General features: G+C 34.1%; 1 protein-coding gene across 1 annotated transcript; it reads right to left on the bottom strand.

Moving 5' to 3' along the window:
* Positions 1-24,678: 24,678 nt before the first annotated feature.
* FAM227B (family with sequence similarity 227 member B) lies at positions 24,679-98,508 on the bottom strand (the record flags this gene model as incomplete). Its single annotated transcript, XM_081292869.1, has 7 exons — positions 98,432-98,508; positions 96,159-96,212; positions 74,079-74,291; positions 68,453-68,557; positions 66,759-66,857; positions 57,050-57,176; positions 24,679-24,824 (listed from the first exon to the last, which is right to left on the bottom strand). The coding sequence occupies exons 1-7, from the start codon at positions 98,477-98,479 to the stop codon at positions 24,679-24,681; spliced, it is 792 nt and encodes a 263-aa protein (XP_081148995.1). The 5' UTR covers positions 98,480-98,508.
* Between the last annotated feature and the right edge of the window lie 8,067 nt (positions 98,509-106,575).

The following is a 106,575-nucleotide window of genomic DNA, read 5'->3' as shown; positions in this document are numbered from 1 at the left end:
CAATACCTACATCCTAATAATTGAAATGTCAGATAAATAATAATATTCAGCTTGAAGATGACAAACACTTTTCTTGATGAATCCAGCCTTGTATTAGTTATTTATTGCTGTATAACAATTAAAACTTCATTTAGCCATTTTGTGGTCCAGGAACTTGGGTATAGGTCAGCTAAATATCTCTGATTGTAATCCCTTATAAAATTGCAATCAAGTTTTTAACCAGGACTGCAGTCATCTATCTTAACACTCAATTCAAAGAGGGATCCAGCTCAGATCCTTACTGATGACTGGCTAGACATAATTTCTTCACTGTATGGGTCTCCAATAGCACTGCCTATAATAGTATTCTGAAGAGCAAGGAACCAGAGAGTGAGAGTGCCCCAAATAGAAGTTACAGTTAAAAAAAAAATTTCAAATACAATGTTACTTTGTTTACACCTATGGGACGGTATTACCCAAGGGCATAAGGGTACAAACATAAGAGGATCACTGAAGGCCATCATACAGACTGCCTAAAACAAGTTATAAACTAGATGCTTTTAAGACCACCATCGTAATCCGCTTGAATCAAATGTATGAAATATGATATTTCAAGAGCTTTGTAATGTTTTGAACAACTAATAATAATAATAAAAAGACCACCATCATAAATTTGGGTTATGATTTTCAGTGGTGAGCCATTTAGCAGAAAAACAGATGACACAGGCATATTCTCTTTGGAGACAGTTTTGATCCATTCCTGAGGAATACTGAGGGATACTGTATATAGTCCTTTATTATATGGAAAATTTTAAGAAAAGGTTTGAACCACAGTTAGGACTTCTGCCCAAGTTACAGCTCCTTAGAAATCTTAAGATAGCTGGAAAACTAATAATATCACTTTTACCTCCACATGAAAGAAATAACCTGCCTTCAGATTCAGTCTGATAATAATCCCACCCTTCACTGCTTTCCTTGGGAGAGTAAGATTATAGATGTTGAATTTTGTTTCAGCCAGATAGAGTTTTATCCTAGATGGCAGAGGAATTCAGTCACAAGTTGTCTAAGACCATCTGAGCATAGGGAGTCCTAAGACGACATGAAAATCATTGATTTCAATGCTAGGTACATATCAGAAATACCTGGTGTTTTGTTTGCTTGCTTGCTTTTTGTTGTTGTTGTTGTTTTTAAAATAATGAAGAGAAAATCCATTTTCAGGCAAATCACATTAGTATATCTAGGATGGGGCACAGGTAATATTATTTTTATAAGTCTTAGGGGTCCTGATGTGCCTCTGCAATTGAGGTCTAATTAGAACAATAGGGGGCAGGGGTGTAAAAAACTTACTTAGGAATTATACCTGGTTTTCTATCTTTGTCTTTTCTTTCTTAAACAGTTTGAAGAACTATTATTTAAAAATTTCTCTTGGTTTTCCTAGATCCCTTCATGTTTTACTATCATTACTGGAGTTAAAATAAAATACAAACACCAGAAGGAGAACTACATTTATTTTTGCATTAAAATAAATAATCAATAAAAAAAAAAAAATTTGGCTTTTCAAAAAAAAAAAAAAAAATAATTACAGAATACAAAGTGCACAAAAGTTTCCTCCCCACTGTAATCCATTTTCAAAGACAGCAGCTAGAGTGATTCTATTAAAATATATTTCAGATCATATAAAATTTTTCTGTTCAAAACCGCAATCATTTTCCACGTTACAGAACAGAATATCAAATCCTTTTAGAAGTCTATGGAGTAGCATACAAAGAAAGGAATTAAAAACGTTTATGTTGAATAAGGCATGGGAAAGGCCACAGGAAAAAATAATAAACATATAGAATTCAGATTGCTTGGCAGATATTATAGAATTTTCAGTTCATTTTAGATAAATTGAAAATGGACATTATAGACCATATTTAATGGGTATGAAAATTATTAGAATCATACTCAGAAAAAAGGCCATAGTCCTGCATCAAAATTTGACAAATGAATACACTTTTTTATATTTGCAGTAAGCATAAAATATTTAAGGCATACATCTATATCTGTATATCTCTACCTATTTTTATTATATATAAAATTATTCCATACTCAAATTTTTTTCTATTAATCAATCAATTAATGGATTTGACTAGGCTAAATAAGAGGGCTTCTATTTTACTATTTTTTATATAACTCCTTTGATATTGTTGTTATTTTGGTTGTTTCCAAATTTTCACTAATATACATATGCATATTTTTGTCTAAACTTCTTTATACTTCTAATTTTTTTCTTAGGATATTTACAAGAAATAGAATTGAAAAATTGATTTTCAGAAAGTTTTTTTTCCAAAATATATTCCAATCAACACTGCTAGAAAATATTATCTTACATAAAATAAGAAAGGCACAGAATGACAAACTCTGCATGATCTCACTCAATAGAAGCTAAAAATGTTGATCACATAGAACTAGAGGGTAGCACAGAGGTCACTGGAGACTAGGAAGAGGAGATATAGAAAGGGTAGAGAACAAGTTGGAAGGGATATAGTTGGAGAGGAAAATAGTTCTAATGTCCTATTACACAGTAGGGTAACTATAGTCTATAATAACTAATTATTCATTTCCAAATAATTATAAGTGATGAGTTTGAATGTTCCAACACATATAAATGATAATATTTGAGGAGATGGAAATGCTTAATTATCCTTATTTGATAATTACATATTTTATATATACATCAAATTATAATAATGGACTTCAAAATAAGTACAAATATTTTATATCAATTTAAAAATAAAATCAATAAGAGAATAAAAGCTAACTAAAGTATGAGAATGAAAATTTGAATATTCATTCATTCATTGATATGCATATGCTGAGCCATCCTTCCATCCCTGGAATAATCCCACTTTCATCATGATGTATAATGTTTTTGGTATGCTGTTGGATTTGGCTTGCTAATATCTTGTTGAGGATTTTTGCTGTATTTATCATGGATATTGATCTGTAGTTTTTTTTTGTCTTTGTATGGTTTTATGAACAGTGTAATGCTGACATCATAGAAAGTGATTGGTAGAGTTCCCCGCTTTTCATTTTTTTTTTTTGGAATAATTGAGAATAATTAGCATTAGCTTTTCAAAAAATAGTTTGGAGAATTCAGCAGTGAAGCCATCAGCTCCTGGGCTTTTCTTTGTTGGTATACTTTTAATGGTTGGTTTAATCCAGTAGCTTGTTACTTTTATGTTCAGATTTTCTATGTCTTCATGGTACAATTTTGGTAGGTTATATGTGTCCAAAAATTCATTTATTTCTTCTATGTTTTCCAAAGTGTTGGCATATAGTTGTTCATAATAGTCTTAATATTCCTTTATATTTCTGTGGTATCAGTTGTAACCTCTCCCTTTGAATCTCTGATTATATTTATTTGGTATTCTTTGTTTTCTTCTTAGCTATTCTGGCTAAAGGTTTGTTGATTTTGTTTACCCTCTCAAAAACCCAACTCTTGAGTATTTCTTTTTAGTCTCTATTTATTTCCTCTCTGATCTTTATAATTTCTTTCCTTCTACTAATTTTGGATTTGGTTTTTCCTTGCTTTTCTAGTTCCTTGAGTTGCATGTTTAGTTTGTTTATTTGAAATCTCTCTCTCTCTCTCTCTCTCTTTGCTTTAGGTGCTTATTACTATAAACTTTCCTCTTAATATTGCTTTGCTGTAATCCACAGGCTATGGTAGGTTTTATATTCACTTTCATTTGTTTTAAGAAACTTCAGTTTATTTTTTGATTCCTTCATTGATCCATTGATAGTTCAACAGCATGTTAGTTTTCATGTATTTGTATAACTTCTAAAGTTCCTCTTGTTGACTTATCATTATTCCATTGTAATCAGAGAAGATACATGCTATGATTTTAATTTTTTGAAGTTATTGAGACTTGTTTTGTGGGCTAGTATATTATCTATCCTGGAAAATGTTCCATGTGCTAATGAGAATAATGTAATTTCTGCAGCTGTTGGATAAAATGGTTTGCAAATGTCTATTAGGTTGACTTTAACATTTCTCTTTTGATTATTTTTGTCTGGATGATCTGTTCATTGATGGAAGTGGGGTGCTGAAGTCCTCAGCTATTATTGTATGGAAGTCTGTCTCTTTATTTTTTAGATTTAATAATATTTGCTTTATATAATTGGATACCCCAGTATTAAGTGCATATATATTTTAGTTCTTATTTACTCTTGTTGAATTGATCCCTTTATCATTGCCTTGTTTATCTCTTTTTATAGTGTTGGTTTCAAGTCCATTTTATCTTATATAAATGTAGCTACTCCAGCTCCCTTTTGGTTTTCACTTGTGCGGAATATCTTTTGTCCAGCCTCTCACTTTTAATTATGTATGTATTATTGATGAACTGAGTTTCTCATAGGCAGCATATATTTGGCTCTTGTTTTTTTTAACCCATTTAGCCACTCTATATTCTTGACTAGGAAATTTAATTTGTTTATGCATTCAAGGTTATCATTGATAAGTCAGAATTTAACCCTTCCATTTTATTTTCTAATTGCTCTATATATTTTAGTCCATTTCAGATAGGAACAAGATGGCCACGAATAGAGTGCATCACACCCCGTGTACCACGTCACTGCGCAGGTGAATAACGAGTTAGAACGACAAAAAGCTATCTTGTTAGGAATTTACAGCAAAATTGGGGTGCACCGAAACCTAGAGGAAGGATTTCCATCACTGAGGACCGGTTATTGAGTTTCAAACGCGAGTCAACTGTACGACTGGAGATCCAGGCTGAATGATCCGCCGACCGCCACACGGCCCGCCACGCAGCCCACCCTGCGGCTACAGACGGTGGGGTGCCGCCGAGAAGCGACCAGCAAGCAGAGAGAAACGGTGCTATGGATTCTGTGGAGTCCTGCTGGCTGGGCTCTCACTGAGCTCCGGGCTGAGGTCGGGGTTTGAGACGGGGAAGGAAGCGGTCCAGTTCTATCCCCCACAACGGAAAGTCCACCAAGGAAGCCAGCGGCCACCATCTTGGAGAGCTGACGTCACCACCACCAGTTTCCGACAGATTGCAACAATAAAACAGGTGTGTGTTACTCAGCCCATCTCCCATACAGCAGGGAATTTGCATAAAATCTCTCCCAGGCTTTCTGGGGGAGGGATTATCAGAACAAGCCTGCATAGAGATGCGGGGAAAGGTAGAGACACCTGACCTCCAACTCCCCCTCCCATCAGCGGTGAAAATGAAACCTGTCTTGCCAGCTCTGGGTGAGGGGCAAGTGGAAAAAATCAAAACAATAGGGTGCCAGTTCCCAATAGCCACCCTCCACACCCAGCAATCTGCAGGCCCAGAGTACAGTTTGAACTGCCGAGAGGCATCACACAGGGGAAGGCCTGGCTAGCAGGAGAAGCCAGGGGACGAGAGGCCAGGCCCTTGAGACTGGGCGGCTGGAGACCGCCCGCCCGCCAGCGACCGCTTGGCTAGACCCCGAGGTGCAGCCCAGCAGGTAAGGCGCAGAGACTCTAGGAAGAGGTCTATAGCCAGGCCTTCATGAAGTAGCCAACCGGGAGCTGAAACCAACCTGAGAAAGACCAGTCCCACCCCTCCCTTTGGACACCTCAGCAAGGAGCCTGGGGCCCGCCATAGCAGAGAGGTGACGTCACCGGAGTTCGGCCGATGGAATTCCTTCCCAGTGGAATCCACTTTAGCAGGAGAGAGCAGAAACACAGCAATCACACAGAGCTGGAAAGTAATGTGAACAACATGAAAAAACAAGGGAAAAAAGGATTACAAACAATGCAGGACAACTTAAATCTACAGGAGGACCTAGAAGCATCAGAAACAGAGATAGGGAAAGAACTCAAGGCATACCTAACTCAGATGGAACGGAATATTAGAGAAGACATGAGACAGCAAGCCCAAGCAATGAAAGTATATTTTGAAAATGAATTAAACAAACAAATTCAAATGGCAAAGAACAAGCTTTACCAGGAGATAGAGATTTAAAAAAAAATCAAACAGTAATCCTAGAAATGCAGGAAACTATAAACCAAATTAAAAACTCAAACGAGAATATTACAAATAGACTAGATCAAGTAGAAGTCAGAACATCAGATAATAAAGACAAAGTTTACCAACTTGAAAAGAATATAGTCAACACAGAAAGGATGCTTAAATCTCACGAGCAATCTATTCAAATGATATGGGATGTCATAAAAAAACCAAACTTGAGAGTCATCGGGATAGAAGAAGGTATAGACGTTCAAACCAAAGGAATGGACAACCTATTAAATGAAATAATTCTAGAAAACTTCCCAGAGATGAAAGATGGAATGGATTGCCAAATCCTGGAAGCCTACAGGACCCCAAACATTCAAAACCATAATAGACTAACTCCAAGACATATAATTATGAAGATAGCCAATGTACAGAACAAGGAGAGAATATTAAAAGCTACGAGAGAAGGGAGACAGATTACATTCAGGGGTTAACTAATTAGGTTAATGACTGATTTTTCATCACAGACTTTGAAAGCGAGAAGATCCTGGAACAATGTATTTCAAATGCTAAAAAATAATGGATTCCAACCAAGAATACTGTATCCAGCAAAATTAAGCTTCACATTTGACAATAAAATTAAAATATTTCACAATAAACAAAAGCTAAAAGAATTCGCAGCCAGAAAACCAGCACTGCAAAGCATTTTTAGCAAAATACTACAAGAAGAGGAATTGAAAAATAGCGCCCAAAACTAACAGTGGGAGGTATCTCAGTAAAGGGGGAGGAAAATAACCAAAGAGGAAAAACTAGCCAAACTCAAATAAATAAATAAATAAACATGACTGGAAGTACAAACCATATTTCAATTGTAACCTTAAATGTTAATGGGCTAAATTCACCAATCAAGAGACATAGGCTAGTAACCTAGATTAAAAAAACAAATCCAACAATATGCTGCCTTCAGGAGACTCATATGATAGGAAAAGACATACACAGGCTGAAGGTGAAAGGTTGGGAAAAATCATACCACTCACATGGTCCTTGGAAGCAAGCAGGAGTGGCCATACTCATATCAAATAAAATCAACTTCAAACCTAAGTTAATCAAAAAGGATAAAGAAGGACACTATATACTGTTAAAAGGAACCATCCACCAACAAGACATAACAATTATCAATTTGTATGCACCAAACAATGGAGCTGCAACGTTCATAAAACAAACTCTCCTCAAGTTCAAGAGTCAAATAGACCACAACACAATAATTACGGGTGACTTCAACACACCACTCTCGCCATTAGATAGATCCTCTAGACAAAAGCTGAATAAAGAAACTATAGAACTCAATAACACAATCAATAACCTAGACTTAACTGACATACATAGAATATATCAACCATCATCAAGTGGATATATGTTCTTCTCAGCAGCACATGGATCCTACTCAAAGATAGATCATATATTATGCCATAGGGCAACTCTTAGTAAATATAAAGGTGTGGAGATAATACCATGCACCATATCTGATCATAATGGAATGAAACTGGAAATCAATGATAAAAGAAGGAAGGAATAATCCTGCATCACCTGGAAAATGAACAATATGTTACTGAATGATCAATGGGTTACAGAAGACATAAAGGAGGAAATAAAAAAAATTATTAGAGATAAATGGCAATACAGACACAACATACTGGAATCTATGGGACACAATGAAAGCAGTTTTAAGAGGAAAATTCATTTCCTGGAGTTTTTTCCTCAAAAAAAGAAAAAAACCAACAAATAAAAGAACTCACACTACATCTTAAAACTGTAGAAAAGGAAGAGCAAAACAACAGCAAATGTAGTAGAAGACAAGAAATAATTAAAATCAGAGCAGAAATCAACAAAATTTAAACAAAAAAAACATTGAAAAAATTGATAAAACTAAAAGTTGGTTCTTTGAAAAAAAAATAAGATTGACAGGCCCTTAGCCATGCTAACGAAGAGAAGAAGAGAGAGAACTCAAATTACCAACATACAGGATAAAAAAGGCAATATCACAACAGACACTACAGAAATACAGAAGATAATTAGAAAGTATTTTGAAACCCTATATTCCAATAAAATAGAAGATAGTGAAGATATCGATAAATTTCTTAAGTCATACGATCTGCCCAGATTGAGTCAGGAAGACACACACAATTTAAACAGACCAATAACAAAGGAAGAAATAGAAGAAGCCATCAAAAGACTATCAACCAAGAAAAGCCCTGGACTGGATGGGTATACAGCGGAGTTTTACAAAACCTTCAAAGAAGAATTAATACCAATACTTTTCAAGCTATTTCAAGAAATAGAAAAAGAAGGAGCTCTTCCCATTCATTCTATGAGGCCAACATCACCCTGGTCCCGAAACCAGACAAAGACACTTCAAAGAAAGAAAACTACAGACCAATATCTCTAATGAACTTGGATGCAAAAATTCTCAATAAAATCCTGGCGAATCGAATACAAAAGCATAACAAAAAAATTGTGCACCATGATCAAGTAGGATTCATCCCTGGGATGCAAGGATGGTTCAATATACGGAAATCAATAAATGCTATTCACCATATCAATAGACTTAAAGATAAGAACCATATGATCATATCGATAGATGCAGAAAAAGCATTCGACAAAGTACAGCATCCCTTTATGTTCAAAACACTAGAAAAAAACTAGGGATAACAGGAACTTACCTCAACATTGTAAAAGCTATATATGCTAAACCTCAGGCTAGCATCATCCTAAATGGAGAAAAACTGAAGGCATTCCCTCTAAAATCTGAAACAAGACAGGGATGCCCTCTCTCACCACTTCTATTCAACTTAGTTCTTGAAATACTAGCCAGAGCAATTAGAAAGACAAAAGAAATTAAAGGCATAAAAATAGGAAAAGAAGAACTTAAGTTATCACTATTTGCAGATGATATGATAATATATCTAACAGACCCAAAAGGGTCTACAAAGAAACTGCTAGAGTCAATAAATGAATTCAGCAAAGTGGCAGGATATAAAATCAACACACATAAATCAAAGGCATTCCTGTATATCACAACAAAACTTTTGAAATGTAAATGAGGAAAACCACTCCATTCACAATATCCTCAAAGAAAATAAGATACTTGGGAATCAACCTAACAAAAGAGGTGAAAGATTTATACAATGAAAACTACAGAACCCTAAAGAGAGAGAGAGAAGAAGATCTAGAAGATGGAAAAATGTACCCTGTTCATGGATAGGCAGAACTAACATCATCAAAATGGCGATATTACCCAAAGTTCTCTACAAGTTTAATGCGATGCCAATCAAAATCCCAATGGCATTTCTTGTAGAAACAGATAAAGCTATCATGAAATTCATATGGAAAAACAAAAGACTCAGAATAGCAAAAGCAATTCTAAGCAGGAAGTGTGAATCTGGAGTTATAGTGATACCAGATTTCAAATTGTACTACAGAGCAATAGTAAAAAAACAGCATAGTACTGGTACCAAAACAGGCAGGTGGACCAATGGTACAGAATAGAGGACACAGAGACCAATCCACAAAATTACAACTTTCTTATATTTGATAAAGGGGCTAAAAGCATGCAATGGAGGAAGGATAGCATCTTAAACAAATGGTGCTGGGAAAACTGGAAATCCATATGCAACAGAATGAAGCTGAACCCCTTTCTCTCACCGTGCACAAAAGTTAACTCAAAATGGATCAAAGAGCTTGATATCAAATCAGAGACTCTGCAACTGATAGAAGAAAAAGTTGGCTCCGATCTACATATTGTGGGTTTGGGCTCCAAATTCCTTAATAGGACGCCCATAGCCCAAGAGTTAATAACAAGAATAAACAAATGGGACTTACTTAAACTAAAAAGTTTTTTCTCAGCAAGAGAAACAATAAGAGAGGTAAATAGAGAGCCTACCTCCTGGAAACAAATTTTTACCCCTCACCCTTCAGATAGAGCCCTAATATCCAGAATATACAAAGAGCTCAAAAAATTAAACAATAAGATAACAAATAACCCAATCAACAAATGGGCCAAGGACCTGAACAGACACTTCTCAGAGGAGGGCATACAATCAATCAACAAGTACAAGAAAAAAAGCTCACCATCTCTAGTAGTCAGAGAAATGGAAATCAAAACCAACCTAAGATATCATCTCACTCCAGTAAGATTGGCAGCCATTATGAAGTCAAACAACAACAAGTGCTGGCGAGGATGTGGGGAAAAGGGTACACTTGTACATTGCTGGTGGGACTGCAAATTGGTGAGGCCAATTTGGAAAGCAGTTTGGAGATTCCTGGGAAAGCTGGGAATGGATCCACCATTTGACCCAGCTATCGCCCTCCTCGGACTATTCCCTGAGGATCTTAAAAGAGTGTACTATAGGGATACTGCCACATCAATGATCATAGCAGCACAATTCACAATAGCTAGACTGTGGAACCAACCTAGATGGCCTTCAATAGATGAATGGATAAAAAAAAATGTGGCATTTATACACAATGGAGTATTATGCAGCACTAAAAAATGACAAAATCATGGAATTTGCAGGGAAATGGATGGCATTAGAGAAGATTATGCTAAGCGAAGCTAGCCAATCCTTAAAAAACAAATGCCTAATGTCTTCTTTGATATAAATAGAGCAACTAAGATCAGAAGAGGGAGGAAGAGCATGAGGAAAAGGTAAACATTAAACAGAGACGAGTGGGGGGAGAGAAAGGGAGAGAAAAGGGAAATCGTATGGAAATGGTAGGAGACTCTCAATGTTACACAAAATTACATATAAGAGGTTGTGAGGGGAAAGGGGGGAAACAAGGGAGAGAATTGAGCAACAGCAGATGAGGTAGAGAGGGAAGATGGGAGGGGAGGGGAGGGGGGATAGGAAAGGTAGCAGTATACAACAGTCACTAATATGCCATTATGTAAAAATGTGAATGTGTAACTGATGTGATTCTGCAATTTGTATTTGGGGTAAAAATGGGAGTTCATAACCCACTTGAGTCAAATGTATGAAAGATGATATGTCATGAGCTTTGTAATGTTTTGAACAACCAATAAAATAAATTTTAGTCCATTTGATTAGCTTCTTATTTTTGTTGTTTGGTGGTTTTTCTTAAGTGATAAAGTTTGATTCCTTTCTCTTTTTCATTTGTGTATCTGCTTATCATTAAATTTTATTCTTTCATGTGTTTTTATGACGGTAGTTATCATCTTGTCAATTTTAGATGCAGGACTCCTGTCGGCCTTGCTTTTTTGTAGGAGCAGAACAGTAATGATAAAATCCGTCAGGTTTTGCCTCTCTAGAAAAGTATTTCTTCATTTCTGAAGGACAGCTTTGCTGGGTACAATGTTCTTTGTAGTTTTTTTTTGTTTTATTTTTTTCTGTTCAGAAATTTGACACTGTTATCTCATTCTCCCTGGCCTGTGAGGTTTCTGATGAGAAAACTGCCGACACTCTAGTGGTGATAACCTTAAATGTGACTTGGTGCTTTTTTATTGATCTTTTTAGAATTCTTTCTTTGTCTTGGACTTTTTGACTGCTTGATGATAATATGCTTCAGAGAAGACTTGTTGAGAGCCACAGCGGAGTCAGAATGATGCATGGCAATTTGCCAGAAGGGAGTGGTTGAGAGGTGATGCCAGAGAGCCATTGAGATGATGATGGTTATGTTAAGCTGTGTATTCAGTTGTATATAGACCCCTGCTGTCTGCTCCTAGCACCCCGTTAGTTTGGAGTTCTCGCAGGGAATCCTGGGGAGTTCGCGTTGGTTGGTGAAGTTCCGGTGGAGGCAGTTCTGGTGGGTGTGGTTCCTGAGAGGGCCGAGTGGGTGGTGTCCAGGGGAGTTCAGAAATAAAGTTTGTTCCTGCTTGAGTGGCTCGTGATTTGTGCCCAGCAAGACTGCGGCAGAAGACCTCTTCTGGTCAAACCTATTTGGGATCCTTTGGGCTTTCTGGACCTGAATGTCCACAGCTTTTCCAAGAATAGGGAAATTTTTAGCTACTATTTCAATGAATATATTTTCTATGTCTTTCTCCTTATCTTTACCTTCTAGAACTTCCATAATTAAAATATTTGTTTGTTTAAATGATGTTCCATGTTTCAGAGACTTTCTTCATTCTTTTTTTCTATTTTATTTTTCTTTTGTCTGGCTAGGATATTTCAAAAGACAAGTCATCACACTCAGAGATACTTTTTTTGTGCTTGATTTCAACTGTGTTGGGGCTCTCTACTGTATATTTTAAGTTATTGAGTTCATTAGTTCCAAAATCTCGGGTTCTTTTGTATGATTTCTGTCTTTGCTAAAGTTCTCATTCATAAGTTTTTTCCTAATTGAATTGAATTATGTGTCTGTATTCTTTTATATCTCATTGTATTTCCTTAATTATTCTTTTGAATTCTTTATCAGTCTTTTCATTAGTTTCTTTACTTTGAGTCTGTTGCTGGAGAGTCACTGTGTTTCTTTAGAGTCATCATATTATCTTGTTTTCTCATACTTCTTATGTCCCTTTGTTGATATTTGTGCATCTGGAAGATTGGTTATTGCTAGCAATTTCAAAGGGTGGCTTTTTTTTTTTTGGTGCCAGGGATTGAATTCAAGGGTGCTTAACCACTGAGCCACATCCCCACCCATTTTTAATTTTTTTAAAAAAATTTGAGACAGTTTCTCACTAGGTTTCTTACAGCTCACTAAGTTGCTGAGGAAGGTTTCAAACCCGTGATCTTCTTGCCTCAGCCTCTGGAACCTCTGGGTATGAGTCACCATGCCCAGCAAAGGGTGGCTTTTGTAATAAAATACTTTTTCCCAAGGATGTCTTAGGGTGTCACATTGGCTTTTGTTCCATCACTGTGGTATAGTCTCCATAGAGCTCTGTCATCATCAGCTTTGGGTGGCGTGTGTGTATCCAGGTTCAGAGATTACATCGGTCTCCAAGGGTCATTTAGGGATGGGGACACTCTAGTAGCTCAGGCATATATGGTGTGCAAGGCAGTGAAGGTAAGGTACCTACTGTGTGGCCATTTTAGCAAAGGGAATGATGGCCCTGTTCGGGAACCTCTGATATTGTGGAGGCCTCCTGAAATGGCAGCAGCAGCACTAGGAGAGTACAGCTTGGGGAACATGTTGCTAGGACCTGTAGGGGCAAGTTCTACTGGTAGCAGAGGCTTCCAGAAATGAAAGTGGTTTTGGCCATGGCATACATGTTTCTAGGCTCTGCTTGGGTGGATGCTTCTGGTGGCAAGAACATTTGGAAGCTGCACTGTGAGTGGGTGGTGGGTGTGCCCCAAGTCCCAGAGAGGAAGCACACTGATTCTCTGGTGGCACTCCCTGCTGTACTAAATGACCTTTAGTGAAGAGATCTGTGTGGTTTTGGGTGCTGGGGTCACAATTGTGCATCTGGATTTATTCAGCATTGTAATGTTTCAACCTTTGTGCAAGTATGGGGAAATATCTGTGGAGCCCAGAGGCTTCTGTTTCTTAAAGTAGCATGGGTTTTGATCTTTGAAGCTAAATTAGTAATTAAAAGATTTTTGGTGAGCACAAACTCAAAGAAAAGAGAGGTAAAAATGATTTTATATATATAAGCATATATTATCTAAATTATTATGAAAACTTTTTTTGATCATAATGATCAAATTTGGATAGTCCTATAAAACACTGCCAATTTCTATTGTTTCTTTTTTTAAGTTTACCTCTATTTTATGCCTTATGTTTTACACAACACCTCTGTTCACAAGTCTTTCTTCACACAGTATAAAATTTAACTAATAATAATACAATACAACTTAATTAGACTGCTATCACACTGGAAGTTTGGGGATTTCCTCACTTGTATGCTGCATACACTTCCTGGTTTTATTTCAATGATATGTGATGAAAATCACAATGTGGAGATTTTACAGGCTTAAATCTCAAAGTACTACCTTATATCCTAGTTTAAGGATTCTTTTTTTATTGTCCCTGAGCAATGCTAGCAATTAAAAGGTAGCAAAAAGAGAGGTACAAATTAAAATTCAAGTAGTTCTTTATTACATGGAGTCCTAACCCATTTGGCTATTACTTAAAGTATTTCCGCAACATGTTTCTTGCTAAATATCAAATGATACTTGGATATAAATAACTACTATGCTTTATTTCTGCATAGCACCAAGTAGAGCTATGTGTACTAGTTAAAGTTATATACTAATTGAACATAAGGATTTTTCTTATAGCTTTAGTTTAAACTATAGTTTATAAGAATCATGAGGCTCATTCATGTTTTAACCCCGAAGTCCAGATAAAGAGGAAAACTTGGGTTTAAAATTGGAGAGAAGCCGGGTGTGGTGGTGCATGCCTGTAATCCCAGCAGCTCAGTAGGCTGAGGCAGGAGAATAGAGAGTTCAAAGCCAGCCTGAGCACTAAGCAACTCAGTGAGACCCTGGGGATATGACTCCAGTGGTCAAGTGCCTCCAAGTTCAATCCCTGGTACCCCCACCCAAAAATACTGGGGAGAAGCATAAAAACATTTTTAAAAAATAATATTTGAGTTTAAAAGCTTAAATGGTATTGCACCACAATAAAAGAAATAAACATTCAAACTTTAGGATTATAAATAATCTGACAAATACATTGTTTAAGGGGAGCTGGCTTGTAAATCTAGTCATTTCAGATACTGAAATTCTGTAATTGCTTACATTACAGTCCTAAAAATGGAGATATTATGCCAGTTTGTTTGGAAGGCAAAGGTTAACTATTCACTGTCTGTTTATTTCATTAAGAACTAAAACAGAAAATTATTTTCATTAAAATTCTGGAAATAAGTCCACATGACAATAAGCATCTCAAGGGTCAAGAAAAAAAATGTTTAAAATGTATTTTGGATTAGGTAAAGAAATTTTGAAATAGCATGGAGCACAGATTACTCTATTCCTTGAAAGTCATACTTAAGCATGCATCTATATGTGTACTCATGTTTTACCCTGATTCACTTTTGACATGTCTTTCTCCAGCACAAATATTAAGTTTTAATATACACAACTCCTCCACCCACCACCATACACTATGAAGGGGAAAAGGGCTCTACAATTATGAATCCTATATCACCATATCTATTGCTAACCCCACCTCAACAGTCAGCAGCTACTTTGGAAGATTATTTAGCACCTGTGGCTAGAAGTCATGGAATAACAGAAAACAGAAATAATCTATTCTAATTAATTAATTTTTCAATTAGAAACGTAAGACTCAGGGAGCTATATGACTTGATCAAATACACTTAAATCTTCAATGTACAAGCTAAATATAGTAAAGCCAAAGAAACATTAGAGACTATAGGAAGGTCTCCAAGTAAAAAATCATATTTATGGCACCAACAAATAAGTTATCTATCATTCTTTTCAGGGATTCTTTTTTTTTCTTTTTTTTAAATTGGTTGTTCAAAACATTACATAGTTCTTGATATATCATATTTCACACTTTGATTCAAGTGGGTTATGAACTCCCATTTTTACCCCGTATACAGATTGCAGAGTCACATCAGTTACACTTCCACTGATTTACATATTGACATACTCATGTCTGTTGTATTCTGCTGCCTTTCCTATCCTCTACTATCCCCCCTCCCCTCCCCTCTCCTCCCCTCTTCTCTCTCTACCCCCTCTACTGTAATTCATTTCTCCCCCTTGTATTATTTTTCCCTTTCCCCTCACTTCCTCTTGTATGTAATTTTGTATAACCCTAAGGGTCTCCTTCCATTTCCAAGCAATTTCCCTTCTCTCTCCCTGTCCCTCCCACCTCTCATCCCTGTTTAATGTTATCATCTTCTTATGCTCTTCTTCCCTACTCTGTTATAGGAGATAACTAAGTCCAGCTTGAAGATATGTAACACACATGCTATTAAAATATAAGCAGGATGTGCCATGGGCCAATAGGATAGTAGCCTTCAGTTTTTTGCCTTAGAGTCCTGTGTATTCTTGAGAAGAACTGGAACTTTTGTTTTTGGTAGGTTTTTCACTGTACTAATATTTGCTATATTAAAAATTAAAAAGCACAAAATGTTAAAATTGTTTAATTCACTAAGCATAGCAATAAATTCATTTCATGTTAATATAAAAACATCTTCTATGAAAAAATTATACTTTCAAGAAAAATTTTGGGAATAGTAAGATTGTTTCACATTCTTTAAAACCTGGCTTGAAAGAATACAGCTAGATTCTCATATTATTATGGCTTGAATATGAGAGTCTCCCAAAAAACTCATGTGTGAGATAACAGAAGAAAGTTTAGAGTTGAAATGATTGGGTTATGACAGCCTTAACTTAATTAGTGAATTAATCCACTGATATAGATTAACTGGGAGGTAACTGTAGGCAGATAGGCTATGGCTGGAGGAAGTAGATCACTGATATACCTTTGGTGTTTATATTTTGTTTCTGGTGAGCCAAGCTCTCTCTGATTCCTGATTGCATGGAGCTGCTTTCCTCCTCCACACCCTTCTGCCATGATGTCCTGCTTCACTTTGGGTCCAGAGCAATGGAGTTCTCTATGGACTGAAACTTCTGAAAACACAAAATTCCCTCCTCTAAAATTGTCTTTGTCAGGTCTTTTGATCACAGTAGCAAAAAAGCTGACTAAAACTCGTATCTATGTCACAATTGATTCTGTTGTGATTTTTATGAAATAGATATTTATGTATTAAAGTATATAACAGAAATATAGCTTTATATAGATAAGTTAGAAGAAGGAATTTTTTATTTTAAAAATAAAAAATATAATTGACACATTTGTACATATTTATGTGGTATGATATTTTGATTTATGTATGTATACATTGGGTAGTGATCAACTCAGAGTAATTAGCATATGTGTCACTTTAAAATTTTATCATTTCTTTATGGTGACTATATTCAAATTTCTCTCTTCAAATTATTGTAAGGGCCAGATATAGGAGCGCAAACCTGTAATCCTACGGGTTTAGGTGGCTGAGGCAGGAGGATTTTAAGTTCAAATCTAGCCTCAGCAATTTAATTAGGCTAAGCAATTTAGCTATACCCTGTCTCAAAATTAAGCAACAAACAAACAAAAACAAAAACACAACATAAAAAGGACTGGAGATGTGGTTCAGTGATTAAGCACACCTGGGTTCAATTCCTGATACCAAAAAATGAAAAAAAAAAAAAACAGGTGCAGTGGCCCACACTTGTAATCCCAGTGGTCCGGGAGGCTGAGGCAGGAGGGTCATGAGATCAAAGCCAGCTTCAATAACAGTGAGGTACTGTACAACTCAGTGAGACCTTTTTTTCTAAATAAAATACAAAATAGGGCTGAGTACCCCTAAATTCAATCCCTGGTTCCCCCCAAAAAAGAAAAAGAGAAAAGAAACAAGTCCCCCCCCCCAAAATTATTTTGAGATACAGTAATGCATTATTGTTAATTATATTCACTTGGCTGTGTCATAGAACACCAGAATTATTTAGAAATAGAAATATTTTAAGACCTTTTCTTTATTACTGGTTCTTTGATTCTACACCCAAACTTAAGAAGGTGTAGCTTCTTTTTTTAAAAAAAATATTTTAAAAATTGTTGATGGACCTTTATTTTATTATTTGTTATTTGTTAATTTATTTATATGTGGTACTGAGAATCAAACCCAGTGCCTTACATTGCTAGGCAAGTGCTCTACCACTGAGCCACAACCCCAGCCCAAGAAGATGTAGCTTTTTAATTGTGAGTTGCAGTGTGGACTCTGAAACCTTATTACCATGCCATGTGAACTCTGTTACAAGGCTGTTGGTCTAGCACTTTAAAAGAAATCCATGTGTGATTTTTTTTAAACATCATGTATTGGTCTTTTAGAAAATACTGGCTTAATGTTATACATTTCTTTATATAACATCAAAAATTCACATTCATTAATATCAGCCTACACTCATAAAAAATCTTTTACTATTGGAAATTATTAAGACCCCATGGTGGTGGACACAACTTCTCAAAATTTTTGCATTATAGCTAGTTAAAATTATATTACTGGCCATAGCAAAAGCATGGTATTAAGTAAGGATTATTCACTATTCTTTTAACTGAATGCTTGTGGCAGAGACAATCAGCTGTCCTCCAAAATTATTCTCACCTTTCCATAGTATAATCCCTATGTAACAGTTTACCAGCCAGGGTTTCTATTTCTAGACATCCTTACATCTATGTATAACCATAACTTGTTGGCACTAATGGCATGGATTGAAAGTGATGTGGGCCACTTCTGAACCAAGACTTTTAACCTACTCCTTTTTACTTTCTGACACAGATAAATTACAATAACTACTGAATTCAATAGTATGGTGAATCCAGAAGACAAAATTAACCTAGAATCCTAAATCATTGTGTGAGAAGGGGTATTCACCTACACTAACTAATATAAAAACTCAGAAAGCAGAATTAAAAGCAGATAGAACTCTGAAGAAATCCTTAAAGTTCATATCATGAAACACACAGATTTTAACATACTTCTTCCTTAAACAGATTTCCTAGAAGTCACAACCTAATCAGAAGTTTGCAGAAAACAACAGCAAAAAATTTTAATCTTTAATCCTTTATGTTTTTAAGTTGGTACAGTTTTGCTTTTAGTTCCCCTATAAAAAATGGTTATGTAGCAGATATGTGCTTTGCCAATGAAAGTGCTATTCTTTTTAGAGGTTTAGAACTTTGAGATCATAATTTAGCTGTCATAATTTAGCCTCTGCACCACATTGACACCAAACCATTACTTACTATTTCTAAAGGAATCTGCAAATATAATTAGGAAACAAGTACCTTTCTCCCCTATGTCCCCTCTTCTGCCCCTTTTCTGGTCTTTCTACCAACATATGTTCTTTCTTTTCACCTATTAAAATTTAATCCAGGAAGGGATCTAAAACCTCATTCACATTTTTCACAAATGAGAGATTAAGTCTATATAGTAAATCAAAAGTTATCTCTTATGATGATGATTTTAAATCTTAATATAATATAAATGACTAAGAGGCAGTATGTGAAGTCATTGATTCAAACTCCAAAGGCCAAAATTTCCTGGGTTGAAATTCACATTCTAGCATTTATCAGTTATGTGACCTTGAGCAGGTTGTTTAACCTCCTTATGTTTAAGTTTTCTCATTTACAAGGATGATAATAAAAGCCACCTGCCAAATAAGATTATTAATAAGTCTCTACTAAATTAATACACATTATCAAGTACATACCTCAAGTGAAAGATTTTTCCAGGTTGAACATAAACTATTATATTTTAATTTTGAGCAATATAAAAAGAAGCACCCATTAAATCTCTAATCCCTTTCGCCTCTCTGCTCATTTCCCATTCCCACAGATTTAGATGATCTCATCCAGAAACACAAAAATCTTGTCATGGTTTAGGGTCAAATGTATAAAGTATTTTTCTGTATATTTAGGGGTAAATAAAATGTACAATACATTTACAGGATTTCTCACTAATATGAAATTCAGGTAGTTTGAAGCATATTGAATTTATTGTTTTTAAATGAAAATGATCACTTAACAAGAAATATAGTATCAAATCTGTGAAACAGAGGAAAAAAGAGTGAAAAAAAGACCTAGTAAGTTGTGACAATATTAAGCAATATAATGCAGGTTAAATTGGATTCCCAGAGGAGAAGAGAAATAGAACAGAATAATAGGAGATTTTTTTCACGACTGATGAAAACCATCAAATCACAGATTTAAGAAAACCAATAAACTCCAAGTAAGACCAAGATAAAGAAAAAAAATCTTAATAGTAATGACAGGGATAAAAAGATGTAATAGGGGATCAGCAAATTATAGCTTCCAGGTCAATCCAGTCTTTATTTTTCATGTAGTTTGCAAGCTAAGAATAGTTTTCATATTTTTTGAGAGTTGAAAACAATATTCTGTGACAGAAACCAATCTGACTTTTTACATGTAAAGTTTGCTGACCCCAAGCATAGTGGAAACAATGATACAAATAATGTCTTGACTTCTCATTAGAAATAATACAGAAGATAATGGACCAGTAATTTACTGGAAATTAAACAAAGAAAATAAAATAAAAAGAAAATCTAGAGTTCTACATCCAGTGAAAATAAACTTCAAAAACAAGGGAAAATGTAGATATTTTTAGATAAATGGACTTGAGAATATTCATTTCTAGCAGACCTGAACTATAAGAACTGTCAAAAGGCAATCTATCCAGGTTTAAGAAAAATGACACTAGATGGAAACTCAGATTTATGGTTAGGAATAGAAAGCCAGGAATGATAAATATGTGAATAAATGTAGATTATTAAAAAAATTTCTCTTCTTTGTTCTTTAAGAACATAATATTGTCACTTCCACATCTAGCTATGACAGAGTAACAGGACTGAATTTTCTGTTTTATCTTAACTGAAAAAATTGGACAAAATATGATACAGTGGTTACCATGTGTTAGACAACAGACAGTACAGGACAGCGACTCTAAAGAAAAGAGAAACAAGTAAGGGAACCTTCAGTTGTTATAGTTGTTTAATATTATTATTTGACAAAGGTGTGTTGTTAGACTAAAAACTTGAAAACATTGATGTGAGAAATTAAAGAAATTGTAGATAAATGTAGATATATTCTAAGCTCACGGGATGGAAAATAAATTTGATATCAAGTGTCCCCAAATTGATCTGTAGATTCAATGTATCTAAAATGACTTTTCAATGTATAGTACAAGGGGTGGAAATTCAGATAGAACCCAGTGATCTCACCGAGTTAAGAAAATAAAGTTTAACATTCAGAAAGGTCAGGGAAAGTTAAGGTCACAGGTTAACATTCTATAGAGGAGAAAGATATTCTGGATACCAGAAGAAGATTATCCTTAAACATTTGTCTAAAGCTGATAGACAGCCACATGACGGAGTGGCAAAACAATACTTTGGGTTCACAGAAATCTGTTGCTCTAGAAGCCAGAGTGGCAAACCTATACATAGAATATGAAGTACTTATGGATATCCTTAGTAGGGGAAGCAAATTAGGTATAGATGAATAACTTCTAGCTCGTCTAATAAAGCTCAAAAGAAAGTCTCAAATGGATTACAAATATTTTTAGGTTTCTGAGTTACTACTTCTCAGAAAAAAAATCAAACATATTTAAAGGAATAAAATATTCACCCCAAATTACAAAGTTTGCTCAAGAAGGAACCAATAGTCTGAGTACTTTATATCTATTGTAAAAATTGATGTTGTAGTAATAAACCTTCCCACAAAGAAAATTCCAGGCCCAGAAGCTTCACTGGTAAATTCTACAAAATATGTAAAGAGGAAATAGCACCAATTTTACACTAACTCTTTTTGAAATGAGAAGTTTGGGGACATTACACAAATTACTAAATGAAACAGAATATTACAGGAAAAGAAAATAAAATTTTAGCAAATTGAATATAAATAATACATTAAACTATTAAAATACATCATGTTAATATATCATGACAAATGGGATTGCAAGGTTAGGCTAAACATTAAAAAATCAACATAATTCATTATGTTAAAAGACTACAAAATAAAAATGTATGTTCATCATAATATATGATAAAAACGGATTGATCAAAATCCTAATCTATTCATGATTTTTTAAAAATATAGCAAACTAGGAATAGAACTACCACAATCTTATGAAGGTCATCTAGAGAAACCTATATAGCCTTAAAACAAACTTAAAGATAAATGATGTAACATTTTCCCTGTAAGATCAAGAATTACATAGAGATACCATTTTTAAGTCAGCATTTTTTTTGGAAGTTCTAGACATTGGCAAGAAAAATAGACATAAAGCATATATACCATATATATGTATAATTATTATGTGTCAATTTTTAAAAATTTAAAAAGATGCTTAGTGTTATACGGCTACTAAAGAACAGAGACAGGAAAGAAAACAGAGATAAGAAACGAGGAGGTAAAATGATCTTTATACTCAGAGAGCATACTTGCCCATATCTTGCAGGAAATGCTAAGAAACATGAAATGACTATTAGAACTAATAATCAAGTTTAGTAAAATTATAGGATATAAGATTAATATAAAAATGATAATTTCTATATGCTAGCAGTTAAAATCTGAAATTAAAAATTTAAAAATATAATGTTTAATATCATTGACAAAGGTGTGTTGTTAGAGTAAAAACTAGAAAAACTGCTGAGAGAAATTAAAGAAATTCTAAATAAATGTAGATATATTCTATGTTCATAGGATAGAAAATAAATTTGTTAAGATATCAAGTCTCCCCAAATTGATCTATAGATTCAATGTATTTGCAATCAAAATTCCATAGTATATATTTTAGAAACTGACAAAAAGATGAAAAAATTTTTATGAAAATTAAATGAATAATAATATCCAGAATGATTTTGTAAAAACAAAGTAAAGTTGGGGTACACTGCTTGACTTCAAGATAAATTATAGAGCTACAGTTATCAAGATAGTTTGGTATTGGCATCATTAGCACAGAATAGAGTATGGATTTAGATATATATATATGGTCAATTGCTGTTTTAACTAATGTCCCAACACAATTAAAAGGGGAAAGGGTAATATTTTCAACCAATGGTGCTAAAACAATATGTAAATAAATTATCTTTGATGCTTACTTCATATAAACAAAAATTACTAAAAATGAACTGGAGATCTAAAGTTAACAGCTGCATGCATAAATTATAAAACCATAGACTATAATATTTTTCAAAGAAAATATGGAAGATAATCTGAGCTGAAACTGGTTTCAGAACAAAATTCTTAAATAGAGTTCAAAGTATATCAGAAAAAAAATGATAAATTTGATTTTGCCAAATAACGAACCTTGACATTCAAAAATTCCTGTTATAAAATGAAGAAAGCTGCAGGTTTGGAGAGATTTTTATCTAGAATATAAAAATAACTCTTATAACTCAATAATAAGATAAACAATGCAAATAAAAATGGCCAAAAAATTGAACAGACACTTCTTCATAAAAGAGAACATGCAATGATAAATAAGGACATGAAAAGAATATTTTCTTCTTTTCAGAGTGGGGTGATTGAGCCTAGGACCATGCTTAGGTTAGGTAAGTGCTCTACCACTGAGCGACAGCCCCAGCCTTGAAAAGCTCATTATCACTAGTTGTTAGAGAAACTGAAATAAAACCTAACTAAATAGTATAAAAATAAAAATGTACATCATTAAAAACAAGACTCAATCATAGATTGTTTACAGATCTGTTAGTGAGGAAGTAGTGTAAGTATAACTTGTATGCTGGTAGGAATGTAAAGCTTTGGATAAGTGTTTTACAATTTCCTAAAATATGATACATCTGCCTAGCATACTATGGAAGCATTCCACTACCGGATTTCTGACAAAGAGAAGTAAAATTCCATGTCCTTACAAGGTTTGTATATGTATGTTCACTGCAGCTTTATTTTGTAATAGTTAAATACTAGAAATAATGCAAAGGTCTATCAATAGATGAATTAATAAACTATTCTATCCTTACTCTGGACTCTTATCAGCATTGTGAAGAAATAAGCTATTAAGACATGAAACATCACAAATGAACCTTAGAACAATATGCAGATTTAAAAATGTCATCCCAATATAGCAAACATTCTATGATTCTGTTATATTATATATATAGTATAATATATATATATATATATATATATATATATATATATATATATATATATATTTGCCATTATAAAATTATAGTGGTAAAAATAACATATTAGATTGCCTAGAGACTAGGTGGGAGGAAGGAATTTTTTAAAAGCATGAGGAACTTTGGGAGTGATAGATACGTTTCCTATCCAAGAGTTGTGATGGGTTTTCAGTTTCTTTATATATATGTCAAAACTCTTAAAGTTCCATACTTTGAATATATGAAGTATATTATACATCAACAGGTCTCAAAAAGTGAAAAAATTAATTATTTGAAACAAAACTCATAACACTAATAGAAGGCTGTTATTTGTTTACATCTACTATAGACAGGACAACAATAGTGCAAAAGACAAGGAAAGTGCACATGTAGACCATACTGCTCCAAGTTTCTACATTTTAAGTGAAGCAATATAATATTAACTTCAGGTAGCATTTTGATAATTTAAGGATGCATTTTGTAATTATTAAACCATCTTAAAAAATACAAAGTGGTAAAGGTAAATAGCCAATAGAAGAATTAAAATGGAATACTAAAAATATTCAATAAACCAAAAGAAGCAAGAAAAGGGGAATTGAAAAACAAAGAATGGATTAGATAAAATTGAAAACAAATAGGAACATAATAGAAATAAAACCAACTCTATCAATAATTATATTAAAGATAAATTAAGTATCATTTGTATTAAAAATTAAGATAGCATCAGACTAAATAAAAAACAAGTCTTAATCATAGTATTTTTTTACAAGAAATACACAAATCTATTAGAAAGACATTATCTTCCAATTAGTAATATAGCTAAAAGTGAGTATATATATAATGTACATAAAGACACAAAGTTCCTAAAAAAAAATATAAAAATATCATAGCAGGTAAATGGAAAAAAGACTGAGATACGTTACTATTATAAAAACAATCTATGCATCAAATATTTAAAGATCTTCATAAAAATAACTTATTAGAAAAACTAGACTGATACATAATCTAATATGCTTGATTTTGGCTACCTTTTCCATTCTGCAGTTACCAAAATTTTACTTACTAGATATTATGTGTTCTTGACTACTTGCAATTCTTTCCTTTATTGATTTTTCAGTTGCTCTCTTGCTACCATGTATGGTTGTTGTGGAGAGGTCTTTTAGTTTCCAGTGAACCCAAAAGCCTTTTCGTGGTTTTAGTCCTGTTAATATGGAGTGTATATTTAGCCAAAGAAATTAGGATTTTGAAAAATACCTCTTAATTTGTCAAAGAATTTTGACTTACATATTTCATCTTCACAACAAAAATTTCTGCTTTTGTTCCTTTTAAGCTGTGTAGAATTATGTAAGCCATTTAACTACTCTAAACATCTGAATTTAAAATTGAAAATAATAAAATCCCTTTGGGCACTTCAGGATTAATTGAACTGTAATAAAGTGTGCAGTAAATAGAAACACACTCTACAAACACACTCTACAAACATGATGTAATATTATTATTATCACTATTACTATTACCATACATATATACTTATATATACCATGCTCGTAAATACAGCCAATATTTTCCTCAGTAGTGGTTTTTCATTTAGAATTATTTACCAGATTCATTATCAAATTAGAATTTTCTAAGAGTTTTCAGCTACAGTTATCACATTTTTAGTATTATTAGCAGCATTTTGCTACTAGATAAAATATACAAAAGGCTTCAGTTTGATTCACTTGAGTGCTTTGTGATAGATTTCCTGTGTTTAAAATTTTGGGTATTAATAGAAACTTTGATGCATAATAAAGTCAACAGATGCCATTGAAAGGATGGTTTATTATATGTAACTCCCAGGAGGAGAGGGGAAGCACGGGGACCAGTTAGGAAACAGAGGAAGAGAAGGAAACTATGGGCAAGAATCATTTTCCTTAGGAAGGAATGGGCAAGGTCATGTAACCAGGCTTATGATAGTTATGATAGCTAGTTTGAATTTTCAACAGGCTCTAGGTATAGGGACTGGTGCTATCTAATTGTCTGGTACCTGGTCTTAGGATGATTAGGGCAGATAGTGCTTGGGATATGAGAGCCAATAAGAGGTGGTTGTAGGGTGGCCTTTGGATTGATTGGTTTGTATCTGAGAAATATTTTCATAGGAAATTGTTTACTATTTGTTTTAGTCAGCTTTTTGCCACTGTGACTAAAGGACCCAACCAGAACAATTGTAGGGGAGGAAAAGTTTATATGAGGGCTCATGGTTTTAGAGGTCTCAATCCATAGAAGACTGGCTCCATTCATGGCAGAAGAGTGTAGCAGAGGAAACCAGCTCACAGGATGATCAGGAAGCAGAGAGAGAGACTCTACTCTCCAGTTACAAAATATATACCTCATAGCCACGCCCCAATGAACCACTTCCTCCAGCCAGAATAAAATAGACATTATTATTGCTGTATATATATATGTGACTGCATGACCAATGTGATTCTGCAACCCTTACACTCAGAAAAATGAGAAATTATACCCCATCTGATTAAAATGTAAAATAAATAAATAGCCAAAAAAACCCACCAAAATATATACCTCATAGCCACGCCCCAATTAACCACTTCCTCCAGCCACACCCTACCTACCTCTAGTCCCCACTCAGTTAATCCCATCAGGGATTAATTCATTAAGGCTAAAACCCAATCATTTCTCCTCAAAACCTTCTTGCATTGTCTCATGTAAGCTTTTTGGGGATACATCACATCTAAACTATGACACTATTTCTAGAAACTGGTTAACCCCAGAAGGGCAAAACCCAAGGGTCAGAAAGTTCCATAATATGAAAAATGCCAATATACAGAAAATAAAAGACATGGTTAATGTAATGTTGAACAACACTTTCCTTTCTAGGCTAAAACCTTCTGGGAACTGATATAAAAAGGGAGATAACATATTGATTCAAATATTTTTGAAGGCTTTCTATGTGCTTGACATGAGATATAAAATTCTATTCAATTTAGTCCCCATTTTTCTATCAAGCAGATGTGAAATTATTTAGCTCATTGCCTGGTCCACAATAAGTTCTTAATATCAATTAACTTCTCTCACTCTTTTCCAAATTAACCACTGGTTGAATTATGACAACATCTTGCATTATTTACAAATAAAATTGTTTTTTAATTTTTTTATTGGTTGTTCACAACATTACAAAGCTCTTGACATATCATATTTCATACATTAGATTGAAGTGGGTTATGAACCCCCAATTTTACCCCAAATGCAGATTGCAGAATCATGTCGGTTACACATCCACAATTTTACATAATGCCCTATTAGTAATTGTTGTATTCTGCTACCTTTCCTATCCCCTACTATCCCCCCTCCCCTCCCCTCCCATCTTCTCTCTCTACCCCATCTACTGTAATTCATTTCTCTCCTTGTTTATTTTCTCATTCCCCTCACAACCTCTTATATGTAATTTTGTATAGCAATGAGGGTCTCCCTTCATTTCCATGCAATTTCCCTTTTTTCTCCCTTTCCCTCCCATCTCATGTCTCTGTTTAATGTTACTCTTTTCTTCCTACTCTTCCTCCATGCTCTGTTCATAGTTGCTCTCATTATATCAAAGAAGACATTTGGTATTTGTTTTTTAGGGATTGGGTAGCTTCACTAAGCATAATCTGCTCTAGTGCCATCCATTTCCCTGCAAATTCTATGATTTTGTCATTTCTTATTGCTGCATAGTACTCCATTGTGTATAGATGCCACATTTTTTTTATCCATTCATCTGTTGAAGGGCATCTGGGTTGGTTCCACAGTCTAGCTATTGTGAATTGTGCTGCTATGAACATCGATGTGGCAGTATCCCTGTAGCATGCTCTTTTAAGGTCTTCAGGGAATAGTCCGAGAAGGGCAATAGCAGGGTCAAATGGTGGTTCCATTGCCAGCTTTCCCAGGAATCTCCAAACTGCTTTCCAAATTGGCCGCACCAATTTGCAGTCCCACCAGAATTGTACAAGTGTACCCTTTTCTCCACATCATCCTCGCCAGCACTTGTTGTTGTTTGACTTCATAGTGGCTGCCAATCTTACTGGAGTGAGATGGTATCTTAGGGTGGTTTTGATTTGCATTTCTCTGACTGCTAGAGATGGTGAGCATTTTTTCATGTACTTGTTGATTGATTGTATGTCCTCCTCTGAGAAGTGTCTGTTCAGGTCCTTGGCCCATTTGTTGATTGGGTTATTTGTTATCTTATTGTTTAATTTTTTGAGCTCTTTGTATATTCTGGATATTAGGGCTCTATCTGAAGTGTGAGGAGTAAAAATTTGTTCCCAGGATGTAGGCTCCCTATTTACTTCTCTTATTGTTTCTCTTGCTGAGAAAAAAACTTTTAAGTTTAATTAAGTCCCATTTGTTGATTCTTGTTATTAACTCTTGTGCTATGGGTGTCCTATTAAGGAATTTGGAGCCCGACCCCACAATATGTAGATCGGAGCCAACTTTTTCTTCTATCAGACGCAGAGTCTCTGATTTGATATCAAGCTCCTTAATCCATTTTGAGTTAACTTTTGTGCATGGCGAGAGAAAGGGATTCAGTTTCATTTTGTTGCATATGGATTTCCAGTTTTCCCAACACCATTTGTTGAATATGCTATCCTTCCTCCACTGCATGCTTTTAGCCCCTTTATCAAATATAAGAAAGTTGTAATTTTGTGGATTAGTCTCTGTGTCCTCTATTCTATAGCATTGGTCCACCCGCCTGTTTTGGTACCAGTACCATGCTGTTTTTGTCACTATTGCTCTGTAATATAGTTTGAAATCTGGTATCGCTATACCGCCTGATTCACACTTCCTGCTTAGAATTGCTTTTGCTATTCTGGGTCTTTTATTTTTCCATATGAATTTCATGATTGCTTTATCTATTTCTACAAGAAATGCCGTTGGGATTTTGATTGGCATTGCATTAAACCTATAGAGAACTTTTGGTAATATCGCCATTTTGATGATGTTAGTTCTGCCTATCCATGAACAGGGTATATTTTTCCATCTTCTAACATCTTCTTCTACTTCTCTCTTTAGGGTTCTGTAGTTTTCATTGTATAAATCTTTCACCTCTTTTGTTAGGTTGATTCCCAAGTATTTTATTTTTTTTTTTGAGGATATTGTGAATGGAGTGTTTTTCCTCATTTCCGTTTCAGAAGTTTTGTCGCTGATATACAGAAATGCCTTTGATTTATGCGTGTTGATTTTATATCCTGCCACTTTGCTGAATTCATTTATTAGTTCTAGTAGTTTCTTTGTAGACCCTTTTGGGTCTTCTAGGTATAGAATCATGTCATCTGCAAATAGTGATAATTTAAGTTCTTCTTTTCCAATTTTTATGCTTTTAATTTCTTTCGTCCGTCTAATTACTCTGGCCAGTGTTTCAAGAACTATATTGAATAGAAGTGGTGATAGAGGGCATCCCTGTCTTGTTCCGGATTTTAGAGGGAATGCCTTCAACTTTTGTCCATTCAGAATGATGCTAGCCTGAGGCTTAGCATAGATAGCTTTTACAATGTCAAGGTAAGTTCCTGTTATCCCTAGTTTTTCTAATGTTTTGAACATAAAGGGATGCTGTACTTTGTCAAATGCTTTCTCTGCATCTATCGAGATGATCATATGGTTCTTATCTTTAAGTCTATTGATATGGTGAATAACATTTATTGATTTCCGTATGTTGAACCATCCTTGCATCCCAGGGATGAATCCTACTTGATCATGGTGCACAAGTTTTTTGATGTGTTTTTGTATTCGATTCGCCAGAATTTTATTGAGGATTTTTGCATCTAGGTTCATTAGAGATATTGGTCTGTAGTTTTCTTTCTTTGAGGTGTCTTTGTCTGGTTTCGGAATCAGGGTGATGTTGGCCTCATAGAATGAATTTGGAAGAGCTCACTCTTTTTCTATTTCCTGAAATAACTTGAAAAGTATTGGTATTAATTCTTCTTTAAAGGTTTTGTAAAACTCTGCTGTATACCCATCCGGTCCTGGGCTTTTCTTGGTTGGTAGTCTTTTGATGGCTTCTTCAATTTCATCCATTGATATTGGTCTGTTCAAATTTTGTGTATCCTCCTGACTCAGTCTGGGAAAATCATATGACTTAAGAAATTTATCGATGTCTTCACTATCTTCTATTTTATTGGAATATAGGTTTTCTAAATAATTTCTAATTGTCTTCTGTATTTCTGTAGCATCAGTTGTGATATTGCCTTTTTCATACCGTATGTTAGTAATTTGAGTTCTCTCTCTTCTTCTCTTCGTTAGCATGGCTAAAGGTCTGTCAATCTTATTTATTTTTTCAAAGAACCACCTTTTAGTTTTGTTAATTTTTTCAATAGTTTCTTTTGTTTCAATTTCATTGATTTCCTCTCTGATTTTAATTATTTCTTGCCTTCTGCTACATTTGCTGTTGTTTTGCTCTTCCTTTTCTAGGGCTTTGAGATGAAGTGTGAGCTCATTTATTTGTTGGTTTTTTCTTTTTTTGAGGAATGACCACCAGGCGATGAATTTTCCTCTTAAAACTGCTTTCATTGTGTCCCATAGATTCCGATATGTTGTGTCTGTATTTTCATTTATCTCTAAGAATTTTTTGATTTCCTCCTTTATGTCTTCTGTAACCCATTGATCATTCAGTAACATATTGTTCATTTTCCATGTGATGTAGGATTTTTCCTTTCTTCTTTTATCATTGATTTCCAGTTTCATTCCATTATGATCAGATAAAATGCATGGTATTATCTCCACCCCTTTATATTTACTGAGGGTTGCCCTATGACATAATATATGGTCTATTTTTGAGAAGGATCCATGTGCTGCTGAGAAAAAAGTATATTCATTTGATGATGGTTGATATATTCTATATATGTCAGTTAAGTCTAGGTTATTAATTGTGATATTGAGTTCTATAGTTTCTTTATTCAACTTTTGTTTGGAGGATCTGTCCAATGGTGAGAGAGGTGTGTTGAAGTCACCCATAATTATTGTGTTGTAGTCTATTTGATTCTTGAACTTGAGGAGAATTTGTTTTATGAATTTTGCAGCACCATTATTTGGTGCATAAATATTGATAATTGTTATGTCTTGTTGGTGAATGGTTCCTTTTAACAGTATATAATGTCCTTCTTTATCCCTTTTGATTAACTTAGTTTTGAAGTTGATTTTATTCGATATGAGGATGGCCACCCCTGCTTGCTTACGAGGACCGTGTGCGTGGTATATTTTTTCCCATCCTTTCACCTTCAGCCTGTGTATGTCTTTTCCAATCAGATGTGTCTCCTGGAGGCAGGATATTGTTGGGTTTGTTTTTTTAATCCATGATACCAGCCTATGTCGCTTTATTGGAGAGTTTAAGCCATTAACATTCAGAGTTACTATTGATATATGGTTTGTACTTCCATCCATGTTTGATTGTTTATCCTTTTTTTAAAAAATTTAGTTTGTTTCTCCATGATTGTCTTTCCCCTCCCCCTCTGTCTTTACTGAGGCACTTCCCACTGATGGTTTTGGTTATTGTTTTTCATTTCTTCCTCGTGTAGTGTTTTGCTCAAAATGCTTTGCAATGCTGGTTTTCTGGCTGCAAATTCTTTTAACTTTTGTTTATCATGAAAGATTTTTATTTCGTTGTCATACCTGAAGCTTAATTTTGCTGGATACAGAATTCTTGGTTGGCATCCATTGTCTTTCAGTGTTTGAAATACATTGTTCCATGACCTTCTTGCTTTCAGTGTCTGTGATGAAAAATCCGTTGTTAACCTTATTGGTTTACCCCTGAATGTAATCTGTCTCCTTTCTCTTGTAGCTTTTAATATTTTCTCTTTGTTCTGTATATTGGATATCTTCATAACAATGTGTCTTGGCGTTGGTCTACTGTGATTTTGTGTGCTTGGTGTCCTGTATGCATCTTCAATTTGTATATCTGTTTCCTTTTATATTTGTGGAAAGTTTTCTGTAATTATTTCATCCAGCAGGTTACTCATTCCCTTGGTTTGAATCTCTGTACCTCCTTCTATCCCGATGACTTGTAAGTTTGGTTTTTTTATGTTATCCCATAACTCTTGGATGTTTTTCTCATGATTTTTTACCAGCCTTTCTGAGTTGGCTAGACTCTTTTCAAGATGGTATATTTTGTCTTCATTATCTGACGTTCTGGCTTCTACTTGCTCCACTCTGTTAGTGATACTCTCAATTGAGTTTTTAATTTGGTTTATCGTTTCCTTCATTTCTAGAATTATTGTTTGATTATTTTTTATAATCTCTATCTCCTGATAGAGATGCTTAACTTCTTCTTTTATCTGTTTATGAAATTCATTCTCAATGTGTTCTTTCGCTGCTTGAATTTGCTGTCTTGTATCCTCTTTAAGGTTCCATTCCATCTGTCTAAGGTGTTCCTTGAGTTCTTTATATGACCATTTTTCTGATGACTCTAGGTCCTCCTGAATATTTAGGCTGTCCTGCATTGTTTGTACTCCTTTTCTTCCTTGATTTTTGAAGCTGCTCATGTTACTTCTTGTTCTGTTTGACTGCTGAGTTACTGTTTACTCCTTTAAATTTATTTGATGCTTGGGAGGAAAGGTATTAGAAGGGAAGGGAAGAAGTCACTAAAGATAATGAGAGTAAGCAGGTAGAATTCAAGGAAGGGGGGATAAGAAAAATGAAAAGACAAAAGAAGAAAAAATAGGAAATAAAAAAAGAAAAAAAATTAAAAAAATAATTAAAAAATTAAAATTAAAATTAGAAGAAAAAAAATTTTAAAAAATTGTAAAAAAATTAAAAAAACAACAAGAAAGAAAAATGAAAATGAAAGAAAAACCCAAATCAAAAAAAAAAAAAAGAGAAAAGAAAAAAAGAAAAAAAGAAAAAAAAACTAATAAATGCAGTCTTAGAGTTTGATTAACTTCTCTTCCAGTAGGTGGCGCTGTGCCCACCAGGTCAAGTTTCTCCTGTCAATACGCGGGAACCAATCACTGTGCAGCAGCTCCTCCCAGACTGGGCGAGTCTCCAATCCTGAGTGTCTAGGGCCTCCTCTTGTGTCTAGTCACTTCCCACTTTTCCTGTAGCCAGGCCCCTCTCACGGGTGCCGCTCATCACAATACTGGCTACACGCCGGGTCTGCTGCTCCCAGGAGCCCTGTTTTCATGAACGACTGGGCACACTCTTCCAGTTTGCCATTCCCTCAGACCCTAAGTTTGTATAGCTTGGGGCTGAGAATCCTCAGCGAATTTTACTTGCCCTCCGGTAGCCACTCCCCCGGTAGCTGGTGCAAGAGACCTTAGCTGTCAGCCCTGGTGGGAGTGGTAGTTCCGCGCTGTTGGTCCCGCGCCACCTCTGATTCCCTCGGGCTTGGTGTCACACTCACGGGAGAGCTGGGAGGGGCCCTTAAGGTTTCCCCGATTTGTGGAGAGGGAAGGCTAGGGGATTACACACCTGTAGCCGCAGGTTTCAATGAAGTTATCTCCTCCACCGCAGTCTGATGACATCAGTTCTCTGCCATAGTGGTGACTCTTGCAAATGGCGACAGTTTGTTTCCCTTTGCCGGGCGACCAATGCAACGGGTGGGTCCTTACTGTCTCTCCCAAGCCCCATTTCAAACCTGTGGCCACTACTTATGAAGGCTCGGTAGGCATTTACCTCCTTAGGATGAGAAGGGCTGACCAGTTGTTTCAGCCGGATGGATTAGTGCTGAGTCACAGCTGTTTGTCTGCGGGAAGCAGGCGAACGGGAGCTTGAATTCAGCCGATCTGGGCTCAGTGTGTGTTCTGAGAGGCCCAGACTGTTCGCCCCAGATCCACGTCAGCTCAGCATTGCCTAGTGATCTTTTGATTTCTCTATCATTTATTCATTCTTTTTCATGACCAAGTTCTTTTCCACGTCCAGAAATTATGTCTTACACTCCCATGTGGTCTTGATTCCCGGCAGATGCTGGAATCCTCCCTCTGCTGACCAGCTGTGGCTCCTCTGCCATCTTACCAGGTATTATTTACAAATAAAAATTTCAAATTAATTTCTAAACATGGACTGCTCCAAAGAATAACATTAACATAGGGCCATGAGACCCAGATGAAGTATGTTATTTTTTAAAATTATACTTTAGTAAGATCAATTTCATAGGAAATTATCATCATGCAGGGTTTAGAAACAAGTGAAGTATAAATAAAAGAGTGAAATCCCCAAATTATCTTTGCAATTAACTGATAGTTTACATATATTTAAAATTTTAGCTTTTATTTCCTTAACTTATAAAGACATATAGTTTAAAGAATCAAATATTACTAAACCCCAATAATTCCTCACACATCACCAACACCATATTCTGCTTCCTAAAATCAAACACTTTTATTTGGTTCATATCCATATTCTACCAAAAAAGAGTGATATTGGTATTTTAATTTTAGGCATTATCTATTGACTTCCAACTAGGAAAGAAGATTTTGCCATCTTTCACACTCTTATCCCATAATCACCATATACAAACTCACTTTATACACTTTACATCAAATGTCAAATATGTTACAATTTTAATATCAATTGTTATATTTTTTATTGTATGAATATTAGTATTCATACATTTTTATTATATGAATATCAGTATTCATTATATTAATGATATAAAAATCTTCTTCACAGCTGAGCCATGTAGTACACTGTGTTTACCTTTATTTTCTTGAGAAAATTTGTTTTCTCTAAAGTTAATAATTTTATGTTTAAATTATTTTTCTATGAACTTATCATCAACTTCTATTGTGTTCCATATGAACTTTTATTTTCACTAGGCCTGGTACTCAATTATCATACTGGAACCTCTCTTTGTTTTAGTCAGTTATTCATTCTGTGACTAAAAGACCTCACAAGCACAATTTTAGAGGAGGAATTTTATTTTATTTTAGAGCTCATGGTTTCAGAGGTCTCAGTCCATAGACAGTTGACTCTATTCCTTGGGGCTCAAGGTGATGCAGAACATCATGGTGGAAGAGTGTGGCAGAGGGACGTGGCTCACATGATGATCAGATCATATCTCCACTTGCCAGATACAAAATGGTACAAAGCCATGCCCCCAGTGACCCACCTCCTCCAGCTACACACTATGTACCTTCAGTAACCTTAGGGGATTAATTACTATCAGGAGATTAATTCACCTATTGGGGTAAGGCTCTCATACCCCAATCATTTTACCTCTAAACCTTCTTGCATTGTCTCACACATGAGATTTTGGGGGACACATCACATCCAAACCATAACACTCCTAAAGCCTTCTGTTGATTCCAATCTGAAATTTTTTTTTCATAAAGACTGTTACACAACTCCCGTATTGGGAACTCAAATCATCATTATTTTGTGCTCCATTGACCTCCATTTCTTGAATCCCATTTTTTCTTTCTTTGCTCATTCTCTATGATTGTGAATGTCTCTCCAAAAGCTTCATAAGAAAAGATGTATGCAAGGAAACTATTTAAGGACATATACATCTGAAAATGTCTTCAGGTCATCCTGAAGATTTGGTTAGGTGGATTCTAACTTATTAATAATATTCACTTAGAATTATTAAGACATTGTTCCATTGTCATCTAAGTTTTCAGAGGTGCTAATGAGAGGGTTTATATCATCTGTCTCCTAATTTTTCTGTTGTTTGGAAGTATTTGACTTTATTCTTTTTTTGTGCTCAGGGTTGTAAGAATTCCCTATTACACACTGTGATATCAGCTATTTTATTCATTCTCTTAATCTTTTTTAAACTGGAAATTCATGTGTTTTCCAGTATGAAAAAATTTTGGAAAATTTTTAAAATTATTTGTTATATATATATATATATATATATATATATATATATATATATATATATAAACAGTAGAGTGTATTTTGACATATATACACAGAGCATAATTTATTCTAATCTGGATCCCATTTTTGTGGTTGAACAAGATGTGGAATTTCACTGATGGTGTATTCAAAATGAACATAGGAAAGTTATATACAATTCATTCTACTGTCTTTCCTATTTCCATACCTCTTCCCTTCCCTTCATTCCCCTTTGTCTAACCCAATGAACTTCTCTTCTTCACTCCCTGGCTCCATTATTGTGTGTTAGCATCCATATATCAGAGAGAACATTTGGCCTTTGGTTTTTGGAGATTGGCTTATTTCACTTAGCATGATAGTCTTCAGATCTATCCATTTACCAGAAAATACCATAATTAAATACTTCTTTGATTAATTCTTTGACTGATTTTTTTGGAAATAATATAGAAAACTGAGATCTAAAAAATGTAAAAATTGAAGGATCCATTTCTCTCATCTGAGATTGATGTTTAGATCACCGATCTTCAGACCTTATTATTTTTTAAGAATATGCATTAAAGGCATATTTTTACAAATGTCTTTTTTCATCTCCCTCAGGTAAGCAAGACTTACATCTCATATCTACTTAAAGGAACGTATGTTTGTATCCTTAGATTTTGGGTTGGTTGCCCTGAAATCCTGATGGGTTTAAGAATAGTTTTGTATTTGCAGATTAGGGTGGTGATTTTTCTTTGTTTTTTTTTGGTTCTTGTTTTTTGGTGGAAGGGAAGAGTGTAGTCAGAAGGGCTCTTACATGTAAAAGAGGGAAGCAGAGCAGTCAGTGTCAGAGTGATGTGAGGTAAAAAAAGATTTAATCAGACTGCTAGCTTTGAGATGGATGAGAGCTATGAGGCAAAGAATGCAGACAGCTTTAAGAAGCCTCAAAGAAGCAGACCCTTCCCTAAAACTTCTAAAAGGAACACAATCTTATCAACATTTTGATTTTAGTTTGCTGAGACTCATTTTGGACTTCTTACTCCACAAGTGTAAGATAATAAATTTGGATTTTTTAAAATCCCTAAACAGTAATTTGCTATAGCAGCAATAGAAAACTAATACAATCTTTAATAGAACAGACAATATGATTGATATATGTACAGTCCATGTATGTATTACATGTCAAAATACATTCTGCTGTCATGTATGACTAAAAAAATCTTTTAAATCCTTCAAAAAAAAAAAAAAGAAACAAAACTAATACAATCTTTGATGCTCTTCTTTCCCTTATTATGTACAAATAACTTTGGTAATGAAAAGTTTGCTTGTGAAAAAAATTATCCAAAAAATAAAGTCAATTGATAATGCAAGTAATGTAACTCAGTATAATGTAAAAAGACTTAGAAAGTTATTAATTCATTCTGAAAAAGGAAGTGTGATATATTAAAGAGGAGAACATTGAATTCAGTATTTTAGAGCAATAACGTAAACATTTCCTCAATAAAAAAAATAAGAAAAACATGTTTTTAGATTTTTTTTCCAACAAGTGTTCCAACCAATCCAAAATAATTAGTCACAAATGAGGGATAAAAACAGTAAAAGTTAAAAAGATTATTTATGAAAACAGACTCAAAAAACATGTAATGATTGATAGATTTGCACTGTGAGAGAAAGCAATGTAAGAAAAAATATATATAAATACATTCATGAGTAAATAAATCATAGAGGCTATAATGTAGTTGCTACTTATCTTTGTATTGATGCATATGAATATTAAAAATGAATTAACAATGTACAGCTCAATGAAATTTTACAAATTTAATGCATGGAGCCTATGTAACAAAGCTCCTAAAATCCCTCCTTTCTAGTTGTTATAAATTCTCAAGGGTATCCATTATTTTTACACAAAAGTTTAGTTCTATCAAGTTTTAAACTTTATGTAAATAAAGTCATACAGGATTTACTATATTTTGTCTGACTTGCACAGACTGTGTTTGTGTAATTTACTCAGTGTTGCATATAGTTATAGTTTGTTAATTCTTATTGTTTATAATATTTCACTATATAAATATTTCACAATTCATTTAAACTTCATATTATTGATGGGAATTTGGATAGTTTCTATCATTATTATAGATAGGTATGCTATGATCATTTTTTACTTTTCTTTGGTGTATAGACATACGCACATTTCTGTGGGGCATGTACCTGGGAGTCATAAATGTGCTGGGTCAAACATATGCATAAATTTAGCTTTAGTAGATACTGGCAGTTGATCAAAATCATTCTATTGACTTATGCTCCCACAGGCATCATTGCCTTTTATCTTAAGAAAATGTTGTTTTGAAATTTTTTAAAATTTAACTAGTTCTTTGAGATAATTATAGATTAACACATAGCTGAAAGAAATACTACAGAGAGAGCTCTGTACTCTTTGTAGCTTCCTAGAATGGTAACACTTTGCATAACTATAGTGTAATATCACAACCAGGATATAGATATTGATAAACTAAAAATACAAAACAACTGAGCATGGTGGCATACACCTGTAATCCCAGAGACTTGGGATCCTGAGGCAGGAGAGCAGAGAATTCAAAGCCAAAGTCTACAATTTAGTGAGGCCCTAAGAAACTTAGCGGGACCCTGTTTCAAGATAAATAAATAAATAAAAACAAATAAATAAATATAATAAGGATCCCTTGAATTATCATCCTTAACCTCTTTCCTTCCTTTTCCTGTTATCCCCTACCTGGAAAACTTGATAGCTACTAATCTGTTCTTAATTTCTAATCTGTTCGTAGTTTCTGTCATTTCAAAATTGTTATATCAATAAAATCAAATGATATGTAACCTTTTAAGATTGACTTTATTCACTCAGCATAATTCTCTGTAGATTCACTCAAGTTGTTGCATTGGTCAAAAGTCCATTTTTTAAAAATTTCTGAGTAGTATGTATTCCATGGCATTGATGTACCTGTTTTTTTTTTTAATCACCTACCCTTAAGTCTATTTTAGTGTCCTTCAGTAGTGTTTTAATGTTTTGTTCATATAGATTTTGCATAAATAGTGTTAAGTTTATTGCCAAGAATTTAATCTTCTCAAGTATTTTACTTATAAGTGGGGTTTCCTTTACAATTATGCTAACTGGTTATTCTTTGTGTATATAAAGACTACTGATCTTTTCATGTAAACTTTAAATACTGCTATTTTGGGGGGATAGTAGGGGATAGGAAAGGTAGGTAGCAGAATACAACAATTACTAATAGGGCATTATGTAAAATTGTGGATGTGTAACCGAAGTGATTCTGCAATCTGCATTTGGGGTAAAATTGGGGGTTCATAACCCACTTCAATCTAATGTATGAAGTATGATATGTCAAGAGCTTTGTAAAGTTGTGAACAACCAATAAAAAATAAATAAATACTGCTATTTTACTGAATCCTTTTGTATCAGTTTGCTTTATCATTTATGCTTTCGAGCCTGAGGCAGGAGGGCAAAGAATTCAAAGCCAACTTAGTGAGTGCCGCAGTCCAGCTGCAGCAAAGTAACGGGGGGGGGGGGGGGGTGGGGGGTGGGGGTGACAAACAACTTGTGTACATTGATACAGCAGGAGTGGGAGCCATTTATTGTAGGACAGGAGGGGTATATATACATTCGACACAGCTTATCTTAATTAACATAAACTAGATACAGCAGTCAACCAATAAGGAATCTCCACATTTAATGGCTCACTGGCGTTACTTCACAAACCACTCCCTCTGGCAAAATGCCAGGCGCCATCCTGACTTGTTTACAGACCCTAACAAGTGAGGCCCTAAGAAACTTGATGGGCCCCTATCTCAAACAACAACAACAACAACAACAACAACAAAACCAGAATAGGTCTATCACAATGATCCCTTGAATTGCCATCCTTAATCTCTTCCCTTCCTTTTTTCTGTTATCCCCCACCTGGAACACTTGATAGCTACTAATCTGTTCTTAGTTTCTGTCATTTCAAAATTGTTATATCAATATATAGATAGGATTTTATATCTATATATCATTATATCCACAAATATATTTTAATACTTCTTGTGCAATTCGTCTTTTAATTGGTTTCTATTATATAATTAGGGAAGAAGGTACAGAACAGATTAAGATGAAGCAAAAGCAAGTAGCCAGGAATTTCATAAGGAAAGACTCTGAGACCCTCTGGTAAATACAGTTGGGAATGTTTACTTTTGGTCATTCCTATAAGTCTTCAAATTATACTTCTCATTCCTCAGCAGACTGCCAAGAGCAAAGCAAGAACACTAATGTACAAAACTAATGTTTCATAAATAACAGAAAAAGCTGTTTCAACTAAAGTAAACAAAGTGTTTCTTGTTTCAGGAAGTTTTATAAGACTACAACTGGAAAAGGTAATACAAAGAAATCAAAATTATCATGGCAAGAGGGTAAAAAGATTATAAGAAAAATATCAACTTTGGCATCCCAAAGGGTAAAGTTAAATCAATTTGTCTCTGCAGCAGTAGAGCTATAATTAAAGGGTAGAAAAAAAATCTAACCAGTGTTAATTATAAGTGGCTAAAATACCTAAAATTTTTTATTGTAAAAAAAAGTGTATCTAAATTGCATCAAATGAAGATTTATGTTAGACAAAAAAGACAAAATTTCTCTTTTGTCTCACATGACTTGCTTATTTATTGAAGAACTAGGGATTGAATCAGGGTCTCATGAATTCCTGGTAAAGGCTCAAGCACTGAACTAGTCTCAAACTCCTTTTTAAACTTTTATTTTGAGACAGGGTCTTGATAAGTTGCCAGTCTGCTCTAGAATTTGTGATCCTTTTGCTTCAACTTCTCCAATAGCTGGGATTGTAGCTGTGTGCCACCATGTCTGACTCTCACATGATTTTTAAGAGAATAAAAGGAATTTTTCATTTAGCAAAGATAAAACACATATTGAAACACTGGAAATATAAAGAAAATTGTATAGAAGCACACATATATAGCAGTCTATATAGAACTACACTATACATTAAAAAATTCTATTTTCTATGGAGAGCATATCTTTGTTTTCAAGTCGCTAGCTACCTTTTATAATATTCTATTATGTATTATTCTGTAAGAAGAATAACTCAATAAATCCCAAAATACAAATAAGATCCAAACCATGGTGTTTAAGATAATACAATAAGTAGACATTAATAACTGAAGTATAAATACAAAAGACTTTGCTATTAAAAACACTATTTTATATGACTCAGGTGAAAACAAATCAAAATTGCAGGTACTTGCAGGAAAAGTTCTATGTCCTTATGTATATGGTGATTTCATTTATATATATATTTGCACTTATACATGTACATATTATGAAATCATGTTAAATACTTGAGACTTATGTTCTGCATTTGATGTATATTAGACTTCAATAGAATAATTTTAAATAAGTAACAATAGAAAGTGAAAAACAATTTTTAAAGAGTAAGCAAATAAATATTACCCATATATTCTTTGTTATTTGAATATTCTCTGTAACAACTTGCAAATCCATATTCTCTTTCTTCAAAAGCCATAAAAATGACTGATTCATTGTGAAAATCTGTAAATTGCTTGGGACTCTGGGTGAGAGTATATAGTTAATGCTGCAGTTGTACGTCAGCTGTTCTCTATATAGGATCATGTCTCATACTTATGTTGTATGAAAGTGTGCATTATCACTATCATATTCCCTTCTTTTAGCCTGTAAATTTAGTCCTCCAAGTGTCCCAGTGTTTCTGCCAAGCATCTGAAGAGATAAGCAACCCTGTCCTAATTTAGATAATATCTTCAGTATGTTTTACCATATTACTTCATTACTCATTTTTTATTTCATCACTTCTCTATTTCCAATTTCATATTATATTGTTGAATGTTGCACACAAATGTATTTAGTTTATTATTGGTTAAACAGGTATTTAATTTATTAAGTGACTGATATTATGAAGAATTTCTTGGTGGGTTATTATATAGATACATGTGTTTTAATGATATTTGGGGAAGTTGGTCAGCATTTTTGTATGGTTTGGAAGCACACTGCTATTCTTCTTAGTTAAACTGGAATGTCAGCTCCCAATTTTTGAAAAAAACTTTTGATACATTTTCAGAAATAAATTAGCTTCAGATTATGAAGGATACCTGTAGTTAGAACTTTATAGTGAAATCTCAGGAAATATTCATAGGTAAATTCATAGCATTAGCAGCTTCTATTACTAAACAGGGAAATATGAAAATAATGTACAAAGTTTTCAGTTCTAAAAGTTTAAAAAGAACAGCAAATGAACATGAAAGAAGACTGAGATAGAATTTAATGACAGGCCAGGTATGGTGAGGCATGTCTGTAATCCCAGGGACTTAGGAGGTTGAGGCAGGAGGATTGCAAATTCAAGGCCAGCCTTAGCAACTTAGTAAGATCCTAAGCAACTAAGCAAGACTCTGTCTCAAAATAAAAAATAAAAAGTGCTGGGATGTAATTCAGTGGTAAAGTGCCCCTGGGTTCAATCCTCAGTACCAAAACATTGAAAAAATATATTATCTTTTAATATATTAGTTAAGTTAATGGAAATTAAAGATGAAGAAAGAATTACTCAAGGAGCCAGATAGTTCATTTTTTCAAGATATAGTCTTTTATTTCAGTGATTTTTTTATAAATATGCATAATTACTTTTTAATCTATCTATTCATATTTATAACAAGCTGAAATAAGATCATACCAATGTTTTCAACTCTAATTCAGTACTTACATGTTTAATTCTGGCCTTTGTCTCTTGCTTAGCTGTAACTTTGCTTTATAATTGTAAGAACCTGCCTCCACCATCATTTACTTGTTTGTTGAGCCCAAGTTTATGAATGAAGCAGTTTAAGATTGTTAATTCATGTTTCCTTAATTTTACTAGCTAAAGTACAGTTTTCATATATAATTTATTTTGTCTTCAGTTTTTCTAATCAAAACACCATTTTGCAGTTACATAGTAAGCTCCCTTTCCCCCCCTAATTCTTTTTGTAAAGTTATATTATAAATTTGTTATACATTTAAATTCCTTTCTTTTTAAAGTTGAGATGGACACAGTACCTTTATTTTATTTATTTTTTAATGTGGTGCTGAGGATTGAACCCCGTGCCTCACACATGCTCTACCACTGAGCCACAACCCCAGCATTAAATTATTTTCTTACATTCTGCATTCCATCTAGTATTACCCTGTCTTCTTCATTGATTCCTTAAAATTTTCATTTATTTTAACGTTCATTCTCTGTGATTTAAAATTACATGGGTTTGAACCAGTGTACAATGCTTTTACTTTTAAACTACACATATCATTATATTTAAAGTGAGTTTCTTATATACAGCATATACATGAATTGTTTTTATATTTCCAAACTCTATTCCCCATCACACTTATGATTGTTTCTTTATTTTTAGAAAACAATGTTAGAAGTTTGGGTTATAATTTTTGTCTGCTCTGTTCCCTTTTTTTTGTCATTTAATTTAAAATTTCACCAATATTTTTTCTTTTGAATTAAAAAATCTGTACTAGTTTTTTAGGATTGGCATAAAATACCATGGGCTGGGTGGACTTGAACAACAGAAAATTCCTCACACTTGTAGAAGTTGGCATCCAAGATCAAAGTGTTAGCAGGTTTGGTTTCTCTCAAGGCCTCTCCTTAGCTTGCAGATGGTTACCTTCTTAACGTGTCCTCATGTGACCCTTTGTATATATACATACATTCTGCCTTTCCCTCTTTATTGAGGTAAAATTAACAAATAAAAGTTATCCATATTCAAGGTGTACAATGTATTTGTATATATGTATACAGTGTGAAATTATTGTTACAATCAAATTAATTAACATTTATCATCTCCTAGTTACCTTTCTATTTTGGTGTGAGAATACTTAAGATATACTTCTCAGAAACTTTCAAGGATGTGACATGGTATCATCAACCATAGTCATCATGTACATTAGGTCTCCAGAACTTTTTTATCTTATAAATGCAAATTAACTCTTTAATTAAGCATTCCCCATACTCCTTATTCCTTGGTCTTTGGTAAGCACTCTTCTATTCTCTATTTCATTGAGTTTGACTCCAACTTTAGTGAGATCATGTAGTATTTGTATTTTTGTATCAAGCTAAATTTACTTGGCATAATAATATTTTTAGGTCCATCTATGTTGTTGTTGAAGATGGCAGAACTTCCTTTGTTTTGAAGGTTGAATAAAATAGTTCTGTGTGTGTGTGTGTGTGTGTGTGTGTGTGTGTGTGTATCTCAATATAGAAAAACATCAAAGCAAGTTAGCTGCAGGCTGAATCTCTTAAGAAGAATATTGAAGGAAAAAATCTTCATCAAACTGAATTTAGTGGCACAGTGAAAGAATCATTCACTATGATCAAGTAGCAAATTTGGTGTGTGTGTGTGTGTGTGTGTGTGTGTGTGTGTGTGCGTGACAATTTCTTTATCCATTATCCAATGACAGAAACTGTCATTTCTACATCTTGACTATTTTGGGAGGAAAGAGGGGTACTGGGGATTGAATTCAGGGGTGCTCGACTACTGAGCCACATCCCCTGTCCTATTTTGTATTTTTTATTTAGAGACAGGGTCTCACTGAGTTGCTTAGTGCCTTGCTTTTGCTGAAGCTGGCTTTGAACTTGAGATATTCCTACCTCAGCCTCCCAAGCTGCTGGAATTATAGGCATGAGTCACCCTGCCCAGTTTGACTATTTTTTTTGATCTTTTTAGATATTCATGACAGTAGAGTATATTTTGACATTATACATACACAGAATATAACTTATTCTAATTAAGATTCCTATTCTTGTGGTTGTATATGATGTGGAATTTCACTGGTCATGTATTCATATATAAACATAGGAAAGATATGTCCAATTCATTGTACTGTCTTTCCTATTTCTCTTCCCCTTCCATCCCTTCACTCCTCTTTGTATTATCAAATGAACTTTTCTTCTTCACCCCCCCGTCCCATTTTCCCTTCTATCACCCTTATTGTGTGTCAGCATCCACATGTCAGAGAAAACATTTGGCCTTTGGTTTTGGGGATTGGATTATTTCACTTAGCATTTTCTACAGTTCCATCCATTTACCAGCAAATGCCATAATTTCAGTCTTACTTATGGTTGAATAATTTCCATCGTGTATATATACCACATTTTCTTTATCCATTCATCTGTTGAAGGGCACCTAGGGTGGTTCCATAGCTTAGCTATTGTGAATTGAGCTACTATAAACATTGATGTGGCTGCATCACTATAGTATGATTTTAAGCCTTTGCGCATAAACTGAGGAATGGGATAAATGGGTCAAATGGCGTTCCATTCCAAGTTTTCTGGAATCTCCATACTACTTTTTGTAGTGGTCGCACGAATTTGCAGTCCCGCCAGCAATGTATGGATGTACCTATATCCCTACATCATCACCAATATTTATTGTTGCTTGTATTCTTTTTTTTAAAATTTTTATTGTTGGTTGTTCAAAACATTACATAGTTCTTGATATATCATATTTCACACTTCGATTCAAGTGGGTTATGAACTCCCATTTTTACCCCGTATACAGATTGCAGAATCACATCAGTTACACTTCCATTGATTTATATATTGCCATACTAGTGTCTGTTGTATTCTGCTGCCTTTCCTATCATCTACTATCCCCCCTCCCCTCCCCTCCCCTCCCCTCTTCTCTCTCTACCCCCTCTACTGTAATTCATTTCTCCCCCTTGTATTATTTTTCCCTTACCCCTCACTTCCTCTTGTATGTAATTTTGTATAACCCTGAGGGTCTCCTTCCATTTCCATGCAATTTCCCTTCTCTCTCCCTTTCCCTCCCACCTCTCATCCCTGTTTAATGTTAATCTTCTTCTCATGCTCTTCGTCCCTACTCTGTTCTTAGTTGCTTGTATTCTTTAATTGTTATTCTGACTGGAGTGAGATGGAATCTCAGTGTAGTTTTAATTTGCATTTCTGTAATTGCTAGAGATGTTCAACATTCTTTTCATATATTTATTGAAAATTCATATTTCTTCTTCTGTGAAGTGCCTGTTCAGTTTATTTGCCCATTTATTCATTGGATTTTTGGTTTTTGGTGTTAAGGTTTTTTTCTTTGTATATCCTGGAGATTAATGCTCCATCTGAGTTGCAGGTGGCAAAGATTTTTCTCCCATTCTTTAGGCACTCTGTCCAAGTTCTTGATTATTTCCTTTGCTCTTTTACTCTTGCACTTTAGGAATATATAATGCTGTGGTGAGCACAGGAGTGCAGATCTCTTTGAGGCAGTGATTTTATTGCCTTTGGATATATACTCAGAAGTATAACTGCTGGATCATATTCTATTGTCAATTTTTTGAGTAACCTCCAATAGTGTCTGGCATAACAAAATGCACAATGGTTACCTTTTCTCTATATCCCCAAAGACTATTATTATATTTTGACTTTTTGATAATAGTCTTTTTGCCATTGAGGTGCTATTTCAATGAGCATTTGATTTGCATTTCTCTTGATAATTATTGTATTGAGTACTTTTTCATATACATGATGACTATTTCTCTTTGGAAAAATTTCTAAGTCCTTTGGCAATGCTTTGATTGCTTTATTTTTGTTATTACATTGTTTCCTTCCTTCCATGTTTTCCTTTATTTTCTATTATAAACATTAGCTTATATTAATTATCCAAATTAATAAGATTCACTGTGATATTTGCATGCATGCATATATCATGTTTTACTTGTATCCTCCCTGTCTCTGTATCCTCTCCACCCGCAGTCCCCTTCTCTTCTCCTTTCTGATATTGTTTTTGCCTTGTTTTGTACTAGTTTCCACATATGAAAGAACACAGAAAATATTTGTCTCTTTGTGTCAGGCTTATTTTACTTAACATGCTGATCTTGTAGCATCATCCATTTCCTGGCAAATGAGATTATTTAATTCTATATTTAATGTATAATATTCTATTATAGATACTTGTCAGTGGATGACCAAATAAAGAAAATGTGGTACCACATTTGGTCATCCACTGACAAGTATCTAGACTGATTCCCTATTTGACTATTGTAAGTAGGGCTGCAATAAAGACAAGGTATGCAGGTATCTCTGTTCTTTCAGGTATACACCCAGGAATGGCATATAGTTGGATCCCATGTTAGTTTTTTAAAATTTTGAAAAAACTCTACTGTTTTTCCATAGTGGATGTAGTAATTTCTATTCTAATAATGTATAAGGTTACTTTTTCTCTTCACCAGCATTTGTTATCCTTTTGGTTATCTGATAACAGGCATTCTAACTAGAATAAGATGAAATTTCAAGATAGCTTTTATTTGCATATAGGTACACAGTGTAATTTTTGAATTTTTTATATATTCTGGATAACAATTTTTTTGCAGATGAATAACTAGCAAAGCTTTTCTCCCACTCTGTGGGTTGTCTGTTGATTACTTTGTCATGCAGAAGCTTTTTAACTATAATTCCATTTTTAATTCTTGCTTTTATTTTCTGAGATATTGGAGGTTCTATTCAGGAAATTGATGTGTGTACCTATGTCTTGAAGTAGTTTCAATGTTTCAGGTCTTTGATCCAGAAATTGATGTGTGTAACTATATCTTGAAGTAGTTTCAGTTCTTTGATCCATTTGTAGTCAATATTTGTTTAGGTGAAGAAATGGAGATCTGGTTTTGATCTTCTACAGGTGAATATTCAGTTTTCCCAGGACCCTATGTTCAGCAGGCTATCTTTTCTCCAACATATGCTTTTAGCACCTTTGTTTAGAATCAGATGCATGCATATGTGTGGGTTTATTTCTGGGTCCTCTATTATATTTCACTGGTCTACATGTCTGTTATTTTATAAAACCATGCTGTTTTTGTCACTGTGGCTCTGTGGTATATTTTGAATAAGGCATTGTGGTGCTTTCAGAATTGCTCTTTTGTTCAGAATTATTTGGGCTATTTGTGGTCTTTTGTGGTTCCAAATAAATTTTAGGGTTTATTTTTTCCCTGTTCTGTGAAAAATAACATTGGTATTTTGATGTTGATTGCATTATATCTATGGATATCTTTGGGAAGTATGGTCATTTTAACAATGCTAATTCTTCCAGTTCTGGGAGTTCTATTTTTTTTTTTTTTGCTAACTTTTGCATCATCTTTGATTTCTCTCCTGTTTTATCATTTTTATTATAGTGGTCTTTTACCTCCTTGGTTAGGATTATTTCTAGCTTTGTTTTTCCTTTTTAAGGTATAGTGAGTTGAATTGTTTTCCTAGTTTCTTTCTCAGCTATTTCATTATTGGTGTATGGAAAAAGCTAATAGTTTTTGCTTTTTATTTTGTATGCTGTTACTTTGCTAAATTTATCAGTTCTTTTTTTTTTGGAAGAAAAGTTTATTTTGGGGTTCATGATTTCAGAGGTTTCAGTCCATAGATGGCTGGCTCCATTCCTCAGGGCTTCAGATGAGGCAGGACATTATATCAGAGGTATGTGAAGGAGGAAAGCAGATCAGGATTCAGCCAACAAAAAGCAGAGAGCAAACCTCTGAACAAGGACAAAGAACATACCCCAAAGTCACACCCCTAATGACCCACCTCCTCTAGCCACATCCTGTCTTCCTATAGTTACCACCTAGTTAATCTCAGTTAATGTACTGATTAGGTTAAGGTTCTCATAACTCATCATTTCACCTCTAAATTTCTTGCATTGTCTCACACATGAACTTTTGAGGGATGCCTCATATCTAAACCATAACAGAATGTGTCTTAGTAGATCTAACAACACAGTGCAAACTAACAAGGCCAAGAATATTGAAACCTAGACAGGTAAGCCCAGAATTTCTAATAGCATTACTCAGGCTTAGCTATTGGAATCTTGAAAGAAGTTGCCTAGAGACTGAGGATCTGGGTGTTGCTCTTGACAGTCTCATGGGGTGGGGGTGGGGGGTTAATGGGCAGGGGGATTGGAGTCCAAGTGACAAGTTCTGGTAAAACAGTGGACTTTCAGTTGGAGGAAGAGTAAGCTGATTTTGTACTGACTTGAGCGGACTGAAGCAAGTTTCAAATCATCTCAGTCTACCATTGCGATAAGATGGCCTTGGATGCTGGTGCTCTTGACATCTTTCATGTAAATCCCTTCTGGAGAATGATTTTATATCCTAATCTTATAATTACTATAACAATTTTCTGTCTGCAATGTTATGTATCAAACAAAAATAACCCAGCATATAAAATAAAAATAACATGATAAAAATGGAGAGAAACAATGCATCTTATAAGCAAACCAGAAGGCACCCTGATAATGGAGTTATCAGACATGGATTTTTATAATAATCATGATACATAGTTATGTTCAAGAATAGAGAAAGAAAGGATGCACATTTTGGGGGAGATCTCAAACAATCTAAAATGTGAATATTCTAGAACTGAAAAATATAATGGTAATTAAGAACTCAATGGATGGATATACAATAAAGAGACCCTGCTGAAGAAAAAAACTAAGCTATAATATAGGTTCAGGATAAAACATTCAAAAGGAAGCTTGAGTATCAAAGAAGAAAATATGGAAAAGAGAAAAGGAATAGAGGAAAAAATCTAATCTGTGTAATCGAAAGCAAAGCGGACAGGAGATCGCAAACAGCATAACAGGGTAGGAGAGAGAAGATTGGGTAAAAGCAGCATTCCAAGAAATAAAGGCTGAGAGTTTCCTCATTCTGAAGAGAGATATTAAGGGGAAGGCTATGAACCTGAAGGACAATAAGTACAATAAAATTGCATGTAATGTTAAAATGCGCAAAACCAAAGACAATGAGAACATCTTAAGAGGAGCCAGAGGAGAAAGAGCAAGAAGAAAGAGAATAAAGAGGTGAATCATTGAGGGTGTGTGACTTTGGGATATTATATTTTGTCCTTGTTCAGAGGAGTGCTCTCTGCTTTTTGGTGGCTGAATACTGACCTGCTTTTCTCTCTTTTTTTTTAAATTTATTGTTGGTCGTTCAAAACATTACAAAGTTCTTAATATATCATATTTCACAATTTGATCCAAGTGGGTTATGAACTCCCATTTTTACCCCATATACCGATTGCTGTATCACATCAGTTACACTTCCATTGATTTACATATTGCCATTCTAGTGACTAATGTATTCTGCTGTTTATCCTATTCTCTACTATCCCCCTTCTCCTCCCCTCCCCTCCCCTCCCCTTTTCTCTCTCTACCCCCTCTACTATAAATCATTTCTTCACTTGTATTATTTTTCTCTTACCCCTCCTTTCCTCTTATATGTAATTGTGTATGACCCTGAGGCATAGCTTTTTGGTGGAGTATTTAGAGTCTTCTAAGTATCAAATCATATCATCTGAAAGCAGGGACAATTTGACTGCTTCCTTTCTTAATTTTATTTTGCTTGATTTCTCTATAATTAATACAATTATCCTGTGAAAAAGTCAAAGATGAAGAAAATTTTGAAAGCAAAAAAAAGTTTCCCCATATATAAGAAAATGTTCATAAGGCCATCAGCAAGTTTTCATTAGAAACTTTGTAGGACAGGGGTAGTGAGAGTGTTTGATATATTCAAAGTGGTGAAAGAAAAATTCTGTTATTAATACTTCATTTGAAAAGGTGGTTTTTTTTTAAAGACCTCCTTCTATAGTTTGGATCTTAAATGTCCTTTAAAGGCTCATATGTTATAGGCTTAATCTCCAGCCCATGGCACCACTGGAATATGGGGAAACATTTAAGAGGTAGGGCTAGTGGGAGGTCTTAGGTGTCCTAAGGGGAATGTGGGCTCCTGATGTCTTCTGTTGTCTTTCTTTGGCATACCAGTCATGAGGTGAATATCTTTACTCCATCATGTGCTCCCTGCCATGATATGTTGCATAGGCCCAAAACAAAGGGGCAAGTCAACCATGGACTGAAATATATAAATGTTTGAGCCCAAATAAACCTTTTCCTTTTTAAAGTTCATTTCTCATGCATTTTTTAAGTAATAGCGATTAACCTGTTTTTTCCCATCATCTCAGATGTTAAGCATCAATTAAAACTTATAGTATATAAAATATAATAATATACTTATTATAATGCACTAATTAGTATAATATAACAATATATATAATCTCTAAATTATTATTTCCAATTATTCTAATGTACCTGTGTCAATTTTATTGAAATATTTGCAAATTGAAAACAGGAGACTTAATAGGTTGACATATTCCATAATTATGGATTCAAACAATTTATATTGTTAAAATTTTCAAACTGCATAGATTAAATGCAACTCCTATCAAAATAACAATGCTGGAAGGAGAGCAGAAGGTGTCTAAAGGGAAGCTTAATTTTATCAGTGCACATTGTATGAATGTACTGAAATATCACATGATCCCCATTAATATGCCCAATTAACACACATTAGTAAAGAAGAAAAGAACTTTTTATGTTGTTGTATCACATAGGCTTTGGAATGTTGTGTTTTCACTTTTATTTGTTTTAAATTTTCTTTTTTTTAAATCCTTTTTGACTTTTCCCTCCATTCAACCACAAAACTAGGGTCTATGTTTCTGCAGTGTACCTCAACAGCTTGGGCCTAAACTAGCTGTGACTCAACATTGAGGGCCTTAAAAGCTCAGACTCTGGAATGGCTATCTATTCAACAATTAATTTTGTTCAAGTATTATATTTCTGATATTGCTTAGTTATCTATCTATATTCTCTTTTAGATCAATTAGCTTTCTTAAGATAATTATGTGAATTCTTTGTCAGGCAAATTTGTATATCTCCGTTTCTTTTGAGTAGGTTATTGGATAATATTTTCTTCCATTGATGGTGTAATGTGCTCTTGTATTATATATTTTTTTAAATTTCTTGTGTGTATGGCTATCTGCCTTAAGATCTGGGGTGAAGGGCATGGGCACAGGCAGATTACTGTTGCTTTGGAGTCTGCTTTGAAGATGCTCCTGCTATAGCAGTGACTCTGATGTCCATAAAATAGACATTTATGAAATGGCTGTAAAGTGAGAGTTTTGAGTTTAAGCATGTGCAGAGTAACTATGGCATAGCAGTGACTCTGATGTCCATAAAATAGACATTTATGAAATGGCTGTAAAGTGAGAGTTTTGAGTTTAAGCATGTGCAGAGTAACTATGGCTCTGGGGTCCAGGATGCATGGTAGTTCAATAAGGTGGTAGTTTTGATATGCAGGGTATGGGCATGCACACTGCTGCCATAGAGTCTGGGCCTGGAGTGCAAGTATGCACAGAGAGGCAGCAGTTCCAACATCTGGGGAATACATAGATTTGAGGGTGTGGTGGTCTTGGGCAGCATTATAATGGGTCTTTGTTGAAGTAAGAGCACAGCAACACCTCCCGCTCCAGGAGGTTCACAACAGCAATGGATGTTGGTTATTTCAATGGCAAATGTTACCGGTGTTCTTATGGAGCAGGCTACTAAGATCTGTATTGATAAACACCAAGCAGATAGCCAATGTGAAATCTTCAGGGAGTCTGTGCCTGCTGTGGGGGATGTTGAGGTCCATGGCAACAAGGACCTTTACTGCCATAATACTTTGCAGAGCAGACCTCTGGGAATACACTGGTACCTACCACATGCTGAATTCTGATAACCTATACCCTTCTTTGTTCTTAGCCATTTCTAGATATTTCACATATGCTGATCTCCTCAGTGATATTTCCTGGTGCTTATTCTATTTCTTCCTCCACTGTGTCCCTGCAGGCTTTTAAAATTGGTTCCTTTTAGTTATACATAACATTAGGATTCATTTTGACACAATTATACAAGCATGGAATATAATTTGCTCTAATTTGGTCCCCAGTATTTCCCCTTTCTCTCCCTCCTCTCGTTCCTTGTTCCCTTTCTTCTACTCTTTGTGCTAATCAATTTTTAAAATTTTTACTTTTTAGTTAATGTCTTGTGGATACACATTATGTTGAGATACACTATGATATATTCGCATATGAACATAGGAAATTAGGTCAGATTCATTCTGCTGTTCTTTCCTTATCTTGTCCCTTCTCCTGCCCTCTTAGTTCCTTTCAACTAGTCCATTCATCTTTTTTTTCCCTAGTTTTATGGAATTTACCCCCCTTTCCCTTTTGCCACCCCCCATTTTGGACTAGCTTCCACATATCAGTGAAAACACTTGACCATTTACCTTTGGCTTTGAGTTTGGCTTATTTCACTCAGCATAGTGGTCTCAAATTCCATACATTTACCAGCAAATGCCATAATTTCATTGTTTTTATGGCTGAATAATTCTCCATTGTGTACATATACCACATTTTCTATATCCATTCTTCTCTTGAAGGGCACCTAGGTTGATTCAGTAGTTTGGCTATTGTAAATCAAGGTGCTATAGATATTGATGTGGCTGTATCCATATAGTATGCTGATTTTAAATCCTTTGGGGTACATACCTAGGAGTGGGATAGCTGAGACATATGGTGGCTCCATTCCTATTTTTTTGTGGAATCTCCATACTACTTTCAGAATGTATGCACTAATTGGCAGTCCCACCAACAATGCATGAATGAAACTTTTCCCCCACATCCTTGCCAATACTCACTATGATTTGTATTCTTGAAAACTGCCATTCTGACTGGAGTGAGATAAAATTTCAATGTAGCTGTGATTTGCATTTCTGTAATTGCTAGAGATGTTGAACATTTTCCCATATATCTGTCAGCAATTTGCATTTCTTCTTTTTAGAAGTTTCTGTTTAGTTCTTTTGTCCATTTATTAATTGGATTATATATACATATGCATATATTTATTTTTCTCAATTTTTTGAGTTCTTTATATATTTTGGATATTAATGCCCTATATGAGGAGCAGGTGGTGAAGATCTTCCATTCTCTAAGCTATCTCTTCACTCTCATTTCCTTTATTGTGCAGCTTTTTAATTTGATGCCATCCCACTTATTGATTTTTTGTTTTATTTCTTGCAATTTAGAAATATTGTTAAGGAGTCAGTTCCTGTGCCAACATATTGTAATATTGGGCCTACATTTTCTTTTAGAAGTTGCACAGTTTTTGAAGTCTTTGATTCACTCTGAGTTTACTTTTATTCAGGGTGAGAGATAGAAGTCAAGTTTTCATTCTTCTACATATGGATTTCCAGTTTTCCCAGCACCATTTGTTGAAAAGACTTTCTTTGCTCCAGCAAATGTTTTTGGAACCTCTGTTTACTATCAGATAATTGTATTTATTTAGGTTTATTTCTGTGTTTTCTATTCTATTCCATTGCTTTGTATCTGTTTTGGTGCCAGTACCAAGTCGTTTTTGTTACTATAGCTCTGTAGTATATTTTGAAGTCTGGAATTGTGTTGCCTTCAGCATTACTCATTTTGCCTAGGATTGCTTTGGCTATTCTGGGTCTCTTATTTTTCCAAATGAATTTTAGAATTGCTTTTCCTAGTTCTGTGAGGAATGTCCTTGGTATTTTTATGGGAATTGCATTGAGCCTGTGTAATGTTTTTGGTAGTATGACCACTTTAATAATATTGATTCTGCCTATCCAAGAACATAAGAGGTCTTTCCATATACCAAAATATTTTTCAATTTCTTCAGTGTTCTATAGTTTTCACTGTAGAAGCCCTTGACATCATTTGTTAGATGAGTTTCCAAGTATTTTATTTTTTTGAAGTTATTGTGAATGGAATAGTTTTCATAGTTTCTATTTCAGCAGGCTCCCTATTGAAGTATAAGAAAATGATTGATTTATATATGTTGATCTTGTGTCCTGAAGTTTAACTAAATTTGTTTGTCAGTTGTAGAGGTCTTTTGGTAAAGTTTTTTTGATCTTATAAATATAGGATCATATCATCAGCAAAGAGAGATAATTTGAGCTCTTCTTTTCCTATTTGTATCCCTTTAATTTCCTTCTCTTGTCTGACTGCTCTGGCTAGAGTTTTGAAGATTATGTTGAATAGGAGTGGTAAGAGTGGGCATCCTTGTCTTGTTCCTATTCTTAGAGGAAATACTTTCAATTTTTTTCCATTCAATATGATGTTGACTTTGGGTTTGTCATATATAGCCTTTACAACATTAAGAAAATTTCCTTCTATCCTATCTATAGTTTCTATAGTGTTTTAAACATGAATTGGTGTTGCACTTTGTTAAATACTTTTCCTATACTCATTGAGATAATCATGTAATTCTTAAGTCTATTTATACAGTGAATTACATTTATTGATTTTCATATGTTGAATCAACTTTGGATTCCTGAAAGTAAACTCCTTTTATCATGGTGCACTATCTTTTTAATGTGTTTTTATATGCAGTTTAACAATATTTTATTAATAATTTTTGCATTAAGGTACATCAAGGATATTGGCCTGAAGTTTTTTCTTTGATGTGTCTTGGTATTGGAAGTGTGGTTTTGGTATTAGGGTGATATTGGTTTCATACAATGAATTTGGCAGTGATTTCTCCTTTCCTATTTAATTACCTAATTTGAAAAGGATTGGTATTGGTTCTTTAAAGGTCCTATAGAACTTGGCTGAGAATCTTTTCAGTCCTGGACTTTTCTTTGTTGGAATGCTTTTGATATCTGTTTCAATTTCATTTCTTGACATTGATATGTTTAGGTTTTCTATATCCTCATGGTTCAATTTGGGTAGGGCATGTCTATAGGAAAGTGTTATTATCTTCAAGATTTTCTAGCTTATTAAATTATAAATTTTCAAAATAGTTTCTGATGAGTCTCTGGATTTCAGTGGAGTATGTGATATTTCTTTTTTCACCTCTAATTTTATTTATTTTACTCTTCTCCCTCTTTATTTTGGTCAATTTGGCTAAGGATTATCAATCTTGTTTATCCTTTCAAAAGACCAAATATTTGTTTTATTGATCCATTATAATATTTTAAATTCTCTATTTCACTGATTTCAGCTCTTATTTCCTGTCTTCTAAAATGATGTTGGTTTGTTCTTCTTTTTCTAGGGCTTTGAGGTATAATGTTAGATTATTTATTTGGTATCTATTTTTAATGTATGAACTCAGTGCTATAAATTTTTCTCTTAGCATTGCCTTTATACTGTCCCAAAGATTTTGATATGTTGTATCAGTATTCTTATTTGTTTGTAAAATTTTTTTATTTCTCCTCTAATTTCTTCTGCAATCTATTAATCATTCAAAAGTGAATTTACTTATTATCCAGGTGTTAGAGTGTTTTTTGTTTTTTATATTGTCCTTCCTTCCTTCCATCTTTCCTTCCTTCCTCCCTTTGCTGCCTCCCTCCCTCCCTCCCTCCCTCCCTTCCTTCCTTCCTTCCTTCCTTCCTTCCTTCCTTCCTTCCTTCCTTTCCTTTCCTTTCCTTTCCTTTTTGGTGGTGCTGGGGATTGAAATCATAGCCTTGAGCATGCTGGGCAAGTGCTCTACTCACTGAGCATCCCCACTCTAGATCTTTATACTGGCATTGATTTCTAATTTCACACCACTATGATATGATAGGATGCAAGGAATCATCTCTATTTTTTAATTTGCTGAGATTTGCTTTGTGACCTAAAATATGATCTATTTTAGAAAATGTTCCATGCACTGCAGAGAAGGTGAATTCATTGTGAATGGATGAAATATTCTATTGATGTCTGTTAGATCCATTTGGTTAATGATATATATATATATATATATATATATATATATATATATATATATATATATATATATATATATATATTTTATCTGAAGAGCCTTTACTCCTATTATGTATAGGTGCTCTATCTAAAGAAAGAGAGGTGTGTTGAAGTCACCCAGTGTTATTGTATCTGTGGTCTATTTGATTCATAATATTAAAGATAGTTTATTTTATGTACATAGATGCACCATTGTATGGGGCATAAATAGTTATAGTCATTATATCTTATTGTTGGATGATTCCCTTGACCAGTGTGAAGTGACCTTCTTTGTTTCTTCTGATTAATTCTGGCTTAAAATCCACTTTCTCTGACATGAGAATGGGTACCCTGCTTCAGATTCTTAGTTGGACTCCTGATCCCTCCTTGGAACTATTCTTGTTCTTGGAAAACTAAATAGTTTTGTTGTTATTCTCATTGTTGGAGAATGATGACTGGTATCTCCTATTCTGTCATCTTGTTCACATCACTCTTCTCTCCCTCTTCTCATAAGGTCACACATCATTTTGGACTAGGACCCACATATATGATCTCACTTTAACAAATCTTTATATTTCCAAATATAGTCACATTACAAGGTGTAATGTGGGTTAAAACTACAGAATTTCAATGTATAAATTTGGAAGGAAGCATAATTCAGTCTATAACAAATCTGTAGAAAAATTTTCTATTCTTCAGAGCAGCTTAAAATAGTTGTCTTCTATATACACATTAAATTATTTTATTTCTGTGGCAATCCATTTTTTATAATGACTTCACTATTTATAAAGATATTTGGCTTCTAAAGTTAATAAGTAGTTAATTTTGATAAAATTTTCAGAAGAAAATAATTTTTAAAACTAGGCTTCAAAATGGGATGCTTCTAAGACAAAGAACTCTCAGGGTTTTTTTTGTTTTTTTTTTTTGAGAAAAGTAAATAAAACACTGCAATCCCCAAATTTTAGGAACCAAAATAATAACCAGTACTTAAATAATATTTTCATACCTGACATCCAAAGAAAAATGTTATTCCCTAGGTCTTCTTTAAATTCATCATTAAAGAGGTTACTAGATTCTGGAAATGCTTCCCGGAATGTTGCATATATAGCTTGTGCCAGACAATCAGGATATACCTACCAAAATGGAGTCATATTATGTTAATTTTATATAACATACAAACATGTTTTATATAACATATCTTAACTATCAGAGAAATTACTAGCTTGGGAGATATATATATTTTTTTCTTATGGCTTGTATTTAGCCATTTTATTACTTCTTTGTATCTCTAATTGGGGGGCATGAACCAAAAAAACGTTGAAAAATTACATTAATTTAAGTGTTAGTTAACATTTTACAAAATAATAAATAAAGAAGGAAATTAATAATTAAGACAGTTTGGTATTAGCCATAAACCTTAGTATTGCTATCCACACTTAGAAAATGATGTATATAGGTTATCATTATAAAAAGTATAAGTTTAAATAATTGGAGCTTATTTCAATGCATTCACATAATATAATCACTATTTTTTAAAATAATTTTTTGTCAATGGACTTTGTTTATTTATATGCAGTGCTGAGAATTGAACTCAGTGCCTCACACATGCTAGGCAAGCACTCTACCACTGAGCCACAATCCCAGCTCCAGTATTGTTTAAATATTAAAACCATGATCATATGTCATCAAATTTATAGAACTATTAGTATTCAATTAGCTTCCAAATCTCCAAACCATTAAATTTCTCTCAGGTTATGACTAAATCCAGAAAGTTAAAGTTTTTATATTAAAGAGATTTATATCACTATTTTAGTATTTTCATTTAGATAAATGTTTACAATCAACTTGTAAGCCCTTAATTCTGTAAAATTTTAGAAATGGAAGGGTCCTTAGAGGTCCCTGAGGCACACTGAATAATGGTGCAAAAGATACATATGTTCTAATCTCTAGAACTTGTAGAGGTTACTTTATAAGACAAAAGGATTTTATAGGTATAATTAAAGATCTTGAAAATTTATCTTGAATTCTCCTGTGGGCTCTTAAATGTAATCATAAAAGTCATTAGAAAAGTAAGGCTGAGCAAAATTTGATGAGATAAGAAAGAAGAAAGTAATGTGATAATAGTATAGGCAAAGACTAGAGTGATATAACCATAAACCAAAGATTATGGGCCACCACCAGAAGCTAGAAGAGGCAAAGAATGGATTCTTCCTGGAGGCTTCTAGAGAAAACAATCTTGCCAACATCTTGATTTTCACCCTGTAAGATTCACTGTGGGCTTCTGGTCTCTATAGCTAAGAAAAGGAATTTCTGTTGTATTAAACAACTACATTTAATAAGTTCATAATAACTTATTAAAGCAGCAATAAGAAACAATATGGTTACCTAATCCAATAGTACTCAGATTTGTTAGTAAAATAGTGTGCCTTTTAAGACCTCCAAGATCTTTTTGTGGGGTGGGAGGATATATGAGAAAAAGAAAAAAAAAAAACCTCTGTAATGTATTGCATTTAATTTTATTGAATGAACCATAAATATTTTTACAACCAGAAATGATCACATATTATATCTGTGGTGTATAAGATTATATAAACAGTTAAAATATTGAATAAGGTGAATAAGGAATGAAGGAATATTTTTGTGAGACACTGGAAGAAAGGGAAGTAAACATCACACTAAATATGTTTGGGTTCATATTAATGTACTTAATAGTGGGAACTGAAGAAAATATTTTCATTCTTAAACATTAATAAGTTTCTCTGGCTTTTGTAAGATAAATTACATGAACCAAGAGCAATGAAACCCTCACTTAGTTGAATGAGTGTAAAATAATGGAAAATGGACAAGAAGAGATGATGCTCCACCTATACTTAAATATTCCTGCTGGGATATGCAACCTACAGGAAGGTGGCCTGGTTCTCAAACATGCAAGCAGGGAGAGGAATTATTGAAAGAATAGGTCAATGAGTCTAATTACTAAGGTATGTACATTTTGTTCTCAAATATGGCTTTGAATCCTGATTAAACAACTTCTAATTTTCCTTTGGAAAAAGATACTTAAAGTAGGAACCCAGAAAAAGTCAAGTCATGATTTGAGAGATGTTACAATTATATCTTCTATTAAATAACACACACATCTTGGGGGAGAACATTTAGATTACAAAAGGAGGACCAAGAACTAGAGAATGGGGGATATCTAATGGGACCACTTCATCCTTATCCTTTATTAAAGAGTCCTTTGATGAAGTTGCCTTATTTTATCAAGCCGTGTAGATAGGCTAGGTACACTTAGTAAATGCACATTAATATAAAATCCACAAAAGGACATATTAGTGAAAGAATATGGTTAGAAAAAAACATTTTTTAAATTTTCAGCTAATTTAACAACAAAGTTTTAATCATTAACTTTTTTCCTGAAAATAAGAAAAAACAATTTCAATATTAGCAAAGGAAATCCTACTTTATCTTTCAGAACAATATTGTTCCACATGACAATTATTTAACATTTAATGTAACCAAAAACCTACTTATGAACCTGAGAGGTTGAGCAGATTACGTAGGTAATTTGTATCAGATTACAGACATGAAGCTGAATTTCTTTATTCCAAGTCCGCTACCACATTTTACATATGCATTTGTGAGTAAGATAGGTCAAGGATGAACATAAGTGTTTGAAAACTTTGTGAATATAGGTTTATATATATTTTCATTATAAAGGACACTTTGTATTTTAAATCTGCATTAGCAATGAAAACATTTACAAATTCTAAAATAATTATGTATTTCTGATTTACAGATTGCCAAAGCAACAAAGTATTTGAATATGACTTGTGTATTGAAATGCTAGCTATTAAATATAAACATTTCCAATAAAATTTCTACATTCTTCATTTTACTTTACTCAAGAATATTATTTTAATCAATATTATTCATTAGTATAACAGCAAAAAATCAAAACAAGCATTTCAGTCATAATTTTATGCAATGTATTTTATTGTAACAGATGATTGGTTCTTAAGTATAATATAGGAAATTTATTTTAAATAGATCAAATGATTCATCATAAAGAAAAAAAATAAATCAATTTGTAGGTAAATTGAACAAAACCAAGAATGTATATAGGATAAGTTAATATTTTTCAAATTATTAATATCATACAAAATATTATACTAAATATTCTGTAAGACTTTGAGGCATGAGAATACTATATTCTTGTGGGGAGTGACAGTAAGAGCATAACTTTTAAAATATTGCCATTACTTACTGTATATCAGACAATTTTTCTTTCAAAGTAACAAAATGTGTTCTTGTATATGTTTAAACAAAATAACTATTTTTTTCTATTTAATTAACTCAAAATAATTAACATAACTGTTCATTTCTACCATTACCTGAAAAAATGCATCTTTCCGTCTTAAAGGTATGCTAATGAAAAGTGTCACATAACTTTCTGAAATTCTATCAAATAAGCAATCTTGATTTTTTTTGTTAGGCTGAAAATTAAAATATGTATGAAATTAAAATCAATATTACAATTAATCCCACTATTATGTATAATTATAATGCACAAAAATATAAGGGGAAAATACAATTGGGAATATTTGTATAATATCAGTAGTTTTTCTATTCTTAAAGGGGAGTCAATTGGTATAAGGGAATGAGGATGGGTTTTGGCATCATGCAAACCTGAATTTGAATACTGGCTCTGTTATTTATTAGTTGCATTACCTTTGGTGAGATAATTATGCCCCAGTTTTCTTATCTGACAGGTGTAGGACAGATATACAATGCATTAAAGAAGTGTAGTAAAATTAAATAGGGACAAAGATCACGTTTTTGTACACAAAACATGATACCTGGTACACAGAAAACACAAACATGAGGAGTTAATGAAGGTTCTTGCACAGTATTTATTATGTAGAAGGCAATCAATGGCTTAGTTAACGTCAGTTCCCTACAATTCTAATTCATTAATTATCAGTAATACAGAGTGAAATTAAAGCAATAAGGAATGAGACAGAACTAATACAATTATGATAAGAGAGCTAAATTGGAAACAAAAGAAATATATTTTAAGAAGAAATACATCTCTATATAAAAATAATGTCAATATTAAAGTGCCAATGTAGCACGCTGATTCTTGCACTACTAAGCAACAAAGAGGTGAATTAGCATCTAAAGTCATTACACAATAAAGGTGAATTAAACAGTTCCAACTCATTTATGACATAGGCTGTAGAAGTGCAAGCTGGCATTAATGATTTTTGGTAACAAAACCCCCCAAATTTTCAAATTTAAGGTAGTTTGTAATGAAATAATCAAACAAAATAACTTGGGATTTATAGATAGATTTATTAATAGATCTTAGACCTAAAATGAAATTACATATCTCCTAACTTAAATCCTTCTACTTCAGTGACTTCTCTGATCTCAGAAATGTCAAGGGGAATTATTATTTTTAAAAATTTATTGGTTCTTTTCAGTCATCTATGACAGCAGAATCCTTTATAATATAATTATACAAGCACAGAATATATCTTATTCTAGTTGGAGTCCCATTATTATGGAGGTACATGGAGGTGGGATTCACTGTATTATTTTCATATATGTACATGGAAAAATTATGTCAGATGCCAGATTCATTCTACTGTCTTTCCTTTGTCTATAGCCCATCCCTTCCCTCCATTCCTCATTGTCTTATCTACTGCATTTCTATTCTTCCCTTCATTTTCGTCCTTATTGTGAGTTATCTTCTACACATAAAGCTATCCAGTTAAATACTCAAGAATTGGACTATAATCCAGGTCTATTAACTACCAATATAATTTGCATACTTGTTAACTTCTTTGCTGTTATCATAGTAATAATAACACTAATAGCAATTCTTGATTACTTATGTCAATGGTTCTGACATATACAGTTATTTGAGAATTAAATGAAGTGATATATACCTATATATATACAATACAAATATAATTTACTCAAGAAAGCATGTTTCAACTACATAATCTATAGTTAACACCTGTGAAGAGGAGAAAAGAAATTTGCACAGACAGAAATTTCCAGAATATGTTTTTGATTAATATAATTCAACCTAGTGTGTGTATCTTAAGAAACTAAATAGCAAAATGGTAGAATCATTATTTTGTAAATGTTTCCTGTATGCTTGATAAGAAAATGTATCTTGCAGCTGTTGGACATTTGGGTTACCAAAGTATCCATTAGATCAAGTTATTTAACATATGTTAAATTATCCTTGCATTTCAGGAATAAATCCTATTGGTCATGGTGTATAACCCTTTTAATATGCTACTGGATTTGGTTTGCTAGTATATTTTGATGATTTTTACATCCATACTCATCATAAGAAATATTGATCTGTAATTTTTGGTTTGTTTTTCTTGTAGTATCTTGTCTGAATTTGCTACCTTGGTAATGCTTCCTAACTTTTAGGATGAGATTCAATTTTTTGGAAGAGTCTCAAGTTTTATGTTCATTCTTTTTTAAATGTTGATGATTTTTCTTTAATTTCTTTTTTTTAATTGTGTTGGCTTCCACTCTGATCATTATTTTTTTTCTTACACTTACTTTAAGTTTCACTCATACTTCCTTTTTTAGCTTGTTAAGATAGAAGCTGAGGGCTAGGGTTGTAGCTCAGTGATAGATTGTTTGCCTAGCATGTGTGATTGATTCTTAAAACCACATATAAATGAATAAAACAAAGGTCCATTGAAAACTAAAAAATAAAAATAAAAAAAGAAGCTGAGATCACAGTTTTTGAGAATATTCTCCCTTTTTTTCAAATACAGACATACATTATAATGTAGTTTCTCCCTAAATACAGCTTCAGCTATATTCTACAAATTTTAATCTGTTCAAAATAATTTCTGATTTTCATATTGATTCCTGGTGTGACCTGTGGTTATTGAGAAGTATGCTCTTTAATTTCCAAATATTTGGAGATTTTTCCAGATACTTTACTGTTATTCATTTTATAATACAATTTTGCATGAAAACATTTTGTATGGTTTGAATTATTATAAATTTATTAGGATGTTTTCCTATTTCAGAAGATTGTATATCTTTGTAAATATTTAATGTGCACTCAAGAAAAATGTGTATTCTTCTGTTGTTGATAGGTACTATGGTTTTAATGTGTCTCCCCAAGTAAATATGTTAGAAACCTGATCCCTGATTTTGTGGTATTGGAGGTGGGACCTAATAGCAGGCATTTGTGTCATGGGAGCATGCTATTATGGAAGTAGTTCAGCTCCTCCTGTTTTAGCCTGCACAACTATAGAGAAGGAAAGGTTTATTTATTTGGGGGCTCACTTTCAGAGGTCTAAGTCCACGGGCAGTTGATTCCATTCCTCCGGCCTCAAGATGAGGCAGGACATCGTGGCAGAGGGAAGCAGCTTAAATGGCTATCAGAAAGCAGGTCTCCACTTGTCAGATATAAATATATATCCCAAAGCCATGCCCCAATTCCCATCTCTTCCAGCTATACCTTACCACTTTGGTTATCACTCAATCCTTATCAGGGGATTAATTCGCTGATTAGATTAAGACTCTCACAAGCCAATAATTTCTCCTCTGAACCTTCTCGTATTTTCTCACCTGGGAGCTTTTGGGGACATCTCACATCCAAATCATAACATTCTGCCCCTGGCTCCCAAAAGCTCACATTCATCTGTCAATGCAAGATACATTTAGTCCACTCCCAAGAGTCCCCATAGTCTCAACAGTTCTGAGATTGTTCAAAGTTCAAGTCCAAAGTTTTCCCTGAGGGTCAAGGCAATCTTACATTGTGAGCTCCTGTAAAATTAAAAGCAATCTACAAGTATCTAATATATAATGGTACACAACAAACATTTCCATTCTCAAAAAGAGAAGCATAGAAAGAAGGGATAGGACCAAAGCAAGACCAAAATCCAGCTGGGCAAGCAGGTCCCATAGGTCTGTGTCCACCATCTGGAGCACATGGCATGATGTCCTCTCCAAAGGGCTGGTGTAGCTCTGCCCCTGTGGTCTTGTTTGTTGTAGCCCAAGTGGCCTTTTTGTTGGCTTGTCCCTGTTTGATTCCTGCAGCTTTCCTAGGACAATGTCCCATGTTACTGGCATTTCTTAATCTCAGGGATCTCCATTGCTACTTAGCTTCCTCCTCACATCTCCATACTCTGTCTTCTCAAGGGATGCCCTCAGGGACTCCAATCTTGCTGCACCTTGCCTGCCTTTCCAGGAATTTTGTTGGAAACTTCCATGACCCCCTAACTCCAGCATCCTGAATTCCTGCAGAACCAACACCACATGGTTGACACCAAGGTCTGTCATCATCTTGAGCAATAGCCCAGCCTCCAGGGACCATGGCTGTAGCAGCCTTGGAGTGTCTGGGTAGCTGAGTATGTTGAAAAAACTTCCTAGGTCCCTTTGTGCAAGAAGGGTGTCCCACTGATCTCTTCTCAAAAGAATTTTCACCTTACTTCTTTGAGCCTGAGATGGGTGTGGTCTTGCCAGTTCCTGAGATGCCCTCAAGCCATCTTCTTATTGTCTCTGTGCAAAGTCTTTAACATTTCTTTAGTGGCAGTAATGTCTTTAACAACTGCAATTTCCTTACCCTTAATTTTACTTTCACTTTTCAAGTCCAAGTTTTTCAAATCTCCCCCCTCCTGCTTTCTTTCTGCTCTTGAATATCACAATAAACTTGGCTAAAAATTGCCAGCAATGTCTGTGCCACCACCTGAATGCTATGCTGCCTAGAAATTTCCTCCACCAGATTAAGAAGTCCTTTGCTTTTAAAATTGGCCTCACAGAGAATCTCAGGACATAGGCAAAATGCAGATAACTTCTCAGCCAGAACAGAACCCAAATGGACTCTATTCCAATTACCAATAGTCTCCTCCTTTTCCTCTAAACCCTCCTCTAAACCCAGACTTCATTGGCCATGGTCCTATCACCATTATGGTCTTCTGCACTCCCACCAGAATCGACCATTAATCTCCGGTTGCAACAAACTAAAGCTTTTCCAGCTTACACTGCTACACATTTCAAAATTTCTCCCATCAAATCCAAAAACCTCAAAAAGCTTTTGAACCACAGGGTCAGGTTAGTCACAACAAGGACCCCGCTTCTCAGTACCAATTTCTGTTTTGCTCAGTTTTTTTGCTGCTGTGACTAAAATATCTGACTAGAACTACTGTACAGTAGGAAAAGTTTATATAAGGGCTCACAGTTTCAGAGGTTTTAGTACATAGAAGGCTGGCTCCATTCCTCAAGGCTTGAGGTGAGGCAAGACATGATGGCAGAAGCGTGTTTGGCCGAGGAAATCAGCATATATGGTGATCAGGAAGCAGAGAGAGGTCTCCACTTGCCAGATATAAATATATATCCCAAACCCATGTCCCAATTCCCACCTCCTTCAGCCACACCCTCAAATTTCAGTTACCACTCAGTTAATCCCTACCAGGGATTAATTCACTGATTGGGTTAAGACTCTCACAACCCAATCATTTCTCCTGTGAACCTTCTTGTATTTTTTCACATGTGAGCTTTTCTGGGACACCTCATATCCAAACCATAATATCTCCTCATGGCTCTCTGCCATGGGATGACATAGCAAGGAGAACCTTGCCAAATACTGGCTCCTAGACCCCTATATTTTGGACTTTCCCACCTCCACAGCTGTTAGCCAATAAACTTCTGGTCATTACAAATCACCTATTCTGTGGTGTTCTGTTATAGCAACACAAAGTGAGCAAGATTAGAAGAGTGTTTTATAATTGTCAGGTTGTTTGTCAGTGTTGCTCAAGTCTTCTACGTAATTTCTGATTTTCTGTATGTTTTACCAATTACTGAGAGTGAGATGATGAAATCTTGAACTATACTTATGTGTTTGTCTATTTCTCCTTGAAGTGTTTTTATTAAATGTGTTCTGAAGAACTTTTTATTAGGTGCATAAATATTTAGTATTCTTATGTCATACTGATGAACTGACCATTTTATCATTATGTATTTATTCCCTCTATCCCTGGTAATATTAAGTGCTTTGGAATCTACTTTGTATGATAGATTAAAAAATATTGTGACTTTGTAGGTCATATGGCTTTTTGTTAATGTATGGAGTTGTGTGGAAGTGATACACTTTCACTCTTTTGCACCTTTTGGGGGGAACCAAGGTACCATGGACAATTTTTAAGAATATTAGAACATACTTACTTCTAGTCAAACACTGTCTATGTGCTACTTATTTCCATTCTTATTATTTCCCAAATATCCCCTCTTTATCCTTTTAATCCTATTCAAAAGTTCTAATGCTTCTGAATCAAATAAAGACTCTTTATAACCGCATACTTATATTTTCAAACTGAACTTCTTCAATATCAGTGATTTACAGTGGACTTTCTGTTTAGTGTTTATCAGCACATTACAATTTTAAATAAATCCTCAGTTTTATTGCTCACTACAGTGTTTTATTTCACTAATTTTTTTCTGATTAAAAAAGATTTAGGATCTTTGAAATCATATGAAAGTCTTACTCCTTTGAAAAAGGAGACTTTAAACAGGATTTTTAAAGTCTACAAATATTACATACATGATAATTTCGTTCAAAAACTAATCTCTATGAAAAGATAAACATTTTTATCAGTGTTCTCTCTACCTACAAATTAATTATATGCTACAAATCAACTTATTAAAAAAACTTAAAAAATCTTATTTGCCTTAAATTTATGGAGAAACCACCACCAAAAGGAGTCATGCAAAAGAGCAATGGAAGATTCTGAGAGAAAATGACTCTTCCAGATTGTAAATATTCTTTCCTATGGGGAAAAAAGATACATAGAAACCAAATTAAAATATATTAAAGAAACATGTTAGTGTAAATATGCCTTATAAAGAGTATGTTTTCAATGTTCATAGACTATCACAGCCAAATAGATATTTACATAAGCCATGTACATATTAAACTTTCTAATAGTTATTTAAAAGTAAAAGGTAAAATTAATTTTAATTGCACATTTTATTTATTAAACTGAATATATTTAAAATAATATCTCATTGTATATAACATATACAATGATTAATGATTAATAATTTGATTATAATAATGATTAATATAATGATTAATGATTAATAATTTATATACAATTATTAATAAATTATTTTACATTCTTTTTCGTATTAGATCTTTGAATTATAATATATATTTATACTCATAGCATATCTCAATTTAAATACTATTTTCATCAGAAATATTAAATCTGTAGACTTCATAAAATACATATTAATAATTTTGTTGCACAATTGAGCATTATTAAATAATTGAGTCATATGCTATTTTTCAGATTTGTATATAAATTTATTAAAAGAAATATATTAAAAATTCAGGTTCTCAGTGACATCATCTACATTTCATATGCTCAATAACTATATTTGGCTAGTAACTATGCAAAAGATGATTTAGGATAGACCAAGAATAGCAAAAATGCCATAATTTTTCCTATTTTTCACTGAAGACAAATGTCAACAATTAATCAAAAATATCTATTTCAATAAGCTGTCTTCATCAATATGTCTAAATATAGTGTTCCCTTTAAGTAGACAATTAATCAAAATTGGTTCACAAGGTTAAATCTATTTACCAATTTTGGTTTAAAATTGTAGATTCAAAGATCATTTTTGTCCTTCACACAAGGTTATAAATAATACATTCAGTAGATTTCAACATCTATTTTAATAAAATCCACAAATATCAATTCATGTTCCTCAAATAAAAGTCAACAAAAATGATATCATGCAAACTTTTGTAGCAAGAAAATTGTTTATCATGTATTTTGTGAAGCACTTCTTTTAAATAGGCCACTAAGTATAGTATGGACGTAACCAGTAGAGTTTTAACATGTAATGTATTGAGACATAAAAAGTAGAAAATTTAAATGTAGTGGAAAAAATGATCAGTTTTATCTGTAAACATCCCAACCTCAACCCATCCTTGATAATCACTAGTTGACAACCTAGTTACCTTTCTATACCAGTATCTTTTCATCATTCTGTTGGGTTACTCTGTAGGGATACTACAAAAAATGCCCCAGAATATTTTTAGGCTTAAAAAGGAACATACAAAAGGCCTATGGAGAAGGGCTCTATTAAGTTATTTCAAGGTCACAGTAGCAGGCTAAACTATCCTAAGCTGATGGACCAGAAACAGAGGAAAAAGTACCTGTTATGGTCACATGTCAATCCAGTGAACACTAGCATCCTCAGACTCCTGAGGCACTAATATGGTGTCTAATACATTCTCTTTTGGTAAATGTATCTTGCTTAACACCTAATTTATCATAGCTTTAAGTAAAGGTGTGATTCATTAAATCATATTCTTAAAGTTTATTATACAATAAAAATAATATTTACATACATCAAAGTCATAGGCTTTTAAAATAAAAAGATAAATTCGTTTAGCATCCAAATGTCTGGGTAATGGAGTAAGCTCATTTGCTTTGAATCCTGAGAAGTTGCAACCCTAGAAAAATGGGAAACATTATAGAATAGTAATTATTTCACTCTTCTTAGTATAGTAGTTTCATATGACTATATAAGACAGATACGTTTAACTCATTCTAACATAATTATTTTGTTTCATGTTAATCTATTAAGAATAAAATATATTCCTCCTAAGAAAAATTTTCATATTTTTGCTTCTGAAAAATTAAGAGCCCTTTCATATTCATATAACAGATTCAAAAGCAAAAAATAAATCAATAAATAAATACTCCACAATTCAGAACTAACTTTGGCCTGTATAAAAATGATCAAAACTATACTATACCTAAATATGAAATAGGTAGAAAGAGAAAGATTCTATACCTGTTCTCAATTCTCTTTTCTGGCACCTCTATCTATATTTATAGTTACATCTATATTATTACAAGCATTCTTTTAGCCCCATGTAATACTTCGCACATACAATCTAGAAAAACAGAAATTTTGAATACCTCTATATTCTTCTGTGTCCCCATTTCAACTGCAAGCTGGAAAATATTTAAAATAAAAACTTAAAAACTCTAAGTAAAAGAATTTTTACATGTTAAAATTCCAATTAAGAAGTCCAATAAAACATGTATATTTAATTACAATTATTATTAATGCTTTTGTTGGTTTTAATTGATCTAAGGGTAATTTCAAGAGACTTTGATAGTCATCTAATAAAATTCAAAGGTCAGAATTTTTAAAACTTGCATAAAATTTAATGAATAATATAACTACCAGTGTTCCAATGTTCCCACAACCTATAATAGGTTATTATTGACATTCAGAATTTGCTTTAAGACTGCAGATTTAAAATAAAATAGTTCACATAATAAAAGTTTAGATTCTCTTTGACCGTGATCTCTAGTCCTACTCTTTTGTTCCCATTTCTTTGAGATAGTCACTAAAATCCCTTTTTTTATTCCTTTTGGCATATATACCTTCCATTCACTTAAAAATACTTTCTCTCTCTCTCTCTCTCTCTCTCTCTCTCTCTCTCTCACACACACACACACACACACACACACACACACACACACCCATACCCCACACACGCCCCAAGACGACTTTTGTGTTTTGAAATTTTAAAAAGATATAAATTGCACATATTACTTGGTAACTTGCTTTTTTCCCACTTAATATTAGTTCTGACAATTTACTAGAGTTGCTATTTAGGTAATTAGTTAATTTCCACAAAGTTTTCCAGCAACCTAACTCCACTGAGCAACATAAATTATGAATTAGCTAATAACTTTTGCAAGCTACTTTTAAAAAAGTTTTTTATTCTAATTTGTTGTATATGACAGCAGAATGTATTATAATTCATATTATACATATAAAGCACAATTTTTCATATCTCTGGTTATATACAGAGTATATTCACACCATTTGTGTCTTCATACATGTATAGGGTAATAATGTCCATCTCATTCCATCCTCATTTCTACCTCCATGCTCCCTCCCTTCCTCTCCCACCTATTTGCCGTAACTAGAGTTCTTCTAATCTTCCTATGCTCCCCCTCCCAACCCCACAAGGAATCAATCTCCTTATATCAGAGAAAACATTAGGCATTTGGGGTTTTGGGGTTGGCTTTCTTCACTCAGCATTATGTATAAAACGTCCAAAGGGAAAAATAATATCTTTATATTCTACAAACTATTTTAAATTAGAAAGAGAGCTAAAACTAAGAACATTATTTTCTGAGGTTATTATCATTTTGGTACTGAAACTAACTACAGATAACAGGAAAAATAATAATGTATCAAACATACATGCAAAAATCTAAATAAAACAAAATAAAATCAGTAATGCATTTAAAAAGTATAACCTAACAATGTGAGGGTGATTCAACTTCTGAAAAGTTGACAATATAATCTGCCATATTCACAGATTAAAGGATGAAAATAACTTCTGCTTTCACTACAGTGGACTCATTCCCTCTAATTTCAAACCATTGAGATTTCTTCAAGTTTTTGAGCCCAGTGATATTTACATTTAATCTACATCTACTCCCATACATATATAGTTTAATAAACTAGAAATAAAAATAAATGTTATTAATGTGAAAATGTAAGTATCTAAATATTAAAAGTTATACTTAATAGCAAAGTACAAATACCCTTATCATAAATGTCAGAGACAGCATGATAAACCCGTAAACTGAGTAATACCTCCTTCAATTGAATAATATCTATATAGCAATGATAATTTTCAATAGAACAACACAGTTAATAACAGATTAAAAAAACATTGATATTATTGATGAAAATTGAAAATACCTAGGGGGGAAATAAAAACAAAGAATGTGTAGAACTGTTATGGAGAAAAATCACACAAATTTCTTGATGGACTTAAAATAACATGATTACAATTTATGCCCTTGCTAGAATAAATAACAGATAGATTAAAGAATTAAAGTTTTAAAAAACTACTAGAATAATACAAAAGAACACATGTGACTTTGTCTATGACTCTGTGATAAAGGAAGATTTCTAAAATATAATAACCCTGAAGGAATTTTGTAAAAATTACATAAAATTGAAAATATAAAACTTAATATAGTAAAAAACACTTTTGGGTTAAGAGAAGGTAGGATAAAAATAACATATTATTGAAAAGAGCTAATATTTTTAAAGCATAAACAGCTCTTAGAAATAAAAATAAGCTCAAAAAAATCAAAGTTCATAAACAGGCAATTCACAATAATAGAAACACAAAGCTAATTAAAACTATTAGTAAAAGACATGCAATTTATGGCATATACATAAATGATCAAAAATTTTGCCTATCAGGTTTATAAACATTAAAAAAATAAAATATTTAACAGGGCATAGTGGAAATATCTATAATCCCTCTGACTAAGGAAGTTGAAGCAGGAGGATTGCAAATTCAAGGCCAGCTTCAGCAATGTAGTGAGGCCCAAAGCAATTTATGGAGACCCTGATCAAAATAAAAAGAAAAAAGGGCTGGTTATGTGACTCAGTGGTTAAGCACCCCTGAGTTCAATCCTGGGTACCAAATACAAAAAAAAAAATATTTAATATTAGAAAGGGAATGGGTCACGTATCAATCACAAATTCAATTGTCAAAATATAAATTTTCTTAAATTACTACTTTAGTAATTTATAATGAAGCGTAAGATGAAAACTTATTTGAAATTTTAAAAATAACCTGAAATGAGGTGTGTGGTTGTGAGAGACAAAGTCTTTTTATTGCTTTAACATTATGTAATCTCAGAACTTTTGTTTTGTTTTGTACCAGGGATTGAACCCAGGGGCATTTAACAACAGAGCCACATCCCCAGCCCTTTTTGTGTTTTATTTTCAGACAAGGTCTCACTAAGTTGCTTAGGGACTCATTTAGTTGCTGAGGCTGGCCTTGAATTTGCTATCCTCCTGCCTCAGCCTCCAGAGTTCCTGGGATTCGATACACATGTCACCACATCCAGCTTTTAAACCATAGTTTTGAAAAGGACTATGGACTATCTATGAGTAATTCAAAAGTATATTATAATTTTAATCAAAATCTCAAGGAGACTTTTAAATTTGACAATTATAATGGTCATAAAATTTTTTATTTTTTTCTAAAGGAAGAGGGCTGATATACTAGTAAGTATATTACAAATTGCTAAATAACCAAAGGATGGAATATTTATACATTAAATGAATCTTCAAATAATTTGTAATGTGAAGAGGCCAACACTAATTAATTGAATGTGAAAAGAAGAGTCCAGCTAGTTACTTAAAACACAGACATCATTGTTAGATAACCAAAGACTAAAAAGAATAATTTTTAAATATTATTAGTGCTTATCTGTGAAATTACAATGTTTATATTTTCTGTGAAAATACAATTTTTGAAAAATGATAAAAACATAAATATCATACCATTATCTTTTTGTGTGTATGGTGCTTCTCTAGAAATGCCTTATATCTTTCCAATTTTTCATAACCTTAAAAACAGAATTCAAAACATATGTAAATATATCCTTTAGAAATGAAAAATTTCAATAGTTTAAAGAAATTATGTGAAACTATTCACTGAGATCAACTAATGATTTTCATAAACATAATACTAGTTATACTCTTAGTGAATAACTAGAACTATTACATATCTTCTGTTTTCTTTAGTTTTTCTGAAATATCATATTCCACCTGACATGTCTATGGCTCTTACTTCTCTATCTAAATTTTTATCTCAATCAATCTCTACTGAACAAGTCCATGTTTTTCAAACAGCTCAGTGACTTAGATTTGGTTATTTCATGATTACCTTAAATAAAGCACTATGCACAATGGTGTATGGCCGATAGAAAGGTTATGGCTTTGAAGTTAGATACTTAGACTTAAATATAAACTCTGATATTTACATACTGAGAACAATGAATATATAGGTATATATTTATAATTATTATTTTTAAACCAGGAGGAATATTTGAAGAGATATGTTCCTATTTTTCTTTTACTTGTAGATATTTTATTTAAGAAAAGGATTTATGAATATATATATATATACACACATAAGCTTCATATGTATGTCTGTATATATACTGTGTATAGATATTGTATATATGTATATTCATATATGTGTGTGTGTGTGTGTATATATATATATATATATATATATCCCACACTTAATCTGCATATCATATACATATAAGGTATACATATATATATAATTTGTATGAATTCAAAAAATGATCAAATTTTACAATTTAAAACAACATGAAAACTTAAAATAGTGAATTTAATAGTATATTTAAATGTTCTCAGAATTTGAAAAACCTAAAGTCAAAGAAGAATACTAAATATCTAAACATTATAACTATTTATTTAAAATAGAAGATAACCAGTATCATTGTTTTCAAGACTTCTATATGGCAAAGTTTCATTAAATCAAGAATAAGAACCACCATTAATACTTAAAATTATTCTGGAAGTATTATTCAACATAATTAAGAAAAGTACACAAATCCTGAAAAGGAAAAATTATCATTATCATTACTTGCAGAATGCTTTTTACTCCTTCATTTATTCCTCACCATATTCAGAATATTCCTATAAAACCTAACCTAGCCCATGTAATCAACTCTTACCCTTTTTTACTGTTCGGCTTTAGAAATTTATGTTCTTTTATCCTGACTCTTGAGGATTTGCTTGTGACTTTCAATATCAGTTGATAAAATCTTGTTTCCATGTTTCCCTGATATTTTGCTACCTACACTCTAACTTTACAAGGTTAATAACTGTTGTACTAGTAACCCTATCTTTGAAACTACATGTTTGTGTTTAGCTGAAAATCTGTACTGAATCATTTTAAAATGAAGAGGTTTTAAAATATATATTCTTGTTTTAAGATATTTTAAGATATCTTTTATATTTTAAGATATTCTTCTTGTATTTCATTCTTTATGAGAACACATATAGAGGCAGCAGATAGACTAATAGACACCCAGACACATATACCATAACTTTACTTATTTAAAAAAATAAGGCTTACTTGTTTTGCAAATAACTTTGTCCCATTCAAATATTTTGGATGCATGGTCTTGCAAAAGAAGTGAACATTCCCTTAATCTTAACTCCATGTTCATGTCTGCTTCAAATATTTGAGGGACATTTTTCAATAGATGTGTATAAATTGAAGTAAATGAACTATCTTCTTTTATTCTGTTCATATCATGTACATATTTATCTTCTATTAAGTGGATTTCTTTGGGCCAATAATCCTGCCAATGGAGAGGAAACAATTAAATCATTTTTAATAAATTTAAATAATAGAGTTCAAAATCAATGAGCTAAACTTGAGATTTATTTCACAGCATTTTTAAAGAAAAGTAAGAAAAAATACTTCAGAAAAACTACTAGAGCTTTTATAAGAAATTTGTTTCTTGAATCATTTGAAAGTAAGTTGTTTATGGCCCATCATCTTTGAATACTTTAGCATATATTTAAAAAAATACAAATACATTCTCCTACAAAATAACAATATAACACCAGAATCAGGAAATTGGCATAAATATATTGTTTTTATCTAATCTCACTCTATTCGAGTTTCATCACTTAAACTAGTGATGTGCTCTACAGAAAATAATCAAATTCAGAATCACACATTATGTTTAAACTTAGAGTCATTTTAGTCCCTTTGGGGCTGACGTAGTTTCTCAGTATGTTGGTGAGAGGGAGGAGGAAAGATATGAGGCAGTTCTCTTAATTTTATTTTTTTCCAGCTTTATTGAGGTATAATTGACAAAAATGTACATATTTATAGTACACAATATAATGTGAGGGTCTATTTTTTTTTTTTTTTGAGTACCAGGGATTGAACTCAGGGGCACTTGGCCACTGAGTCACATCTCTGCCTTATTTTGTATTTTATTTAGAGACGGGTCTCACTGAGCTACTAAGCACCTCACTGTTGCTGAGGCTGGCTTTGAACTCATGATTCTCCTGTCTCAGCTTCCTGAGCCCCTGGAATTACAGGTGTGCGCCAATATAATGTTTTGATGTATACGTATATGTATATATATACTGTGAAATTTTTACCAAAGTAAAACTAACACATCCATTACCTCATATAGGTTTTATATTGCTTTGTTTTTGTGGTAAGAAATTTTAAGACCTATTCTCAGCAAATATACATTGACTAGATTCACCATGCTGTCCAATAGATCTCCAGAATTTATTCATCCTGTCTAAACAAAACTATTCTTTAACCCATTTCTCCTACTCCCCCTACAAGCCTCTGGCAATCACCACTGTATTCTCTGATACTAAGAGTTCCACTTTTTGTTTTTTAATTCTACATGTAAGTTAAAACATGCAGTAATTGTCTTTGGGGTCCTGACATATTTCACTTAGCATAATGTCTCCTAGGTTCATCTGTATTATTGCAAATGACAGGAATTATTTCTTTTGTAAGGCTGAATAATATTCCATTACATTATATGGGTATATATGTATATATGTGTATGCATACACAAAAATATACACATTACATTTTCTTTTTCCATTCATATGTTGATGGACACTTAAGTTGATTGCATATCTTGGCTGTTGTGAACAACAGTTGCAATGAACTTGGGAGTGCAGGTATCTCTTTGACATACTGATTTCATTTCCTTTGAAGATATATCTAGAAGTAGGATTGCTGGATCATATGGTAGTTCTAATTTTTTATATTGATTCTTCCCAGAGTTCCTCTATTAATTAACAATACCAACAGCACTGTCCAAAGTTTCCATTTCTCCGCATCCTTGCCAACATTTTTTTTTGTTGTTTTGATATAGTCATTCTCATAAGTGTGAGGTGACATCTCATTGTGGTTTTAATTTGTATTTCTGATAATTAGTAATATTGAACACCTCTACATGAACTTGTTGGCTATCTGTATGCTTCTTTTGAGAAATATCCTTGCCCATTTTTAATAAAGTTTTCTTGCTACTAAGTTGAGTTCCTTATATAATCATTTATCAGATGGATATTTTGCAAATATTTTCTCTCATTCTGTAGGTTGTTGCTGCAGTCTAGCTGGGCACAGAATCACGAGCCACTCAAGCAGGAACAAAACTTTATTTTTGAAAAAGCCACCAATACTCCCTACGCGCCCGGCAAGCCAAAACTGGTCCACCCACGCGCCGAGTCTACTGGAACCAGGGCCCAGGACCTCCCCCGGAATTCCCTCCTACTATCCTTCCCCAACCAATGGGAACTCTCCAGGAGTCCCGTAACATGAGTCCCTTAGCAGGCCAAGGTGAACAGCAGGAGTCCAATTTCCATATGAATGTAAATCTTAACATAATCATATCATCTCAATGGCTAGCTGGTGTCACCTTACAACCAAAAAGTGCCATGCATCATATTATTTGGTTGTGGCTCCTAGCATCTGCCCCCTTCTGTTTAATTAAGCAACAGGCAATGTGGCTAGGGACCGTGCCTGTTAGGTATGTCCAATTCAACATATGGTTCTTACCCGTCATCGGAAAACTGACCTCTAGGCGTCAGCCTCCTGTCTTAGGTTGATACCACCGCAACTGAATCATACCCATCACTGACTACCAGTCCAGTATATAGCCATACCTATGGATAGGCCTATGCACCAGTGGGGGGGTGAGGTTCTTTGCCTCACCTCTGTTGGCCCCCAAATTTGGCCTTGGTGCCGGTGGGGGGGGGTGAGGTTCTTTGCCTCACCTCAGTTGGCCCCCACATTTGGCCTTGGTGCCTGTGGGGGGGTGAGGTTCTTTGCCTCACCTCAGTTGGCCCCCAAAATTAGACCATCACTAGTAGAAGGGAGGAGGATACAGAAATGCCAGGACATCAAGTCAATAGACGGCTCTTTAGGAAAAATTGCATCACTGGTGACACATCAGCAAAGATACTCCAGCACTGCCATAGTTCGCTGTATCAACAAATAGAGCACAATGCATACAAGTGATACATAGTCCAGGCAAGTTTTGTAAGCAGTTCAAAGTGGAGGAATCTATCAATATGTCCATTTCCTCCCAAAATAAATCGACTCAGTGATTGAGCATTACTTGTTGAGTTATTATTCATTGATGCATCAGTTTATACAGTTTGTTGTGATAATTATTGAAGAAGTTGTAGTTTGGTTTCATCTTTGTCTTCACCGGCACTGGGATGAAAATAGGGATTGACAATGATGTTAAGAAAAGAAAAAAATGTAACATTTCAACAGGTATTAAGAAAACAATTTTGGGGCTGGGGATGTGGCTCAAGCAGTAGCGCGCTCGCCTGGTATGCGTGCGGCCCGGGCTCGATCCTCAGCACCACATACCAACAAAGATGTTGTGTCCGCCGAGAACTAAAAAAATAAATATTAAAAATTCTCTCCCTCTCTCTCTCCTCTCTCACTCTCTCTCTCTCTCCCCTCTCTCACTCTTAAAAAAAAAAAGAAAACAATTTTTAGAACAATTTACATTATCCTGAACAGAAATATTAAATATAATGAAAAGGAAAGGTGAAAGTAAACAAACGGATCTGTTAACCTGCTTATTTGTACACATATTAAAACAGTCTTCAACAGCTGTTTACCCAAATTAAATTAAACCATTAAAATCACGTGAATAATAAAAAAAAAATTTTGGGATCCATATTTTTATGAGCGCTCCTCATATATGATATATGGACATACGCACATACAGACATACAACATAAAACAGAAATGTGCACATGTAACATACAACATATAAGACAATAGTAAAGGCCTTGTAGATTTACCTAGGTGAAATCTCCATTGCAATGTTTAAAAACTCCATAGTCAAAAATTAAAACTGATCAGAAAAACATTAATTTATGTCTGTATGAGTTCAAAAATAAAATGGAACTTTATGATGTGGGAAAAAGCAATAATAAAATAGATATTGAAAAAAGCATCCTGGTTGATCACTGTCGCAGATGTAAGAATAGCCAAGCTGGAGTTCTGGATATCAGCTCTTATGGATTTGAGTCAAATCATCTTCTTTTTCTGTAGAAATTGTTTTGGTTAATCTCTCTGGAATCCAAATTGGCTGCTGTTCCTCCTGTGGAAAAACACAGACAGAGCCCCGACTCCAGACTATCACTGGATCCGGACCTTTCCATTGTCTTGTTAGAATATCTTTCCAAAGTACCTTAGGCTTATGTACATTTTTTGGATACAAATGTCTTTCCGCAGCACTAAGTCCTGATGAATCCAAATTTAAAAAGTTTAGAGTAAAAAGGGTTATTTTAAGTTTATCTTTGGGGGATATATACCCCTTTCCAATTCCCTCCTTTTGTTTTAATAAGTACATTTTAATAGTTTGATGAGCTCTTTCAACTATGCCTTGTCCTTGTGGATTGTATGGAATTCCTGTTATGTGAGTAATGCCAAATGATGAGCAAAATTGTTTAAAAGAGGTAGAAGTATAACCAGGACCATTGTCCGTTTTTAACTGTTTTGGAATGCCCATAGTGGCAAAATTTTGTAAGCAATGACCTATAACATCTTTAGTTTTTTCTCCGGCATGAAGGGAGCCCATCAAAAGTCCGGAAGAAGTATCAACTGTAACATGTAAATATTTTAATTTTCCAAATTCTGGCAAGTGTGTGACGTCCATCTGCCAAATATGGTTAGGTATCAGTCCTCTAGGATTGACTCCAAGATTAACTTGTGGTAAAAATGTCACACAATTTTGACATTGTTTTATTATATGTCTGGCTTGTTCTTTAGTTATTTTAAAACTCTACTTTTGTAAAGTATTAGCATTGACATGGAACCTTTTATGAAAATTTATAGCTTCTTCTATTGTGGAGAAAATATGTATGTCATGTGTAGATTTATCTGCTAGTTCATTGCCCATACTAAGGGCTCCAGGCAATCCTGTATGTGCCCTGATATGACCTATAGAGAATGGATCTTTTTGGTCCCAGATTAGACTTTGTATAGCGGAAAACAAAGAGAAAACAGTAGAAGAAGGTGAAATCCTACCAGCATCTTCAAGGGATACTATAGCATTAACTACATACTGACTATCAGAAAATAAATTAAATACAGAATCTTTAAACATCATAAAAGCTTGTAATACTGCATTAAGCTCTACCTTTTGAGCTGATTGTTTGGGTACTAAAAATGTAAAAGTTTGATCAGGAGTAACTACTGCTGCTGTACCATTGTTTGACCCATCAGTGAATATATTTGGAGCATTTATGATAGGGGTTTTTGTCATTTTTGGAAAAACTACAGGATGCTTAGACCAAAAAGACAACAAAGGATTAGATGGTAAGTGATTATCAAATGAAACACTAGTTTTACACATGATTATTGCCCAAGTATTTAACTCATTAGCTAACTCATCAATTTGATCCATAGTATATGGATTTTATTGGGAGAAATCCCAAACACTCCCTTTGCTACTTTTATTCCTTTGAGTATTAATTGTCCTACAGCCTCAGGATATCTAGTAAGAATAGTGTTAGGAGAATAAGATAAATGTATCCACAATAATGGACCTTCTTGCCAAAATACTCCTGTAGGAATATTTTTTGTTGGTAGTACAATAAATAATAAAGGCAAACTTATATCAATTCTATCCAAACGCATATTTTCCATATATGTCTCAATGATTTTTAATGCTTTACTTGCTTCAGGCGTTAACATGCGGGGTGACTTTGGATCTGATGGACCTTTTAGAATATCAAATAAAGGTCCCAACTCTCCTGTTGGTATGCCTAGATAAGGCCTTATCCAATTTATGTCTCCCAATAACTTTTGAAAGTCATTAAGTGATTTGAGTTGATCTACTCGTATATGAATTTTTGGTGGACGGACCATGTTTGAGGATAATAGAACTCCTAAATAATTAATTGGAAGATTTAATTATACTTTATCTATTGCTATCTCTAGATTATAATTTTTCAATAAGTTTGTAAGTGTGGCATAACATTCTAGCAATGTGTTTTTATCTTTATGTGCCAATAACACATCATCCATATAGTGAAATATTTGTAGTTCAGGATTTTGATTTCTAAGTGGCTGGATTGCTTTATTAACATAAATTTGACACATAGTTGGGCTGTTAGCCATCCCTTGAGGGAGTACTTTCCATTCATATCTCTGATCAGGACCTTCATGATTCAGTGCAGGGATAGTAAATGCAAAATGTGGACTATCCTCGGGATGAATTGGAATTGAAAAGAAACAATCTTTAATATCTATAGCTAAAACATGCCAGGTTTTTGGTAAAGCAGACAACTGGGGAATCCCTGATTGAGCAGGTCCCATAATAATCATCTCAATATTAATGGCTCTTAAATCTTGTAATAATCTCCATTTACCAGATTTCTTTTTAATGACAAAAATGGGAGTATTATGGGGGGATACGGAAGGTTGTATATGTCCTTCCGCTAATTGTTGTCTGACCAAGTCATGGGCTACTTGTATCTTTTCTTTAGTCAGGGGTCACTGAGGAACCCACACTGGTCTTTCTGATTTCCAAGTAATTTTGATTGTCTCAGTGGCCCTTTCTGAAAACCCAATCCATGTCTATTTATTTCTTGATCTATTTGAATTGGTGCTGTCATACCTTGTTCTTGTTCTCTTAATCTTTTTTCTTTCCTAAATCCTTGTCTAGCCCTAGTAGTGGGCGCGTTAGGATTGATGTTATTTGTTAATGTCAATCCTAATTGATCTAGGACATCTCATCCCCATAAATTTATAAGAAGATGATCCAATACATAGGGCTGTATAGTTCCTTCACATCCTTCAGGATCCCTCCAATCTAATACCATAGCACTTCTATGGGGATTTGTTGCCACTCCTAGGCCTCGAAGCATTTGAGTGGCTTGTTGTAATGGCCAATGTTTTGGCCATTCTTGACGAGATATGATGCTGAGGTCAGCACCTGTGTCCAGCAGCGCATTAAAGTCATGTCCTTGAATATTTAATTTTAGCATTGGGTGAGAATCTAAATTTAAAGACAGCATAGCCCAATCTACACCTGTGGAACCTAATCCCTTGGAACCTCTTTCTACATTACAACTGGAAAATTTATCATGCAGGCTGGGTATTATTAATAACTGTGCTATTCTATCTCCTGGTGAAATTACTGATATACCTCTTAGAGAACTAGCTATAATTTTTATTTCACCCTCATAATCGGGATCAATTACCCCAGGACTTATCATAAGTCCTTTTAGTGTAGAAGAACTGCGTCCCAATAATAAGCCTACTGTTCCCTGGGGAAGAGGTCCTTTTACTCCTGTGGGAATGATTTGAACTCCCATCTCTGGAGTTAGTACTGCTCTGGCAGAGGCGCAGATGTCCAACCCTGTGCTCCCTCTAGTTTGTCTGATGAGGGATTTAATGGATAATGCGTCCTGGGCACTACCTTGATGGTGCTGCTGGGTTCCTCCATTGCCCCGTATATTTGTGGTTTTGGGCCCCAGGGCATTGGGCCCTCTAGTCCGTTTTTTGGCAATGGAGCCTGATACCTTTCTCCATGATATCCTGGGTTAACACTCGGTCCTTGTCCGTTTTTTGATAACGGAATACCCTCTATGGTGGTTTGAGAACGGCATTCATTAGCCCAATGTCTCCCTCTATGGCATCATGGGCAAATACCCGGTATTCTATTCCTTTGATACCTAGCTTTGTTAAACCCTCCTCCTATGGTGCAACTCCGTTTAAAATGTCCTGTTTGATTACAATTATAGCATGTTTTTGGCCTGGCATCTAAAGCCTGTTGTACTGCTGCTAAGACTTGCCCTTGTTCATTAATGTCTCTACATAATTTAATATATGTGTTTAAATCTTCATGTCTCCATGGTCTAATGACATCTCTGCAGCAATGATTTGCTTGGTCATAAGCCAGTTGTTTTATAAATGGCATTGCCTGTTCTATATTTCTAAATATTCTAGAGGCTGTCTGAATAAGCCTATCTACAAATTCAGCGTAAGGTTCATTAGTTCCTTGTATTACCTTAGATAATTGACCTTGAAATCTCCGTGCCCCTGTAAAGTTTTCCATGCCCTAACTGCATCTACAGCAATTTGTGCGTATATGCCAGGATCATACTCAATTTGTTGTCTTTGACCCTCATAAGGTCCCTTTCCTAATAACATATCTAGATTTCTTTGAGGGTAACCGGCTTCTGCATTTCGCCTAGCTGTCTCCATGCAAAATTCCTCATTGGAAACCTTCCATAACAAATATTGTCCTCCATTTAGCACAGATCGACACATGTTAGCCCAGTCTGCTGGTGTCATGTCCAAGTTGGTAACAGATTCGACCATACTTATGGTAAAGGGTGCTAGGGGACCGTAGGTTTTACAGCCTCCTTTAATTGCTTTACTGTTTTGAAATCTAAAGCACGGTGAATTCGTTGCCCTCCTGCCTGCTCAAGTACAGGGCATGCTAATCTTTGGGGTCCTGCCTCAGAATTCCATCCATCAACTATGGGAGTTGAGGGCCGCTCAGCTGTAGATGGAGCTGTTGGTTGAATTACGCCCTCTGGTGATAGAACGGAGTTAGTAGCAGCCTCCTGTTGTAATTCTCCACCTGATGGCTGTTTTTGCTCTAAGCTTTCTTTCTTTAAATTTTCCTCTGTCTGACTAGCTTGAGAGACCTTCTCTTTTGCTTGACCTAGCATTTTTTCTACCATAGTTTGGACCTCTAACAATTTACTTAACAGTTTTTCGGTTTGTTTTTTACTAGATTCTAATCTACTATAAAGGTAACGTAACCCCATAAGATAGGATAAAACAAAGCTGAAGCAGAATGAAACAAAAACGTAGCAGAGAATGGTTGTATCAATTTTCTCTTTCTCAGGGCCAAATAACTTCAAACCTTGAGCCAACCATTTTTCCCAGTTCGCCTGAGAAAATTCTAGGGCTAGGGAGCTTGAAATAAAAACAAAATAAATCAAAACAAGAACACATTGTTTTTTGAAATGGTCACCCATTCTGTCGCCTTCCCTCAGGGGCGAGCAATTTTACTCACATCTAAGCTTCAGGCGTTCCCCATACGGGCCACCAATTGCCGCAGTCTAGCTGGGCACAGAATCACGAGCCACTCAAGCAGGAACAAAACTTTATTTTTGAAAAAGCCGCCAATACTCCGTACGCGCCCGGAAAGCCAAAACCGGTCCACCCACGCGCCGAGTCTACTGGAACCAGGGCCCAGGACCTCCCCCGGAATTCCCTCCTACTATCCTTCCCCAACCAATGGGAACTCTCCAGGAGTCCTGTAACATGAGTCCCTTAGCAGGCCAAGGTGAACAGCAGGAGTCCAATTTCCATATGAATGTAAATCTTAACATAATCATATCATCTCAATGGCTAGCTGGTGTCACCTTACAACCAAAAAGTGCCATGCATCATATGATTCGGTTGTGGCTCCTAGCAGGTTGTCTTTTCATGTTGCTAATTATTTCTGTGGCAGTAAAGAAGCTTCTTAATTTGATGTGATCCCATTTGTTTATTTTTTCTGTTCTTATCTGTGCTTTTGTGGTCATATCCAAATTACCATTGTCCACACCACTGTTAAGGAGCTTTCCCCAATGTTTTTTTTTCCCTAGCAGTTTCAGCTTCAATCCTTATTTTAAAGTCTTTTAATCCATTTTCAGTTAATTTTTGTATATGACAAGAGATAAATGTTCAATTTCAGTTTTCATGTGAACATTATTATTATTCTCTGATTATTTTTTGTTTGATATATGCTTTGTAAGATATAAAAGTAGCAACTTTGGGGCCCCATTTGCATGTAATATCATTATCCATCTTTTCTCATTCAGTCTGTGGCTGTTTTTACCTTTAAAATGAGTCTTTTGCAAACAACATATAGTTGGATCTTGTTTTTTAATACACTCTGCTAATCTATATCTTTTAATTGGAGCACTGAAACCATTTTCATTCAGTATTTAAAAAGCTGCTTTATAGCAAAGGAAATAATCAATAACATGAAGACAGAGCCTACAGAATGGGAAAAAAATCTTTACCGCCTGCACTTCAGATAGAGCATTAATTTCTAGTATATATAAAGAACTCAAAAAACTTAACACCAATAAAACAAATAACCCAATCAATAAATGGACTAAGGAAATGAGCAGACACTCCACAGAAAAAGAAATACAATCAATCAAAAAATACATGAAAAATGTTCAACATCTCTAGCAATTTGAGAAATGCAAATCAAAACTACACTGAAATTTCATCTCATCCACTCAGAATGGCAATTATCAAGAATACAAGCAACAATAAATGTTGGTAAGGATGTGGGGATAAAGGTGCACTCATACATTGCTGGTGGGACTGCAAATTGGCACAACTCCTATGGAAAACAGTATAGTGATTCCTTAGAAAACTTGGAATGGAACCTAAAATTGACCCAGTTATCCCATTCCTCAGTGTATAACCAGAGGACTTAAGATCGTCATAGTATAGTGATGCACCCATATCAATTAATGTGTATAGCAGCTCAATTCACAATAGCCAAGCCAGGAACCAACCTAGGTGCCCTTCAAAAGTTGGATGAAAAAAGAAAATGTGTGGTATATACTCACAATGAAATATTACTCAAACCTTAAAGAATGAAATTATGGCATTTGCCAGTTAATGGATGAAGCTGGAGAATATCATGCTAAGCAAAATAAGCCAATCCCAAAGAACCACAGGTCAAATGTATTTTCCAATATGTGGATGCTAATTCACAAAACCAATAATCAGTAATTGAGATGGCATCCAATTAGAAAGCTCCTGCACATCAAAGGAAATAAGGATGTGAAGAGAGCACCTATCCAACGGGAGAAAATCTTTGATAGCTGCTCTTCTGACAGATTTACATCCAGAACACATAAAGAACTGAAAAAACTTAAGAACAAAAATGGTCTAATCAATAATTGGGAAAATGAAATAAAAAGACATTTCTCAAAAGAAGATATACAAATGGTCAACAAATATATGAATGTTCAACATCCTTAGAAATGCAAATCAAAACTACACCAGAAATTTCATCTCACCCCCCATTAGAATGGTCATCACCAAGAATAAAAATAATAATTCCTTGGGGGATGTGGTATGAAAAGACACACTTATACATTGGATGAAAATTAGTACAATCACTTTAGAAAGCAGTAAATAAATCCCTCAAAAAAGTAGGACTTGAACTACCATATGACTCACCTATCCAATTCCTTGGTATTTATTCAAAAGAACTAAAATCAGCATACTGTGGTGATACATGCCTACTAGTGTTTATAGCAGTACAAATCACAAGTTATAGAATTAGCCTAGTGCTGGTCAAAAGAAGAATGGATAAAGAAAATGGGACACACACACACACACACACACACACACAATGGAGCTTTATTCAGTCACAAAAAAGAATGAAATTATATCATTTGGTGGTTAATGGATGAAACTAGAGAATATCATGCTAAATGAAATAAGCTAAAAATCTGGTGCAGTTTTGCACACTTATAATCCCAGTGACTCAGCAGGCTGAGACTAGAAGATAGCATGTTTGAGGCAAGCCTCAGCAACTTAGCAAGGCTCTAAGTAAATTAGTGACAGCTTGTCTAATAATAAAAAATAACTGGGAATGTAGTTCAGTGGTAAAATGTCCCTGGGTTCAATAGCAGAACAACAACAACAACAAGAAAAAATAAATAAGAAAGAGAGAAAGAAGCCAAAAGCCAAAAGCCAGACTCTGCAAATCAACAGTTGTATGTTTTCTCTCACATGTGGAAGCTTGATGGAGAGAAAAAAAAAAGGAAGGGATCTTGCAGAATTAGGAAGCAGACCAATAGGGTAGAGGAAGAGGATTGAGAGAAGGAAGGAAAGGAGAGTATTGGAAAATATTGGGGTACAAAATCAAATTATGCTATATCCATATACCACAATTAATCACATACATATGTATATAACTATAATGTACTAATTAAAGTAATAATAATGATAATAGAATGAAGATCAGTAGATTAGAGCAAGTGGGTGAGGGAGGTAAGAGAGGAAGGAAAGAGGTGGTATTAGAAAATGAGACTGATCAAATTATGTTTTGTGCCTGCACAAATATGGTATAATGAAACCCATTATTATGTATAATTAAAATGCATCAATAAAAATCATATTCAACAACACATTAAGGAGATTATACATCATGATCAAGTTGATTTCATTCCAGGATGCAAAGACAGTTCAACATGCAGATCAAAAAATGTAATTTACCACATAAATAGAATTTAAGACAAAGATCACATAATCATCTTGATAGATGTAGAGAAAAACCTTCAACAAAATTTATAACCAATTCATGATAAAAACACTGAAGAAACTAGGGATAGAAGGGACTTACCTGAACATCATAAAGTCTCTATACCATAAAACCAAAGCCCATGTCATAGTAAATGGGAAAAAAATGGAAAGCATATCCTTTAAAATCAGCAACAAGAGAAGGATATTTATTCTTCACATGCTTATTCATTATAGTACTTGAAATTTTATGCAGAACAATTAGACAAGAGAAGGAAATAAAAGAGATACGAATAGGAAAGGAAGAAATCAAATACCACTATTGGTAGATAATATGTTCCTATACTTGGAAGATCAAAGAAGCTTCACAGAAGACTTCTAGAGCAAATAAACAAATTCAGCAGAGTAGCGAGATAAAAAAAATCAACATCCTAAAATATATAAACAATAATATCCTAGGGGGCAAGCAGAAAAAATCAAAACCATAGAGTGCCGGGGATCCCAAAAGCCAACGGTGTGACCCCGGAGATCCAGGCTGTCTGACTCGCGCGGCCTGCCCCGAGGCTACAGAAGGCGTGGCGCCCCAGAGAAGGGGTTAACTAGTCAGCAGGGAATTAAGTGGCTGCGACACGGTGGTATCCCACCAGCCAAGCCCAAGCCCGCACTGACCCCCGGGCTGAGTTCGGGATTGCTGACGGGGACGGAAGCGGTACAGCCCCTCCCCCCACAAGGGACACTCCACTAAGGTAACCAGCGGCCACCATCTTGGACAGCTGAAGTAACCACCGCCACTCTCCGACAGATTGCAACAACAAACAGGTGTCACCCAGCTCAGCCCCCATACATAGGGGGATTTCGCTTAAAATCTCTCCTAGACTTTCAGGGGAGAGACTATCAGAGTGAGCCTGCATAAAGACTAAAGGAGAGCTAGAGGCACCTGACCCTCAACCCCCCCCCTCCCATCAGCGGCCAAAACAAAACCTGTCTAGCCAGCGCTGGGGAGGGGCAAGCAGAAAAAATCAAAACCATAGAGTGCCGGGGATCCCAAAAGCCAACGGTGTGACCCCGGAGATCCAGGCTGTCTGATTAGCGCGGCCTGCCCCGAGGCTACAGAAGGCGTGGCGCCCCAGAGAAGGGGTTAACTAGTCAGCAGGGAATTAAGTGGCTGCGACACGGTGGTATCCCACCAGCCAAGCCCAAGCCCGCACTGACCCCCGGGCTGAGTTCGGGATTGCTGACGGGGACGGAAGCGGTTCAGCCCCACCCCCCACAAGGGACACTCCACTAAGGTAACCAGCGGCCACCATCTTGGAGAGCTGAATTATCCACCGCCACTCTCCGACAGATTGCAACAACAAACAGGTGTGTGTCACCCAGCTCAGCCCCCATACATAGGGGGATTTCGCATAAAATCTCTCCTAGACTTTCAGGGGGAGGGACTATCAGAGTGAGCCTGCATAAAGACTAAAGGAGAGCTAGAGGCACCTGACCCCCAACCCCCCCTCACATCAGCGGCCAAAACAAAACCTGTCTAGCCAGCGCTGGGGGAGGAGCAAGCAGAAAAAATCAAAACCATAGAGTGCCGGGGATCCCAAAAGCCAACGGTGTGACCCCGGAGATCCAGGCTGTCTGATTCGCGCGGCCTGCCCCGAGGCTACAGAAGGCGTGGCGCCCCAGAGAAGGGGTTAACTAGTCAGCAGGGAATTAAGTGGCTGCGACACGGTGGTATCCCACCAGCCGAGCCCAAGCCCGCACTGACCCCCGGGCTGAGTTCGGGATTGCTGACGGGGACGGAAGCGGTTCAGGCCCACCCCCCACAAGGGACACTCCACTAAGGTAACCAGCGGCCACCATCTTGGACAGCTGAAGTAACCACCGCCACTGTCTGACAGATTGCAACAACAAAACAGGCACAGAGTACAGTTTGAACTGCCGAGAATCATCACTGAGGGGAAATCTGGTCTAGCAGGAGAAACCAAGGCTAGCAGGAGAAACCAGGAGCCTAGAGGCAAGGCCCTCACGACTGGGCAGCTGTAAACTGCAGGCCCACCGGCGACAGTTCACCCACTGCCCGCGTAACTGGGCGGTAGGAGAACGCCCTCCCGTTGGTGACGGATCACCTGCCCGCGGCCTGTGATACTGGGCGGCTGGAGTCTACCCGCCTGCCACGACCGGGAGCTGAAACCACACAGAGACAGTCCAGTCACACCCCCCCATTAGGGCACCCCGGCAAGGAGACTGGGGCCCGTCATAGCAGAGTAGTGACGTCACTGGAGCTCGAACGTCGGAATTCCTTCCCAGCGGAATCCACGTTAGCAGTCATACTTCAACAACACAAAGGAGAGACATCAGAGTAATACAGAAACAAAACAAATCTATAGAGGAGAGCAGAAACACGACAATCAAAAAGAGCTGGAAAGTAACATGGACAACATGAGAAAACAAGGGAAAAAAGGATTACAAACAATGCAAGACTACTCAATTCTACAGGAGGACATAGAAACTTCAGAAACAGGTATAGGGAAAGAACTCAAGGCATACCTAACTCGAATGGAAAGGAATATTAGGGAAGACATGAGACAGCAAGTCCAAGAAATAAAAGTATATTTTGAAAATGAATTAAACAAACAAATTCAAATGGAAAAGAACGAGCTCTACCAGGAGATAGAGATATTAAAAAAAAATCAAACAATAATCCTAGAATTACAGGAAACTATAAACCAAATTAAAAACTCAAACGAGAATATTACAAATAGACTTGATCAAGTAGAAGTCAGAACATCAGATAATGAAGACAAGGTTTATCAACTTGAAAAGAATATAGTCAACACAGAAAAGATGCTTAATTCCCAGGAGCAATCTATTCAAGAGATAAGGGATGTCATAAAAAAACCAAATCTGAGAGTCATAGGGATAGAAGAAGGCACAGAGATTCAAACCAAAGGAATGGACAGCATATTAAATGAAATAATTCTAGAAAACTTCCCAGAGATGAAAGACGGAATGGATTGCCAAATCCTGGAAGCCTACAGGACCCCAAACATTCAAAACCATAATAGACCAACCCCAAGACATATAATTATGAAGATAGCCAACGTACAGAACAAGGAGAGAATATTAAAAGCTACGAGAGAAAAGAGGCAGATTACTTTCAGTGGTAAACCAATTAGGTTAACGACAGATTTCTCATCACAAACTTTGAAAGCTAGAAGATCGTGGAATAACGTATTTCAAACGCTGAAAAATAATGGATTCCAACCAAGAATACTATATCCAGCAAAATTGAGCTTCAAATTTGACAATGAAATTAAAATCTTTCACGATAAACAAAAGCTAAAAGAATTTGCAGCAAGAAAACCAGCTCTGCAAAGCATTTTGAACAAAACACTACAAGAAGAGGATGTGAAAAATAGTGCCCAAAACTAACAGCAGGAAGTATCTCAGTAAAGGGGGAGGAAAATAACCAAAAAGCAAAACTAACCAAACTAAAATAAATAAATAAAGAAGCATGACTGGAAATACAAATCATATCTCAATTGTAACCTTAAATGTTAATGGCCTAAACTCAACAATCAAGAGACATAGGCTAGTAAACTGGATCAAAAAAAACAAATCCAACAATATGCTGCCTTCAGGAGACTCATATGATAGGAAAAAACATACACAGGCTGAAGGTAAAAGGTTGGGAAAAATCATACCACTCACATGGCCCTCGGAAGCAAGCAGGAGTGGCCATACTCATATCAAATAAAATCAACTTCAAACCTAAGTTAATCAAGAAGGACAAAGAAGGTCACTATATACTGTTAAAAGGAACCATCCACCAACAAGACATAACAATCATCAATTTGTATGCACCCAACAATGGAGCTGCAGCGTTCATAAAACAAACTCTCCTCAAGTTCAAGAGTCAAATAGACCACAACACAATAATTATGGGTGACTTCAACACACCGCTCTCGCCATTAGACAGATCCTCTAGACAAAAAATGAATAAAGAAACTATAAAACTCAACAGCACACTCAATAATCTAGACTTAACCGACATATATAGAATATATCAACCATCATCAAGTGGATACACGTTCTTCTCAGCAGCACATGGATCCTACTCAAAGATAGACCATATATTATGCCATAAGACAACTCTTAATAAATATAAAGGCGTGGAGATAATACCATGCACCATATCTGACCATAATGGAATGAAATTGGAAATCAATGATAAAAGAAGGAAGGAAAAATCCTACATCACATGGAAAATGAACAATATGTTATTGAATTATCAATGGGTTATAGAAGACATAAAGGAGGAGATGAAAAAATTCTTAGAGTCAAATGATAACACAGACACAACATACCGGAATTTATGGGACACAATGAAAGCAGTTTTAAGAGGGAAGTTCATTTCTTGGAGTTCTTACCTCAAAAAAAGAAAAAAACCAACAAATAAATGAACTCACACAACACCTCAAAAATCTAGAAAAGGAAGAGCAAAACAACAGCAAATGTAGTAGAAGACAAGAAATAATTAAAATTAGAGCAGAAATCAATGAAATTGAAACAAAAGAAACCATTGAAAAAATAGATAAAACTAAAAGTTGGTTCTTTGAAAAAATAAATAAGATAGACAAGCCCTTAGCCACGCTAACGAAAAGAAGAAGAGAGAGAACTCAAATTACTAACATACGGGATGAAAAAGGCAATATCACAACAGACACTACAGAAATACAGAAGATAATTAGAAAGTATTTTGAAACCCTATATTCCAATAAAATAGAAGATAACGAAGATATCAATAAATTTCTTAAGGCATATGAATTGCCCAGATTGAGACAGGAAGACACACACAATTTAAACAGACCAATAACAAAAGAAGAAATAGAAGAAGCCATCAAAAGACTACCAACTAAGAAAAGCCCTGGACCAGATGGGTATACAGCGGAGTTCTACAAAACCTTCAAAGAAGAATTAATACCAATACTTTTCAAGCTATTTCAAGAAATAGAAAAAGAAGGAGCTCTTCCAAATTCATTCTATGAGGCCAACATCACTTTGATCCCAAAACCAGACAAAGATACTTCAAAGAAAGAAAACTACAGACCAATATCTCTAATGAACTTGGATGCAAAAATTCTCAATAAAATTCTGGCGAATCAAATACAAAAACATATCAGAAAACTTGTGCACCATGATCAAGTAGGATTCATTCCTGGGATGCAAGGATGGTTCAATATACGGAAATCAATAAATGCTATCCACCACATCAATAGACTTAAAGACAAGAACCACATGATCATCTCGATGGATGCAGAAAAAGCATTTGACAAAGTACAGCATCCTTTATGTTCAAAACACTAGAAAAACTAGGGATAACAGGAACTTACCTCAACATTGTAAAAGCTATCTATGCTAAGCCTCAGGCTAGCATCATTCTGAATGGAGAAAAATTGAAGGCATTCCCTCTAAAATCTGGAACAAGACAGGGATGCCCTTTATCTCCACTTCTATTCAATTTAGTTCTCGAAGTACTAGCCAGAGCAATTAGACAGACAAAAGAAATTAAAGGCATAAAAATAGGAAAAGAAGAAATTAAACTATCGCTATTTGCGGATGACATGATAATATACTTAACAGACCCAAAAGAGTCTACAAAGAAGCTGCTAGAGTTAATAAATGAATTCAGCAAAGTGGCAGGTTATAAAATAAACACGCATAAATCAAAGGCATTCCTATATATCAGCAACAAAACTTCTGAAATGGAAATAAGGAAAACCACTCCATTCACAATATCCTCAAAGAAAATAAGATACTTGGGTATCAACCTAACAAAAGAGGTGAAAGATTTATACAATGAAAACTACAGAACCCTAAAGAGAGAGATAGAAGAAGATCTCAGAAGATGGAAAAATGTACCCTGTTCATGGATAGGCAGAACTAACATCATCAAAATGGCGATATTACCCAAAGTTCTCTATAGGTTTAATGCGATGCCAATCAAAATACCAACGACATTTCTTGTAGAAATAGACAAAGCAATCATGAAATTCATATGGAAAAACAAAAGACCCAGAATAGCAAAAGCAATTCTAAGCAGGAAGTGTGAATCTGGAGGTATAGCGATACCAGAGGTCAAACTGTACTACAAAGCAATAGTAACAAAAACAGCATGGTACTGGTACCAAAACAGGCGGGTGGACCAATGGTACAGAATAGAAGACACAGAGACTAATCCACAATGTTACAACTATCTTATATTTGATAAAGGGGCTAAAAGCATGCAATGGAGGAAGGATAGCATCTTCAACAAATGGTGCTGGGAAAATTGGAAATCCATATGCAACAAAATGAAATTGAATCCCTTTCTCTCACCATCCACAAAAATTAACTCAAAATGGATCAGGGAGCTAGATATCAAATCAGAGACACTGCGTCTGATAGAAGAAAAAGTTGGATACGATCTACAAATTGTGGGGTCGGGCTCCAAATTCCTTAATAGGACACCCATAGCCCAAGAGTTAACAACCAGAATAAACAAATGGGACTTACTTAAACTAAAAAGTTTTTTCTCAGCAAGAGAAACAATAAAAGAGGTAAATAGAGAGCCTACATCCTGGGAACAAATCTTTACCCCCCACACCTCCGATAGATCCCTAATATCCAGAATGTACAAAGAACTCAAAAAATTAAACAATAAGATAACAAATAACCCAATTAACAAATGGGCCAAGGACCTCAACAGACACTTCTCAGAGGAGGACATACAATCAATCAACAAGTTCATGAAAAAATGCTCACCATCTCTAGCAATCAGAGAAATGCAAATCAAAACCACCCTAAGATACCATCTCACTCCAGTAAGATTGGCAGCCATTATGAAGTCAAACAACAACAAGTGTTGGCGGGGATGTGGGGAAAAAGGTACACTTGTACACTGCTGGTGGGGCTGCAAAATGGTGAGGCCAATTTGGAAAGCAGTATGGAGATTCCTGGGAAAGCTGGGAATGGAACCACCATTTGACCCAGCTATTGCACTTCTCGGACTATTCCCTGAGGACCTTAAAAGAGCGCACTATAGGGATACGGCTGCATCAATGATTATAGCGGCACAATTCACAATAGCTAGACTGTGGAACCAACCTAGATGCCCTTCAATAGATGAATGGATAAAAAAAATGTGGCATCTATACACAATGGAATATTATGCAGCACTAAGAAATGACAAAATCATAGAATTTGCAGGGAAATGGATGGCATTAGAGCAGATTATGCTAAGTGAAGCTAGCCAAGCCCTAAAAAACAAATGCCAAATGTCTGCTTTGATATAAAGAGAACAACTAAGAACAGAACAGGAAGGAAGAGCATGTGGAAAAGACTACAGTAAACAAAGACGAATGGGGGGAGAGAAACGGAGAGAGAAGGGAAAGCACTTGGAAATGGTAGGAGACCTTCAAGGATACATAAAATTATAAGAGGCTATGAGGGGCAAGGGGGAGGGAAAAAAAAGGGAGAGAATTGAACAACAGCAGGGGAGATAGAGAGGGAAGATGGGAGGGGAGGGGAGGGGAGGGGGGATAGTAGGGGATAGGAAAGGTAACAGAATACAACAGACACTAATATGGCATTATGTAAAAATGTGAATATGTAACAGATGTGATTCTGCAATCTATATTTGGGGTGAAAATGGGAGTTCAAAACACAATTTGAGTCTAATGTATGAAAGATGATATATCATGAGCTATGTAATGCTTTAAATAATCAATAAAAAATTAAAAAAAAATAAATAAATAAGAGGAAAGAAAAAAAAAACAATAATATCCTAAAAATAATATCTTCTGAAAAAGAAATCAGGAAAACAACCCCATTGAAAATAACCTCAAAAAACATTTAATAATAAGTCTATACAAAGTTGTGAAAGACCTCTATAATGAAAATTATAGAACACTGAAGAAAGAAATTGAAGAAGACACCAGAAGATGGAAAGACTTCCATGTTCTTGAATAGGCAGAGTTAATATTGTTAAAATGACCATAGAACCAAAAGAGATATACAGATTCAGAGCAATTCCCATCAAAAAACCCAGTGACAGTCATTACACAACTAGAATAAAAATGGTTCAAACATTCATATGGAAGAATAAAATAATAGCCAAAGCAATTCTGAGCAAAAGGGGCAATGTTGGAGATATCATAATACCCAACTTCAAATTATACAGAACTGTAATAACAAAAAAAAAAAAAAGCATGATCCTGGCATAAAAACAGACCCAAAGACCAATGAAATAGAACAGAAGACACTGAGATAAACCCACAGAGATAGTTATGATTCTTGACAAAGCCACCAAAACCATATCTGGAATAAAAGAGTCTTTTTAGCAAATGATGCTGGGAATACTGGATATAAAACTAGATTCTTATCTCTAACTCTGCACAAAGGTCAACTGAAAGTAGATCAAAGACGTAGGAATCAGACTAGAAAATCTATAACTGCTAGACAAAACACAATAGAATCAATACTCCAACATAAATGTTCAAGCACTGACTTTCAAAGAATCCTGAAATTCAAGAAAGAAAACAAAGAATTAATAAATGGAATGGTGTCAAATTTAAAAACTTCAGCGAAATAATAGAAACAATTAAGAGCATAAAAAGAGTGGAGGAAATGGGAGAAATTTTTTCCCAGCCACTCTCCTGACAGTGGATTAATATCCTGAAAAAGAATTAAAGAACTTAGCATGTGCACACACACATGCACACCCCAAAACAAAACAAAACAAAAAAACCTACAAATTAATATATGGGAAAATGAAATAAAAAGACATTTCTCAAAAGAAGAAATACAAATGGATAACACATACATGAAAAAAAAAAGAGAAATGCAAATCAAAAGTACAATGAGATTTCATCTCACCACAGAATGGTCATCATCAAAAACACAAATAACAAGGGGGAAGTGTCTGGGGACTGGATTAGAACAAAATATGTATTTTGTTATAAAATTATAAACATTTTATAATTATGTCAGAATGAATCTTACTATTATATATAACAAAATGAACCAAATAAAAAAGAATGCAAATAATAATAAATGCTGATGAGGATGTGAAGGAAAACACTTATTCACTGATGGTGGGGTAGTAAATTGGTACAGCCACTAAGGAAATCAGTATGGAGGTTCCTCAAAACACTAGAAATGGAACCATCATATGAGCCATCTATACTACTCTTCAGTATTTATTGAAAGGAATGAAATTCAGCCTACTGTAGTGATATAAGCATATATATGTTTATAGTTGTATAATTCATAGTAGCCAAATTATTCATTAAGAATAATTTGGCTATTCATCAAGAGATGAATGGATAAAGAAAGTGTGGCATATATACACAATGAGGTTTTATTCAGACATAAATAATAATGAAAATATGTCATTTGCTGGTAAACTGATGGAAATGGAGAATAACATTATGCTAAGTAAAGTAAGCCAGACTTAGAAAGTTAAGGATCCTATGTTTTCTGTCATCCATGCAAGCTAGAGAGAAAAAGGGGGAAAAGAAGGGATCTCACAAAAATAGAAGGGAGATCAGTAGAGTAGAGAACTAGGTTCAGGGGGAAAGAAGGGAAATGGGAGGCACAGGGGAATGAAACAGACCAAATTATACAATGCACAGCTATGAATATATCCTAATGATCCTACTATTATATACAATTATAATTAATTTATATATATAATTGTGCATAATATATAACATAAACACAGATAAAATATGATGTACTTATTTCCAAATGAGACAATATTATTACAAATGTAAATTTAAAATTTAAACTATAAAAGAAAGATACATTGGCACATAAAGTAGAATGTTCTACTCACCCAATTTTGAAGCTTTAAGAATTCTTCAATGTTCTTTGGAGGTACTTGTATTTTCTAATGAAGCAAAATAGATACTGTTCATTGACATAAATTTAGATTGTACTTATATTTATTTTAATAAAATATGGTACAAGTTATAATTTGTAACTTGTATTTATTTAAATAAGTACAATACTTATATTTGAATACTTCTATATATTTAAATATGGTTAAAATTTCAGAGCTATAAAGTATTAAATATTCATCTTGCAAGCCCCTGAACTTTAAAAAAGAACAGAGGTAAACATTTAAATTCTGAGCCTCTAAATCAAATTCTACAGTTTCCTTTGATACACAAGTCTATAGAAAAATTCGACATGATTCTTGCTAAATGTCCTCATCTCAAATTCCTTCAAGAATTTCAAGACATTTTGGGCTATTGTAGATAGCATGGATAATATTATCCTCTTGCTGAAGTACTTTAAGAAGCCACATTAGTGAGATCCACAAAAACAATTTAAATATTTGAATGTTTAATAAGTAATAATCCTATTTTTATTATCTAGTAGTTTTTGTGAGTTGAAAGTAATTTTAATTGAGACCAAGCCTTGCTCCTCTTGTCTTACAAACTTTGCACACATTATTTCTTCTGCTTAGAAGTCTCTCTGTCCCTCTCCTTCCAATCCATTATTGACTATTTAGCTCTTATGTTAAATATTGAATTAAAAGTCACTTTTTCTAGGAAGGTTTTATTGCCACAAAAGTTTCTTCATGTTAACATGAAGATTTCATAGCTCTATGAGGATAGAAATAATGGTGTAATCATGGCTGAATATCTAAATTTCACAGTGGCAGTACCACAGTCAATATATAAATATTTGCTGTGTGCATCAATTAATAAGTAAATGAGTAGATGAATGTGAGAAGTATGCAGGTATTTAAAAAATAACCATAAAAACATTTCTAGAGAATAAAAAAAGCGAGAAGGCAAAAATAAGAGGAATTCAGAAGTTTAATGCCCTAATGGTCATGAGTACATGGATGAAGAGACTGCATCATGTTTTTATTTACTAAAATATATATTTTATTTACTAAAACATATATTTCATATATATAAAATGGCCAACATTATAACATTATAGGGATGTGCTTGGTAAAATTACACATTTAAGATTAAAGGGGGTAGTTACTTCTCTTAATATTTTAAAATATATGATTAATATAAATAAATATGTGACTTATAAGAAATAATAATAAAGGTCATGTGTGACAACCATTACAAAAATAAGTGTTCAGATAGAACAAAAGATGAATAGAGCTGTCATTTGAATTTTATGGAAAAAATGGGACTTGGGCTAGTCAGATTGAGAAGGGTAAGAGATATTCGAGATGGAAGACAAAGATTTAGAGACAGAAAACTGTTTATGATATATCATCAGGGATATTGCATATAACAGTTTGATTAAAAGGTACTATCAGTGTATTTTTATTAGTTTTAATTAGTTACATATAGCAATACAATGATCTTGACATATCATACATTTGAATCAGATGGGATATAATTTCTTTTTTCTGAGTGTACAGGTTGCAGAATCACATTGGTCATGCAGTCACGTATATACCCACAGCAATAATGTCTATTTTATTCTGCTGTCCTTCCATTCCCCATTCATCAGTGTATTTTTTAAATGCACAGAATTAAACTAATGCACAGTGTATTTTTTTAATGCACAGAAGTAAAACAATTTAAATGTTGACATTTTTTGCTTATAATGGCTGTTAAATTACTACTAGAATAAATTAAGAATAATACATTTCAATTAAAGGGAATTAGTAAAATGAGTTAAGGAAGTGAACTTGAACAGGAAAGTTTCAACTAATTTCAAAATAAAATTCAATAGTTCTCTGGGATAATTTTAAAAGGAGATGAGGCATAAATTAAACAGCCTTCTGCTTTTGGTAGAATATAAATGATGCTCCATGGTAACAAGTAAAACATGGTTGAAATAAAAATCATTCTTTTCTAAGAACTTAATGAAAATCAGTGGAATATAGTTTGTACAACCAATTACATAATTCATGAAAATTCCCTTTTTTCAGAAATTATTAAGAATTTAAAGACGTTGACATTAGATCATTAAGTCGAGTGCAGGGTCCTTTAAAACATGAGGCGCTGGGCAACAGAAGAGGTTTCAAGTCCATGTCTGACTCTCCCTGGATGTTTTGATGACTTGAATTCCAAAAAGAGACATGCTGTTTAATAAACAACCATAAAGCTGTGATAGCTTCCTTACCTGGAACGCACTTCTGTTTTTCCCTTGAGGCTTCCATTGACCTGCCATGGTGCAGTAACTTTGCAGAAATGAACAGAAATTAGGTGGGCTCTAGGCATCAGTGTGAGTTGGGAGAACAAACTGTAAAGACATCAAATGCAAAAACAAATGGCTTAGTCAAACAATCCTTTTCACTTATCCTCAGACCTTACTTTTGAATTTTTGTCAAAGAAAGCAGCAATGGAGGAAGGGGCTAGAAAAAAAAAATTGTATAGATCAACACATTCACATGATTCTTAGATTTCAGGGCCTGGACAGAATTGACTTCATTTATGAATCAAAAATAACTAAAACTTTAGTTCCAACTTGTTTCAGATGAACTATTGTCAAGAAATAATAGGTAGATATGAAGGAAGAGAGGTTGGAGGTTGAGTTAATCACAAGTGAACTCAATCTAATTAAATTTGCAGCTAACCCTGCAAAGTTTGAATCAACTTTGGAAGAATTTTAAGAGATCAGCCACCCACTCAAAATACCAAAGGAAAAGGCTGTCTGAAAACTAAACAAAATTAAATTTCAGCCTCCACAATGTTTGTTATATAATGTTGAACACACAATAGAACAAGATAAACAGAGGAGGAGGAAAATGGGATGTGTAGTCCAGGGAAAACACTGCCAATATAAACCAATTAACTGGGAAAACAGTTATTGTAATAAGTAGGCAAGGACTTTAAAGCAACTACTATAAATACGTTAAATATTTTACAATAGTATGTTGACAATAGTAAATGAAGACATGGGGTATTTCAGGAGAAATGGAAATTCTAAAAAAGAAACAAATAGAAATTCTAGAACCATGTATATTCTACTAAGAAAGCTGGTTGTGTCTATAGTAATATCAAGCAAAGTGGACTTCAAGAGTATTATCAGACATAAATAAGGATATTTTATACTGATAGTGTCAGTTAATTAAGAGGTCATAATAATGTTAAATGTTTTTGTATCTAATAACAGAGCTTAAAGATAAAGGTAGCAGAAATTGGTAAAAACTAAAGAGAAATATAAACCACCTTTATAGTTTGAGATCTAATGTACCTCTCTGAATTATTAATCAAGTATACACATATACATAAAACAAAAGAAGATAAGAAGTTTGAGTAACATTATCAAGCTACTTAACCAAATTGATGTCTACAGAACAAACATATCACACAACTGTAAACATATTAGTCTTTTAAAGTAATTGAAAGGAAAGTGACCACGACATTCTGAGTGACCAAGAGATCTTTAGGCGGTGGTGTCTGATTGACAGGGAAGGAAAAGAGAAAGAGAGCAGGGAAAGAGAAAGAGGGAGGGAGAGAGCAGAGAGGAGAGGAAGGAAGGAGAGGAGAGGAGCACAAAGCACAGAGAGAGAAAGTGAGAGAATAATGAGAGAGAAAGAGGGCAAAGCTAAAGGGTTGTAGTGGTGGGGGTGGCCAGCAGGAGAGAGTTTTTATAGCCAAAATCTAATGGGGTCTCTAGGTCTGCAAGCTGCCTTGTTGACTGGTGTACAGTGATTGGATCATACAGTAGCTGCTAAGGGTGTCATCTTCTGTCCTCAGGCAGATCCGGCAGGGGCCAGAAGTGGGTTTCCATTGTACCAGATGGGTGGGGGTCGAATGTTCAGTCCACCCTGCAGCTAACATTTGTTCAGCCTGCTCCACAACTAATAGCAATGGAACATGAGACTGAGGCTGTAGCTCAGTGGCAGAGCACTTGCCCAGCATGTGTGAAGCACTGGGTTTGATCCTTAGCACCACATAAAAATAAACAAATAAAATAAAAGCATGCATCTACAACTACAAAAAAAAAGTGATTTCTATGTAGTACAGTCCTCTTAAAAAGAAGTAATGCAACACGATAGACCTATGCTATATACCATAAGACAAGTCTTAAAATTTTTCAAATAATTAAAGTTACTTGAAATCATTTGAATTCAGAGTATGTTCTCTGACTATATTAGAATTAAAATAGAAGCAGTTGTGAAGACATTCAGAAAATCCTTAATTATTAAGAACTTAATTTCTAAATAGCATAGCTTAAAAATAAATAAGGACAATTAGAATTGAATGACATAGGTAATGAAAATATATCAACATTTGTGTCATATAGATAAAATTATGTTTAGAGGAAAGCATTTAGCTTAAAGTGCTTAGAAGAAAAACAATGAAAATAAAATGTAAAGAAAAATATAAAGATATGAATAGAAATAAAAATGTAAAAACAAAAATCAAGAAAATAAAAGTTGTTCCTTGAAAAGATGAAAAAATTGAGAAACCTTTAGTAGAGGTAAACTTAGAGAGAGAAATATAAATGACCAATATCAGAAGTGATGAAGGGGGTTAAAGGTTATATAATTAAAAACTTTATGTCAGTAAGTCAAATAACCTAAATGAACGGGACAAATCCTTAAAAAATAATAACAAATGAAACAGATATAATATATTTGAATATCACAATAAATTTTTTAAAATATGGATTAATAATTTAAAATATTCCCATAAATTCCAGATATAGATGGCTGTGGCATAAAATAATCAAAAAAAGAAATAATAACAATTTAATATAAACTCAGAAATAGGGGAGGGAATAGTTTCTAAATCATTTTATGAAGTCAATCTGACAAGGATATTAAAAAAGGGAAATTATAGATTAAAACATCCCTCAAGAAAATACAGTTTAAAAATCTTTTAAAAATTACCAGCAAATTGAATCCTGAGAGGTCTAAAAAGAATAATAAATCGTGCTCAAGTGAGGTTTATCTTGGGGATGAAAAACTATATGATAATAATTTTATAATATATTTAATATAACAGTGTGGAGTATGATTCAAAACGTGGTAATCCTTATATGAATTTATTTAAATCTATGTAATTATTTTAACTGATTTTTATTCATAAGAATTTTGAAGACACATTATTCTAAAGGTTTATAGAAGACTTGCACATGAAGATTTTATATTAGGGGCACTGGGGTTGTGGCTCAGTGGTGGAGTGCTCACCTAGAACATGTGAGGCACTGGGTTAAATCCTCAGCAGCACATGAAGAATAAATAAATAAAATAAAGGTATACAGAAAAATATTTTATATTAGGGATTTTTCATTTCAAACCTAGTATTTTCAAAACATATTTTATGATCGTATCTTGAAAGAAGTCCTTACTCTCTGAGACTTGTTATTATTTTCAATGGCAAAGATTTTTCAGTCATCCAGGTTTGAAATTTTATGAATTATCTTAGACTCTTCCTTCTCTTTCATTGTCCTGTATATTCCATCACCATAATTTATTTTTTTAAAAACTCCTTTAAATGAAGAAAATTATGTTTTGTCATATATGAAAAAGTCAAAATGAATTCCACTACTATGGATAATTATAATGCACTAACAAAAACATAATAAAATCTTTAATTATGTCTTCTTTTACAGTCCCAATATTAACACAGTTGGTTGTATTTATTGTTATTTTTCCAAGTCATTTGTTTGTAAATCTGATTTCTTAACCTTTTCATCAAAGTAAAACATATGTACAGTAAATTGTACAAACTTTAATTATATTGATGGATAACTTTTTTACAAATGTCTGCACCTAAATAACCAATTCACAAATCAAGACAGACAAAACCAGTAAACCAAGGTACATTATTGCCCCTTTCCAGTCATTCATTCCCCTCAAACGTAACCATAGTTCTAATTTCTACCACTCTAGATAATAAGTTTTGCCTATTATGAACTTTATGTAAACGGTTCCTCTTTGGTTCTTTCACTTGACATTATGTCTGTAAGATTTATCCATGGTGTTTCATATAAAAGTAGTTCATGTCTTTTCATCGCTGCGTAATACTCTATTATATAACATAACCAAAATTTGTTTATACATTCTACTCCTAATGGACATTTGAATCATTTCCTATTTATGTGTTATTACTAATCAAGTCAATATGAACATTCTTGTTACCGTCTTTTGGGACACTTGATATTTATGTATCTAGGAATGAGATTACTGGGTCAACTATAGTGTTGCCAAATAGATTTTCAAAGTGGTTGTACTTGTTTACATTCTCAATACAAGTGTATGAAAGTTCCAGTAATTCTACATACTAAGAATGTAAATTTTTTACTATTGTGTGTGTGCATGTGTGTGTATATATATGTGTGTATTATATATATTTAATTTTTATATATATATATATATATTGTTTTTTATATACATATATATACACATGAAATACAGATCCACTGTCAGGACAAAAATAATGTGTATTCTCTCAATGGTGTTTTTCATGAATAGTGCTTTTAATTTTATGAAGTCCTTTAATTTTTCATTTTTGTCTTGAGAAATCTTTGCCTACCCCAAAATAAAAAAAAGATGGTATTGCATTTTACCTTCTAAAATGCTACATTCCTTTATGTTTCACATTTAAGTATATGATCTGTATTGTGTCTATTGCTATGTTTTCAGTGAGGTAATAAATCAAGGTTGTGTTGTTTTGTTATTCCATTTGGATAGCTAGTTGATCCATAATTTATTAGTTAAAATACTATATTTGCTGCTGTATTACAGTGCCATTTATCCATAAATCTAAGTGATTAGAGACAACTGAATATAGCTTTTCTGAACACTCAGTTCTGTTACACTTGTCTTATAGTCTGTCTTTTTCACAATACCATTGAGTTTCAGTCACTGTGCCTTTCTAATAAATCTTGATATAATTTACATCTTCTAGCTTTGTTTTCCTTATCAAGTGGTCATTACAATTTTAAGCCTTTTATATTTAAGAAACATAAAATATGATTTAGAAAACATATTGTCAAATTCTGCAAAAAATCTATGATGAAATTTTGATGGGGGTTACATGATATATAGTAGTCAACTTGGAAACTAACATCTTTCCAATATTAAATCTTAGAATCAATAAAAATTATGAATTTTTTCCATTCTTTTAGATCTTTTAAATTTTCTTCTGAAACTGTTTTATCAGTTTTCTATATAGAAATATCATATAACTTTTCATTAGATTTATCTCAGTGCTTTTTGATGGGATTTGTTTCCATGGTAAGATATTTTTTAAATGTTTAGATTGCAAATGGTATTTTTAAATATTTTTTCTCTTTCTTTTGTTGCCTTCTAGCATAAGAAATAGAAAAAAATTTATCTAAATAAACTTTATTAAGCAACTTATTTAATATGGATGTAAAATTGCCATATTTAAGTGACAATTTTCAATGACAGTTCAAAGAATTTTTACAAATGTGTATATTCATGTAATCTTTAGTTACAAAGTATAATATTTAGGTCACCCCCAAAATATTCCTTTGTGCTGCTCTGTAGTTGAGATTATTCCTCATTACTAGAACTAATATTTATTTGCTTTCAGTAACTAAAAATTAGTTCATTATAGGTTAGTTTTGACTGTTCTAGAATTTCATAAGAAAGAACTTATAGGTATGTATTCGTAGGTCTGGCTTCTTTTGATCAATATAATATTTTTGAGAGTCATTCTTGTGTCCATTGTCAGGAATTCATTGCATGTTATTGCTGTATAGTACTTGTGTGTGTGTGTAAATATATTTGGTTTGTTTTCAGATTTTGAGTTGAACTATTATGAAAGTAAATTATAAAAATTAAAACACATGTTCTGTGGCCATGTTTTGATTTTTCTTATATAACTACTTAAGGTAATACAGTTTTGCACTGCATAATGACATTTTGGTCAAGAAGGGACCACATGCATAATGTCATTCTCATAAAATTGTAATGGAGTTGAAGAAAAATTCTATTGTCTAATGCTTGACAGAATTGTAACATCATAGTTCAATGAATTACAAACATTCTGTGCTGCCAGTCATATAAAAACTTAGTGCTTACAATGTATGCGAGGTATGTAGTATGCTATACCATCTAGATTTGTGTATGCACATTCTGACATTAGCATGACAAAACAGCTAATGATACTTGTCCCAGAATGTATCCCCATAGTTAAGTGTTCTTCAAATTAAGTGACACATGATTGAACTATGTCAATTTTTTTTCTTTCTGGGTACTGGGGATTGAACTCAGGGGCACTCGGCCACTGAGCCACATCACCAGCACTATTTTGTATTTTATTTAGAGACAGAGTCTCACTCATTTGCTTAGCACCTCCCTTTTGCTGAAGCTGGCTTTGAACTCAGATTCTCCTGCCTCAGCCTCCCAAGCTGCTGGGATTACAGGTGTGTGCCAACATGCCCTTCCTAAGTCAAATTTTAAAAGATAAATTTGTGATGAAAAATTTTATGAAGAAAATTAAGTACAAATGGCTTTACTAGTAAATTCTATCAATATTTTAATAAATCATGCAATTGTACATTCTTGCAGAAAACAGAGAAAGGAGGAACAATTTCTAGCTCATTTTATTTTTTGTTCTTCTATATGTAACATGTCTCTTTTCTCTGGCTGCTTTTAAGAAAATTCTCTTTATTACCATATTCAACAGTTAATAGGATTGTGTTATCCCTCTTTCCCTATATCTTACCCTTCTTTCTTTCTTTCCTCAGCCTGGCTTTGGTTTGTTGAACTTTTAAATCTGTACATTTATGGTTTTCACCAAATTTGGATAATTATCTAATATTCTCTATTCAGTTTTTTATTCAGTCTCTCTTTTTCCTTTTAGGACTCCAGTTGTATTATTTTTAGATAGCTTGAGCCTATAAACCTACAACTTTTTTTTAATTTCTGTGCTTCATTTTGGATAGTTTCAAAATCATGTCTTCAAGTTCACTGAGCTTTTCTTCAGGAAATGCTAATCTGTTACTGAGTCTAGCTAATGAAGTTTTAATTTCAGACATTGTTTCTCTGCGTATCTCCTCATTCTCTTAATATCTTCCCTAAAAATCCAACTTCTTGGTTTCCATAAATTCTGACAGTTGTGTCTTCAATTAAGCAAGAATTATGTGTTCTACTTGGTTTTCTGCCTTGCTGTGCCATGTTCTAGAAAGCATTTCAGGAAGAATATTGAAAGGATTGTAGGACTCATTTCACTTTTCTCTTAGAAAGTTTAGTCCTGAGTTCCTTATTATCCAATATGTTTAAACAGCAGTTCCCTGTATTCCAATTCTCTAAAATGTTTATGGTTGTAAAACAAAACTTTTACTTTTTCTTGTTGAGTTTTAAGAATTCTTTGTATACTTTGGACAACAGTACTTTATAAAATATGTCTTTTGCATATATTTTTACCCAGGATATGATTTGGATCTTCAATGTCTCCTGGAAGCCCATGTACTTTTCTTTTTCCTTTGTTTTCTTTTAGTACTGGGGATTGAATCCAAGACCTTTTGTTTTAAGTTTCATGTTTTGATAGTGTGATCCCCAATACACCAAGGTCCAGAAGTGGGGCTTTTAGTTATCATCACTGGATTAACCATTGGATTAATCCAGCAAGTGAATTTTCCAGCAAGTAGATTAATCCATTGATAGGTGAATGGCCTTCTAAGTAGTAATTATAGGTAAGTGGGACATGGCTGGAGCAGGTGGGTCACTGGGGGCATGCTCTTGGGGAATACATCTTGTTTCTGAATCCTCACCACTTGTTCTCTTTCTCTCATCTCTCTCCCTGCTTCTTGGTTGCCATGTGCTAAGCAGCTTTCTTTCACCACATCCTTCTGCCATGATGTTTCTGCCCAGCTAATCATAGACAAGACTTCTGAAACCATGAGCTAAAATAAACCTTCCCTTCTCTAAGTTGTTCTTTTCAGGTATTTTGGTCACAGTAAAGAGCTGACTTACACCCAATCTTCTTCTCATTCTCTTGACAGTATCTTTCTCAGAGCAGAAGCTTAAAGTTTTAAGTTTTTTTTTTAAAGAAGAGAGAGAGAGAGAGAGAGAGAGAGAGAGAGAGAGAGAGAGAGAGAGAGAGAGAGAATATCTTTTTTGTAGATGGACACAATACAATGCCTTTTTTAATTTTATGTGGTGCTGAGAATCGAACCTGGGTTCCACCTGCGCTAGGTGAGTGCTCTACCGCTGAGCCACAGTCCCAGCTCAAAAGTTTTAAGTTTTAATGAACTCTGTCAATTCATGGATCACACCTTTGGTGTTATAACTAAAAAAAAAATCATCACCAAAACCAAAGTTATTTAGGTTTTCTCCT

Source organism: Spermophilus citellus, assembly GCF_964194105.1.
Source record: "Spermophilus citellus genome assembly, chromosome: 4".
Lineage (NCBI taxonomy): Eukaryota > Metazoa > Chordata > Mammalia > Rodentia > Sciuridae > Spermophilus > Spermophilus citellus.
Note: the sequence above shows the minus strand (reverse complement) of the source record. Positions and strands in the feature narration are given on the sequence as shown.